The sequence below is a fragment of the Gopherus evgoodei genome, chromosome 1, assembly GCF_007399415.2.
Source record: "Gopherus evgoodei ecotype Sinaloan lineage chromosome 1, rGopEvg1_v1.p, whole genome shotgun sequence".
Lineage (NCBI taxonomy): Eukaryota > Metazoa > Chordata > Testudines > Testudinidae > Gopherus > Gopherus evgoodei.
In genome coordinates, this window is record NC_044322.1 from 33141786 (window position 1) to 33280890 (window position 139105).

General features: G+C 41.5%; 2 protein-coding genes across 4 annotated transcripts in view; both read left to right on the forward strand.

Moving 5' to 3' along the window:
• RAB39A (RAB39A, member RAS oncogene family) overlaps positions 1-6205 on the forward strand; it is a 21570-nt gene extending 15365 nt beyond the window's left edge. The window contains exon 2 of the mRNA XM_030560949.1: positions 2824-6205. Within this exon, the coding sequence (XP_030416809.1) occupies positions 2824-3250 (427 nt within the window). The 3' untranslated portion in view covers positions 3251-6205. The remainder of the gene's footprint in view (positions 1-2823) is intronic.
• Positions 6206-45697: 39492 nt separating this feature from the next.
• Positions 45698-120307, forward strand: CUL5 (cullin 5). 3 transcript variants are annotated; one of them, XM_030560961.1, is made up of 19 exons: positions 45698-45798; positions 74908-75017; positions 79911-80010; positions 82827-83003; positions 85838-85979; positions 86484-86629; positions 88332-88412; positions 89974-90067; positions 93511-93641; positions 98277-98384; positions 99216-99280; positions 104851-104983; positions 105507-105638; positions 108457-108580; positions 108803-108978; positions 109125-109286; positions 110059-110177; positions 111268-111391; positions 116260-120307. In XM_030560961.1, exons 1-19 carry the CDS (start codon positions 45775-45777, stop codon positions 116452-116454), a joined length of 2343 nt encoding a protein of 780 aa, XP_030416821.1. In that variant the 5' UTR covers positions 45698-45774; the 3' UTR covers positions 116455-120307. The 3 variants fall into 3 exon arrangements, with proteins under 3 accessions (XP_030416821.1, XP_030416826.1, XP_030416820.1); XM_030560966.1 differs by lacking the exons at positions 45698-45798; positions 116260-120307 and adding exons at positions 65868-66258; positions 114137-116242; XM_030560960.1 differs by lacking the exon at positions 45698-45798 and adding an exon at positions 65873-66258.
• The last annotated feature ends 18798 nt before the right edge of the window (positions 120308-139105 follow it).

Here is a 139105-nt window from a genome sequence, read left to right on the forward strand (position 1 = left end):
TCATAGGTCATGTTTTCTAGACCTTTAATCATTTTTGTTGCTCTTCTCTGGACTTTCTCCAATTTGTCCACATCTTTCCTGAAATGTGGCTCCCAGAACGGGACACAATACTCCAGTTGAGGCCTAATCACCCTGGAACAGAGCTGAAGAATTACTTCTCATTTCATAGTATATTGAAGGCCCATGACAGATGATGTTAGAGGAATATTAATTAAAAAACTAGAAAAATATATAATTAATATGGCATACATTAAAAGGATTTAAAACTGGCTAACTAATAGGTCTCAAAATGGAATTGTAAATGGTGAATCAGCATTGAGCGAGTGTGTTTCTTAGTGGGGTCCTACAGGCCTCTGTTCTTGACCCTACACTATTGATCATTTTTATTGATGATCTGAAAGAAAACATAAAATCATCACGGATAAAATTTGCAGATGCCACAAAAACTGGGGGAGTGGTAGATACTGAAGAGGTTAGGCTCACTGATACAGAGCTGTCTGGATTGCTTGTTAAACTGGGATCAATGTGGTTTAATACTGCTAAATGTAAATCAATATGTCTAGGAACAAACAATGTATGCCAGACTTACACAATGGGGAACTCTATCCTGGGAATCAGTGACTCTGAAAAAGAGTTTGGGGTTGTGATGAATAATCAGCTGAACTTGAGCTCCCAGTGTGAAGCTGTGGCCAAAATCCATTATCAGAGGAATATCAAGTAGGAGTAGAGAGGTTATTTTACCTCTGTATTGGGCACTGGTGCAATCACTGCTGGAATATGCGTTCTGTTCTTACGTTCACAATTCAGGAAGGATGTTGATAAATGGAAAGGGTTCAAAGAAGAGTCACGACAATGATTGAAGGATTGGAAAACACACTTTATAGTGATAGACTCAAGGACCTGAGGTTATTTAGTTTAACAAAAGAGAAGGTTAGGGGGTAACTTGATTACAATTTATAGGTACCTGCTGAGGAACAGATATTTGATAATGAGGTCTTCAATCTAGCAGAGAAAGATTAAACGCGATCTGCTAGCTAGAAGTTGAAGCTAGACAAATTCAGACTGGAAATAAGGCCTAGATTTTTAACAGAGAGGGTAATTAACCATTGGAACAATTTACCAAAGGTTATGTTGGAGTCTCCTTTGAAAACAAGATTGCATATTTTTCTAAAAGATATGCTCTAGGAATTATTTTGGGGAAGTTCTCTGGCCTATGTTATACAAACTAGATGATCACGATGGTCCCTTCTGGCCTCGGAATCAATTACAGATGGCTAGAGCCCCAATGCTGAATGTCTCATTCCAAGCCTGAGTAATTGTAGCATAAAGAATTTTGGAAGCCCTGTGCCATAGATAGGCAAGAGGTAAAGAAAGGTTCTTTGTCAGAGCTGTAATAAGTGCATTTGTCCCTCTGATTTGTTTTTGGCCAGTGTTACAGAACTTCCTTTCTTGGTCTTGTGATATATTTAAAACTGTTAAAATTGTAAAATATCACCTTCAGTTGTCAAGGGCTTTCCTGATCCTGCTTGTAAGATGTGGAGCTCTGTAGGAAAGTGTGCCATCTGGGTCAGTCTGTGCAGAGAGCCAGCCTAGAGCAAGGTGGGTGACTTGTGCCTCTTTGCTTTAGGGAGCATCTGCTTTGTCTCCCTCTGTTTTTGATTTTGGCAAGTTACAGTTCAGGATTCTAAGAAATAAAGTAGTGTTGTGTTGCAGCCTTCCAGAAAGAGTGTTTTATTTTTCTAACTTCTCTCTTCGTTTGCCATGAACATAACAAGTCTTATTGCTGCTGATCTCAACAGGCATGATTATCTGCACAGAGTTTAATATCAAGGAATTGGTTTGAGAGGAGATTACAATAAGTATACTTGTCTATGGCAAAGTTAAGCTCCAATTCTGTCAACACTGTTCCATGTGCTTAATTGTAGAACTATTCACATGAGCAGAGTTAAGTCTATGCATGAGTGTTTGCAGGCCGGGCCGTCCCTAAGGAGGTACAGGGTCCGGGACAAATCGGCCACTCTGCTAGTCTCCTCGCCATCTGCCTGGCACACCTGCCCACCCAGCCGCTGCTCGCCTCCTCATCCCCCCACCCACCATTCTCCTTCTTGCCATCTGCCCACCTCCCCGCTAGTCCCCTCTCCATCTGTCTGGCATGCCCTGCCCCTGCCCAACCACTGACCTGCCACTCGCCTGCCTCCTCACCCCCCTCCTGCCTGTCCACCTGCCGCTCGCTTCCTTCCTCACCTCCGCCGCTCGCCTCCCCATTTGCCTCCTCACTTGAATACCAGGACAAATGGTGTCCTGATCATACTTTAGTCAGGACGTGGGACAAAGGGCTAAATATCAGGGCAGTCCCAATTTTATCAAAGTGCGGGACCCCCCCAAAGTGCAGGGCTGGGGCGGTCGCCCTGATTCACCCTACCCAAGGGACAGCTCTGTTTGCAGGATCAGAGTCTTATCTTTAAAAAAATTTAGTGGTGAATGCTGTAATTCTTTTTTCTTGAATATGTGCAACATGGTAATTTTTACCAGAAATGCCTCTTTCCAGACTGAGTCTGCATCCAAAACTGATATCAGAGATGTTGAGTCCAAAGATGCTGCATGCAGTGACAGCTTTTGGCTTTAAGAAAATATGGACAATGAACATGATCAAAGACAACTTCAGTAAATAAATTCTGGCTCATGAAAAAGAACAAATGTGTATTTTGTGAAGAGATGGTAGCAAGTAAAGAATGTACTGCTCCCCTGAAATATTAACTTGAGAAATGTAATTACATTCCCTTTAAACTCTTGTTTTTCCCCCCTTCTCTCTTTACTTTTCAGATCAATAACACGATCTTATTACCGCAATTCTGTTGGCGGCTTACTGGTGTTTGACATCACAAACCGGCGATCTTTTGAACATGTGAAAGACTGGCTAGAAGAAGCTAAAATGCATGTACAGCCATTTCAAATTGTGTTTCTGTTAGTTGGACATAAATGTGATTTAGTGTCACAGCGTCAAGTGACAAGAGAAGAAGCTGAAAAACTTTCATCTGCCTGTGGTATGAAATACATAGAAACCTCAGCAAAAGATGCCACAAATGTTGAAGAATCCTTTACGATTCTGACCCGAGACATATATGAACTTGTAAAGAAAGGAAAAATTTCTATACAGGATGGATGGGAAGGTGTTAAAAGTGGCTTTGTTCCAAATGTTGTCCATTCATCAGAGGAGGCTGTAAAGCCTAGAAGACGATGCATCTGCTGAACTCATAGCATGCCAAAGGCATATCAGGTGTTTAGAGAATGATACCAACATAAATAACATAATTCTGAAGACATAATAGATCATGATGTAGCTGAATCACCAAAATATAATTCATTTTTGTATCATTTTGTCTAATTCATAACTTCATAACATTTAAAGTGCTTTTTTCCCACAGAACAATAACTTTGAGCAGTCTTCAAGAAAATAAATTAGATATTGCTTAAGGAAAAATATGTGCTAAGTAGCAAGATGATGAGAAAGTGCAATAATCATCATGGTAACATCCTTTATGGGCTTTGTATTTTGAACAGAGTTTAAAATCAAGCTCTTGTATATAGGCCAAGTGCTGATAAGCTCGTTGCTCCAAATCATCCTGCCTCCATTTTGGGATAAAAAATATTATAACCTGTACTTTTTTAATTGTGATTCTTCATTCATGAAGAATGGATTTGCTAAAAGACAGCTAAGATTTAGAGCACTGTCGAATTTCATAATATAAATCACTTTGAAGAAAGCAAACTGAAAGATTGCTCCATCAGCAAACACTTTTGTTATGACTGTGAATACAAGCCTTACTAAAGAAAAAGAATGTATTTGAGAAGACTAATATATTTATATCCTAAAACAGGGAATAGAAGAAATGAAGTTTAGTATGAAATATTTTCTGAATCACCAGTGTAACTAGATGTAATACAACAAATGGTATAGCCATTATTCTAGATGCATAGAAAATAGGTTTTCCAACTACTAGATACCAAGAAAGTAATTTAAAATTTGTGAAGTGTAAAATTTTTGTTAAAATAGGAGTTGCTATAGGCAAGTACGATGGTTGTGTATTTTAAGGAATCAGTTTACACTTCTGAACTATAATAATTAATTCATCCATGAAAATATTTATCACAGTTGATAACCTAATATTTATAGGGCCAGATCCTCAGCTGGGATAATTGGCATAAAGTTATGCCAATTACACAAGGTGAAGATCTTGTCCACTAGCTTTAGAGAATAATTCTGATTCTGACTAGGAGTAAGATTCAAGAAAATATTTAGGGCTATGTCCTAAGGGGACTCCTGCCCTGAATATGGAGAAAATAGGGATTGGTTTATTCTCAGACACTTTTTGTCAAATTGTGGTCCACAGAATGAAAGGTTCTGAGAATCTTGCAGTTGGGAATTGGCCTGTTGGGAGGGGAGAGAGTCCATAAGAGGATTTCACTCTTAAAAGGTAGACATAGAATGAAAAAAGTTGGAGTATCCCTGTTCTAAGAAAACAAAGAACACTGAATCTTAAACTAAGAAATTTGACCCAGCAAACCTGCTGCATTTTAACTGACCTTGGGCTCACCTTCGTAACTACCTATGGGCATAACAATACTTGCTTTGTGCAGAATATTCCTCTATGTGTCACTTATATGCCAAGTAACCCGATGTCACTTGTATCCTGGTGGCAAAACAGATGGATGGCGATGAGCGCTTACCTCTGAATCAACTGCACTAAAAATCCCTTGACTTCAAATGGCATTGAACGGAACTCTTCAAGGGCCTTATTCCCATTTATATTAAGGCCCCTTTATGCTGGCAGAGTGATATAAAGGGACCTTAGCATAAATGGGAATCTGGCCTAAGATTCTAGTGCCATACTATCAGGGGCTGCTCTAGACATTTCGCTGCCCCAAGCATGGCGTCATGCCGCGGGGGGCGCTTTGCCAGTCGCCAATCCCACAGCTCTGGTGGACCTCCCAAAGGCGTACCTGTGGAGGATCCTCTGGTCTCGCGACTTCGGGAGGACCCTTCGCAGGTATGCCACCGAAGGCTGCCTGCCTGCCGCCCTCCAGGCAACTGGCAGAGCGCCCCCCGTGGCATGCCACCTCAAGCACGCGCTTTGCATGCTGGGGCCTGGAGCCGCCCCTGCATACTATAGCAGTTAATATAAATCTGCTGTGTGCCGTGAACTAAACTATTCCTGTGTATTACATGCTGCTAGAGGCAAGGTGCCTGATTCTCCACTGACTTTCACCTTTTAGAGCTTGTCAATACAAACACTTAGTTTACAGCTAGCTGAGGTGGTGCAGCACGTTAAGGGTATGTCTACATTGCAAAGGAAACCCCATGGCATTGAGTCTCAGAGCCCAAGTCAACTGCCTCAGGCTTGCGGGACTCAGGCTGCAGGGCTAAAAATAGCAGCATATCATTTGGGCTGGTGCCATGCCCCCCGCTTTTTAACATGGGTTTAGTTTGGGGGGGCAGGGTTGGTCTCGGGCTTACAGTTTGGGGGGGCAATACTGCCACCAAGCGCAGCCCATGCCAGCACCACTCCGCACCTGCATGAGGCTTGCAGTTTGGGGGGGCAACGCTGCTCCCTGCTACCCAAAATATGAGCATGTTAAAATAGGGGAGTGCATAGCCCCCTGGTTCCAGCATCGCCCTCCCACTGTTACAAAGATTCCAGGGCCCTTGCTTATAGGTCTCAAAATATTTCCTCATAGCTTATAAGAGAGACAGCAAAGTCCAATGGCTAAAGCATCAGACTGATAGTGAGGAGACCTGAATTCTGACTCATTGTGTAACCATGGGCAAGTCGCTTGAGCTCTGTGCTTCAGTTTCCTCCTCTCTAAAATCGGAATGATAATTCTTACTCACCTTTGCAAAGCTGTTGAGATCTAGCATGACTATAAACCCTTGGGGGCAGGGACCCTTTTACCTGTGTGATTGTACAGCACTGTCACAATGGAGCCTGGAGACTATGGCTTCTACCACAACGCAAATAGTTACACAGATGAAAAGAGCTATGTAAGTGTTAAGTATCATTATTTTAAGTCTACATTTAATTGCATGCATCCCCAGCTCAAAGTTGTTCATTTGTAAAAAAAAGATTCCTGAACGCCCTGGAGTCAACACACTTTTCTTTCTATGTGGAAGATTTTTGGTGTGGGAACATTGGGGAAATGTTGGGGAAATGCACAGACTAATGAAAGCAGCAAAGAATCCTGTGGCACCTTATAGACTAACAGACGTTTTGGAGCATGAGCTTTCGTGGGTGAATACCCACTTCCTCAGATGCAACTGAGGAAGTGGGTATTCACCCACGAAAGCTCATGCTCCAAAACGTCTGTTAGTCTATAAGGTGCCACAGGATTCTTTGCTGCTTTTACAGATCCAGACTAACACGGCTACCCTCTGATACTAGACTAATGAAACAATCATCTGAATACAGCCTTAATGATCTCTGTTGGGAATGTTGTAGTCTTCAGTTAATTATGATGGGAAGGAGGATTTAACCAGTTTTGACTGTGTGAGGAATTGCCATAGCCAATAAAACCAGAAAGGATTTGCAATGCATTTTAAAGTATTGTGCACATATTCATCTTATTTGTAGCGCCTATAACTGTTGAATAATGTGTAAATTCCAACATTGCATATCTAGATAACATTAAAATGATACAGTACCGTCTCGCTACACACGTTTAATAGAAGTCTCTGCTGTATAGCTGACTTGATGAAATGTATGAACTTGCTTTTATGTTTTGCAGTGCAATATCTAAGTAACAGCTTGAGCACGTTGTAGATATCTGATTATATCTTAATGCACCTTAATTCCTTTTTCAAGAAAGTTTAAACATAATCACTTGAAACTAATAGTGGAGCTTAATATTGTTCTTTATAGCTCATTTTGCCTGCCAAATTAAAATATAGAAATGGTAGAGGGAAAAATAATCCTTTACAAATTAAATATTTTTTCTGAAGTATTTTACGTATGGTAAGTCCCATTTATGGATAAGTAGAATCCTAAAAACAAGTCTGTCTGCATTTGGATTCCAGTGTCCACTAATGCAGTGGTTCTCAACCAGAGGTACGCAGAGGTCTTCCAGGAGGCACGTCAACTCATCTAGATACTTGCCTAGTTTTACAACAGGCTACATAAAAAGCACTAGCGAGGTCAGTAGAAACTAAAATTTCATACAGGCAATGCTCTGTATACTATAGACTGAAATGTAAGTACAATATTTATATTCCAATCATTTTACTTTATAATTATATGGGGAAGATGAGAAAGTAAGCAATTGTTCAGTAATAGTTTGCTGTTACACTTTTGTATTTTTAAGTCTGATTTTGTAAGCAAGTAGTTTTTAAGTGGTGTGAAACTTGGGGGTAGGCAAGACAAATCAGACCCCTGAAAGGGGGTACAGTAGTCTGGAAAGGTTGAGAGCCACTGATCTAACAAAATTCTGGCATCCAAAACTTTGGTTTGTGTCCCACCACTGCAATTTTAAAAATGTTATTAGAGCTTTAAGATGTTTGAAAATTTGCTAGTGAAGAAAAATAATCTTGCTCTGCTCACTGAAATGCTTTACGCAGTAGAGTTCTTCAGATAACTGTGGCTTACAGTGTGCCCCAAGTGGCAGCACATAGCTTAGGAGCAGATCAGAGAATGAATTGTGACTCAAATTTAGTAAGTTTCTCCCCTGCTCCCCAACCCTCTGAAAGGAAGGGCAGCATAACACTTAGACCCTTTTCCTGATGCAGCTTGCTCCCCGCTGTGCATCCAGCCAGTCACTCTGGCTGGCAGGTGGAAAGAACAGAGCCTGGGCTCCTCTCTCTCCACTTCTTGCCATCCTTGCTCTCCCACAGGAGCTGGAGCCACGGCCTAAGCAGCCCTTATTCAGCCATACAGGGAAGAAAGGGGTGGAGGGGCAGGGCTAAGTCCCCTGCGTGTAAGAGCTGTGACAATCTAGCCAAAATGTTTTAAAATATTTTACAAAACCACATAGGACAATTGTTAATAGTTAAGATTCTTCTTGCTGGTTTTGCCGAGACAATCTTTTAAATAATTTCATGGAACACTGTTCCCAGAACAAAATATTTGAATGTAGTAATATTTACAATTCCTAATTATCAAAAACCCAGGAGCTAACACCACAGTAGTCTGACAGTAATGATTGTGAATTTCAAAGGAACAGGTACTATCCTTTTTGGAACTGAATCTACACATATTCATTTCAGAGACTGCGTACTACAAAATAATAAAGGTTGTAACCAAATTATTTGTACAATTATATAAACCACTTTAAAAGAATTAGTTGCTATGATTTGCACAACAAAATAAAGAGATTATGAATGTGCTAGAAGAAAAATCTGATTGCTTGTCAGCGATTCCTTATTTATTTATTTATTTATTTATACTGCAGTAGCACCTTGAGTCCTAGTCATGGACCTGGCTAATGGGATAATGAATAGTATTGCCAATTTCTGAAAATGTTTAGAAATAGGAGTATTTGTGTTGAATGCCACATTCAGCTGTCCATCCACTTAGGAGGAAAAAAACTTCCAAAAGCGTATCTCATTAGTATACCTACACTTTTGATTGGCTCAAAATGCTTAAACTTTAAAAGTGTGGTTCTCTGAAAAATGACTATATAAATATGGCATCCTCTTACTCAGCAATTCTTTCCTCAGCACTAAGGCTCTAACACATCTAAAACAGAGCGTTAAATTCTATTTTGTGTGCATCAACAACAGAATTGTCCACTAAATTACAATTGCTGCGCAAATCTGTTGAAGGCAGAGGTTGCAAAAATGTCACTGGGGCCATAATACGAAGACAATATTACACAGGTGTAATTGAAGACATAATTTGGCCCACAGTACATTTATTACTGGTGACAAAACGTGAGAAGGAAAATACCTAACCTGACTCTCAGATTCCAGGTTCCTTTTGTGGGGCAGGGATGGCAGTTAGAAAAACGTCCTTTTTACATATAAACTAGGGACATTTGATGTGGAACCACTGAGACCACAGGCGCCAACTTTCTAATGTGCCAGGGGGTGCTTGATCCTGGTCCTGCCCCAACACTACCCCTTCCCCCACAGCCCCACTCCCACCCTGCCTCTTCCCACCCCATGCCGCCCCTGCCCATAGGCACGGGAATTAGGGTTGTGGGGGATGCTGCATCACCCCTGGCCTCCCCACTGTCAGCCCTTTGCCCGGGTCCCGGATGCCACCCCGCATCAGGGTCCTGGCTGCTGTCCCCACACCAAGGGCTCTGAGGGCACCCCACGCCTGGGGATCTGCTGCCGCCCGGCACCCAGGGCTTTGCTCCTGGCCTCAGCTCTGGGAGGGCAAGAGGGGGTGGACAAGGGTAAGGGGGCTGGCTTTCAGCACCTCCACTATTAAAAATGTTTCAATGCCATTGCCCTGCCTTGCCTCCTCCTGCCCCCTCCTCCAAGCACACCCTGCCCTCGCTCTCCCCCCACCCCCCGCACTCCTGCATGCCACAGAACAGCTGATAGCTGCGGAAAGTGCTGAGAGAGAGGGAGAGGTGCTGATCTGGGGGCTGCCGGTGGGTGCTCAGCACCCACCATGTTTTTTCCCATGTATGCTCCAGCCCTGGAGCACCCACGGAGTCAGCACGAGTGACTGAGACACAATGAACATATTGCTCCACACAAACATCTTTTTCATCAAAATATTTTTGTTGCAGGCACTAGTGAACAGTGAAATCAAAATCTCACAAGAATAAAAAATGCTGTAATACTCACTCACACTGGAAATACCAACTCCAGCACACACAAGCAAGACTCAACTTCCTGCTAAACCAGGTCAGCTACAACAACATAATAACATGCCACACAACAACTACACGCTAAGATAAAGATACAGCACAATTTAGTGGTGGAGGTACTGCCTACAGTAATCATTACAGCTTTCCCCTCTCTAGTTGAATAAGAATTTAAATAGTAATTTCAGTGAATCTGGGCAATCTGTCTCTCCCTGTCCACTCCGCCCCTCTCAAATTTCCTATTGGTCTGTCTGCTCAAGTCATATATTCAGTCAATGAATCATCACTAGTAGTTGGATCTAGATTATCAGCAAGTGCAGGAGTCATGTCCTTTTGGTCAGTCCTATCCACTGTGTCTGCTGAACCCTGCAGCGTGTTGAGATCCCAAGGACAGCCTGGCAATTCTTCCTCCACAACTGGTCTCCCACCATGAGCCACGGGAACCTGCTAAGGGACTTCCAAATCATCTTCTGCATCCCTTTGGGATGGTGGTTGAGCATCTTCAATGTTTGTCCTCCCCTTTCTGTCAGTGAATCTGTGCACCAGTTCTCAATGTGCTACAAAGGGAAGAGTTTTTGCTTCTAGTATTATCAGCAAGGATAAGTTGTTTAGGTTTTTTTAATTACCATGCAAGGTCCCATCCAAAAAGGAGTAAATTTGGGATTTTTTTCGGTTGTGTAGCCACACCTTCTCTCCTTCCTGGATGGGCATATGATTCTCCTCTTTCCTGACTCCTGTGTTTCCTGCTTATCTGTACCTCCACCATCTGAAATGCTGCCCTCAGGTCACTGATATAAGACACTGCAGGGGCATACGGAGGCTTTTGGGGGCCCAGGGCAAAACCTGATACTGAGCCTTCAAAAAATTATCATGGAGACAAATGAGTTTAAGAAGAATACTCCAAAATATCATGAAAGCAAAGGTGCAAAAACACTGAGGGGAGGCCCCAGAAACGGGGGTTTGGAAAGCAAGCCCACCCCATACTTACCCTGCAACAGTGGCTCCTGTGACGGGTTTCTTTGGTATTTCCCCCCCTAGAAGGATGTTAAATTTAATTACATTATGGTTGCTATTATAGTGTGGTTCAACTATGTTCAACTCTTGGACCAGCTCCTGTGCTCCACATAGGACTAAACCAAGAGTTGCTGCTCCCCTTGTGGGTTCCAGGAATAGCTGCTCCAAGAAGCAGTCATTAATGGTGTCTACAAATTCTATCTCCACATCTCAGTCTGAGGTGACATGTACCAAGCTAATATGTGTATTTGAAATCACCCATTTGTTGTCAGATGCTACCGGCGTGGTGCTCTGCTCTGTTCACAGTTGATATCAATCGGCTACGTGCATGTGTTCCCTCTGTGTGCTGTCCCAGCTCTGCGCAGATAGCTGACACAGCAGATCCCAAGAAAACCCCCAAAGACCACAGACTCCAGTAAGGTACGAAGGCACTTCGGCCAGGTTTATTGTCAAATGAAGCACAATAATAGTTCCTTCTAGACTTTACTCTACAGAACATACTACGAATATGTGCCCCCTGGCAATGGGCTCAGCTCAGTCAGTGGTGGGACTTTCCACTGCCCCCTAGGCTGGACAAAGACATCCACTCAGGGATGCATTCTTATACATGGGTACAAACAAGTTACACATCACTCCTGATGTATTGAGGTGCAACCCCTCTATGTAGCAAGGTACAACCCCTCTATGTAGTAAGGTGCTGCCTGTCACCTTGTACATGTTGGTTTGAACAAAACAACTCTATCCATCATATTACCCTTTTGGCCTTGTCATTGGGATGGGTCAGCCTGTTCCTTGTACACTCCACACAGATACCAAGTATGCGAATGTTCTGATATCTGGTGTCCAGTACCTTCTAGGTATGTCTCGTTTTGCAGTATCAGCCCTTTCCTTGCCAGCTTCTGTGAGCAGGGCCTGCCTCTGGCTCACAGCTTAACTTTGCTTTATATTAGCAAAGTCTTGACCATTACTTTAGTTCAGGCCTCAGGCCTCATACTAGGCCTCTGATAAGGGTTTATGTTTCAGGGCCTCATCTTACTATACCATTAATATGGAGTTTTCTGTTTTTGTAGCCTTTCTAATCTCCCAGAGCATTTCACAGTCACCATCACCATTCTGGTCAGGCAGTTGGTTGTATATTGCTACGGCTATACTGTTATAATTCAAGCATAGAACTTCTGTCCATAGAGAGTCTATGGTATCGCTTGATTCATTTAAGATTTTTACTATAGTTAACTCTACGCTTTCTATCACATATAGTGCCAATCCCCCACCAGGATGACCTATTCTGTCATTCCATTATATTTTGCACCCTAATATTACCATGTCCATTGATTATCATCATTCCACCAAGTTTGTGCGGTGCCTGTTATATCAACAATAATTATATTATTTCAGAAATAATCTAATAAAGAAGAGTGATGGATATGCAAAGACAACAAAAGGTGTCTTCATACCCCAGTCTAATTGGTCTTCACTGACTAAGATTCTAACCATCAAATCAATGGTGCAGTTTACTCTCTCCATTCCCCCATTATTCACAGGGTGAGAGACACTGGTCCTCACCTTGGTTATCTGGAATTGTCAGCAAACCTTGTGTAATAACTGTGATTCAATTCCTTCCCCGATGGCTGTTGATGCAGCTTGGTGGGCCAAACTACAATACTATATATTTCTTCATTGCAGCTGTAAGTGCCTCAGTTGTTTATCTGTCAGTAGCTGTGCCACCACCATAAGATGAGAAAATGCCATACACTAACAAATACTGCTTTTCAAATGGTGTTTCTTTTAACAGACCTTTCAAGTCAATCTGTATGCACTCCCAGGCCTCACTAGGTTGGGGGTTTTCCCCTAAAGGAGTTCTTCCTCTCCTTGCAAGTAATTTCCTTTCTTGACAGATAAGACAGGAAAGTATCCAGTCCTTAACATCTGCAGCCATGCCCAACCAAGAAAATCTGTTGGATGCCAGTCTCAGTGTCTTCATAACCCAGATGGCCTGCTGCTCAGTTATCATGAAGACCCTTTAGTACCATTCTCTGCAAGATTACTGGAAAGACATTTCTGTTACCTTCCTACACTACCAAGTCGGTCGCAGGATTAATGGATAACACTGCTCTACAGCCAAAATGCTTCTGAAATAAATGTAGTCCAACTTTACTAATTCTGGGTCACTGAGAACGAAAATGATGCTTAAAATTGTTGATTGGCTCTAGTTTTCAAGATATGCTATTGGGTCAGTATATACGACCCTTGACTTGGGAATGGCGGAGGATAAGTGAGTTATAAAGGGAAGGGATCTCAATTTAAACCAGAAATGACTAAAATACATCTTTGACTGGATCTATGAATAAATCTATGACTGAGTTTGGACAGTACTTGCTTTTTAGGCAAAACAATGAGTGATGCAATCTGAATCTGGTATTGGGTCATACATGATATGAATTGCATTATGTTATTCCTAGAAGTCATGGATAATGCAATCATAACAAAGCTTACATCACTCTGCTGAACAAATTGCTCTATATCAGCTCTAGAAATCATACAGTGTCATGCTCTCTTATTTGTCAGTGTTTGATTTTGCAAAGGGACACATTTCTGTTTAGCCAAAGTGAGCAGAGATGCCTCGTACTTGTGTGAACAGTGCAGATAACGTCTGCTATGTTTGTGGTGAAGTGACTTTTGCATCACAAAAGTGCAGTCTAACCACTCTGGTTAAGAAAGCCTGTCACCTTTATTTTGGCTGCAAAATTGGAGATCAGGACAAGAGGTGGGCCCCACACATATGCTGCAACACTTGTGCAACAAATCTTCGCCAGTGGTTGAACAGGAAAAGAAAATCTATGCCTTTTGCAGTGCCAATGATTTGGAGAGAGCCAACAGATCATACCAGCAATTGTTACTTCTGCATGGTGCCTCCAGTTGGGAAAGGTGTATCAAAGAAGAAAAAATGGACTGTGCATTATCCAAACATTCCATCAGCTATATGCCCAGTACCCCACGGAGAAGGACTGCCAGTTCCTGATGCACCAGAATCATTCTCACTTGAGTCAGACGAGGAAGAGGAAGAGGATGAAACTTCTGGGTCCTTAACCATCAATGTCACAGGACCCACATTTTCTCCCATCCTCCTCCTCTGAACCACACCTCATAACACAAGGTGAACTGAATGACCTTGTCAGGGATTTGGAACTACCCAAGAGTAAGGCAGAGCCGTTGGGCTCCAGACTACAGCAGTGGAATCTCCTGGCAGGCTATCAGGGCAAATGGAGCCCATCAATGCTTGCAGACTATTGCTGGACAGTGACAAGAGATGCTCCATTTAATGAATACAAGAGACAAGCCAAGAAGCACCGAGTAGACACTGAATAGGACGAAACTATGTACATAATAGTTTTTTGCCTTTTGTTTCATAATACATTTTATTTATATAACCCTTTTGCTGATTTTTAAAGTATTACATAAACAGGTCAGGTGAAATATTATCATATAAAGCAACCATAAACACGTGAAAAGACCTAGGTTTACAATTTATGATTAAAACTCTACTATCTACACCATATACATAGACATAAAATGTAAAAACTTAAATATCTTAGAAACAGTAGCCAATCAGTTGTTTTAATTGTCATATTTGAATTCAGCACATCAAAATACATAATAAATATCACATTTTATCTCTGAAGCAGACGACTTCTCAAAAATTGTAGAACAGTGTAATTGCTCCTGAGCTGTGTTGAACCTCCCCAGTCTGGATCTCCTTTGGTAGAGCTATTGGTACATTGAACATAATTCAGAGTCCTTAGTCCGTTCTTGCCAGATGTCCTCATAAGACCAGGCTGAGTTTATTCTCACTGGTCTCACCTGGCTGCAACCACATTTTGCTTTCCAGGTTTATGGTGAAGAGAGAGACAGACAGACATAAAACATAAGAATGGCCATACTGGGGCAAACCAATGGTCCATCTAGCCCTGTATCCTGTCTCCCAACAGTGGCCAATGGCAGATGCTTCAGAGGGAATGAATAGAACAGGGCAATTATCAAGTGATTCATCCCCTTATCATCCGGTCCTAGTATCTGGTAGTCAGAAGCTTAGGGACACCCAGATAATGAGGTTGCATCCCTGACCATCTTGTCTGTGAATCCATCTCCACAGGTATCCTTCTGGGTTGTGCTTGATAAGGAGCCTCTGCAGGGCACTGTGGTCTATGTTCACAGTGAATTCTGTACCTAGTAAATTGGGATGACAGGCCTCAAGGGATCCACAATAGCCAGATACTCCAATTGTATAGCCAAATACTTGATGTTAGTAACTGTGATGGGGATGGTCATGCCTAATGGTTGGAACTGTGGCAGTTTTGCCTAGTGGTCTGAGCCAGGAGTCAGAGCTGGAATCGGGAGTCCAGAGTGGGGTTTGAATGAAGCCAGAGTGAGAGCAAACCCAGAACAGGACGGAAGCAAGAGCAGGGCCAAAGCAAGAATACGAATAGGACTGGAGCAAGCTAAGACTTAGTGGCACCAGATGCCCCATAAGGCAGGATTGAGTTCCAAGTCCTGGAGTGATATTGAGCAGACTGAGCTGCTGTTCTTCCTGAGAGGCTTATATACCTGCCCTGAGAGTCACCAGATCAGTTCCTAGCTTGTGGATTGGCTGTAGTATACCACAGGAGTGACATCATCTTACATTTTGTTTCCTTCTCATTTAACTTGCCACCGCCAAAAGCCACCTACCGAGCTCATCAACTTGTTCAAGTGCAACCTTTGAGGCATCACAGGTTACTATAAATGGGTGAGCTGGATCTGGAAACTTAAGCACGGCATAATTTAGAAGTCCTTCCTTCAGTGACTCAAACACTTTTTGATGTTCCTCCATCCAGACAAGATCGCCCCTGGTTAGCTGCTATAATGGTGCTGCCCGCTCTGCAACTTTTTTTACAAATCTATAGAATCTGCAGAGACCTACAAACCTCTGTACCTCCTCCCAGCTTGTAGAAACTTTACAGTCCTTTAATAACATTCAGTTTCTGTGGTTGGGGTTCCAACCCAATCTCATTGACTACATGTCCTTGGAAGGTGATGCTGCTCCTCACAAACTGTCATTTGTTTCCTGAATGTTTAAACCCTGACTCCTTAAAAAGCTTTGGAATCCTTTCCACTCGTACCAGATGTTCCTCCCACATCATCTAAGTATGTGAGGATGCCTTGATTACTCAAAATTTGGGTTAGATCATCTACTACCCTCTAAACATCCCTCATGCATTCATGAGTCCAAAAGGCATTCTGTGGAATTGAAACAGTCTACAGGGTGTCACAAAGACAATTTGTCACTACAACCTGTTACAACAGTGGAATCTGATGGGGGGTGGGGGGGGTGCCTCACAAGAACGCTCCCTGTCTTAAACACAATCTGATGTTACCCACAATCATCTCTCCTAAACTCTCCATTATTTTTGGAGAACACACCAGCATTCTGTAAGAGCAGTTCTAATCACTTCCTTTTGTTGCCTTCTGCAGCTTCATCCCCACCCTCGTCCTTTTACTGATTGGGCCACTTCACAGCTCTTGATCTCTGAGGTTTTGAGATACCAGCTACATTGGACACTGTCCTCATGGTCTGATTTTTCATCAGCTGCATTTCCTCATCAGTCACTTTAATTGTTCTTACACAGAACCCTTTGATCCAGCTTGAAAGAGGGTTCTACTAAACAGCAATCCTGCCTGGATATTAGTAGCTCCAAACACTCCTGAAGATTTACAGCAGGACCTTTATCCTTCGAGGTATTATTGTATGATGACCTGGCTTCACCACAACTTTATTCCAAGTCTCCACACACATCTGGCACATAAATACCTTGCAACACCAGCTACAACAGTGCCATGTGAATGCCTGTTCTCACTTTCAGGTGACATTGTAATTAAGACGTGGGCAGCATTATCTCCTGTAAATGTAAAAAAACTTGTTTCTCTTAGCGATTGACTGAACAAGCAGTAGGACTGAGTGGACTTGTAGGTTCTAAAGTTTTAAATTTTTTTAATGCAGTTATGTACAAAAAATCTACATTTGTAAATTGCACTTTCAAGAGATTGCACTAGAGTACTTGTATAAGGTGTATTGGAAAATACTATTTCTTTTATCAGTTTTACAGTGCAAATATTCGTAATAAAAATAATATAAAGTGAGCACTGTTCACTTTGTGTTCTGTGTTGTAATTTAAATCAATATATTTGAAAATGTAGAAAAACATTCAAAATATTTAATATATTTCAATTAGTATTCTATTGTTTGACAGTGCAATTAATTTTTTAATCACAATTAATTTTTTGAGTTAATTGTGAGAGTTAACTGTGATTAATCAATAGCCCTACATACAAATTATGCCTTCAACCAGCCTTGCAGAGCTCAGGCATCTGCATTACATTTTCAAAAAATCCCTTTTAAAATGTGGCAGAACCCGTAATATGCTGCAGAAATCTTTAGAGAGCTGGGGAATGATGGGAGAGACCATCTGCCCAGGGCATGTTGCTTATCCATCAGGATCTGAGAATTTTGTGGACAAGTCCTTAGGCCCCCTTCTGGCTGGTTTTCCTTATAGGAGAGCATTATTGGGTGCTGTATTTCGAACTTGAATATTAGAACTATGGGGCCCTGGGAATACCTATGATAGAAACCGACTGCCATCCTAGTACATTGATGTTTAGCAAGTACTGCTAAATCAAAGAAAAGAAAAATAATAGAAAATTGTCAATTTTCTTTACCTAATGGTAATAAGAAAATTGCAGACCTGGCACTGCTTCAGCAGCATATTGGGAATTCCAACTTTTGATTACCGTATTCAGAGTCAGGGAAATAGTTTAGACATTTAAAAATGTTAAATCACTTATATAGTTATTAAAGCATATCCAATTATATTCACTTTCATAATGTTAAGAATATGGTTTTACTGGATAACATCTGAAATCATTATTTATTCTTTTATTCTTCCTGGAAAAGACTTTTTAGGGATCCTTTAAAAGTGTTAGTGAATAAGAACTCCGCTTTCTTTCTTCCAAATTCTTCAGCTTTCCTACCCATCATTTAAAATTTTTAGTCTCATTAGTGAGTAAAGCATCTTTATTTGATTCTGGAGAATTTTCAGAGACAAAACAAGCATATTACTTGCCACTGTTAGTCCTCACTTCTTTTTTGCACTTGCAAGCTCCTCTTAATCTTAGAACAGGTTGTGTTTTAAAACATGTTAGCAAATACATATTTATTAATATGTTTTAACCATCATTTAGCATCTAGTGTAGACAAAGACAAAGTACAGCTGGGCAAGCTAACACATTTTAGAGGTATTAATGCCCTGTCCACATAAGTGTGTTGAAATGTGCTAGTTAAAACATGTTAGCTAACACTATTTTAAACATAACCTATATTCCTACTGTAGACATGGCAAAACTGAGTAAAAAACTCAAGATCTTTATCGAGCATTCTTAAAACTACAACATCCACCTTGGGAAGTGAGGAAACAGATTAACAGAGTGAAATGGGTACTCAGAAGTCACCTACTACAGGACAGGCCCAACAAGGAAAAGAACAGAACACCACTGGCCATCATGTACAGGCCCCAGCTAGAACCCCTCCAGCACATCATCAATGATCTACAATCTATCCTGGAAAACAATCCCTCACTCTCACAGACCTTGGGAGGCAGGCCAGTCCTCACTTACAGACAGCCCCCCAACCTGAAGCAAATACTCACCAGCAACTACATACCACACCATCAAAACACTAACCCAGGAACTAATCCCTGTAACAACCCCATTGCCTATTCTGTCCCCATATCTACTCTAGCGATACCATCATAGGATCCGACCACATCAGCCACACCATCAGGGGCTCATTCACCTGCACATCTACTAATGTGATATATGCCATCATGTGCCAGCAATGCCCCTCTGCCATGTACATTGGCCAAACCGGACAGTCTCTACATAAAAGAATAAATGGACACAAATCAGACATCAGGAATAGTAACATACAAAAGCCAGTAGGAGAACACTTCAATCTCCCTGGACATTCAATAACAGATTTAAAAATAGCTATCCTTCAACAAAAAAACATCAAAAACAGACTTCAAACAGAAACTGCAGAGCTACAATTCATATGCAAACTTAACACAATTAATTTGGGCTTGAACAGGGACTGGGAGTGGCTGGCTCACTACAAAAGCAATTTTCCCCCTCTTGGTATTGACACCTCCTCATCAATTATTGGGAGTGGACAACATCCACCCCTACTGAACTGGCCTTGTCAACACTGGTTCTTCACTTGTAAGGTAACTCCCTTCTCTTCATGTGCCGGTATATTTATGCCTGTTTCTGTAATTTTCACTCCATGCATCTGAAGAAGTGGATTTTTTACCCATGAAAGCTTATGCCTAAATAAATCTGTTAGTCTTTAAGGCATCACCAGACTCCTTGTTGTTTTTCTGGATACAGACTAAGATAGCTACCCCTCTGATACTCATTTCTCCCAAGGGGATGGTCTCTACTTCTCACAGTGTTTCAATCCCTGCTAAACAGCTGGGGTATTATTACCATCAATTTCTATGCAGTGCTCCCTAGAACAACACAGCAAAGTTGCTGTGTCATCCAGACATTATGCAGCGCATGTAATCCGACATTATGGAGTTCATAGCTTCCCAATGCCCCCACATTCTGAAGCAAAATGAAGAATTGTAAAATAGAAGGGCTGTTCAAGAGAGAGTGATTCTAAATATACATTGTTTATAGTAAACTTAAGTCTAAAATGTTCCTTTAGTTCATTATAATATTTAACACTTTTCATCTACAGATCTCAGAGAGTTCCACATATGTGAGTATCATTCCCCGCCTGGGGAAGAGGTTGAGAGAACAAACAACACATGATCGAAGTTAATCATGTCATTTAATGCATACTGGAAGGCACTCAGGTAATATGATGATGTGTGCAGTATAAGAAGCTATGCAGAATAGAATAGAACAGATTTTCTCAAAAAGTGTTTACAAACTCATATTTTAGCCAGAGGGCTGTTAAAGTAACCAGATACATGTAATCGATTAACTATTTAAAGTACATGGTTGCAGTAATAGTTGATTTTTAAAACTCCTGCAACTCATCTGATTGCTTTTTCAGGCTAAATAACAAATTTGAATTACTTTTTGTTACTTTTTGACAATCTAGTCACATATATAAACAATGGTTATAGAATTGGATCACAAATTAAGGCTGGAAGGGACCTTGTAGGTCATAGAAGTTAAAAATCAGAGATCTATTCAATCATCTGATACCTATCCCTGTCAGGGCAGGATTACTCCCTAAAATACATTTTCAAATGCTTTGCCTAATATGGTTTTTAAAGGTCCAAGTGATGGACTTTCTATGGTACCACTTCCCTTGGTATCGTTCTTAGCCTATATGACTTTCTCCTGGTGTTATCTGAATTGGTGATCTGCCAGGTCACTCCAATCCTTGACTCTGGGAGCCAGCCTTACTCTGTTCTGCTGTGAGAATGCCCCCTCTTGAGCTGTTCATGCACAGCTTCTGGCATGTAAGCTGCTTGGATTGTGCAACTCAATGACGCTAGCCAATATCTCCGGTCTCAGACACAACCCTAGGAGCCTCCATCTTGCAGTGTCCAGTTATGCCCACTGTACGCTGTAAGCTTATATTAGTTCCTCAGTTTAACAAAGAAATTGATATATACCAGGCTTGTTATCCCAAGGGGAGTCTCTGACACACTTCAAACCAAACTGCTTCAGGTAGGATATACCAACAAATTTATTAACTACAAAAGATAGATTTTAAGTGATTATAAGTCAAAGCACAAGAAGTCAGATTTGGTGAAATGAAATAAAAGCAAAATGCATTCTAAGCTGATCTTAACACTTTCAGTGCCCCTATAAACTTAGATGCTTCTCACCACAGGCTGGATGGTTGCCCTTCAGCCAGACTCTCCCCTTTGATCAGCGCTTCAGTCACTTGGTGGTGATGTCTATAGATGGAGGTGGAAGAGAGAGGAAGAGCATGACAAACTTCTTTCCCTCTTACTATGTTCTTTCTTCCCTCTTGGCTTTGCCCCGCCCCCTCAGGGTCAGGTGAACATTACCTCATCGTAATCCCAAACTGCCCAAAGGAAGAGGGGTGACTCACTCAAGAGTTCAACAGATCCTTTGAGGCTGCCTAGGCCAGTGTCCTTTGTTCCTGTGAGACTGGGCTGGGTTTGTCCTATACATGCCCTGATGAAGTGTGACCTGCCCCTCCGTTCCCGGAGAGTTTTGCCTGGGCTTGTCTCATAACTATATGCATGAAATTGTAACCTATAGCCTTACTATAACCTTACTATAACAACAATGCTCAGTGCATCATGAGCCTTCCGAAGACACCCGACATGACAAACTTTGCATTGGATACCACACAATCATACTATAAGGATTAACCCCGAGGTACAGAGTGTCACAGCCTAATATTTGTCCAACCCAAGCCATTATTTCTAATGCAGCTTACTTCCCAGACTACTACATTAATCCTGTCAGTGTTATTTTCTCAGTAGTCATGATAGCCATTATGACTCAGCCTCACTGTGCCCCTCTCTATCAATGGATGCTACAGTGTAAGTATTACCAGTACTTAATTTGTGCCAGGGCTTGCCAGGGCTGAACCCTGGCACCTCTAGGCTTGGCAGTTCATAGCCCCGGCACCTCTGGGCTTGCCGCATCATTTATGAATGTAAAAACATTGCTTGAACCCCGGACCTCTTTCATTACAATTTAAACACTCTGTTTTGAATACAGTCAGTATGACCTATACGCATTGTTTTAAATTGGCTCTGATTGCACCTTTTGTGTATTTTATTCTTACCTACATTGAGATACCACTAAACCTTTAGTACATGCAGTCATGATACAAAAGTAGAAGTACTCGGTTATAAGAAAGCAGACAGAACTAGATAATTATGTTTGGAGCCAATAAGCAGTAGTAGATACATTTGCAAATTAATTGATTGTGAATAACTTCAATAGCCCAGCAGATTCAGAACTACACTAATCTTCAGGCTATATATTCCAGATCATGAATCTGAGGACTTGCTAGAAAGAGGACATGTTTCTAAACTTTTCAAAGCAATAATGGAAGGACAATGTTTTGTAAATTTAAAAAGTAAAAAATGCTATAAACATTCCTGTATATAAAACAAATAAATCTGACGTTGGTCCTTTTGAAAACCTAATATCTGCTGTGCTGCACCTTTTCCATCTTTGCATGACATATAGCCATGCCTTCTGCAATAAAAGAATGAGCTGTGAAAGTCCTATTTCCATTGACTTTCAAGTAAATTTATGCACCTAAGGGCCTAAGTCACTTTTGAAAATGGGACTTAGGGGCTTTTGAAAATGTTACCATTCGTTATTCCATCACACACTATATAAAGCAAATACATAACGAAGAGCATTGAGATTCCATCAGTGAAAAGGACAGAGAAGAAGTCACACACTGTATTGTCACAAACAATAATACTATAAATTCTTTTTAAGCGAGTCACCATGGCAGTCCTCTAATTTGCATTCACGGAAGATTAAGGTGAGGAACTAAACATTTATTTTCACAGTTGTGAAAGAGAGAAATACATGTGATGAATTATGAACAGTGTGACGGGTTAGACCCCCATTCCACCAGCCTGGGCTCCCTCACACACACACACACACACACACACACACACACACACACACACACACACACACACACACACACACACACACACACACGCAGGTAGGGATGTACCCAGCTGTAGAATCTCACAGTCTGAAATAAGCTCTGTGTGGGAAGACTCAGCTCGGGGAATTGCCCAGCACTCTAGTGCACACACCCTCTGGACTGCAAACCCAAAATTATATAGTCTTACGCTGTATAGAGATCTATATAGCATAAGCTTATGGAATTCACCCCCTCCCTCAATGTGGAGGAAGATATGCACAGCATTTTAAGATGGTATCCTGTACCAGGTGACATGATCACATGACCCTGCAGTGTCAAAGCAGCATCCCAGGAAACTTCTCAGGAAGGAGGGAGATTAGTAATTTCAAAGTCCTATTGTTCTTCCTAATGGCCCATCCCAGGCTGATTGCCTACTGTCTGGTGGGCATTCTCAAAGTACACACACAGTTATAATTGTTATATAGTCAATATTCCTAACTTCAGATACAGAAATGATACATGCATACGAATTGGATAATCATATTCAGTAAATCATAACCTTTCCAATGATAACTCACATGATGCATCTTGCATAAAACATATCTTAGTTATGCCATATTCATATCATAACAATATTTCTATGAAGAATATGGGAGCGTAATGCCAAAAACAGTACTAAAGATGAAGAGAGCTTGTTTCATGAACTCTTCACTTCCAAACTCCCCTACATAAAGAGCTGTATGTATATATATTAGGGCTGTTGATTAATTGCAATTAACTCACACAATTAACTAAAAAAATTAAATGCAATTAAAAAATAATTGCAATTAATTGCAGTTTTAATCACACTGTTAAACAATAGAATTCCAATTGAAATTTATTAAATAATTTGGATGTTTTTCTACATTGTCAAATTTATCAATTTCAAATACAGAATACAAAGCATACCATGCTCACTTTATATTATTATTTTTATTACACATATTTGCATTGTAAAAATGATAAACAAAAGAAATAGTATTTTTCAATTCACCTCATGCTAGTACTGCAGTGCAATCTCTTTATCTTGAAAGTGCAACTTACAAATGTAGATTTTTTTTGTTACATAACTGCACTCATAAACAAAACAATGTAAAACTTTAGTTTAGAGGGCCTACAGTCCTACTTCTTGTTCAGCCAATCACTAAGACAAACCAGTTTGTTTACATTTATGGGAGATAATGCTGCCTGCTTCTTATTTACAATGTCACTTGAAAGTGAGAACAGGCGTTCACATGGGACTTTTAAAGCCAGCATTGTAAGGTATTTACATGCCAATATGCTAAACATTCATATGCCCCTTCATGCTTCAGCCACCATTCCAGAGGACATGCTTCCATGCTGATGATGCTCATTAAAAAAATAATGCATTAATTAAATTTGTGACTGAACTCCTTGGGGGAGAGTAGTATGTCTCATGCTATATTTTACCCACATTCTGACATATATTTCATTTATGGCAGTCTCGGATGATGACCCAGCACATATTGTTCTTTTTAAGAACACTTTCACTGCAGATTTGACAAAATGCAAAGAAGGTACCAATGTGAGATTTCTAAAGATAGCTACAGCACTCAACCCCGAGTTTAAGAATCTGAAGCGCCTTTCAAAATCTGAGAGGGATGAGGTGTGAAGCATGCTTACAGAAGTCTTAAAAGAGCAACACTCCAATGTAAAAACTACAGAACCCAAACCACCAAAAAAGAAAATCAACCTTCTGCTGATGGCATCTGACTCAGATGATAAAAGTGAACATGCATTGGTCTGCACTGTTTTGGATCATTATCAAGCAGAACCTCTCTTTAGGATGGATGCATGTCCTCTAGAATGGTGGTTGACGCATGAAAGGACATGTGACTCTTTAACGCATCTGGCATGTAAATATTTTGCGATGCCAGGTACAACAATGCCATGTGAACTCCTATTCGCTCTTTCAGGTGACACTGTAAACAAGAAGTGGGTAGCATTATCTCCTGCAAATATAAACAAACGTATTTGTCTGAGTGACTGACTGAATAAGAAGTAGGACTGAGTGGACTTGTAGGTGCGAAAGTTTTACATTGTTTTACTTCTGAATACGGTTATATTTTGTACATAATTCTCCATTTGTAAATTCAACTTTCATGATAAAGAGATTGCACTACAGTGCTTGTATGAGGGGAATTGAAAAATACTATTTCTTTTGGTTTTAACAGCTCAAATATTTGTAATAAAAAATAAATATAGGTGAGCACTGTATACTTTGTGTTCTGTGTTATAAGTGAAATCAATATATTTGAAAATGTATAAAACATCCAAAATATTTAACTAAATGGTACTCTATTATTGTTTAATTTTTTTAATCGCTTGACAGCCCTAATATATACATTTATATATACATACCAGTTTACTACCTTTTCCAGCAAATAGCAACTTGCTCAGCAGCTGGCATGGGTGAGGGACTTCCATATGAAGAGAGAGTGAAATGATTGGTGCTGCTTGGTTAAGAGACAATTCATATAAGAGAGGATATAATAAAGGTAAATAAAATGTGAAGGTAATTCTGGCACTCTAATTTACCTTTTTTCATAATGCTAGAGCAAGGGGTCATTAACTGAAATTCAAAAGCAAATACTTTAAAACTGATAATGAGAAATACTCTTTGACATAACACAATTAAACTGTGGAATTTATTCCCACAAGACATTGAAATCAAAAGCTTAGTACAATTCACAGAAGGATTAAACATTTATATGGATAATGAGAACATCCACAGCAACATTAGCTAGGAGGAAAAAAATGTATTAGTGATAAACCCTCATACTTCAGGGTATATGCCAATCACTTCTGATGATGTTAGAAAAGAAGTTTCCCTATGTGGATGTCATTCCATAGTTGTCCTCTATGATATTTCTTGCATCCTCATCTGAAGAACCTTACGCTGACAACTAGAAGAGACAAGAAACTGTCCCAGATGGAATGATGGTCTGAGCCAGCATGGTCATTCTTATGTATGTTTTTGGGCTACTCTGTCTGCAAACATGGAGGTCTTTCCTGGTTCTAAGGTGGTACTTCCTGTCCTCTCACAACCATAACAACCACTAGCTAAAATCCTTTCTGTGTATAAACCAATATGTGTTTTAATTACAAATCTAGTGCTCTCTATGTATCAAACTGAAAAAGTTCTTTGTACTTTGGGTAAAACCGTAGTGGATGAGCAAATGAAGAAATGTATGTAGTTAATAACTGAATGTGCATAATCTTTAATCTGACCCTGTTAACCCATGGAGAATTGTGTCCACATGTTCAGAAAGAGACCTCTGGTGACCAACAAAGGATACCTGTGTGACACAGACATGTCCCTGCATAACCAGGCAGGGTACGTCTATGTCAGACCATCTTATTGATATTACACCAAAAGGGATAGTGTGTGGTCTCTGGAGAAAGCTAAGAACTAGCTGATTGTCATGGTTATTACAAAATGTTTGCATGGAAAACAGTTTGTGAGATATGTCAAATGTAGACTATGAAGTTGCAAAACTGTTGAAGTGAGACTTATCACCTGAGGCAAGGCAGGTTCAGCACTAATTCAAACAACATTAAGAACAATGGACATCTGTGGAGACAGCACTTTGTTTAGTTTCTGGTCCAGGTAGAGAGCTGAACATTGTCAAAGAAAAAGAACCCTAGGAGGGCTCTCTGAAGTGGGTGGGTGGGTGGGGGGGCAGGCTAAGAGACAATAGACTGCAGTGCTAAAAGAGCAGAAGAAACAACGGAAGTTGTTACCCATCACAGAAGGAGACTCTGCCAGCAGGGATGTCTTATGGACAAGCACTGCATGGAATAACTTTGGAGTGAGAAATACATTGTTAGACAGGAAGGTAACCTGTTTGTAAGTATAGGCTCTAGATTGCATCTTATGTTTTTCTTTTTCCTGTAACCTTATGTTTTCAAATCCTTAACCTCACTTTTATTTGAATTGCTATCTCAAGCTCTGTTAAATAAACTTAAATCTGGTTTTACTATAGACTTGTCTAAGTAACTTGCGCTCAAGAGAGCATTGAGCTGAGGGGAAGCCAGTGAACTGGGGTGCACTACTTCACCGGAGATAGCGAATCAGTGTATACTGCAGATGAAGATAAGGGACTGGGCACTCAAGTGTAACAAAGTGGGGTGTGTAAATTGCTCGCCTGCATAAACAAAGGGCAGGGCTTGTGGAGCCTGAAACAGAGCGCTTAAGTTGCCATTAGCTGGTAGTTGAGGAGAATTTCTTCTAGTGGGTGCAGAGGAAACTCTGTCCTGCTGTGAGCAGGTGGTAGTGATTCACCTGGACACCTCAGCTAGCCCAAAAAAGTGTCAGAGGCTGTCATGACACGTGTGTTTTAAAAAGAATGCAAGACTGTCAGAAACCAAGGTGAGGCTGGTCATGCCTAGGGGTTGGAACAATGTTAGTCAGGCCTACGGGTCAGAGCCAAGGGTCAGCACTGAAATCAGAAGTCAAAAGCAGGGTTGGAACACGGCAAGAGCAGGAGCAAGGCTGGAGCAGGACTAGAGACAAGACTGGAGCAAAAGCTGGGATGAGGCCCGTGGAATCTGTCACATCAAGCAGAGTAGCATTCCACACCATGGATCAATGGTGAGCAAACAGAGCTGCTGTTTCTAATCCTGTAAGGTATGTACCTGCTCTGAGAGTCACAAGACCAGCTCCTGACTTGTGGATTGGCTGGAGCCTAACACGAGAATGACTCATTTCCACATGAAGTTTAATCAGGCTATAATTCAGGTATGATTCATCACTTCACTAGAACAGTGTAATAAATAACAGTACTTATCAAAATATGTTTTGTGATTGGTAAGATATATTTGTTATTGTTTTCTGTGATTTATTAAATAATGATCCCTTGAAAGATATTTATAACTCATTAGGAATTGCTAGTTGCCACACAAGGTCTTAGTAATAATGACCAGAACAGAAATCCCTATCAGTCATGTGAACTGTGATACCATAAAAAAGTTCCATAAGTAATTACATAAACTGAGATATCGAAAACAACACATAGGGGGATCAACTGTGGGAAAGTAGCTTCTCTTCTTCCCAAAGGAATATCTTTGTCCCATACCCTATAAAAGGGAAAAGTTAGCTATGCTGAAAGTGGACAAGTTGCTATTGCTTCACCAGTTACAGAGGATTTGGTAAACTATGCCTTTCTTTCTGTATCCCATTTTGTGCTACTCTCCCGTGTCATACTAATAATCTTCCATTAAATAATTCCAATTGACCCTATCTGACATCTTGTGTTACTAATATTATCATCATTAAATTCATACACACAACATGCTGATTATGATTGCTTCTTTCCCATGGGTGCTGGTTGTGTTTTGGGTTGACAAGCCAAGTGTTGAATGTCATCAGATGTTCAGCTGCATGCATGTGTTCTTTCTGTGTGCCGCACTGGCTCTAGCCAGTTAGCCCATACAGCAGGCTCCGATCGAACTGCCCAATGAGACCACAAGACCTGTTTTAGTAGCGAAGGAACTCAGTCAGGTTTATTGCCAACAAAGCAACCTAGGTTTCTGGATGAATGCTTACAACAGCACATGTATGCCTGTGAGGATGGACACAGCTCAGTCAGTGGCAGGACTTTCCACTGCCCCCTAGGCTGGATGAAAGGTTAAAGTGAGATATCCCAACATTTATAGACTGAGACAAACAATCTGGGATAAATAACATAGGTATCACCTTATGTGTTTCATGACATGTTTTTTACCTCCCCTTGGTAATCCCTAGGGAGCTAGAGGGTTCCTGGCAGCTGCAGTTCCCAGCATGCCCTGAGGGACGGAGAGGGCAGCACGCAGGAAACTCCGTGCAAACTGGGACCCAGCATCAGGCTGTTTCTCCCTCTGGATCCCTGGGCCCTGGGAAGGGAGGGGGGCTGGTGTCTGGGCTGGGGAGGGGCATGGATGGGCTCTGGTGGGGAGGGAATGTGGGTATCTGAGCAAGCAGGGGCCCCGCAGCTGGGCTTGGCGGGGGGGAGGGGTGGAGGAAGGTGGCAGAGAAACAGGAACTGGGTTGTCATAGGGGTTTCTTTAACTCTCTACTCCTGGGGGAAATTTTGTGTGTGTCTGTATTGTTACAGACATATTTCCTGACAGGTATTTTGAAATAAATTACCAAAATAATTGAAACTGGCATGATTATCTAGTATTATTTTGACACATTTGCAAAATTTTAAAATGCTATGTGCAGAATTTTTAATTTTTTGGTGCAGAATGACCCCAGGAATAATATTTCAAACAAAATATTTTGTCTAACCATTTTATTATGTGCTAGGTTGGGGTGTTCTTGTGCTGGCCAGCTGGAAAGTGTTACATATCCAGTGTGTTTTAGCAATGCTACACAGTGGTGCCGAGTTCATGTACCAGACACTGACTTGCAGGCAAGCAGCTGCTTTTGCTAGGGCCTGACTGTTGCTCATAGCATAACTTTTGCTGACTTTGGTTCAGGCCTCAGGCCTTGCACCAGGCCCATGCTTCAGGTCTCTCCTTCTACTACATTCTCCCATTTTTTGTCTTTTTCTGGGGAGGATGTTTACCCATCATCCCAGAAAAGCATAATGCATGGACTGAAGATGACCCAGTGGGCTAACCACTGTTATGTGGCCACCTTATTTTATCATTCATCCATTCATTCCTCATCTGTCCCTTGGGCTGCACATTCCCTCGTACGACTGATGGACAGATTTTATTTTTTAATTGTGCTTAGTTTTTTATGGTGGGCCTGGGAATGTTAGGCCCGAGACTTGTATTGAGAAATGTAGTTTTATAATTGAGCCTTGAGGGCACATAAACTATATGTGTAGTTTATATGGGCATAAATGTATAGTATGTACGTGCACACATGACGCCACCTTATATCCAAGCATGACAATCTTTTTCCAGCCTGGTGGTGTAGTCTGCTCCTTTTACTTTTGTACCACAGATAGCAACACACTCCTTTTGGGGCAATTATAGTTACCACCTGTATCATTAGTAGTAGGCTGAGTGTTTTGAAATACTGGGCTAGGTATTACAGTGTGTCCCATAGTGCTATGTATATAAGAAGTTGTCATAAATGGATAGTTAAGAGTTAATGGAACAAAAGTACTTCATATCTCTTTTGCCTGTAAAGGGTTAACAAGATCAGTGAGCCAGGCTGTCACTTGACCAGAGGACCAATCAGAGGACAGGATACTTTCAAATCTTGAGGGAGGGAAGTTTGTGTGTGTGCTGTTAGTGTTTGGTTGTTGTTCACTCTGGGACCAGACGTGCAACCAGGTTTCTCTCCAATCTCTCTGATACAGGCTCCTATAAGTTCAGAATAGTGAGTACTAGGTAGATAAAGCGTGTTAGGCTTATGGTTGTTTTCTTTATTTGCAAATGTGTATTTGGCTGGGAGGAGTTCAAATTGGTATTTTGCCGAAAGGATTTTAATTTGTACTTGTATACTTAGGCTGGGAGGGTATTCCCAGTGTCTATAGCTGAAAGACCCTGTATCTATTCCATTTTTTAAATTTATAAAGATAATTTTTACTGTTTTTTCTTTCTTTAATTAAAAGCTTTTCTTGTTTAAGAACCTGATTGTTTTTTTATTCTGGTGTGAGACCCCAGGGGACGGGGTCTGGATCCTAATTGGTGGGGAGAAAGGAAGGAAGGAGGGGAGAGAGGTTATTTTCTCTCTGTGTTAGGATTACTTTCTCTCTCAGGAAGAGTCTGGGAGGGGGAGAGAGAAGGAGCGGGGAAGGTGAATTTTCCTCTGTGTTTTAAGATTCAAGGAGTTTGAATCACAGTGATCTTCCAGGGTAACCCAGGGAGGGGAAGTCTGGGAGAGGCAACGGTGAGGGAAAGGGTTTACTTTCCTTGTGTTAAGATCCAGAGGGACTGGGTCCTGGGGGTCCCCGGGCAAGGTTTTGGGGGGACCAGAGTGTACCAGGCACTGGAATTCCTGGTTGGTGGCAGCGCTACAAGTACTAAGCTGGTAATTGAGCTTAGAAGAATTCATGCTGGTACCCCATCTTTTGGATGCTAAGGTTCAGAGTGGGGAATTATACCATGACAGAAGTAAAACAAAAATTTGGAGTAGTGACATTACAAATGAGGCCTTTATGTATAATATGTTTATAATTAGTTACTACACAGTACTGTCCATCCATGTTGTAGGTTATCCTGGTTGTCACCCTCTGGTAAGCTTTTCTGGGCAGGAAACAGGAGCAGCTGGCTTCTCTGTTCCATTGGTTGCACTGCTCTGTGATACACCAGTAGTTGACATAGATCCAGTTGTTTCTTATGGATGCTGTTTTCCAGATAATCTACTGAATGGACAGTAACCAATATATCAAATATTGCTGTGTTAGGATTTAGTATTGGTACCTAGACACTGAACAAGATGTTTTTGAATTACATGTGCCTCAATTAGGATGCAGTGTCACTGACCCCCAAATTGTGACTATTACTAACAGGGAATTTGTTTACCTAATTTGTAGTTACTATGTAACTTAATTTCTTTACCAATTTATTTTTCTTGCCTTCATGTTGTTTTCTGCCATTCATTTGTTGATTTTTACCTGTGTTTTGGTTAAATAGTTTAGCAATGTTATGCACATTGTAAATGTTGTACAGCAATAATGCAGTAATACAGCAATAATACAGGTGCTTTTATACAGTAGCCAAACGCTAATTAAATGATAGTTTAACCTGGTCCAGCTAGTGGTTTCAAGCTGATTGCCAATTTAATTGTCCATAAATGGTTGACTGAGGTGTAGTTGACCAGTGTCTTATTTATAAAGCACTTCATTTTGCTTCTCTTGATGCTTGGGGATTCCTTCACTGTATACTGACATCTTCTGGCGTCTTTGTGGTATGATATCTTCTGGTGTCTTTGGTCTGTGGGATGCAACCTTAAACAGCTTAAGTTAGTTAACTTAATACAATTTTTGCTTGTTTGTTTACATTTTTCTTGTTTTCAGTAAGCCAAAATACACAGATGAACTTAGTTTGTTATAATGTAATAGAGACCAAGTGTTTTATAACACGAGCTACACTTTTGCAATTGTTGTATAGACATTTATTTTCACTTGAGGTGCATTACCAATATTTTATACTAAATTAGGGCTGTCAAGTGTTTAAACAAATTAATCATGATTAATTGCACTGTTAAACAATAATAGAATACCATTTATTTAAATATTTTGGGATGTTTTCTACATTTTCAAATATATTGATTTCAATTACATACAGAATACAAAGTGTGCAGTGCTCATTTTCTTTTTCTTTTTAATACAAATATTTGCACTGTAAAAAACAAAGGAAATAGAATATTTCAATTCACCTCACACAAGTGCTGTATTGCAATCTCTTTATCATGAAAGTTGAACTTATAAATGTAGAATTACATACAAAAAAAACTGCATTCAAAAATAAAACAATGTAAAACTTTAGAGCCTACAAGTCCACTCAGTCCTATTTCAGCCAATCGCTCAGACAAAAAAGTTTGGTTACATTTGCAGGAAATAATGGTGCCCACTTCTTGTTTACAATGTCATCTGAAAGTGAGAAGAGGTGTTCTCATGGCACTGTTGTAATCGGCGTCGCAAGATATTTACGTGCCAGATGTGCTAAAGATTCATATGTCCCTTCATGCTTCAACCACCATTCCAGAGGATATGCCTCCATGCTGACGACAGGTTCTGCTCGATAACAATCCAAAGCAGAGCAGACCGATGCATGTTCATTATCATTATCTGAGTCAGATGCCACCAGCAGAAGGTTGATTTATTTTATTTTTTTTTATGGTTCGGGTTCTGTAGTTTCCGCATCAGAGTATTGCTCTTTTAAGACTTCCGAAAGCATGCTCCTCATGTCATCCATCTCAGATTTTGGACCGCAGTTCAGATTCTTAAACCTTGGGTCGAGTGCTGTAGCTATTTTTAGAAATCTTACATTTGCGTTTTGTCAGATCTGCAGTGACAGTGTTTGTAAATCAAATATGCGCTGGGTCATCATCCAAGAGTGCTGTAACATGAAATATATGTCAGAATGTGGGTAAAACAGAGCAGGGGACATACAATTCTCCCTCAAGGAGTTCAGTCACAAATTTAATTAACACACTATTTTTTTTTTTAACTAACATCATCAGCATGGAAGCATGTCCTCTGGAATGTTGGCTGAAGCATGAAGGGGCATACGAATGTTTAGCATATCTGGCACATAAATACCTTGCAACGCTGGCTACAAAAGTGCTATGCAAAAACCTGTTCTCACCTTCAGGTGACATTGTAAATAAGAAGCAGGCAGCAGTACCTCCCATCAATGTAAACCAGTGGTTCTCAAACATTTGTACTGGTGACCCCTTTCACATAGCAAGCCCCCATTTTTATATATTTAACATGATTATAAATGCTGGAGGCAAAGCAAAGTTTGGGGTGGAGACTGACAGCTTATAACCCCCCATGTAATAACCTCATGACCCTCTGAGGGGTCTCAACCCCCAGTTTGAGAACCCCTGATGTAAACAATTTGTTTCTCTTAGCAACTGGCTGAACAGGAAGTAGGACTGAGTGGACTTGTAGGCTCTAAAGTTTTACATTGTTTTGTTTTTGAGTGCAGTTATGTAACAATAAAATCTATATTTGTAAGTTGCACTTTCATGATAGAGATTGTGCTACAGTACTTGTATGAGGTGAATTGAAAAATACTATTTCTTTTGGTTTTAACAGCTCAAATATTTGTAATAAAAAATAAATATAGGTGAGCACTGTATACTTTGTGTTCTGTGTTGTAAGTGAAATCAATATATTTGAAAATGTATAAAACATCCAAAATATTTAACTAAATAGTATTCTATTATTGTTTATCATTTTACAGTGCAAATATTTGTAATAAAAAATAATATAAAGTGAGTACTGTACACTCATTATTCTGTGCTGTAATAGAAATCAATATATTTGAAAATATAGGGAAAAAATCCAAAAATATTTAATAAATTTCAGTTGGTATTCTATTGTTTAACAGTGCAATTAATCGTGGTTAATTTTTTAAATCGCAGTTAATTTTTTTGAGTTAATCGTCTTAGTTAACTGCGATTAATTGACAGCCCTATACTAAATATAATGCTTGACTGCTAAAATAGATGCTCACAACCTTTTATGAGAAGATGTATGCTTTCCCCTGTTGAGCACTGTTTTAGCAAAAAAAGTTAGTAACAGAATTTTTACCCAAATCTTTTAGAGTTAATTTGCTGGTGATACCAATTCCACTTTTGTTAACTGTATAGAAGCACAAACTTTAACAACCATTACTTCCCTTTAACATAATGTAAAATAAAAGCATATAAAAAATTAAACCAAAATGAATTTTAAATGCAAGTTTCAGCAAACACTTTGAGGGTATTACATTTCCATGACACTTTATTATGTTTGGGAACCAAAGGTGAGATAACCACACTTAGCAAAATTGTTATATTTTTAACATTTTTGCTATAACATTCTTATAACTGTATGTATAAAATACTTGATAAAGGTGCAAAGAAGTTTATAAAACCCAAATAGAAGATTGGCATTTTGTTAATATTACCTTTGCCTTAATGTTGAGGTTATGTATTGGGTTGACAAGCCAAGTGTTGCCAAATAGCAATGGAACATAAAGAACTAGGGCCAAGATCTTCAGAGGTATTTGGGTTCCTAATTCTCACTGAAATCAGTGGAGTTTAGGAACCCAAATACCTTTGAGGATCTTGGCCAAACAGCTTTATTGAATACATTCAGCCTGATTGAAAGGTGGCATAAAAATGACTAACCTGTCCCATCATGCACTCAGTAAAAAGTGGGATAAATTCTATACAGGTTGTGCATAACATGCTGATACTAAGTCCTGGTAAGGCTCTTAATGCCCCAAATTTATCTCTGATGTAAATCAGTTAACATCAATGGAATTACACCAGGGATAAATTTGACCCAATATCTCTAGGACATTATATCCAATATTTAGTTCTGTCATCTGCCAAATCTTAATTAGCTAATGTTTTGCAAATCACTTTGAAGGTGATATAACTGCTAAATGTCTTTCATTATTATCTTTTAAATTCATGCAATATATTTGTAATTGTCAATCAATGGAACACCATGTACTCATTAATAAATCATTAATCTTTTGTCACCGTCATCATTTAGTAATAATCAGCTTGCAGTCATTAAAACTAATAAGACAAAATTATGTAATGCCTTCATTATTGATACTTATATAACTATTGAGGCAGGTACTAAATAAACAATAAACCATAATGCTTAAAGAGCTCTTCCCTTTCCAGCAAAGATACTCTATAGGCCTTATAGAAAGATCATATAGATATTGTCAAAACCATGCAGAATAAAGTAAGCTTTATTTATCAGAAATACCATTATTTCTTTACCTGGTGGGTTTTTTTTGTTTAAATACCCTTTCTTCCCTAGCTATCTTTTCTCCCAAAGCTTATTTCAGAACAAATCATAGAATATCAAGGTTGGAAAGGACCTCAGGAGTTCATCTAGTCCAACCCCCCTGCTCAAAGCAGGACCAGACCCCAGATGGATTTTTGCCCCAGATCCCTAAATGACTCCCTCAAGGATTGAGCTCACAATACTAAGTTTAGCAGGCCAATGCTCAAACCACTGAGCAATCCCTCCCCCCTCAGCTAATGGTATGTGCTCTCTCTATGCTAAAGTTCTCAGTGTTGCATCACCGGTTGAACCACACCATTGCTAGAGCAATGGTGGAAGAATTTTTTTAAATGTTTATGCAGACAAGAGCTTGCAGGGTATTCAGACACTTCTGCAACCTGGGTGCATTTACATTTGCCCTGCAGCATTTGATACTTTTACAGGGAATGTGTAATCACTGTAAGCTACAGCACACGTAAAAACCCTATGGAGGAAACAAACTTGTTTTATCAACACCAACCACAAAAGCTAAAAAGGATGTAACAAGACACAACACAGTTCAAGAACCACCACTGTTTGTCAACCTGCATTACTAAGGGAGAGAAATAAAAAGATAAATAATAATTAGATAAATAAAAAGCAATGTATGTATCTCCTTGACGAGTTTGTTGTAAATCATAACATTAAAAAAATCTTACCAGTTCATCCTGTTTGAATGCTGGATAAGCAAAATTTGCAAGTCATGAAATTCTGATGAGTTGCACTGTGGTTTTGTACTATAAACTCTGTGCCAATGTTTGAGAACTGAAGTCATCATCTGCATATCAATTTGCATCTTGACTAAAATCATTTCTCAAAAGCAAAAATCGCTAAAAAAAATCACTAAATTGTGGCAGAAATAGCAAAGATACAAAAATGTCAGGTATAACAGTTAGTAACTGAGATGAGGACTCAACTTTGTAAATGGAAACTAAACCATTACAGATCCATTGGAAATAACCTCATATTAAACAAGATATATGAAAGAGGTAGGAAGTATTATTTTTTCTGAGGACGAGGCTTGTCAGCTTGTGAACCAATAACTCTAATCTATGCTAATGTTAACACTCAGCACTTTATATCTCCAACACACTACATGCACGCTGACTGATCCTCACAATATCTCTATGAGGCCAATGTTATTATTCCCATTTTAAAAAAAGAGGAAACTTCAATTCATAGATTCATGGAAACACAGATTCAATGACTTGTCTCATGTTACCCTCTCTATCCCGAATTCTGCAAACATTTATGCAGATGCTTAACTTCAGACACACACATAGCTAGTCCCACTGAAGTACTTGAGGAGTGACCGGTCTAGTAAAGGAACCTGGACAGGCACTAAGCAAGCATGGACTGAAGGGAAGTATTGTGTCTGAGCTGGAGTTGCACACAGAACCTTTCGAGCTATTAGAGATACCTCTGGAAAATTAGTTATATGGAAATGAATCTGAGCTCTGATGGAAAAAGGGCCAAATCCTGAAGTCCTTGAGACTTTTGCCTGAATAAGAACATCAGAATTTTGCCTCTAGAGAACTCTACATTAAGATCTTGGTGAGAAAAGTCATGGATATGAGTCCACTTTTGCAAGCTTGAATGTTGCCGTCTTTGCAATTAATTCCCATTTTTGTCCAAAAGCCTGGGAACCATGCATTTGTAAATAAAAATGGATTAGGATAATTTAATCCTCGTGTCTTCTGACCACTAAATTTCTATCCTAAAAGGAATAACCCACCTCTTGGAACTTAATGCATTAGGACCCAGATCCAAAAAGGGACTTGAGTGCCTAAGCTCCAAATTTAGATGCCTAAATCCCAGTTTTAGGCTCCAGTGAGATCCACAAAAGCCCTGCTCAGTTGCCACTTTCCCTATCTCCCACACCTCTCGGGTGAGTGCTTTAACTATTTTCTCCCCATCAGGAAGAAGGGACAATTGAACCTAGGTCTCCCTCATCCCAGGTGTATGCTCTAACTAATGGGCTAAAAGTTATAATGTGGAAACCTTTATCACCACCGGCACCTCCTCCTCCTTCCCTCCCCATTTTGTGTGGAGCTAGGCAGACATCTGCCTATCTCATTCTTGCGAGAAATGCCTTGGGCGTTAAAGCTGCCTGGCTTGGTTGTCGATCACAAGCCGAGAAAAGCACCTCCCAGCCCCTAGACTTAAGTGCCTATCTCCATGAAAGGGGCAGGGCTTAGGAAACATTGTTGACATCTCCCATTGGGTGCTTAGGCAGCTCCTCACCTAGCGGGCTGGCTTTTGTGAATGTCATTCTTAAGCTCCAAATGCCCCCTCAGCATACATTGTATAGGGAGCTAGGTGCCTAACTCAGGCTTTGCGAATCCCATTGTTGTTCCAGTGGTTTTCTAGACACCTAGAAGTTGGGTGCTGCAATGTGGAGCATCTCAATGCCTAAGTCCCTTTGTGGATCTGGGCCTAACTAATTAATGACTATGCCACTATCTTAGTCCTGTTTCCTTTTCCACTTAATGCAGCTTTGCCAAGGCGACAGGGGATGGATCACTAGATGATTCCCTGTTCTGTTCATTCCCTCTGGGTCACCTGGCACTGGCCACTGTGGAAAGACAGGATGCTGGGCTAGATAGACCTTTGGTCTGACCCAGTATGGCCGTTCTTATGTACAACATATAGATTGTAGGTTTTTTTTTCAGGGAGATGAAGTATAACTTGAGACTCCATTTTGCTTCTTCTCCCCATTTACCCCCTCTCCCTGAGGCCCTCCACTGCAGTGACCCTGCTTCCAGTTCAGAGAGACTGACTTCTTCTGGAGCACAACATGAATATAACTCTGTAAGCTGCCAAAGCGAAAGGGCGTGCGAGGCTAACAAGAAAGAAAAAGCACTTCTGAGGGGCTGAGGATGCTGCCTCGGTGGCACTCTTAGCTCGGCTAGTCAGAGTGAAAGTTTGAATGGTGCTGCTACTAGACTACAGTAGTGGCGCAGAATACAAGCATTTCTGTTTAGTCTTGCTACACTTGCTGCATTGTATTTTGTACTCCTAGCTCACTAAATGATTGTATTCATAAGAACATTAGAACGGCCATACTGGGTCAGACCAAAGGACAATCTAGCTCAGTATCCTGTCTTCTGACAGTGGCCACTGCCCCAGAGGAAATTAACAGAACAGGAAATCATCAAGTGATCCATCTCCTGTCACTAGGGTGACCAGAAGACAAGAATAAAATATCGGGACACATGGGGGGGCAGCTACAGGCTCACAGCCCCCACCCCGCTGGAGCCATGGAGGAAGGGGATTACACAGCTTGAGGAAGCCAGAGGTCAGGGGTGCACAGCCCCAGCTCTGGGCGCAGCCCTACCATGGGTCGGGGGCTCACATACCCCACTGCAGCCCCGCTGCAAGCTGCGAGTGCAGGGCCCCAGGCACAGCCCTGCTGCTTACCTGGGGGACGGTTCCCACCCACTGGGAAGCACCAGGCAGGTTCCTCTGGCTCCTAGGGTCAGCGACGGCCAGAGGGGTCTCCACTCCACATGCTGTGCCTGCCACAAGCACCGGTTTCAGCTTCCATTGGCTGGATGCTGTGGGGCGGGACTTACTTGGGGGCGTGAGTATCACGCAGCACCTCAGGGTCAGGAGCAACCAGGGGGATCTGTGCTCTGTCCACGCCCACAGCTCCCATTTGCCGTGATGGAGCCATTTGCCATGATGGAGCCAGCACTTGTGGTAGGTGCAGCACGCAGAGACACCACCTCCCAGCCACCCCTGTGCCTAGGGGCCACAAGGTCCTTCTGCCTGCCATTTCCTGGGAGCCCCCACCCCCAGTAAGCACCACCCAGGTGAGCACTCCCCAGTGTATTCCTCCAGCCCCGAGCCAAAATATCGGGACCAATGGCATCTTGACCATACATCAGTTGGGACGCAGGACAAACAACTAAATATCGGGACAGTCCTGATTTTATTAGGATGTCTGGTCACCCTACCTGTCACCCATTCCCAGCTTCTGGCAAACAGAGGCTAGGGACACCATCCCTGCCCATCCTAGCTAACAGCCATTGCTGGACCTATCCTCCATTAATTTATCTAGTTCTTTTTTTAACCCTGTTATAGTCGTGGTCCTCACAACATTCCCTAGCAAGGAGTTCCACAGGTTGACTGTGCGTTGTGTGAAAAAATACTTCCTTTTGTTTGTTTTAAACCTGCTGCCTATTAATTCCTTTAACTTCCCACAGCTTTCTTTAGTCTATCTTCTCTTGGAAAGTAACTGCAGGGGCAAATTGTGCTTCCCTCACTCCACCCTTGGAGGCAGCTGTGACACTGCATGCCATGTTCTTCACAGAGATATTATTATGATATGATTATGACATAATCATAATGTATTTTATGCAAGATGTCATGTGAGATGTCATTAAAAAGGTTATGATTTATTGAATATGATTATCCTATTTGTATACATGTATTATGTTTGTATCTGAAGCTAGGAATATTGACTATGTATCTGTATTAAAAATGAGTTTACACTTGGGGAACACCGACTAGACAAAAGGCTCTCAGTCTAGATGGCTGGCTGGGAAGGGCTTATTCAGGTTAATGCACCATTAGGAGAAAACAGTAGGTCTTAGAAGAAACTTATCACCCACCTGGGAGCTTTCCTGAGGATGCTACAGACAGCATCTGAGTTATGGCTGCTGTGACACTACAGGGACATGTGACCAGGTCACCTGCTGCTGGATTCCATCTTGGGATATTGGTGTTTTTCCACTGACTGGTGGGGGAACCAAGCTGTGAAACAAAGGGTTCCCCTCACATACAAAAGCTATTTAAGGCAAGAGAGTGACACCATCATGGTTCTTCATTGATTCCCTACCCAAAAAGACCCTTGAAAACACCTGAGGAACAAAAACTGAACTGGGGGAAGTGCTATACCCAGGCTAAAGGGATTCCAATCTGTAAGCCAGTGCAGCTTGCCCCTTAAGAATCTGCAACCTGCTTATATCATCACTTAGGGTGAGGATTTGCTATTCATATCCTACCTGTGTAGTATATTAAGCTTAATTTGCATGCTTTGTTTATTTGCTAGGTAATCTGCTTTGATCTGCTTGCTATCCCTTATAATCACTTAAAATCTGTCTTTTGTAGTTAATAAACTTGTTTTTATTTTGTCTAAAACCAGTGTGTGGGAATTATAACTCAGGGCAGAAAGCTGTCGTATATTCCTCTCCACATTGAGGGCGGGGGTGAATTTCATGAGTTTACACTGTACCATTCCCTGTGCAGTGCAAGCCGGTATAATTTTGGGTTTACTCTCCAGAGCCGGATTTGTGCCTGTGTAGCTGGGAAGTTCCTTATCTGGAGCCTTCCCATGCAGAGCTGATTACAGCGTCTGCATGTAACTGCAGCTGGGTGTGTCCCTACCTGTATGTGTGCTGGTGAAAGTGCAGGCTAGTCACAGCAGTACAGTGTAAAGGGAGCCCAGGCTGGAGGGTCAGGGGTGTTCAGTGGTACCCCAGTTACAGGTGGCACCCTGGGGGAACCCATTATAGCAGCATACAAGGACATTTGCAAGACGGCTAGAGAAGGGATGGGAAATTTATATGGATAACCTGAATAGCCATTTATCATAAGGCATGGCAACAAATTTTGTAAGGGCTATTACACCTTGTGCTTTAGGGTTTAAACCCATTCTAATTTAGAGACCAAGATGGAAGCAGATTATCCCACTTTTGCCTGCTGTGCTGTTTTTAATACCTCCCTCTGAAGCATGATACCAGCCCCTAACACAAACAAGATAAGACACTACACGGATCTTGGTTTGGGTCTGATCCAAATTGCAATGGCGATTGCTATGGACATTAAATCTGCCCAGACAAGAAGATTTTCTTTAGCACAATATCTACTTTATTTCTTGTTTTAATTAGTGAGTTGTGAGAAAATAGACAGATATGGGCACAAACTGAAGTTGTGTGATTGTAAAAATTGCTTTGCACTCATATTTTATTGTAAAATTAATGTGTTTAGGTACTGGCTCACCATGTTTATAGTTTGGCATCACTAGATCACAGGCTCTTTGGTCTTGTGTAAGTCAATCATTTTCAAATGGCAGAATCAAAAAATGCCCGAAGACTCACTCCCCTCCTCTATAAAGTACTCAACAATAAGGATTTCGTCCCCATCGGGTCTGTTGTATGTTACAATATAATTTCATACAAAAAGAAAATGTTGAAGGTGAAAATTCAAGTATTCAAAAGTTAGCAAAGTTAGGAGAGAGTGTTCATTGAATGAGAAGCGATTCAATATTTCTTTTTATACTCATCATCTAAGTATGGCCCTAAACCTTATTTACTGAATATTTTCCAAACCTAGCACTGAATACACAATTATTTCCTCATGGACTTTTCAATGGTACAATCACCATAGTATCTCAGTGCTTTACAAACATATTTATCTTCACAGCACACCTATGAGGTAAGAGAGTGTTATTGTCTCCATTTTACAGATGGGGAACTGAGCCATGGCCAAAACTGTCAGAAGTGTCTACTGATTCTGGGTGCCCAACTTGAGATGCCTAAGGCCTGATTTTTCAAAGTACTTATAAAGTGCAATAAAAAAAAAAAGCTGTGTTCAATGCACAGCTCCCATTGCCTTTAGTTGCAGTTGTGACTGCATAGTACTTCTGCAAATCAGGCAATTGGCATCTCAAGATGAGCACCAGAGATGACCCACACAGTTATTGACCACCTGTGAAAAATTTAGTGTAAGTGACTTGCCTCAACAGAGGCAGAGATAGAGTCCTGTCCTCTGGGGCTGCATTCAACTTTCTGAACCGCAAAACCAGCATTTCCCTTCCTGTCAGCACCTGTTTCTACACCTCTTCCAGTTTCTGCAATTAAGCAGGTAGGGATCTACAGATGGAGCACCATTCATCTTGTGCACTGGTGGATGAGGGAGAAAATAAGGACTGCATGATCTAATGCATACAGACAAAGGGGCTGAATTAAAGTTGTACGGTCAATTTTAATTCCAGAATTTCCTAACCTTTGACTAAAGCAGGTTGATATTTTTTCATCAGAACAGTTTTTTGACACAAAAGGACCTATTGACCAAATTAAAATGTTTATAATAGTTTCATTTTACTTATAATTTTCAAGTTTTTCAACCCCACTCGGAAGCTGATAAATCTCTGGTGAAATATTTGATTTGTTAAAAACAAACAAACAAACAAACAAACAAAAAACACATATTTTTCCCCCAAATAATTTCCTGAATCCACTTTTTTTTTCCTTTGTGGTTTTTGAAAACCCATTTTGGTACAATTCCTTAACTTTGGTTTAAAAAAAAAATAAAAAAGCAGAACAAATTTACCAAACCCCACATTTTTTTCCTGGAAACCAAACAGTTTTACTACATATTTAACTTGTTGTTCACCCATAGAGCTCAAAAAAGTTTCCAAACAAGGATAAGCATCATTAGTCCTCTTTCACTGACAGGGAATGTAAGGCCTGGGCTACACTAGCGGGGGGGGTTTGAACTAAGAGTACATCTACACTATTCGCCAATCCTGCGAGAGGTGGAAGCGGAGTCGACAGGGGAACGGCAGTGGTTGACTCGCCGCCATCCTCACAGCCAGGTAAATTGACCTAAGATACACTGACATCAGCTACGCTATTCACATAGCTGAAGTTGCGTATCTTAGGTTGATGCTTCGCCCTTTTCCCCCAGCATAGACGTAGCCTAAGATGCAACTTGGGCTATGCTATTCACATAGCTGAAGTCAAAGTATCTTAGTTTGACTTACCTGGCCGTCCTCACTGTGGCGAGTCGACTGCCGCAGCTCCCCCATCGACTCCACTTACTCCTCCTGCTGAGATGGAGTACAGGCATCGATTCAGGGATCGATTTATCGTGTTTGATCCCCGATACATCAAACACTACCCGCCAATCCAACGGATAGTATAGATGTACCCTTAGACATAGAAAGTTTAAGTGTACATGGTACAAACTTGGGTCTGTGACTATGTATAGTCTTTATTGCCATAAGCAATCATGCTATTAATAGGCGTAGGAGACTACCCACCCCAGTAACCATATGCCTATTTATCATGTTTGAAGGAAACAGGCCCTAATTCTGCAAAGATTTATACACATGCTTAACCTGGATTTCAGTGGGATGATGAATGTGCTTAAAGTTAAGGACATACATGATTGTTTAAAATGCCTGGAAATGCCTTTGGGTATGGATTCTGTTAACTGTTCAGCATATTTACTACGTTATACAGCTTCACATATGCTTGCTGTACACATACAACTACATCACAATATAAGCAATGACAAGTATTCAAAAATCATGATCCCTTGGGTGGCTGGGCTGCAGGGGCTTGGGGTCTGGGGTAGGTGGAGGGAGCTAAGGAGGGCTGCAGGGGGCTGGAGTCTCAGACCTCAACTCTATTGTCTAAGGAGGGCTGCAGGGGGCTGGGGTCTCAGACCTCAACTCTATTGTCCCTCTGCAAATTTGTGTACACAGAGTCAATCATGACTAGTGATTTAAATCAAATCCACCCTGCCCACAAAAAGTTAATCCGGCCCTGCTGGGCTGGGCTCAGGGGGCAGGGGTCTGCCGGCGTTGGATAAGGGTGGGCTGGGCTGTCGGGGGCTGGGGTGTCCCAGAGTAGATGGGGGTCTGGGCTCAGGGGGCGGGGGTCTGCCGGGGATGGATAAGGGTGGGCTGGGCTGTAGGGGGCTGGGGTGTCCTCAGGTAGATGGGAGTCTGGGCTCAGGGGGCAGGGGTCTGCCAGGGATGGATAAGGGTGGGCTGGGCTGTAGGGGGTGTCCCGGGATAGACGGGGGTCTGGGCTCAGGGGGGTGAGGTCTGCCGGGGATGGATAGGGGTGGGCGCTGGGCTGGGCTCAGGGGGCAGGGGTCTGCTGGGGATGGATAAGGTGGACACCGAGCTGGGCTCAGGGGGCAAGGGTCTGCCGGGGGTGGAGAAGGGCGGGCGCTGGGCTGGGCTCAGGGGGCTGCCGGGGGTGGAGAAGGGCGGGTGCTGGGCTGGGCTCAGGGGGCTGCCGGGGATGGATAAGGGCGGGCTCTGGGCTGGGCTCAGGCAGCTGCCGGGGCGGAGAAGGGAGGGCACTGGGCTGGGCTCAGGGGGCTGCCGGGGACGGAGAAGGGCGGGCGCTGGGCTGGGCTCAGGGGGCTGCCGGGGATAGATAAGGGTGGGCACTGGGCTGGGCTCAGGGGATGGATAAGGGCGGGCGCTGGGCTGGGCTCAGGAGGCTGCCAGGGGCGGAGAAGGGTGGGCACTGGGCTGGGCTCAGGGGATGGATAAGGGCGGGCGCTGGGCTGGGCTCAGGAGGCTGCCAGGGGCGGAGAAGGGTGGGCACTGGGCTGGGCTCAGGGGGCTGCCGGGGATGGATAAGGGCGGGCGCTGGGCTGGGCTCAGGGGGCTGCTGGGGATGGATAAGGGCGGGCGCTGGGCTGGGCAGGGGTGTGTGGGGACGGAGAAGGGCGGGCGCTGGGCTGGGCTCAGGGGGCTGCCGGGGGCGGAGAAGGGCACTGGGCTGGGCAGGGGTGTGTGGGGACGGAGAAGGGCGGGCGCTGGGCTGGGCTCAGGGGGCTGCCGGGGACGGAGAAGGGTGGGCGCTGGGCTGGGCAGGGGTGTGTGGGGACGGAGAAGGGCGGGCGCTGGGCTGGGCTCAGGGGGCTGCCGGGGGCGGAGAAGGGCACTGGGCTGGGCAGGGGTGTGTGGGGACGGAGAAGGGCGGGCGCTGGGCTCGGCTCAGGGGGCTGCCGGGGGCGGAGAAGGGCGGGCTCTGGGCAGGGGTGTGTGGGGACGGAGAAGGGCGGGCGCTGGGGTGGGCTCAGGGGGCTGCCGGGGGCGGAGAAGGGCGGGCGCTGGGCTCGGCTCAGGGGGCTGCCGGGGGCGGAGAAGGGCGGGCGCTGGGCTCGGCTCAGGGGGCTGCCGGGGATGGAGAAGGGCGGGCGCTGGGCTCGGCTCAGGTGGCTGCTGGGGACGGAGAAGGGTGGGCGCTGGGCTGGGCAGGGGTGTGTGGGGACGGAGAAGGGCGGGCGCTGGGGTGGGCTCAGGGGGCTGCCGGGGGCGGAGAAGGGCGGGCGCTGGGCTGGGCTCAGGGGGCTGCCGGGGATGGAGAAGGGCGGGCGCTGGGCTCGGCTCAGGGGGCTGCTGGGGACGGAGAAGGGTGGGCGCTGGGCTGGGCAGGGGTGTGTGGGGACGGAGAAGGGCGGGCGCTGGGGTGGGCTCAGGGGGCTGCCGGGGGCGGAGAAGGGCGGGCGCTGGGCTCGGCTCAGGGGGCTGCCGGGGGCGGAGAAGGGCGGGCGCTGGGCTGGGCTGCGGGGTTTGCCGGGGTCGAAAGGAGACAGGGCAGGGCGCTCCCTGCGCGGCGCCTCCCGGCCAGCAGAGGGCGCTGCAGCCGGAGCCGCCCGCCCCAGCCTCTCCCCTTGGCGGCGGAGCCTGCTCCTCGGCGCCGCATCATGTGGGCCAGGCCAGCCCTTGCACGGAGCCGCGGCCGCGGCCGAGCGTCTCCTGGGTGGGCGCCGCCATGAGGCGCTGAGCGGCGGCTGCGTGGGGAGGATCGAGCCGGCCGCAGCCCCGAGTCTCCGCCCGGCCTTGTCCCGAGCTAAGCCCCGTCCGCTGCGGCGGCGGGTCCGGCCGGCGGGAGCGCGGGGCCATGTGAAGCGGAGCGGCCGGGAGCCCGCGCCCGGAGCGAGGAGCCGCCGCCGGCCCGGAGGGGCCCCCGCGGGAGGAACATGGCGACGTCTAATCTCTTAAAGGTGCGACCCGGGCCCGCTGCCCGGGCAGGGCCCGTGTCTCCGTCCGCCGGTGGCGGTGGGGCCTGGGGGCTGCTCTGCGGGGCGGGGGAGCGCGGCGGCCGAGCAGAGGAAATGTGGGGGAGCAAGGGGGCAGCCTGGAGTGGGGGAGGGGCTGGGAGCGTGGGGGGGACAGTGGTGAGGGTGGGGGGGACAGGAGCTGTGCGGGGTCAGAGACCTGAAGGGGGAAGCAGGGGAAGGCTTGTCTCTGAAGTTGTGGTGTCCAGTATGTTGTAATATTTTGGGGGTGGGGGCAGGGCGTATAACAAACCTTCGTCTTACCCTGTGCTGGTGGCTGTGTTGGCTCGAGAGTCACGGATCTCTCTTCTCTGTCCCCTTTCTGTCCAGTGCTAAACTTCACACAGTCTAACCTGTCTCCAAATGTCACCCCCCCCCAGATCAAATAAGAGTGTCCTGTCACCGTATACTTTCCCCACAGTTTAATTCTGTTCTGCATTAACAAAGCGGCAAAGAATCCTGTGGCACCTTATAGACTAACAGACGTTTTGGAGCATGAGCTTTCGTGGGTGAATACCCACTTCCTCAGATGCATTAACAAAGAAACCCTAGACACACAGACAGTGATTTTTAGATAGAGTTTGAAATGATTGTACCGTGGATAAGTATTGTTTGCATCACCACTATGTTCAGAATTTGAGGAGTGCAGTTTACCTGTAAGGAAAAAAACACTGAACATGTATCATTTATTTAAGCAACATTTTTTACGTAATATAGTGTTTTCATATGTGTTTGGTATATGATGATAAACATCAGTGAAAATTGACATAATATTACTCCTGAGGGCATTCTGTGCCAAAAAATTAAAAATTCTATGCACAATATTTTAAAATTTTGCAAGTTTTTTATTAATAAATAAATGCAGAGGCTTCAGCACAGCAGTGGGGAGCATGGGCCACTGGCTGCATGAAGGTGGGAGATGACCCTGCAGCCCCCCTGGGACACGGACTCAGTAGTGAGGCTGCACCTGATCCTGACACAGCACAAGACCTGGGCCTGTCCCAAAAACACCCTGGAGCCCTGCCCTTCTGTGTCAGGTGCACCATGTGGGGGGCAAGCAGGCTCAACGAGGCAGGAACCAAGCATGGAGGGGATCCAGGTGTGGAGCGAGAGGATTCTATGTGGAACAATCCAGGTGTAGGCAGCTCAGTGGGGGGGGTCTATGTGTGGGGGGGATCTGGATTCACAGGCTTGTTGTGGGGGGAGGGTTCCCAGGTGCAGGGGCAATGGGACTCTGCTGGGGCTTCCAGGTGAAGGTGGTTGGGTTCTGGGTGTGGGGGTCTCAGCAGGGGGTCCTGGGTGCTGGGGGAGTGGAGCTTGATGGGGTGGGGGTCTGGGTGCAGCTAGTTGGGGATCAGTGGCATGGGGGCTGGATGTGGGGGTTTGGGTGTAGGGCTCATCAGGATGGGGGTTTGAATGCAGGGAGCTCAGTGTGAGGTGGTGGTGTGGGTACAGGGATGGGGGTCTGGAGGCAGGAGGTCTGCGTGCAGGGGGCTCCAGATGCAGGGGTTGAGCTTCAGTGGGATGGGTTTCAGGTATGGAGGGACAGGGGCTTCTGGGTGTATGGGATGAGGTGTGGCAAGAGTGTCTGGGTATGGGAGTTCTGGATGTAGGGGGTTGGCCAAATGGGGCAGCAGCTCCCCGCAGCTGAGGAGCGATGTGGGTAGGAAGCAGAGGAGGATGCAGTGCTTCCTGCAGCTTTGGGAGGTTTTGGGGAATGGGTTTGACACAGCCTGAGCCACTCCTTGCAGGGGAAGAGGAAATCCAGTCCTCTCTTACCTCCAGCCCAGTCAGGACTAGCACCTGATCGTGGCTCGGAGTAGGAGCCACTGGCTGGGGTGTTCCCAGCCCTGCAGTGATTTATCTCTCTGCCAGCTGTTCAGGATACCTGAACTGATGTACCTCTGCTGCTACAGAGTGGTGTGTGACTGCTCTTGCAGCTGCCCTTTGCTTCCCCGTCAGAAAGTCATTTTTCTGCAGGGAAGCAGAGAAATCTGTGGGAGACAAGAATTCATGTGTGCAAACTTCCCCCAGGAGTACTAGCCCTGATCAGTTAAAATTGTGGAATTCCAGAACCACTATGTGTTGCTATGAAACAAATTGTCCAAGAAGGGGAAATGGGGACAATTGGGGATGATTATTTGAAGGAGTCCTATCTCAGAACGCTAGGTCCAAACAGCCTATATATTTGGCCATATTTTACTTTAGCAGTGTGTGCTATGTTGTTACTTATAGTATGTTTAGGGATTTTGGATAGATTGACATTTGCTTTGGGAAAATGTTAATTACATGGTCTTGTAAACAGATGTAAGAAAGTTTAGCATCTCAGAGTTGATAGTATTTCACTTTAGAATCTTCTAGAAGATAATTCCTACAATTGGGGGAGAGTGTAGTGTAAGGCCCGGATTCTGTTAGTTGTAGAATGATGATATCTGCAAAACTGGTTTTGAAAAAGTATTTATAATCACATGCTAAATATACAAAGGTGCAGGCTTAACACAGATGATCTAGATATAGATGCCTGGTAGGTAACTTGCTGGTGTCTCTAAAGCTTTTAGATAATTAACTTAGTAGTAATTAACTGCTAGTTTGCCTTTTCCATCAGAACATCTCAAAGCTCTGTACAAAAACAAATAAATATGAACCCTTTTTACTAAAGGGAAACTGAGATAGAGATTGACTTGCAGGAAACCACACAGCAGTTCATTGAGAGAGCTCGGAATAGAAACTCTCTTGATTCCCGGTCTTGAGGCTTAAAAAAACTACTACACTTAAAGCATATTAACACAAAATTAAGGTTGACTGGCAGTATCTCATATCCTTTCAGAATATAAAATGCACCTATACTATACCGTATCAGTGCTCATGTTCACGCATTGCTCTGCATCCTTTCTGTCCTCTGTGCTGCATTGTGGCTCTGGGGAGTTCTGGCTATTTGGTGGCCCTCATCTGATACTACTGCTATACAAATAAATAATAACTGAAGGTGTTGTCCCATAGATAATATTTAGGATTAGAAAGAAAAGGTGTTAACATTTGGCTAGTCCTTGGAGGAGGGAGAAGGCCAAGTGGTTGAGTGTAGGGCCAATTTAGGTAGCTTCTGTTCATTAAACTGTACCTTTATCCTAGTAAATACAAGGCCTAAGAGTTTCCCTGTCATTCCTTGTGCACTTTCCCCATGGTTCTCTATTTGCTTGGGAAGTGAAGTGAAATGAAATATGACTTCCCCAGGAGGGCAGCGGTTGCGTTGACACTAACTCAGTTGAAACGTAACTGGGTGGTGTCAGTTTGGAATGGATCAGTACAATAATTTGAACCTCGGATATGCACCTTCCTTCCCCCGCAAAATGAACAATAGAAACATTTTGATATCACATTAATTTTTTTTATTGGGATGTTGTCTTTTGAAAACACTTTGCTCAAACACCTCAAAATTGGCCAGCTAGTCCTCTCCTGGACCACGATGAGGCACAGCAAATTTCAAGGCAATCGCTTTATGCTTGTGGATTTTAGAGCACTTATCAAAATGAGTTTGTTAAACAGTAAGATGGTTTCTGCCTTCACTGTAGTGGTGCTACACTCCTCTGTAATAGGCCTCGGGTTTCAGGGGGCAGTTCTTTGTGTCTGTATTTTAAATATTTCAGGAGCTCATTGCATAAAACTGAAGCAATTATGAGACTTACCTGAATTACGGTTATTTCAGAAGTATATTTGCTAGTCTGTAAATGACTGCATTACCAAATTTAGTAAAGATGCTCAGACTACTGCAAGGATCTCATACTTGGTTTCTGGAACTTTGAAGTAGAGGCCAAATACATAACAGGGTTTTGAACTCCCAAAGTTCAGGGATGTTCAGATCCGTGGTTTTCATTCAGATATCACAGTATATCAATATTGTGGTCTCCTCAGAGCCCTTGGTGGCACTGGGAGCAAGAAAATATGGTCCTTGATTGTGCAGTTGGACCCATGTGGACGAACCTTGTATCTGTGTAAATTCTCATTGGAGTGAAAGGGGCTGCACGCAGGTGCAAGTATACCCTTTCAAATTTAGTTAGGGATTGGGGCATAAGCTTAGTCCGGATTCTGTGGGTAACTTATCTTTTTTTTTTTTTTCCCTTCCCCTGTTTCAATCGTGTATCTTATCCCATTTACCTCTTATTTCAACCATTCTTCTCCAACCTCTCGTCCCTGGCAACTTGCAGTATACCAGCTAGTTTTGATATCTATAACTCACAGTAAATGTTTCCAGCTGTGCACTTTGGGTGTCTCGTCTTGACTATTTCCTAATAGGACTTCCTTAAAATGTCAGCAAGGAATATATGCCAACTGCCGTTGTATAGTGGAGGCCTTCTTGTCGTTAACATTGCCTAACCCTCAATACCTGCCGATAAAGCCCCATTCTTTGGCTTGACTGTAGTTGCTAAGTATTCAGTAGTAATTGCATTGCAATCACAGCACCAAGTGTGAGAGCTGCCAGACAGAAGAGGTTGGTCAAATTGCATGCTAAATTTGAAGTTGTTGTGAGAGCTGGATTTAAGCATCCTTTGGGCCCCATATTTGACATCCAGGAGCTAGTATATAAGATCAGCACAGTAACAAACATGTTAAAAGAATGAGGAGTCCTTGTGGCACCTTAGAGACTAACATTTATTTGGGCATAAGCTTTCGTGGCTAAAACCCATTTCATCAGATGCATGGAGTGGAAAATACAGTAGGAAGATAGATAGATACACACACGCACACGAGAGAACATGAAAAATTGGGGGGTTGCCATACCAATTCTAACAAGACTAATCAATTAAGGTGGGTTATTACCAGCAGGAGAAAAAAAAACGTGCAGTGATAATCAGGGTGGCCCATTTCAAACGGTTGACAAGAAGGTGTGAGTAACAGTAGGGGAAAAATTAGCATGGGGAAATAGTTTTTACTTTGTGTAATGACCCATCCACTCCCAGTCTTTATTCAAGCCTAATTTAATGGTGTCCAGATTGCAAATTAATTCCAGTTCTGCAGTTTCTCATTGGAGTCTGGTTTTGAAGTTTTTTTGTTTTAGAATTGTGACTTTTAGGTCTGTAATTGAGTGACCAGGGAGATTGAAGTGTTCTCTGACTGGTTTTTAAATGTTATAATTCTTGACATCTGATCTGTGCGCATTTATTCTTTTGTGTAGAGACTGTCCGGTTTGGCCAGTGTACATGGCAGGGGGCATTGCTGGCACCTGATGGCATATATCACATTGGTAGATATTCAGGTTAACGAGCCCCTGATGATGTGGCTGATGTGATTAGGTCCTGTGATGATGTCTCTTGAATAGATATGTGGACAGAGTTGGCAACAGTTTTTGTTGCAAGGATAGGTTCCTGGGTTAGTGTTTTTGTTGTATGGTGTGTAGTTGCTGGTGAGTATTTGCTTAGGGGGGGCGGCTGCCTGTAAGCAAGGACTAGCCTCTCTCTCAAGATGTGAGAGTGAGGGATTGTCCTTCGGGATAGGCTGTAGATCCTTGATGATGCACTGGAGAGGTTTTAGTTGGGGGCTGAAGGTGGAGTTCTGTAATTTTCTTTGTTGGGCCTGTCCTGTAGTAGGTGACTCCTGGGTACTCCTTTGGCTCTGTCAGTCTGTTTCTTCACTTCAGCAGGTGGATATTGTAGTTTTAAGAACGGTTGATAGTGATCTTGTAGGTGTTTGTCTCTGTCTGAGGGGTTGGAGCAAATGCGGTTGTATCTTAGAGCTTGGCTGTAGACAGTGAATCGTGTGGTGTGGTCTGGATGATGTGGATGGCCACACCACACCATCAGGGGTTCGTTCACCTGCACATCTACTAATGTGATATATGCCATCATGTGCCAGCAATGCCCCTCTGCCATGTACATTGGCCAAACTGGACAGTCTCTATACGAAAGAATAAATATCTCTTCCTACTATATTATATATCATATATATTTTCCTACTGTATTTTCTGCTGCATGAATCTGATGAAGTGGGTTTTAGCCCACAAAAGCTTATGCCCAAATAAATTTGTTAGCCTCTAAGGTGCCACAAGTACTCCTCGTTCTATTTGCTGATACAGATTAACACGGCTACCACTCTGAAACCTGTCATACATGTTAAAATTGGAGACAAGGAGGGTGAGGTAATATCTTTTATTGGGCCAACCTCAGTTGGTGGAAAGAACAAGCTTTTGAGCTTCACAGAGCTCTTCCTCAGGTCTGTGGAAGGAAGGAACCTGACGTGTCCAAGCTAAATACAAGGTGGGATAGATTGTTAAGCTTAAAGGGTTCACACATGTTGTAGGACAGTGGTTCTCAACCTTTTTTAACCAAGGACCCCAAACTTAAACAGACAAACCTGCGGACCCACAATCAGAAGTGATGCATAGAGGCATCACATGCCTCCCAGATTTCTGCCTTCCGTTTGTCCCTGCTCACTGAAGTGCTGATGTAGCAGGGCAGAGCTCTGGTGTGTCTCCTTGGCTAGCTGCTGCTGCTCATGGATTCAGTGGCTATGAGGCAATCCCTTTTGATGGCGGGGAGATCTCTCCTCTGCTGTGATCCTGCAACTGAAATTTATTAAATATTTTTGGATGTTTTTCTGCATTTTCAATATGATTTAAATTACCACACAGAATACTAAGTGCACAGTGCTCACTTTATATTATCTTTGATTAAAAATTTATACACTGTAAAAATAATAAAAGTAATAAGTACAATTTCTTTATTGTGAAAGTACAACTTACAAATGTAGATTTTGTTTTTGGTTACATATTTGCACTCAAACAAAACAGTGTAAAATTTTAGTGCCTACAAGTCTACTCAGTCCTACTTCTTATTCTGCCAATCGCTAAGACAAACAAGGTTGTTTACATTGATGGGAAATACTGCTGCCTGCTTCTTTACAATGTCACCTGAAAGTGAGAACACTCATTCACATCACACTTTTGTAGCTGGTGTTGCATGATATTTATGTGCCAGATATGCTAAACATTCATATGCCCCTTCCATGCTTCAGCCACCATTCCAGAGGACATGCTTCCATGCTGCTGATGCCTGTTTAAAAAAAAAAAAGTCAGTTAAATTTGTGACTGTACTCCTTGGGGTGAGAATTGTATGTCTCCTGCTCTGTTTTACCCACATTCTGCCTATATTTCATGTTATAGCAGGGTCAGATGATGACTCAGCACATGTTCATTTTAAGAACACTTTCACAGCAGATTTGACAAAACACAAAGAAGGTAGTGATGTGAGATTTCTAAAAATAGCTACAGCACTCAACCCAAAGTTTAAGAATCTGAAGTGCCATCCAAAATCTGAGAGGGATGAGGAGTGGAACACGCTTTCAGAAGTCTTAAAAGAGCCACACTCTGATGCGGAAACTATAGAGCCCAAATCACCAAAAAAGAAAATTTCAACCCTCTGTTGATGGCATCTGACTCAGATGATGAAAATAACATGCGTCAGTCCGCACTGCTTTGGATCTTTATCAAGCAGAACCCATCATCAGCATGGAAGCATATCCTCTGAAATGGTGGTTGAAGCAGGAATGGGCATATGAATCTTTAGCACATCTGGCATGTAAATATCTTGCGACGCTGGCAACAACAGTGCCAAGGGAATGCCTGTTCTCACTTTCAGGTGACACTGTGAACAAGAAGCGAGCAGCAGCATCTCCTGCAAATTTAAACAAAACTTGTTTGTCTGTGCAACTGGCTGAACAAGAAGTAGGACTGAGTGGACTTGTAGTCTCTAAAGTTTTACATGGTTTTATTTTTGAATGCCCTTTTTTTGTGCATAATTCTATATTTGTAAGTTCAACTTTCATGATCAAGAGATTGCACTACAGTACTTGTATGAAGTGAATTGAAGAATACAGTTCTCTTTTTTACAGTGCAAATATTTGTAATAAAAATAAATATGATCACTGTACACTTTGTATTCTGTTGTAATTAAAATTAGTATATTTGAAAATGTAGTAAACATCCAAAAATATATAAAATACATTTTTTTTACTGTTAACAGTGTGATTCATCACAATTAATTTTTTAATCACTTGACAACCCTAGTAGCAAGTTGTTGTAATGGGCCATGAAATCAGTCTCTCTTTTAAATCCTTGTTTTTTGGTATTCAGTAGTTACAAATATAAGTTTCCTTGTCTCTCTCATATCCTGGGACCAGCGTGGCTACAACAACACTGCATGTAACATTTAAGTTAAGGAAAATTAACTAAGAAGTGTGAGGGAACTGTAGTGCTATCTACAAAAATAATTGAGATAGGTGGGTGTGCTCTCAGTATAAAGTGCCTTTTCTCCTTTATTGTATTACAGTAGTGCCTAAACCCCAACTGAAATCTGGGCCCCATTGTGCCTGACGTTATACAACATGCAGTAAGAGGCAGCCTTGCTTCAAAGAGGCTACTATTCAGTGTTTAAAAAACAAAAACAAAAAAACCCCACTACATGAAGGCAGAGTTACAGTTGCTTGGTAGTGTGTTGTCCTGTTGCAGAATGTTGAGTTGAGGAAAACTCAAACTTCTGAGAAGCAGGAAATGCAAGTGAAAGTTGCCTGTGCAAACAGGGCCAGTGCAAGGATGTTTCGTGCCCTAGGCGAAACTTCCACCTTGCGCCCCCTGGCCCTGAGTGCCCCTCCTCCCCCTGCGGCAGCTCCCCACCCTCCGGTCTGAGGCACCTCCGCCCCAGCTCACCCCTGCTCCGTGCACGAGCACCCCAAGCATGCTGTGGCTGCTTCACTTCTCCCGCCTCCCAGGCTTGCGGTGCCAATCGGCTTAGGTGCCGAAAGCCTGGGAGGCAGGAGAAGTGAAGCAGCTATGGTGTGTTTGGGGAGGAGGCGGGGCAGGGATGAGCTGGGGTGGGGAGTTCCCCTGTGTGCTGCCCCTCTCCTTGCTGCAGGCGGCCCTCCTCCTGCTCCCCTGCCCCAGCTCCCTCTGCCTAAATGCCAGCGGCGACCGAGGTGGACAAAGATCCAGCCGCCACGGTCGCTGCTGAAGAAAATGGCGCCCCCCAAATCCCAGCGCCTCGCCTACATGGTTGCACCGGCCCTGCCTGCACTGCCCTCAGGCCCAGCTCAGTCGCTCTGCCAAAGAGCAGCACATGTGACACAAGCAGAGGCATCACCAGAGAGCTGTGGGCTCATCTGCATGGCCTGCCTCACCCTGGGTGGAAGGGCCTGCTCCTGTCCCCAGTGTGAGTGGCTGATTCAGCCCAATAGTGTAGTTTCTTCACATCAGAGAAGCATCGTGAATGATCAACCTGTGTGTGGATTTTCTATAGCAGGTTGGGTTCCTGAGTCAGTGCAGGGACTGAGAGGGGAGGCTTTGCACCTCCCTGATGTGATGCTGGCGCAGGCAGGGGACAGAGAGGCCACAGTAGCAGGTCAGAGCAGCCTGCGGACAGCCTTAGCTTGCCCTCCCTACCTCCCACTGCCATAGTCCCTGTAGGCATCACTGCACCCAGGGGATCCCTAGAGTTCAGGCCTGTCTCTTCCTGCCCTTGATCTGCCCTGAAACATCCCCTGTGCCAGAAGAATCTAGGGGGTTGGCACTGAGCCCCTGGTGCAATTCACCCAGGGGAGTCATGCAGCCCCTTGGTGCCAGCCCAGCTTCACCCTACTCTGCACACACAGCAGGTGCAAAGCGACTGCACAGGGGAGGAGAAGGAGCCTCCTTGGTTGAGTCCTCTTGAGCCTGCTTCTCTCTCTTTTCAGGAAAACCAGGAAGTTCAAACACAAAAGACACTTTGTAAAAACAGTTCAGGTGGCTGAGAGACAGCGACGCAAAACCCAAATGCACAATGCTAGGAAACACAGCACAAAACCATTCACCTACATCTCTCCTCTTCTCTCTCACTCACACACTGCCCATTCCCTCAGCCAACCAGTCCTACTCAGCTATTGTCACCAGTCAGACCCTTAACTCTACCCTCCGCGGAATGCCATGAAACAATGCTTACATCTCCTGAACAAAAAGCTACATAAAGAAATATGCATAGTAGAGATCAGTACATGCACCCTGCTCAGGACACATGACCAAAGGAGCCCCAGTGACATCAATCTAAAACTATTCATTACACCCCAAAATATTCTACATAGCAGCTGGAGCTTACAAGTTCTCTTATATACTATCTGTCACCATTTACAAACAAAGTCACAGCACACAAACACTGCAATCTGTGCAGTTATGACTTACCAAATTGCAGAATCCATCAAAAAGATTGAGATGTAATATTGCTCCACATAAACAAATATGCTACCCCACAAAATCAAAATAACTTGGTTGGTAGCCTACAACTGTGAGATGAAGGTTCAATGTCTTAATATAACAATGTCAGCTCCAAAATACTGCCACATTTACACCTACTTCCACATATACTCTTATCATTGCACAGATTTCCCATCTTAAATTCATATTGAACACATTCAAAATAAATGTTTGTTTAAAAAAATTTATTTAGGTGACACCTGTATTGGGAACAATACTGGTAACATATTCTAGTTCACAATATTAAGATTACAAACAAAAAGGACATATAGTTGTGATTCTTGACAAGTCCTAAATGGAAATAATCCAGATTCAAGCTAACCATCAGAAACACAGATTAATCCCATAGGAACGCTGGCATTAAACATGCCCTGTCTACAGGTGTGTTTTGATTTTGTAAACACTTCCCTGCTGGGCTAGCCTGGGGCTTACAGATGGCAGAGTTAAGGGTATCTGGGTGGCCTATGAGTGTAGATAAGTAGAGCAGCTTTTCTCTGAGAATGGATGGTATTTGGGAACAGGGATGTGTGGGGCTGATGTACCGAGATACATTGTGTTACAGTGTGTTGTATGTGTTCCAGTTTTGCATTGTTGTCCCTTAGCAACTTGTTCTCCTCCTTGATGTTACCTTAACATTGCACACAACCCCTTAGCAACTTGTTTTTTACCGCTGTAACCTGTGTCCCTGGGGATACCCCTGGGTGAGTCACCGCAGCAGGGACTGACCCTGAAATCTCTGCTTCCCCATGCATGAGCTGCTGCTCCCTGAGCTAAAAAACTCCACTGCTTGGCCAGGCTACAGCTCCTCAGCCTCCACCTTTGGCTCAGCCAGGCTGAGAGGAGAGAGCCTCGAGGGTGGGGAAGGGTCACAGATCTCTGAACTAAGGTGGGAACCAGAGAGGTTCCCTACTGGTGCCAGGCCCGCCTAGGGACCTGGGGCACTAGCACGGTGAGGCTGGGCACCTCGTTGGCTCCCTGGGCTGCTAGAGACTGGAAGCCAGGTCAGAAGGGGGGCAGCCGTGGGGGTAGGTCCCTGCCAGCCGCCAGGACCCAGAACCGTGGAGGGGAAGGGGCTGCTCCTGGGCTTCCATCCAGCCGCCCCCACGCTGGGGCTCCCCGCATGCGGCCCCCTTACCTCCTCCTTCAGGGCGGCGAAGTGCTCCAGGGAGGAGGCAGGCAGGTCCCCGTAGAGCAGCTCCCTGGGGCCGGGCGGGGCCCTCAGCGTCCCAGGCCCCCTGCTCAGGAAGAACAGCGCCTTGCCGCGGCCGGCGGGGAGCTCGGTGCTGAGCGCCAGCTGCCCCGCCGGGCTCAGCGTCACCAGCAGCAGCAGCGGCTGCCCCGCGGCGCCCTCCTGGAAGCCCCGCAACGGGCTGCGCCTCGGGGCTGGCCGCACAGCGCTCCAGCTTCAGCCACAGGCTCCGCACTACATGCTCCCCAAGCAGCCGGACGCGGGGATCCGAGGTGAGGGCGTCCCAGGAGTGGCGCCAGGATTTTTGGCGCCCTAGGCGGGGGTCCTTCCGCGCCCCCTGTTGTTGGCGGCAATTCTGCAGCGGGGGGGTTCTTCTGCACTCCCGGTCTTCAGAGCACTTCGGCGGCAGGTCCCAGAGTGAGTGAAGGACCCGCTGCAGAATTGCCACTGAAGATCCGGAGCGCAGAAGGATCCCCTGCCACCGAATTGCTGCCCCCCAAATCCTGGTGCCCAGGTCACCTAAATGGAAGCCCTGTGTGCAAACATTCCTTTTTGTCCTTTAATAGTGTTAAATGGAATCCGATGAGTGAGAGTGAATTGGTTGTGAAAGGAAGTGAAGTATATTTCAGGAACTGGGGGGTTGACAAAGTAAAGGTATGTGTCGTTGCCCCTCCCCTCCAAAAGATGCATGACAGTTTTATTTTCCTTTGGGTCTTCTCATACAGATCACCGTTTTTGTTATTCAGAACTGTTGCTTGTTTGATTAACAACATTGGCTAGTTTACAGTGTTTGTAATAATAATACAAAGATGTGCATAGTACTTTATAGACAAACAAGAATATCAGGCCTCCATTCCAAGGAGCCCAATCTTTCACATGTCTCTTGAGTGATCTTTACTCATGTGAGCAGTCCAGTTAAGTTCAAGACTTGTAGAAATGGGCCCAAAATTATGGAAATTTATATTTTCAAAGGTGTAGCTAGAGCTCTGAAAACACTTAATCATACATTTTTGTTTGTGTTAACAAGATGTACTGGGGCATTACTGAAAGAGAGAAGAGTCAGACTGCATGGGCAACCTTAACCGCATATCCTGGTCAGAGGCCAGATTAAAAAGGGCTATGATGGAATTGGAGGAAAGGAACTCCACACAGTGAATGTAGACAGCGCACTCTATGAGCTTAGAGATAAAAGGGAGACGGGGTAGTAGCTGGAGAGGCATGGGGGGTCAAGGGTGTGTGTGTTCTTTAGGGTGGCAGAGACTAGAGCAGGGACAGCAGAAGAGTAAAGGAGGGCATGAGAGTGGGCACAAAGGAATTGGATCACTTGATGTGCTGGGGTCACTTAGGCAAGTAGGATGAGGTTAGAGGTGGAGAGCAGAGGAGAAAATTGTGTCTTTGACGGGAGAAGGAGATGAGAGTTGTAAGAAGGGAAGGAAAGACAAGCTGAAAAGAGGGTGAAGATCATAGTATTTTTGTCAACTTCCTCTTGGGGGAAAAAAGTGGTGAAAGTTTGTGCAGAGAGGGAAGTGAATATATGGTGGTGTCAGAATCCCCATCCTAGAGCAGAATTTATTTTTGAAGAAATAGAAGTTATTTTGGTAGATAATTTACAACTGTAAGGATTGTTCAGATATTATCTGTATGTATTTAGTACAAAATACAATGTTGTGTGTTTTATACATAGACTTGGCAGAGTTTGTTTTTTTAATGTCAAAGGATAATTTTAAGCTGTTAATATTTATATAAATTTTCACAATTATGGGAAGTATGGGGCATGGTTAGAGAATTATTTAATGACTGTAGATACTGAGATTCAAAAACGTAAAGCTCTGAACAGTTTTAAACACAAGTTGTCAGCAACAAATATCAAAATATACAAAGGTAAATATCTTTGTATCAAACTCTAATAGGCTCTCAAGTAGCATTTTTCTAATCTTATATATTTGTAAATTTCAGTTATCAATGGAAATTTTTCTGATTGAGTTGTCTACAGTGAAATTGATTACCCAGATTTATTGATAAAAATGTTTGTTTTTCAGTTTCTTTTTGTCAGAGTAACAAAGCTGACTAACTTTACAAACAAAATACAAGTATTTATTCTCATTCTGATGCTGTGTGAACCTTGTCTACACTGTACTATAGTTTAACTTCCACTGGAAAAATACTTCTTGCATCAGTCTCTACTCATTTATTCGTTCTTATTATAACAATTTAAAGGGCATAGGATCTCCTTAAGAAAAAAGAAACTTGTTCATAGAGCAATGTGTAGGAAATATATAGTGAAGAGAGAGTCTAAAATTGGTACGTTATGTCTGGTATTCAGTGCTTCTTCAGACAGTGGATATTAGTATTGTTGAAATGCAATTATTGTATTTTAATGTATGTGAATACTGGGAGGAAAGGAAAGTCAAAATTTCATTAGCAAGATTCCTTAAATGTATCACAGTGAAAGATTTAATTATTTTTTTAATTTACCTTTTTTCTCTACCTTGTGTATAAGATTGCGTAGATTTGGATCAGATGAATGCTTTTTGTGGTAGCACAATTACCAGGGTGGAAAAAAATGACAAATAAGTAGGGCCCTTTGTTTTCAATTTTTATTTTATTTAATTTTTTCCTGGGAATTTATCAGTGTTTATTACAACCACAACAAAAACAAATGAAAAACAGTGCAAAAATATTTAATAATTTTTCTGTGTAAATATCAAGGTTTATTTCGGTGGATGGAAAGACGGGAAAAAATTAGTCATTAACTCTTTGAATTCAGTTCATCAATGTGGTTTGCTGCAAAACTAAAACAGAACTCAAAACATACCACCTCTGAGTTTGAGAAAAATACATCTCTAATCCACAAATAAATCTTCTAATATGAATAAACAGTTTACTGTTGTAGTCTTAGAACTATTAGCCTGTTAATATTTACATTTAATAATTGGGCCACAACATTTGCAGCGCGTACATTCATCTTCAGCCATTTCTCCTATTTTGTTTTTTTTAACTTTCAAATACTTCCTTGTGTTCTGAAACGTATTCTGATACAGGCTTTTGTTTTCTTTCCATTTTAGTGTGTCACATCTTTAAATGTGTATGTGGTGGACGTGTGATTTATCAGTAGGTTCAGATGTACACATGCTTCAGATGTGCACGTCTGTTTGTTTATTGCGTGAATCTTCTAGACTAATACATAGCCTTACTTCAACAGGCAGTTTTGCATATATACACAGATGATAATGTGTTATTGTAATACATATAGCTGATTCAGTGTATTGAATTTTCCTAATAAAACAAATTATTTTTTATATATTTGAATGGTACACAAATAGGGTGAAAATTGGAAAAAACAGAATGATACTTTTTGTAAAACCAGTAGAATTCCAAAATCACAAATGGGGAAAAATAACGGCCCAGTTGTAATTTGATTTCTCATGAGTAAAAACTTTTAGTTCTCTCATTTTTTTCATTTTACGTATCTCCTTTACCCGTTTTTGGTGCTTATAATGTGCGCATCTAAGCTTTCAGCAATCGTATTAAATTTGTTGTGTACTTCTATTTTCATTATTCCCTTTTACCTTTGCCCAAAGATTTAGATCTAATACTTTCATCCTTAAATGTATAGGTGCTTCTATAGTTGTCATTTGTAGCGCACATACTGGTGTCCTTTATCATTGTGTATATGCCAGTTGCAGAACATAGGCCTGGCGCAGTTCCAAGTTTCTAAGGTCTTGTCTACACTATGGGGGTAAGTCCACCTAAGTTAAGCAACTCCAGCTACGTGAATAACATAGCTGGAGTTGACGCAGCTTAGGTCAACTTACTGCAGTGTCTACACCACTCTGAGTTGATCGGAGTCACTTTCCCGTTAACTTACTTTACGCTTCTTGTTCTGGTGGAGTACCGGAGTCGATGGGAGAGTGATCTGCAATCGATTTAGCGAGTCTTCACTGGACCCACTAAATCGATCCCCTGGTGCATTGCTTGCTGTGGCATTGATCCCTGGTAAGTGTAGACATGCCTTTAGGCTATAGCTACAATTCAGCTTACGCCGACATAAGTTAAGTCTCTGAGAGATGTGAATTAGCCACCCTGCTGAGCAACATAACTTATGCCGACCTAAAGGTGGGTGTGGACAGTGCTGTGTCTGAAGGAGAAGTTCTCCCACTGGCACAGCTACTGCCACTCACAGGGGTTGGAGTAATTAATCTGATGGGAGAACTTTCCATCCTGGCTTAGAGTGGCTGTCCAGAGAGCTTACAGCAGCGCAGGGGCTGCTTTTATTTATTTATTTTTATTGGTTACTGAACCAAAAGCTTGCTATCTGTGGTCAAAAACTGGTCTCAAGAATGCTCTATATATCACTAATACCTTCTTATCTGCACCCCATTTGCTTCCAACAACACTTTAAAATAAGTTCATTCTACTTTTACACCTTATATGTGACCTTTACAAGTTGATTGATTATTAAACACTACTCCTGGGAACATAAACTTTTGAACTATCTGAATTTTTTCACCATAAAGAAGTCCTTGTCTTCCCTAATTTTCTTCCTGCTTAAAAACATTCCCTTAGTTTTTTGCAAGTGAGAATTTAAATCTCTAATCATATCCCCACTTGAAATTCTCTAGTGTGACTTATTTTTGTCTTTTCCATGGCTACTTTTAAGTCTTCTATCCTTAGTCCATATATTTGTATCTAGTTTTGTATCCCTGTTGGTTTCAGAATATGAAAGACAAGGTGGGTGAGGTAATATTTTATTGGACTAACTTCTGTTGGTGAGAGAGACAAGCTTCTGAGCTACACAGAGCTCTCTTTCAGGTGTGGAAAATGTACTTTGTGTCACAGCTAAATACAAGGTGGAACTGATTGTTTAACATAAGTAGATAACACATATTTCAAGAGACTATTCAAGGTGAAGTGGCGTATTAACACCTCTCCAGTCATCAGGGGGTGGAAAGCTGGGGGCTGGAGAGGGGATTAGTGGGTTATAGATAGTTGTAATAAGCCGTAAAGCCAGTGTTTCTATTCAGTACATGATTTTTAATATCTACCAAAGTTATGAATTTAAGCTTCCAGGCTCATCTTTTGAAGGAGTTGTGCAGGTTTCCTTTGAGGATGAGTAAGGCTACATTTTAGTCAGTTACTTTTAGTAAAAGTCATGGACAAGTCACAGGCAGTAAACAAAGATTCACGGGCCATAACCTGTCTGCCTTTACTAAAAATACCCCGGACTAAAATTGGTAGGGGGGTAAAGAGTTGAGGAAGCACTGCGGGTGTGGGGTTGGGCTGGCGCAGGCTCCTTACCCAGCTCCTGGGAAGCGGCAGTCCTAGCTCCACGCGCTTCCCCAAGCCCTAGTTCTGCAGCTCCCATTGTCTGGGAACTGTGGCCAATGGGAGCTGCTGGTGGTGCCTGGCTGCCGGCAGTGGAGGAGCTAGGGGAGCTGAGGGAGAGCAGCTCCCCCTCCCCCCAGTAAGCAGTGGTCCTGAGGGTGCCCCCCCTAAACTCCTGCTGCTTGGGGCGGGGGGCCCCTGAGACTGCCCCAGCAGCAGCCAGTGCGACTGACCCAGGGGTCGCCCGAGCTGCTCAGGCAGCTCCTAGGCCGGCGGCATTGGCTGCTGCAGAAGTCATGGAGGTCACAGAAAGTCACGGGATCCGTGACCTCTGTGACACATACAGAGCCTTAAGGATGAGGACTGAGGTCAGATATAGAATGATCAGTTCAGTGAAAAGCTTTCACCCATAAGTGATATGGTGTTTTTGTTCATTATTTTTTTTTTGTATAAGTTCATCCAAGAGCATATTGATTGTCTCGTTTTACTCGTGTAGTTGTTGTTGGGGCATTTAGTGCACTGGATGAGGAACACCACGTTTTGTGATAGGTATGTGTAGGACAGTTATGTGTCGTCTGGTTCCTCTTTGAGTTGCTGGATCCTGGTCTGTGGGGAGCCTGCTTCTGATGATGAGGTTGGGGAGTTGTTTGAAGGCCAGAAGAGGAGATTCAGGAAAGATTTCGTTCAGGATGTGGTCCTCATCGAGTATGAGTTGTAGTTGTTTGATGCCCTATATGGGTTCCATTGTGGGGTTGTAAGTGACAATTCACATATCAAATCCTGGTAGATTGAACATAGGTTTACTTATTATCCGTGTTTCCTGCACACACATTACATTAGGCTTTTTTCCCCAATTCAAAGATGGCTTTCTTAACTGCATTATTAAATTATGCACGTTCCAGCTAAGGAGCATTAAGACCATGTTATTTAAGATGTATTATTGCCTTAATTTAAAATCATGTGAATGCGGTCTATTGAGAGGTTGTCCATCTTTAGATATTTTTCTCCTGATTTTGCTATGATTTTAATCGTTTCAGGGTTTTTTCCTGTCTGCAAGATTCAGTTAATTATTTTTATATTGAACACTGTAAACTGCTCTTTACTTACAAGCAGTACATCTTCTCCCATTCCTTTCCATATTCTCCTCCCTGACCAGAGATGTGTTCTGCAGCCTGTCAATTCTTTGAATATTTTTCTTCCTATTTTCTGCAGCGAGTACCTTTTGGTAGCCTCTGCTTATGACACACCAAAAATTAAAATAATTCTAAATGTATTTCACTGGCTTGTTCTGCTACTGCACATCCTTTATATTCTGCACTGTGCTTTCCCCCTGTGATTGCTGCATTTAGGTTCTGTCCCTTCTACACCATTCTCAAAGGAGTGATTTCCTCCACATTTATTACACCTTATTGTTCCCTTACAAATATCTGCCACATGTCCAAAACTTTGACAATTATAGCAACTTATTGGGGGAGAAGGTGTTAATATATCGTCCCTCTGGGAAGGCAAGGTGAGCATCTCTCAAATAAATTATTCTTAGGTCCTTACACAAGAAATAATCTCTCAGTGCTAACAGTCTTGCTGTGTCTCTAATGTTTTTGGGGGGCTGGAAAGTGGGGAAGATTACTGAGGAGATTGTGATACTGCCATTCTGGCACATGTGAACTTTTTTTTACCCTCTTCAGTCTTAGCTCTAGGTATGGTATGGAGACTATGCTGGGCTTGTTGGTCTATCATTTTCTTCTGGTGATGAACAGAGATCAAATCTCTCTGCTAACTTAGGTCCATCACTGCCTTTGACCCTGTCATTGACCACAGTTGATTGTGTCAACTGTGGAACCTGGCAGGAATAGCCAGAGTAGCACTTGAGTGGCTTGGTTCTTTTTCTTTTTTAGAAGAACCAGAGGATAGTATCATGTGATGGATCATCCATGTGGAGATCTCTCTCACAGGTGGACTTGTAGGATTTTATTTTGTCATCTGTCCTTGTTTTGTGTCAAGCTGCTGAGGTGATGTCAGTTTAGGCTGCATTTCCATGAGCATGCTGGATGCTCAGCTCTGTCATCATCTTGTTGGACCTGCATAGTAATGTCATTAGCCATTCCTCATACTATGATATGAAATCAAATAAAATTTGTCTGCAGATACTTGCATGTTAGATGGAAGTAATGCTGTTTAAGTGAGGAAACAACCAGAATTAACTTCTCCTGTCATGTCTATACCTAAAATTTAGGTCAACTTAGGTCGGGGTGTAAAAAATTCACCCCTGTGAGAGACGTTAAGCTGACCGAAGTCCTGATATAGACGCTGCTAGGCCAAAGGAAGAATTCTTCCTTTGACCTAGCTACTGCCTCATTTGGCAGTGGATTAACTAAGGTTATGGAAAAACCTTTTCCATCTGTGTAGCATCTACACTACATCAGCACAGGTGTGCCATTATAGAATCTATAGTGTACACAAACCCTCCCTCTTTGAAAGGGTGTATTCCTCTGTGAACGTGACTCCCAAATCCCAGAATTCCAGTTGGTTCTGGTAGGAATCCCACAATGCAATGCAGGAAAAAACCCAGAATGCATAGGCTAGTGGTAGAACATTGCACCATGGGAAAATCTGTTCAGAATGCTGTGCGGTTACTTTGAAAAAGCACAGAACTGTCTGGACACTAATTAACATGGGAGGCAGTCTAAATGGGCATCAACAAAGTGCTGCGGGTGCATATTTTAGTATAGTTATATTGGAAAAACATAAACTGATAAAACTTTCCTATGTAGACAAGACCAGATTTTTTGGGTTGGTGAACTCTTCTTCTCAGGTAGCCCAGCACTTGTCTTGGCTGCTGTTCAGAGCTTTCCCAAGCAGTATTTATAATAAAATTGACATGATTATTAGTTTCACAGCTGTATATTCTGGATAGTAGGAGTAAAAATAGCTAGCCTTGACATTTTCACTTTGCTAATGCTTGTGAAATCTGGGTTCTGCAGTAAAGGCATTGGAACTGTCAGTCTGCTGATTCAGTAACCCGTACTGGATGGATTCAGATTTGGAAGATTATTTATACAACTGTGAAGGCTAGAAACTTTATATAAATATAAGCTTACATCTGTCAGAAATTGTTGGCTTAGTGACCTAATCACCAAGGAACATACTGTGCTCACCACTGGCAAGTGGCTTTTCCAAGGCTTATCTTGAGGGGGACAGGGAGCAGCCTCAAGGTTTCAGTCTTCGATTACAAGGAGCAGGAAAGAGGGAGCAGAAGGGAGTGTCTGCTTCTGTACCCATACACTCTCCGCAGCAAAGAATTGTGTTATATTGATAGTGTCTTTCCTCAGAGCCAGCAATGAAAATTACAAAAGTCTCATCAGGTTTACTAGTGCTCAGAACCATAGGTCTACTGCCGCATTCCTCAGGCAAAACCCTTAATTCTCTCCAATTGTAGTTCTGTTTGCCTTTGGAGTACAGAATTGGGCTCTTAAATGGCAATGAAACTCAACACATTTTTGTAAACATTCTTTTGCTCTGGAAATTTGTGACTAGTGAAGATATGGAAGACCGAGGGCTGGTGAAGAGGAAGAGTGAGAAGGACTCCCTGGCTTTTTGCAGTAGGCAGGAAATGGTAGCGTGGAGGGTAAGGTTTTTTCCCCTTCCTTTTCAGTATCATTGTGGTGTGTTTTGTGTGTAATGGGAGGACATGAAATGTATCAGATACCTGAAGGTAAAGGGCCATGTCAGCTGTAGGTACTCTGCAGCAGAATGAATCTAAGCCTTCAGCAAGGTCCTGGCATTCTGTACTTCTTGGGTGATTGGAAGTTCTGCAGTAGCTTTCTATAAACTAAAAAAAAGAAAAAAGTATTCAATATATACGTGACAACAAATGATATAATCAATGAAATAGCCATCCTTTATATTTAAATAAATTTCTTTATCATTTGCATTATTCACACTTTCTTTTGCAGACTTCTTTATTAACACTTAGCCAGATTTCTACAATGCAGCTGTTTCTCCTGAAATTAACATTAGAGACTTTTTTTTTTTAAAAAAAGTGGTTGTTACATTATTATTTTCTACCTCAGTGAATAAATATGGGGTAGTTCATAACTCTCGGAGTTACTGTTTCAGGCTGTCTGTAGATTGAGGCGGACAATACTGCAGTCTTCGGGTCACATTTCATGTGTTTGTTTTTTTTTTTCCACAACACTGAGAACTGGAAATACTTATTTTAAATGAAAGCCTGGAGTGCCATTCTGCCATTTGTGGAGTAAATTCCATTTCATCACAGAATTTGGGGACTCCTGGTTAAGGGCTATGAGACTCAAGTACTCAAAAGCAGGGTTCAGAGCCATAGCTTTGGTGGGAAGCCCAGTGCTTCTCCTTGTCTCCTGCTCTACTTTCTAGCAGTTGGGAATGGAAGACAATGCTAGGCTTCTCTGCAAGATACTGTGCTGTGCTTCCAGGTAGGAGTCTCTCTTTCCTATTGGATTGCAACTGCAGTTGTTTCTCTGTGGTGTGGATGCAGTTTACGTGGATCTATGTTTGACAACTGCTTGAAAAGTTCATCCAGTACTTATTATTTGCTTCTTAGCCTAGGCAATATATTCCTTATATTTAAAACCACTATGTACACACTACAGCTTATAGTATGGTATAAATTGTGTTGCTTGGGTGTGAATAAACTACTCCCGCCCAAGCAATGTAAATTATGCCAATTCAAGTGCTGGTGTGATCAGCACTTCTCTGTAGCTACTGCCACTCCCAGGGGCTGGAGTAATTAAGTCAATGGGAGCTCTCCCATAGACTTAAAGCATCTGCACTAGCAGTGCTACAGCAGCACACCTGCATCAGTGGAGCTGCGCCGCTGTAGCCATGTCTCTAGAAAGTAGGGCTCTCATTTTTGCTATAAGTTTGGTGTTGATTTAATCTCCTTTCCTATGAACCAGCATGGCTGTTAAGATCTATTCTGGCCCTTTTGCTAACTTTCCTCAGATGTAACAGCTGAGGATTGGTGATAGGGAGGCTGTGGAGGACCATTGTATCTAGAATTGCCTTGCCTTGTTGTGCCAGGCTTTGAGGACATAGTTGAAGGTTGATTTTATTCATTCAGTTTTTTTCTGGAGTGGGAGTGTAGGGAGATGCTTTGGGCAGAGAGCCCTTTTTGTTGATGTGTTCATTCTAATTGTATGTTCCATTTAAAACTGAATTGTATTTTATATATGCTTAAAACTTACAAGATAATCATTGTAAATCAGATAAATAAGTGTAACATGCTCAGGTCCTAGCTATATTTTATCACACTTAGCAAAAGAGACTGTTCTTATTCAGCCCGGTGCAAAACATGAGATTTTAAAGTTCAGCTGCATTTGTTTTGTATTTTCAGACAAATCTGAACAGTTGTTTTCTCCTGCTTTAAAAAAAAAAAAACCAAAAAGTGTATTCCTAGTCCTCTCTTAATCCTAATGGCTGAACAGGGTTTTCTCCACTTACAAATACCATACTTGTAAAGTTTCAGCCCAGAACTAAATCTTTTCAGGAAGTTCTAAGTGCAAACACAAGTTTATGATGGCGCATCCTACTCTTTTAAACAATTAGTCTGTCAAGTCTGTTATCTTGCTGTGAGAGCAGTTGATCGGGACCAGAAATGCTAACAGAAGTTGAAATCTTGCCATGGGAACAAGAAAATATTTAAGCAGGCTACCAGTGATTGCCCAACAGACTTAAGAAAACTGAACTGAAGTAGGAAGAACCATGCGGTTCATGATTTTCAAAAATACTTTGTGGAATTCAAGAAGAGAGCTGTCCCTACTTCAGACTAGGGTGAAACATTTGATCAGTCCAAAAACAATCGGTCAGTTGATCTGACAATAATTTGACACATGTTTGACTGATGTCAACAACTGTGAAATATTTTAAAGGGCTAATTTATTAGAACAGTAACAAAAAGGTCTCCTATGCTCTTAGTCTTAGATATACTTATGCCTAATTACAAAAAGAAGTTACCATATATACACAATCATAAGCCGGTTCATTTATAAGGCGACCTCCCCCCAAGATGGATAACTAAAAATGGAAAATTTTTATGACCCATTCATAAGCTGACCCTATAATTCATGGGTCAGCAAACTTTGGCTCCTGGGCCATTAGGATAAGCTGCTGGTAGGCCAAGATGGTTTGTTTACCTTCGAGTGTCCGCAGTCACGAGGGTAAACCTAAGTAAACAAAGTGTCCCAGTGGGCCAACTGCTTACCCTGAGGGGCCGGGACAGCAATTGGTGGGGAAATTTTTTTGGGGGGAGAAGCTGGGGGTCAGGGGAGTAACTCCAGTGACCACCCCCCACATGACCCCACCCCTAGCCCAGAACCCCAGCACTCTCCCTATCCCATCCCTTCCCGTCTTATCTGGGGAGAGCCAGGGGAGGATGTCTCTGGCCTCACCGCAGCGTGCTCCAGCGGCTGAGGAGGAGCTATGTGGCCAGAACCAGGGAGATTCTGGCCTCGCCTCCTCCCTTCTAGCTCTGCTGGCTGTGCTGCCTTTCCTTGCTTCCTCTATTGTGGGGAGGGGCTGTGTCCCACCTCTCCCTCTCTATACCCATTCATAAGCTGACTCCCTTCTCTGGTGCTTCCCTTTTTTACTAAAAACATTTGGCTTATGAATGAGTGTGTATGGTACTTAACTAGTTATTCTAACTCGGAAAAATATGAAACACAATGAATTTCTAAAAAATGAAAGAAAACTGGACAGTTACAAAATAAAAGAAATTAAATAGAAATGGAATAATACATAAACAATAAAAAAAATTAAAAATGCAGCTTATTCTAGGTAGGCAACAGGGCAACTCATTACTCATCTTACTTTTCATTATCTTCTTTATTGGTTTCAGTTGCTTCATCTATATCTTTGTTGTCATCAAATTCATCTGTATCTCCTCCTTCCTTTTCATCTGATCAATATTGAGTCAACGCTTCATCTGCTATTTTCTTCTTTAATTTTACATTGTGATACACAGTCACCATCTTCTCAGCACTAGAGGTCTTCAGTCTATTTCTGGATTTTGAATGGATGATTTCCCCAAATTAAAAAACGTTCTTCCATACATGAAGTAGTACATACAGTGTTAAAAGAATTTCTGCCACTATAGCAAAATGGACCCCACCCTTTCAGTCATGATGAAGTAGCAAGCTTCTTGATTCAGCTGCTGGGATTGTACTCCATATTGTTCTACGACTGAACGAACTGCTTCTTATTTTATAATTTGCTACTTCCATCAGAATTTTGTTTGCTTGGAGATCTTTTACAATTTGCAACAGTCCCAGCAAGGTCACAAACTGAATCAAATTGATTATCAGAAAGGTCTTGGTCCTGGGAGTGTGGATCAAGATGGTAGGCAGCATTACGCTGAGGGATTTTTTTCAATGCTATTATTTTGGGTCTTATCTTTTTCTCTTCTGCCTTTGTAAGTGGACTATTCAGTATTCTCACAAATGTTTCTTAACCTTTAGGAGCTTATTCTTGGCATCAGTGTAGAACGATCATTTTTCTATATTCTGAATGGATTGAGTTTTGCGTCCAAAAGATCTCATCATCAAGAATGTCAGTGTGGATTACTCAGGATCAGTACCTAGCCACCCCTTTTGGAACAGCAACTGATTGCTAGAAGGCTGTTAGTATCTGAAGATTTTTGAGACATTTAATAGAAGATGCTGCATATGTAGGACATGGCTTACTTAGTGTAGATTGAGTGCTGTACTAAATAATGCTAAAAAATGATTGCTGGTATTTTGGCTTTTAAAAAAACAACAAAAAACTTGTCTGTTTTTTCTCTCCTGACATGATGAAAGTTGTCAGATATTGACCATCACAACCCATGTAATACAGCTTTCCATTAGCATGTCTGTAACATAAAAGATGTGGATACTCATTTATCAGTAAAGCCCAAGCAGCTTTTATATTAGCGTCATTGTCAGTCACAACCAAAATAACCTTCCATGGACTCAATTTGTTGTTTTTAAACTGGTCAGAAATCTACTGGGCTGTGTGGTGATGCTTAGTTGTGCATTGGAATAGGTAAAATGCTGATTGTGAAGTTATGAAATTGAAAACACCCTCAATTGCGTTTAGTGCTCCAGCCATCATGGATGAGGAGCTTAACCAGTAAAAATGCCAACTCTTTCTTTTCTTTTTGGTCCACTATGGCATTCAGAAGACATTCTGCAAGCCATATTTTGTAAACTGGATACTGCTTGTGAAAAAATTCTAGCATATAAGGATTTAAAACTATATGAAATGGTGGGTGTATTGCTGGCATAAATACCTCTAGCGTTCATATGGTCAAGTTTGTGTTTCTGGTCATGGGACACTTCATGCAAAAAAATCTCTTGATCCCAAGTTGATAGACATCTGAAGGCTTTCCAGGAGTAAGGAGTTTTCAATGCTGAAGCAGATGGAGTAGTAAAATTCTTATTAGAAGAAATGGAATTAGCTTAACTTTCATTGTTGTTCATATCACTATCTTCAGCAAAAGACTCCATGCTTCATGATGCTATTGCCAAAGATGAAGTTAGAGGAGAACGCAAAGAAGAAAACAAATTTTGATCCAGACTGGTTTTCCCTTTCTTTCTGTTTTGAGTGTAATCTAGTTTTGACAATAAGTCGACAAATGTCACAAGAATTCACTGTGTTTTTCCAGTCTATCTGCGTCCGTTTTCAGAAGAACAGAACTTACTTAGCGTGAACAGTTTTTCCATACAAATGATTTTGACTTTTCTTGACTGTATAATTTATGTCGTTATTAATGTCTCACTACTTCTGGAATGCCCTCTAGATTATGAAGTATCTGTCATATTTCAATCATCAGTAACCACTCAGTTTGATTTCTAACTTCTGGTATTCCAGGCAATTCCAGCCCATCAAAATATTTTTGGGCATGCTGCCCCCCTCCCCAGGACCTTTGCAGACTCCCAGATCACATGGAGGGTGAGGTGGAGAGGCGGCGACTCCTTTCTGCAGCAAATATAGTGGATTCTTAAGCAGCCTCAGGAGGAGGAACAGAGCAGAAAAGGAGGAGCCTTTATACTCAGAGCAAAGCACAGAAGAAAAATAAGGCATACACAGAATCACAAAAATATTGCCAAAATTCACTCAGTTGTCACAGCATTGATGGCCTAGTACAAATACTGTATGCATATCTTTGTTTGTATACTAGAAGATTGCAGCCAGTCAAGAAGCTCAACTTTCCATTGATTCTCCTTTTTCTCCAAAAGGTGACATTAGTATAGGAGAGACAAGGTGGGTGAGGTAATATCTTTTGTTGGATCACACACTTTGTCTCACTAATGCCCTGGGACCAGCACAGCTACAACAACACTGCATACATTCACATATAGTACAGTGGATGATCAAAATATTTAAGTAGACTTGCTAACAGATGGCACAACCATGCTGTCAAAAAGTAGGCTACTGCCTACATCAGGCCATTTTTGCTGGAATACTTGACAATATTTGACCATGATCAAATAGGCAGTCAGTTGATATTATTGGACTGGTCAATTGGGCCAGCTTACAAAGCCTGCGTCACTCTTTCCAAAGAGTTAAAATTTTATTAGTGGAATTTTGTAGGTAATATTTACATAAGTTATGATTATAGACTAAGAAGTAGGTTGATAGCACAGGTCATTGTTTAAGTGGGTATATTAGGACATCAGAGAGTTAAACCAAGAACCCATATCTTCAGCAATTCCCAGGCCACAGAATTTGCTACAGACTCCAAGTTTGTATTCTTAAAAGAATGTTTTCTGTCCCATAGAATTTTTTTTTCTGGAAAAAGTTGGGGGCTGTGCTCAGGTAAGATTACAACATGTACAGTAAATATCCTTTTTTTTAAATATCCTTATCATTTTATCTTTTTTTTTCTAGTCTGTATTTTTGGTAGGGTTCAGTGCATATAAAGGAGTTGGATTTTTAAAAGGACCTACGTGTGGTATAAGAGGTCAGGGTCCCACTGACTTTCAGTGGGACTTATGCTCCTAAATTACTTAGATGCTTTTGAAAATCCAGATACTCCATATGGTCATTTGGACTGCACTGCTTGCAGATTCTGGCTGCCATGCTGATGTCCCTGCCCCTGGAGAATCACCCTGATGGAAGGAGGTTCCTTTGGTATAGAGGCTCCTCCACTTCCTTGTTCTCTTCCCCTTTCCCTGCTGCCAGGGTAGTGTGTGTAATCTTAAAGTATTAACCAAACAAATACCATAAGAAGCTTGCTGCCTGGACAGCTTAGTTTAAGAGTGAGCTTGTAGAAGCCTAAAGGACAATGGTTTGTTAAATGTGAGGGTAGGAAACCATCCTATGGGAACAAAATGCTCTTTTTTTCAAATGAGATTGCAATGCAGCAAGGACACCTAGTCTGAGGAGGAACGTTCATTACAATATCTGGAAAGATTAAATGTTTTAGGAAAGGATGAATGTGCTTGGACATGTAGTATGGTAAATAGTCAATCTTAATGTTTGCTAAAGAATTTTTGAGCTGGAAGCTCAAAAGAACTTTCATTTCCACTAAACATTTTAATCTTGGGAATAGTCTGGTTCTGAGGTTCTCAAACTTCATTGCACTGCAACCCCCTCTGACAAGAAAAATTACTGTGTGGCCCCAGGAAGGGAGACCGAAGCCCGAGCCCCGCCCTGGGCAGGAGGGCTAAAGTCCAATTCCTGTTTCCCCAGGTGGGCGGGCCAAAGCCGAAGCCCAAGGACTTTAGCACTTGGCGAGGGGACTGTAATCTGAGCTCTTCCACTCAAGGCTAGGGCTGAAGCCGAAACCTGAGCCCCGCCGCCCAGGGCTGAAGCTTCAGCCCCGGGCCCCAGCAAGTCTAACACCAGTCCTGGTGACCCCATTAAAACAGGGTCATGACCAACTTTGGTGTCCCAACCCACAGTCTGAGAACCACTAGTTTATTTCTTAGAGAAACACCATTCTGCATTTTAGCCTTGATATATGTACTTCATGATAAACAAAGAGATGGCTTTGCAAATAGTGTCATGTGCAGCTTATCAGGAAATCTACATTTCTCTGGCTACTTGGGTCTACAAGAAACACAGGGGTGACTGCCAAGCTATGAAAATACAATGTATATGAATTTTTGACAGTGAAAGTGGTGTAAGCTCTTTAGGGCTGGGGCTCTCTCTGTATGTGTTTTTATATAGCGCCCAGCACAATGGAGTTCCAGTTCTGACGGGGCCTCTGAACACTACCACAATAACATTAGATTTAACTAAATTTTTGTCTACAGTTAGCTACAACTACTTTACATGGACTACCAAAAATGTGCCTTACAATAACTTTAAACTTTTTTTAAAAAGTTAGAAAATTGGGGAATTTTAGAGTTAAAGTTGCATTTCATGAAGAAGTGCTTCCCTGTATTAATTCACTAGGGAAGCAAGGGTTCGTATGCACATGGATGATCTGAATGCATATTTCCTCTAGAGAGCGTTGGAATTAAAAATGAACATTAGGAAACATTATAGGCATTTAGAGTTCAGGTTGTACTTCTTAAATAAGCCAATCGATTGTATAGCTTTTTCTAAAAATCACCTATTAAATTTTATAAAACAAACAGCCATATCTCAAGTGGCACATAGAACAAAGTTTACAGCTTAGAATCATTAACATAAATATGAAACATTCACAACTGGCTATTCTAATATACTGGAATGCTTGACCATCGTGTACTCCAAATACAATACAGAATTTGTAGGTGTACATGGCATTTTACAGAAAAGTCAGTTGCTGCCTTGAAAAATTTAGTTGAACATGAATATTGTAGATATGACAATTCAAATGGAAGGAAATGTGAGACATCTGTGATGAGATCATAATATTTATTGAACTATAATCCCTTGAGGCCTGTAATTCTTACAAGTAATTTTAAATCACAAAATTAAGATTTTTAGGTATTAAACATACATATTAAGTGTAATTTACTATAAATTACTATTTGTAAAAATCTTAAATAGGAAACCTACAGATCTGGAAAACTTTATAACTGTTCTTTTATATCTATTCTGTGAAGTAGGTCATACCTCACAACTCTTAGAATTAACTAACTGTTTGTTAATTTTACTCAAAATTGAGTGTTAATTTGTCTATTTAGCTTCTGGTTATAGTAATCCTTAACTTGAAGTAAAAGGAAGTATTAGAAAATGTGGAAGCTCTCAAACTGTCCTAATTGACTTAGAGGTTCATTTTTACTTGATCTGCATTTAAATTATGCTTTTTGTTTCTTCTTTAAAGAATAAAGGTTCACTTCAGTTTGAAGACAAATGGGATTTCATGCGCCCCATTGTTCTGAAGCTGTTACGCCAGGAATCTGTCACAAAACAGCAGTGGTTTGATCTGTTTTCGTAAGTGATTTTTTTTTTTTTAACTTCCAGTTCTTGGGTAACAGGATGGAAATAAAACTCTAATATTGCTTATAACGTAGAAGTCAGATGTAGGAGGGCCATGTAGAAATAGATGCATTTACAAGATAAAATAGATAACAAAAAATATTGGTTAATTCTTTTAATTAAATAGTAACACTGGCGTGTCTGCTTCTCTTGAGTACAGTTTTGAAGAGTTGGTGTTTTGCTGTGACACAGGCCTCCACAAATATAACGCAAAAAACAGCACAGCTTTCTTATTGTTTTTACAATTTTCTTCTGCTTCAGCTGAAGATGGTAGGCTTCTTTTGTACCCTCCTGCAAACCTTTCACTCTAATTGGAAATGGGGACTAGATTTTTGTAGTGCTTTGACAGTGAAGTCTGTGTATGTGACCAATCACTTCATATAGTATTACTCTGACAATAAATGCATGACTTACAAGTGGTCTACCTTTAAGCTGATTGTGGCGTGTCCTTCAAAAATGAAATGATAATGCAGTTTTAGTGATATAATTGGAGTAATTGTATATTTTTAAACATAACTCTTATTTTTTTCCTGACACTGATTGCAGCATTATACTTCTAGCTTTTTTTAATTATTGTTATTCCAGTTTCACTAGGATACATGGAGTAGATAGTAAACCTTCCATTATATAAATCAGGCTATCTCTGCTCTGTCAGCTGAAATTATTAATGACTTATGATAGATCAAAAATTAAGATTAAGCTTGAGGGGGCCCTGTTTTAATTGTAAAGTTCTAAAGTTACTGGTTCCAGCAGGGATACCTTGCACCAGCTCCTGCAATGGAACATGGGCATCTTCTGACATTCCAGCTACTGGTTCCTTTCTGACCCTGATCAGAGAACAGTGTGGTCTCAAATGGACAGAGTATTCAAAGATCTAGTCCTTGTCTGCATGGGGAAAGTTGCACTGGTTTAACTTTAATTGGCTTTTAAACTATTTAGCTAAACCCTGCTTAGTCACTCTTAAACAGAAAAAAACCCCACTTATTTAAAGAAATGTGTGTTTACACAGGGGTTTGCATCAGTGTAACTATATTGGTATAAATCCACTCCTTAGATTATACAATACAACTTTTCCATGTAGACATGGCTATAGTATCCCAAAAGGTGGTAATGAATCAGTGATGCTTGACATAGCATGTTTTATGTGACCCATGATGATGTAACTGAGGGCATAATTTACCTGCAGAATTTGTATTAGTGGTGAGAAGGAAAGAGCCCAGCTTGACTCTTAAAGGCCAGGTTGAGTTTGCTGGACTGGCAGTTAGGTTAAAAAAAATATTTTGTGTTCACATGGATCAAATTTGTTATGGAATTAGTGATGTAATAGTGCCATTTTTGGTTCCTTTCCAGAGGAGAACCACACTTTTAAAGGCCACCCATGTTATGGAACATTTCTTGACTAAGCTGACAAAAGTGCCTCTTGAAGTCCCTGATTTACCTGTAAGCTCAAATTTCTTAAAAGGAAGGTCAATTTCTGGGCAATAATGATTCAGCTTGCTGAACAAGTGAGCTTCCAGCTGTAGTGCAGTGATTCAGAAATTTTTCACAGTTGGGACCACATCTTAATAGAGTGTTTCATGAAAAGCTCTTATCATGCTTAGGATTGGTCAGCGTCAATGTGGCAATGACAGCAATTGCTTCTAGGTAAAAGTAAAGTTAGAAAAGTATGTAGATGTTTTTAATTTAGTAAGTGTTCCTGTCCCTTTTGAAAGAAAATAAGCTTCCGTTTGTTCTTCCTTTTTACGTTCCCTTTCCTCCCATCTGTTCTTTTACCCCTACCTCCGACCAGGTGCCTGGACATACTTCTGTAACCTGGTCCCCTTCTCTCTTACTGTCTGGTTCTTTTCTCCCAATATGCGTTTCCCTACCCCCCCGTTTTGTTCTCCCATAATCCTTGCATGTGCTAATGATCTTCTTGCTACCCCGGTTCCATCCAACTCACAGCTGTCCTTTCCCTGATTCCTTGAATGTATTGCTTGGCTACTTGTTTACCTTCTCCTTTACTTCCCTGGATGTTCTGTTTCTAATGGGAGAGGGAGCCACTAGCCTCATTGGCAGCTCTTGGGTTCAAATGGTGGCTGGCCTCTGTAATCCCTAAGCATATTCTCCTCATATATAGGAATGGCTTCTAGTGGAGGCTTGCTCCTTTTCTGTTTCCATCTGCTTGTATGGATGTCAGACTCTTTGCAATAACTGGAAATGAGGCTCTTTGCTCACTGACAATGAAGCCTCAGCACCCTGATTGGCCAACAATAATCACAGACTGCCACATCGCGTCCTTGAATTACTAAGTGAGCCACAGTTTTGAGAACTGTTGATTTAGAGAGAGATCCATTTTGTACCATCGCTAGACTCCTTCAGAAGATGGTGATAATTCCACCTTAATCAGTCAATCCCTCTGCTACTGTTTTCCCATGTCTGCATGCCACTCCTGTTAGTCCTCCTTCAGATGTTTCATGTTAAAAAAACAACTTTCTTAAAAGTGATCCAGCTGTTTATTTTGGTACTAAATGAGTGTTTTGCTGTTTCCAAAAGAATCATATTTAAAGTGTCTGAGTGAATCTGTTAGACTGCAGCATATTGGTGCTTTAAAGCTTGCAACGACTATTTCTTGTCAAGTCTGCTACATTAGAAAGCTTCTAATCTATGGCCATCCAGGAGATTTTCAGGATAGTCATATGGAGTTCTTTGAACGCATTCACTAAATGGTATGGTATTGCTTCGATCTGGCCTCTAGATATTATTTAAGACTTGATCTGTCAGTGTTATAAAGCCCCTTCACAAGAGAGGTTTGACCAACCATTTTTTAAAATATTCCCCAAATAAAATGAAATTGCATCCTCTTCCTGTTTGGAAAGGTATCAGCTTTCTCGGTACATAAAATCTCTTCGTTAGAGCCCCAAATTGCCTACTTTCCAGTTCAGTCACTAGATTACTTTTTTATTCTCTGCAGTGCCCAGCACAATGGGCCATAAATCCTGATTGGGGCCTCTAGGACTAAATGATACATATAATTAGTACTAGGTTATGATTTTGTTTGTTGGGACTAGTAGCTTTAGAACAAATTAGTAGTTTTAGAAGTTGGAGTTCTCACCTTGGTTTGCAAAGGACCAGACTCAAGAGTGTTGATACTTATGTAGTGAATATCTTCAGAAAGTAATAAACTGTGAGTAAGTCTTTTTCTTGTGTGAGTAGAGTAGAATCTCTGAGTTATGAACACCTCAGGAATGGAGGTTGTTCGTAACTCTGAACACAGCGTTATGGTCGTTCTTTCAAAAGTTTTCAGCTGCTCTTAACCATCTTAATTTAAATGAAACAAGCACAGAAACAGTTTCCTTACCTTGTCAATTTTTTTAAAACTTCCCTTTATTTAATAGTTTAACATATATATTGTACGGTAGAGTATTTGCTTTATTTGTCTCTGCTGTCTGATTGCATACTTCCAGGCCCAAATGAGGTGTGTGGTTGTCCGATCAGTTTGTAACGCTGGTGTTCGTAACTTGGAGGATCTACTGTACCATTTTTTTCATTAAAACAACTAAAATGGTGGAAATTTGAAAATTCATGTATATCATGGATCAGTTCTCATGCTGCCTTTAAATGTTTAGTTTTAATAACTTAAGTAGGAACATTTTGGAGAAGGCACTGTAGGAAAATATATCAAGTTCAAAATGCATATTTAAGTCCCAGTCTTGCAACCAGCTCCACACAGGTAGAGAATGGAGTCCCATTAAAGGCACTGGGTTTCCATGTAGGCATAAGTGTCTGCCCGTGTTGATCCAACTGCAGAACTAGGACCTTAATATTCATACTGGTGCAGCCGTTTATCTATGCATACCAAATGATAGTGTTTCACTATATCAAGAAGCTGCGGAGACCGTCTTACTTGTTGTGAGTGACAGACAATCTTTTATTTGATGACAGAGAGTCAGGAGATGTAGGCTCATTTCCTGGATCTGCCACAGAGTTACAGCATGATCTTGGCCAATTCATTTAAACCTGCTGGGTCTCCACTTTCATATCCGTATAATGGGGCTATTTCCCTACCTCTGGTGCTTTATGAACATTAATGATGCCCCTGTGGTATACTCAAATGGAAAGTGAAGGACAGAGTATTACTTCAGTTCCTGACTTTATACAGCTTGACTGTCAAATTTCAGTGTTACATCTAATTTTATTAAGGCATCATTTTAGGTTTATGTATTTCACTTTTCAGCGTTTATTTTTAGGAATTTTTGCATTTTATGTAGATGTCAATAATTGGGGAGGTTGGGTGCTTTCTCTTTTTATAGACTGTAATGAATAATCTATATTATATACATTTCTCATCATATACAGTAATGAGTAATCTCTCTGTATTGTTTCCTAGTGCACTTCAGCATACTACTGTTTCAAAAGCACTATGTTAAAGCGTACTAGGGAATCTTTAGTGCTTACCAGCAAGCCTACACTGACCAATAAGTATGCAACACTCTTAGTCTTTAGAAGTCACGCTTCCATAGACTGCATTACTGTACTGTAGCCCTCAAGTACAAGTACCCATTTCTGGTGTGATTTGGATCAACACCTATTTTATTTTATTCTTTTTTTTTCCTCTTAAGGGTGTTTATCAGATAAAACCTAAAATTACATGTCAAAATAGTTCATGAAGGGCTTTTTAGAAAAAAAGATGGCATGTGCCCTCATTCACAAACAGTCACTGTATTGGTGGGATTTCATTTTTAGTATGTGGAATGTACACCCACTTCCTTTGGGGAACTACTTCAATATAACTGTTTAGACCTTGTACATTTCTGCATTAAATTCTAAGTGTAGTTCTTACTGAAAGATGTATAAACTGTTTTCTAGGGATGTACATGCAGTTTGCTTGTGGGATGACAAAGGTCCAGCAAAAATCCATCAAGCTTTGAAAGAAGACATCCTTGATTTTATTAAACAAGCACAGGCAGTAAGTTCTCAACCTTCAATAATTTACACTATCCTTTTAAAAAAAATAAAAGTATAACAGTGAAACTCTTTGGATCCCAAACATGACTCGTTCCAGTAATTTCTAACACAATGGAAAATTGCCTTTTAGGCATTGGTGGTCCTTGTTTTGAATGTCACAATTGTACTGAAAAGTTTTTATTAACCAATTCATTTTATCCTGAGTGTTTACCTTGGCCAGAAAGATTAAGTACTTCTCAGTCTGTTCTTGAGAATAAAGAGGTAATGATTGTTATATACTGTGGAGGAGATTTGGTCATTATTGGATAAACAAAAATATTTATCAGGGAGTCTCCTGGGAAATATTCCTTCACTCGCTTACCTCTTTGACTTATAAATAAAAGCACTTACTGCTGAAACTTTGACTTGAGGCAAAGTTAAGCATCAGAAGTGATCTCTTTTTGTATGATTAGAGAAAGAGCTGGAAAAGGAGCAGTAAACCCCCTTTTCTAGTTCTAGTTTTTATTGCCTAGAAAATTCATTTCTGAGGATATGATCTGCAAGCTGTCTAACTTGCTACAGAAGTAGCTAGAATATTCTAAATTTAGCCATCAGTGAAGAGACCTTGAATGCCTATGAAAAAAGATGAAGAGATCTGATCAAAGATGCACCTCTACCCCGATTATAACGTGGTCCTCGAGAGACACAAAATCTCACCGTGTTATAGGTGAGACCGCGTTATATCAAACTTGCTTTGCCCCTCCTTGTTCCCTGACCGCCCCCCCATCCCTAATCACCCCCAGGACCCCACCCAACTTCCCCACTCTCTGTCCCATGACTGCTCCGACCCTATGCACCCCCACCACCCCTCTGCCCCCTGACAGGCACTCACCGGCAGTGGCGGGAAGTGGAGCAGCCGGGCCCCAGCCCGCTCCACTCCACCACCTCCCAGCTGTGGCACTCTGCTTCCTGCCCCTGGTGAGTGCGGGGAGGTCAGGGAAAGGATGCCCCCTCGCACTCACCTGCGGTGGGAAGCGGAGCGACGTGGCCCCAGCCCCAGCTGTGTCCCTGGGGGGTGGCTGGGGAAAGGTCCTGCACTCGCCTGTGCCGGGAAGTGGAGCGCCATGACTGGAAGCTGGTGGAGTGGAGCTGGCTGGGGCTGGGCTGCTCCGCTTCCCGCCTCCAGTGAGTGTGAGGAGGTTGGGGAAAGGATGCCCCCTGTACTCGCCTGCAGCGGGAAGCAGCGCAATGCAGCCCCAGCCCACTCCACTCTGCCACCTCTCAGCTGCAGCACTCTGCTTCCCCCTGCAGGTGAGTGTGGGGAGGTTGAGGAAAGGACGGCCCCCATACTCACCTGCAGCAGGAAGCGGAGCGCCGCAGCTGGGAGCTGACACAGTGGAGTGGGCTGGGGCCCTGCTGCTCCGCTTCCGCTGCTGCTGGTGAGTGCAGGGGGGGATTCTTTCCCCCAAGCCCCCTCCCCCGAGCGACACAGCTGGGGCCAGGGCAAGGGAAAAGGAGTGGGTTGCTCCTGACCCCCTGCTAATCCCTCGGGCCACTCTGGGACTGCGGGGCCCCCGAAAGTGCCTTCCCACAGCTCCTGTACCCCCAGATCCTGGAGAGGGGGAGCCTCTGACCACCTCTGAGACCCTCTGCCCTTTATTGAACCCCTTGGCCCTGGCCTGGCCTGGCACCGTTAACACGCTGCTCAGAGCAGCGTGCCAGAGCTTTACCGCCTTGTATGTGAACCCATATTATATCTGGTCATGTTATATCGGGGTAGCGGTTTATTTAAATATTTTTCCAAAATTACCAGTATTTTTTACTATTAGCTGTCAGATTGATAAAGCCAGAATTTGTGTTCTATAAGAAAATGTCTGGAAATAAATATTAACTCTTAAATGCAAGGAAGTTCTTTACTTGTTTTAGCTGGCTTCAGTACCACACTAGCATATTCATGGTTTTGCTTAAGAAATGGTCAAATGTATAGTCTTCTGACAGAATACTAATGAGTTAACAGCTTGACAAGCTCCATAGGCCATTTGTATTTCAGTAGCTTTGGTCTATTGACTTGACTCCTGGTTTTGAGTTTATTCTAAATTTAAAATACATATGAAATAGTGTTGTAGTGTGCACAGAAAAGTTTTTGTAGAGAGTGAAAGATGGGCAAACACAAAAATTTGTGTAAGAAAAATAAATCTAAAATGTGTTCCTACAAACTCAGAAAGGGCCTTTCACTCAAACAAAGCCTTTTCTAGGCCCAGATACAGCAGACTATCCCTATATGGCAAAGCGCTTACATGTGCTGATGTTCCTTTGACTTTATTGGTACTAAAGCACGTGCTTAAGTGCTTTGTCGAATTGAGACCTTAGGCATGATCTGTACTGGTTGCTGTTTTTGTAAGCTTATGTTTATGCAATGTCTAGCCCATCATGCCTAAATTGGCTGTAACCTGTAGGAGCTGGTGCAGCATAAATGTTAAAAGTTCAGGTGGCTAAAGCCAGATCAGTAGATCATATTGAATTTGGCTTTCTACTGCATATAAGGTAGAAGATAGTCCTTGTGAAACTTTCCTGTGTAGACAGGCTATGCTGATATAACCCCCATGTGGACATTTATTCTGGTGTAAGAATAAATAAAACCAAGAAAAGCCAAATCTCTTCACAGGCAACATAACCTAACCCAAAAAAGCCATTCTTATACCAGAGTGGTTACATGAGGGATTATATCATTTTAAATTCAAATCTTCGGTTATACCGAAAATACTTGTACCACGTAGACAAAACCATCTGTTGTTTATTTAAAAACTTATTTACAAATGAGCTGCTTTTTTCTTCCAGAGAGTACTGAGTCATCAAGATGATACAGCTTTACTAAAAGCATACATAGTAGAATGGCGCAAATTCTTTACACAATGTGATATCTTGCCCAAACCATTTTGTCAACTAGAAATTACTTTAATGGGTAAGCAAGGCAGCAACAAGAAATCCAATGTGGAAGACAGTATTGTTCGAAAGGTAAGTGACACTTTCTGGTCAGAGTTTTGTAACAGAACATAAAAGATTTAGTATTGATGCATTCCACAGCTGAAGGATGAAATTGCAGTAACCTCATAGTATTGGAGTATCACTTTGCTTAAATTACCTTGCAACTTTTACTCCTCTTCCCATAGTTTTCCTCTGCCACTTACCGAATATTGCCCTAACTCTGACAGTTTCCTTCATCTGTTCATGGCAGCTCGCTGTGTTTTAAAATAGTGTTAGATCTCTGTAAAATGATTTATTTAACAAAAATACTTCTAATCTTGCTCTCTTTGCAGCCTGAGATACAGGAGGTCAATGAGCTTACATTTACGGGACCATTAAGGAGTAGTAATTATGTGTTACTGATGAAGCTCTGGTTGGTACTTAGCAAGGACAGCTGTAACTGAGGGCACTTAATGGGGCTATTCAAGGGCAATCTCTCCTGCTCCATGTAGGACACTTCCCTACTCTTTGGGAAATAAGGGAATTTATACTTTTAAATAGCATGGAATTTATGTGACTATCAGATACAAAAACTGCACAGAATTACAAAAGGGAACTGATCTGGCAACTGAGTGAAGAAGATCATTAGTGTAAAGTAACTGAGGCTGGGGCCATGCACTGATTATATCTGCTTTTTTGTTGCTCAAGATAATGCTGATCATCTTTTCTAAGCATCTATTAACTTGTTTCCCTGGAATTCGTATTGATTGTTTTCATGCAATTTAAAAAGTGTACCGAGATAGATAGCTAAAAATATTGAAAAACAGTCTTTGCTGAAAAGAAACACCTCTTCCTCATCTCCATTATTGATAAATCTCTGAGCCAATATTATTTTTGCTTTGAAAATTGTAAGTTGGAAGACTGCTTTTTGAAATGCTTGAATTATGATCATGCATTTTAGACCTCTTAAAAAATTAACCATTTTGTCTTGAGTAGCAGCCCAAAAATTTCACTCTCCTGTGGCTTTTAAAGTAAATTTTTGTTTGGACATTTGTCGCTAAAATCTCAGATAAGTGGTATACCTACTGTATATCTTACCATTACTATAAATCCTTTAGAGTTGGCTGTTAGGACAGAGTGATGAGCTCACATTGAGAATCCTTAGCTTTGCTGGCTTCCAGGTGTTAAAAAATGAGCATTTATTCATTTTGAGTGTGAGATTCCTCTCCCGTTCCAAGAGGTGACCATCACAGTATCATGTTAAAGCTCACAAGTTGTTCTTGAATAAATCTTTGTACATCAAAATACAAAGTTAAGTATTTCACCTCCCTACTCTGAAGTGAAATTTTAAAAGAAAAGCAATTGTAATGTATATATTTACTGACATCTTCATTTTAAATTTTCTTTTAAATATGAAAGGAGAGCTAAACAAAAGAAACATAACTTAAGAAAAGTCTTTATAAGCTGTAGCCCATGAAAGCTTTTATGCTGAAATAAATTTGCTAGTCTCTAAGGTGCCACAAATACTCCTGTTCTTTTTGCGGATACAGACTAACACGGCTGATACTCTGAAACCTTTATTTTAATGACACTCAAAAATTACCTGCTCTCTTCTGAGCATTAATTCAATTCCAACATGTCTCTGTCTAGTACATTTAAGAATAAAACACTGAAGTCAGGGTAGAGTTTGGTTTCATGGAGCAGCTCAGGCTAAAAGGGTGTCTTTATGCTCCTTAACTTTTCCAAACACTCATCTTCATTTCATTAGAGACCCACTATAGTAAATTGTATGATGCACAGAATGGAAATTTTTATGTTTACCAAACTTGCCAAAAAAGTAGGCTCCTAGAAATCACTATTGGAATCACTGAAAGATAAGACCTTTCACAATCATCCTTCAAAAACAAAGTTGATTCAATATCTTTTACAGCGATGACAGTGAAAAACAAAACTGGAATCTCAAGTAAGCAGTTGGTGCATTTACAAGCTTGAGACCACAGCAATTAATTTAAAACACGGAGATACTATATATTAACAAAGCCAGAGCTTAAAATATGAAATTGTAGGTATTCTGTGTGGCAGAAGAATACCAGGATTTATAAGGAAAGGTTATTACAGACAGTTTAACTTTAAAATGACCAATATGCCATTTACATATATGCTTCTTAGTTGTAGAATTATTGAACGGCTGGCAGTGCTTGACTCTATGCAAGTATGCCTTCCACCAGGGAGCTTTCAGTGTTGTTCAGATGCAACACATTGGTCTGACCTTGAGGTTTGCACCAAAATATTAAGAGGTCTTGCTGCTTACCAGAACCAGATGAAGAGACAGTCATCCAGTAAAAGTAGTGAGACCCTTATCTAGCAGTAACTCTAAATGGGGACTACAGCATTGACTGAACTGTCCATTGCAATATCTATGTAACTCGTTGATTATTTTCACATTGTGCTCTCAGAAACAAGTGATCACATGACATTGGATGCTAATAGCTTAATCTAACTGTCATGAAAATCTCAGGCAATCCAACAATTATTTTCTTTTTTGTATGCCCTTTGCTCACTTACTAATTGCTATTTTATCAGAATTTTTCTATGTAAGCCTTTGGATCTGCCAACTGCTGGACCACTATTCGACATTTAGCTCCGAGGTTAACTCCTTTGTATTGGAAGACCTGTTACGTCCTTTAGTATGTCAGTGCACACTTAAAGGACTTTGAGTGCACGTCAGCAGGGTTCACAAAGATAATTAGTGCATGGCATGCTTGTGTTCTCCAGATTTACACCCCAGCTTGCTGTGCAGTAGGTGCTCATGTAGACATGCCCTTAATTTGAAGTTCTGCCCATCCTTTTCTAACTGACCTTTTTTTTTCTTCCTTGTTGTTTAGCTCATGCTAGATACTTGGAATGAGTCCATATTTTCAAATATAAAGAATCGACTTCAGGACAGTGCAATGAAGCTGGTCCATGCCGAAAGACTAGGAGAAGCTTTTGACTCTCAACTTGTTATTGGAGTTAGAGAATCATATGGTATGTCTTATACAGTGTGATCTCAGCTTCATCTTCCTTTCTAGTTCACAAACGTTCATAACATGCCTTCAACTGGATGTTGACAAAAGGGGTGTGGTTGGAATGATCATTATAATGTTTTTGTATTGATTATCAGTGGGGTAAATGCACTTGCCAATGGCAAGTAATAAACTTGTCATTGACAGGTGAGGAGCCTGCTCACCAATTTCTGCAAAATTGAAACATACATATTAAATAATAGTTTTAGCCCTTAATGTTGCAAAGAGGCACCTCTGAATGTGACACCTGGCAGTGGAGTCCCAGTCCTAGAGTTTGGGCTCCAGCCTGAGCCTGGAAGTTTACCTGAGCCAGAATTGGCTGGCATGGGTCAGCTGCAGGTTTTTCTTTGCTGGGTAGACATACCTCAGTATCTTCAAAAGAAAAATTTAGCAAGAGAAATAATTGGTTTTTAGTCAAATGCGAACGCTGAAAACTAGAATAAGATCTAACTTTTTCTCTTTACAGTTAACCTTTGTTCTAATCCTGAAGATAAACTTCAGATTTATCGGGATAACTTTGAGAAGGCATATTTGGATTCAACAGAGAGATTTTATAGAACACAAGCCCCTTCTTATTTACAACAAAATGGAGTACAGAATTATATGAAATATGTAAGTATAAAGTAAGGCTGTCAAACCAATTAAAAAAAATTAATCACATGATTAAACAATAATAGAATAGCATTTACTTAAATATTTTCGAGTGTTTTCTACATTTTCAAATATATTGATTTCAATTACATCACAGAATACAAGTGTACAGTGCTCGCTTTGTTTATTTTTATTATAAATATTCGCACTGTAAAAAACAAGAAATAGTTTTTTCAGTTACCTAATAAAAGTACTGTAGTGCAATCTCTTTATCATGAAAGTTGAACTTACAAATATAGAATTATGTACAAAAAGATAATTGCATTCAAAAATAAAACCATGTAAAATTTTAGCGCCCACAAGTCCACTCAGTCCTATTTCTTGTTCAGCCAGTCGCACAGACAAACAAGTTTTGTTTAAATTTGCAGGAGATGCTGCTGCCTGCTTCTTGTTCACAGTGTCACCTGAAAGTGAGAACAGGCATTCGCTTGGCACAGTTGTTGCCAGCATCGCAAGATATTTACATGCCAGATGTGCTAAAGATTCATATGCCCGTTCCTGCTTCAACCACCATTCCAGAGGACATGCTTCCATGCTGATGATGGGTTCTGCTTGATAACGATCCAAAGCAGTGCGGACCGGCGCATGTTCATTTTCATCATCTGAGTCAGATGCCAACAGCAGAAGGTTGATTTTCTTTTTTGGTAGTTCGGGTTCTGTAGTTTCCATATCTGAGTGTTGCTCTTTTAAGACTTTTGAAAGCGTGTTCCACACCTCGTCCCTCTCAGATTTTGGACGGCACTTCAGATTCCTAAACCTTGGGTCGAGTGCCGTAGCTATTTTTAGAAATCTCACATTGGTACCTTCTTTGCATTTTGTCAAATCTGCTGGTAAATGGTATTAAAATGAACATTTGCTGGGTCATCATCCGAGACTGCTATAGCATGAAATATATGGCAGAATGCGGGTAAAACAGAACAGGAAACATACAGTTCTTCCCCAACAAGTTCAGTCACAAATTTAATTAACTCATTTTTTTTTTTAACGAGCATCAGCAACATGGAAGCATGTCCTCTGGAATGGTGACTGAAGCATGAAGGGGCATACGAATGTTTAGCATATCTGGCACATAAATACCTTGCAATGCTGGCTACAAAAGTTGCAAGCGAACGCCTGTTCTCACTTTCATATGACATTGTAAGAAGCAGGCAGCAATATCGCCCAGAAATGTAAACAAACTTGTTTGTCGTAGCAATTTGGCTGAACAAGAAGTAGGACTGAGTGGACTTGTAGGCTCTAAAGTTTTGCGTTGTTCTGTTGAGTTCTGTAACAAAAGAAACCTACATTTGTAAGTTGCACTTTCACGATAAAGAGACTGCACTACAGTACTTGTAGGAGGTGAATTGATAAATATATTTCTTTTGTTAATCGTTTTTACCATGCAAATATTTGTAATAAAAAATAATGTAAAGTGAGCACTGTAAACTTCGTATTCTGCATTGTAATAGAAAGCAATATATTTGAAAATGTAGAAAAACATCCAAAAATATTTAATAAATTTCAATTGGTATTCTATTAACAGTGATTAATCACGATTAATTTTTTTGAGTTAATCATGTGAGTTAACTGTGATTAATCGACAGCCCTAGTATAAAGATAGTTATTTGATAACTGTTCTGTTGTTGTTAGTACTTAAAATGATTGCTGTTCTGCTTCTGCACAGGCAGACGCTAAATTAAAGGAAGAAGAGAAAAGAGCATTAAGGTATCTAGAGACAAGGCGCGAATGTAACTCTGTAGAAGCGGTAAGTTTAAAAACTTATTTGTATATGTAGTAAAATCATGTGCAGTATTTCAGTAGTAATAAAGGGTTCTGATGTCAGTTTTTATCATAATTTGTCTTGCTTTTTTATTTTAATACATAATTGCAGTCAGAAGATCTGACCTACTAGAAGCCTTATTTTTATTTTTATCCAGCTGCTGTGGGGAGCCCCGGGCCCTTTAAATCACCACCAGAGCTCTGGCAGCGGGGCACAGGGGGTGATTTAAAGGGCCCAGGGCTCCACACAAATTCGGATGTAATGCAGTTAAAGCAGTGGGGCTCAGGTGGCTCTTTAAAGGGCCCCGGGCTCCTTGCAGCTTAACCACGTTATATCTGAATTCTTGTTATATCGGGTTGCGTTCTGTTAGGGTAGAGGTGTACCTTATTTGGAATATATTGCAAAATTAATACAGGTCAAAAACAAAAAGAACAATCACCCTCTTGTTGTTCACAGTCTGATTCGTTTGCGGTTTGACTTTGCAAACAGTGCTATTGCTGTTATATATTTCCTAAGCTTGGGATATTACAAATTGTTCTGAGTGGGATTTTTTCCACTCTGACTCCTTCTGCCCCTTGTGCACAGAAACAAGCAGGATCTTAGTTAAAGGGCTCTAAGCAAGTTAGACCAAACTCAGGGCCTGCTAAATTTTCCCTCACAGTAGGCAGTCCTAGGAGGTAAAAGGTTATTCAATGCCAGGTAACAATATCTGGAAAAGTTCACTGTTTATCACACGAAAATCCCCAAACACTTCACAACTGGTAAATGACTAAATTTGCTCCCTCCATAACTGAAATGTAACCATCTCTGATGTGAAGTGCATCAATGGTTTACCAGTGCTCACCAAAGTGAAAAATACTTTATCAGCGTGAAACTCCAGGGAGAGATTTAAGTGCAGCAAGAAGCAATTTGTAGTTGCCTGTGCTGAAATTTGTTCAGGACACAAGACTATTTTAAACAAATGCCCTAAGATCTGTAGTAGTCAGGATTGGTTTGCCGCATTCTGTATTACATCATAAGTGGGGCATCCCTAGCAAAGGTGAATGGTAAGCAGTATATAAAATTGTCTCATCTGCCAATCTCTTGAGTGTAGAAGTAATTTCTGTGCTAGAATTGTCATTAGGCTCTTGTTCAAAGCAAACTAAGTCAGGTCAGGTAGAGTACACAGGAATGAACTATTCTTGGCCGTTGGAAGTGCATTTGGAAACTAAGTAGGGTAGTTAGTGTTCCAGAAATGATACTCCCTTGTGAAGAAGAGGCCACAGAAATATTAAACTGTTCACTCTTTTATGAGAAAAACTACTGCAGTTCTCATGCTACATGCTTTAAAGGAAAAACACCTATGAACTGAAGTATAGACTTTGTTTCGTGGTGTCATAATTTATGTATTAAATACAGCCTGTGAGCATGAAACATTTTACTGAGCTGTAGTGCATGAGGAGAGGCTAATACTTATATTGAACATGAACTTGAGAGAGAGAGAGAGAGAACAAACTGGCACTCAAAGGATTGTCGTAAGCTAACTATATTTCTTAATACATTTCAGCTTATGGAGTGCTGTGTGAATGCTCTGGTGACATCATTTAAAGAAACTATTTTAGCTGAATGCCAAGGCATGATCAAACGAAATGAAACAGAAAGTAAGTGAAGCTTAAAAAATATTGCAGCATGATCTCAGTCAGCTAGGTTTAAAAAAAAAATTTCTTGATAAATGTATCTGATTACCATTTTGTAACTGAGGCGGTTACATGTTTCTTTTTATTGCATATGAGGCCCTTTCATTCCACAAAAAGCAGATGCTTCCATGTGCCATTGTAGGGTAATATGTTTTTAAATGTGTTTATACTCTGTACCTTCAATATGTCAGTTTGACTGGATAACTTTTCGTGAAAAGCTAATTTGTGAGTAAGGACTTTTTTTACACCCATTTATTGTTCTTTCTTTTACAAGAACCTGCTTTCTCCAATTTTAATCAACTTTGGGGCTCTTCTTCAGAGCATTGCATCCTCTTGAACTTGAGTAATTTTGAAAATAAAATACCTCTCTCTGGGGTTCTCCCTCCTTCACCAAGATACTGCTTTTGAAGGCAGGGAAAGAGTTGGGTGTTTTTAATTACTATTTCTGGTCCAGGACCAACATTTGGAAGAATGTACTGGTCAGCGAATAAAGTACCTCTACATGTCTTTCACCTGTTTTCACAGCCAATATCTCAAGACCTGAGAGAGCTGAAGATTAATGCTGTATGCCATTTAAAAGATGGTTTGAAGTGTTTGCTTATAGAGATTTTGAGAGAGTGGTGTGATTCAAATAGGAAAGATTTGTGAAGGTGCTGATCTGCTGGCCATTCAAGATATTAGCTACTTAAATGTCAGAAATGAAGTAGGGGAATTGACAAAGAAAACCAGAAATCAGTGAGATTATTTTTAAAAGCACAGGATCCTGCAACTAAATTGTTGAATTTTTGTAACTGTATGAAGTTTTCATTTCTATACACATAAGAACTGGGATTCTCAGCTTTCAGATAGTCTTAAGATCAAATATATTATGAAATGCCAGGTGTAGAAGTGAATGTTTTATACTACATCAGACTGATCCCTCCATCTATTAGTACTTTCTTGGCACTAGTCCAGGACTGTATATAGCAAAGTACCAAACCTTTTAACCAGAGGGGGTGAGTGAGTGTGTGTATGTGTGTGTGTGTTTGTGTTTGGAGGAGGAGGGGGGGGGGGAAATGTGGGGTCATGCCTCTTCTTTCTTTCTCTCTCTCTCTCTCTTCCCCCCCTCCCCCCCCCCGGTCCATTTGCTAATTGGCTTGTACTGAGCATACTCACAGGATTGAACATGCTCAGTAACACTGCTGAAACTGGCTGCCCTCACTCCCCCTTCCCTGCAAATCGGCAGGCATGGGTCATGTCTGCTTGTTACAGTATAACTTTCAGTCCCCAAAGGAATACAGTAGTTTATTTGAACCCAAAGCTATAGAAGTACTTTAGATAAGATACTTTCCTTAAAAACTTTGCTAGTTGGTCACATGCATCTCTGTTCCTTTTTCCATGCTAGAGAGAAGTTGGGTGAGGTCCAGTAAAAGATGTTACCTCACCCACTCTGGGTCTCTCATATTCTGGGACCAGCATGGCTACAACATCGTCTTTCTATTATGTTCTTTATGCTCTCTCTTGAATTGATCTGTAGGGCCACTACCATTTCTTTCAGATCTCTCTTCTAAACTCACCTCTACCCTATTGACTATAAGAAATCAGCCACTTGATGGCTGGATTAAGGAGGTAGGTGGAAATAGCTGAATCTTAAATTTTAAACGATGCAACCATGCCTATAACATATTCTCCCCCTTTTCATATTTATTTGTCGTTTTATATTGTAAGCTGGGGTAGCCAGTAGGCAGACTGAGGACCAAATCTGGACCTCCAGAAACTTTTGAGTGGACTTTAAAGGTCAGACAGGTTGGAGCCATGCAAAGCAGTGCCTGCTCCTCAGCGTAGCGTCTTCCAGCAAGGGTGGGCAGCTGGGCTAGGCTGTGGGGTGCAGTGTGTCCCAGGCAGGTGCTTGTGCAGCCACGGCTCCTTCTTCCACCTGCCGACAGCAGCTCAGGGATGGGGCAAGTGGGCCATGTGAGTGAAATGAGCTGGTGCTGGCATTCAGGCTCAGTGAGGGGGGCAAGCAGGGAGCTGGGCTGCCTGGCCCACCAAGTAAGCAGAGCTGCCAACTGTCTCTCGGCCAGGCCGCCTGCTCCACTGCGGGGCCTCAGAGCCTGGCCAGGAGGGGTGGCAGAGACAGGCCCTGACTCCTCGCTTTGGGATTGGGGGGAGCCTGCAGGGAGATGCTAACTGACAGGCTGGCACTGTGTCCCTCACTCAAGAGTGAGGCTGCAGGTACCACCTCCCAAATACCTCCTCCCAATACACACACACATGGGCAGTATCTTCTTTGTGGGAACTTGACATGTGGTAACCCTAAGCTGGAAGGCGACAATTAAGGGGTATGGGATGGGGAGCTGGGTGGGAGACAATCAGGGAGTTTTATACCTACAGTCATTTTATTTGTCAAGCCAAAGTTGTTAATCTTTGTAAACTAAAAACACGTTAAAAATTTGAAACAGTTGTCTGAAAGTGTTTTAATGCTAATATTTGCATCTCTTTGACATTTATTTATGTACATTCTCAAAGTCTTAGATGTAATTTATTACATCTTGGAGGTTATTTTTAGGGAAAAAACTAGAGAGAGATTGGAGATGTCTTTGTTATTGTCCTTGTGGATGCAGTGGAGAGGAAGAACTAGAGAGGATATTGATTCAGAAAAAAGGGACCAAAGAATCCTTGGCCACAGATGTTTTTTGGGACTAGCAGCAGGACCAAAACAACACAACCCTACTTGTATATGAGTTCCCAATCTTGCATCACTGGTCAGTTTCACACCTACATGAATGTAGGCTTCTAATTGAGATCCATTGTTACTAGGAAAGTTTAGGCAACTGGAGAGGATGAGTGTGATTGAAGGTGGGAGAAGAGGTTCTAGTTGTACCCCCAAACTACTTCATTAACAAGATGACAGAAAAATGGGATGTGGGACAAGAACTGCTTATGATTATGAGATGCATTTACTTTGAACTTTGGTGTGTGTGTGTGTGTGTGTGTGTGTGTGTGTATATATATATGTACAAGTAATCTAGCAAAAAGAAAAATAAACACTCAGAGAAGGGGAGGACAATACATATATGTTGACTTATTCCTGGTTGCCAGTGATTTTTTTATTATAGTTTTTTTACTGGTGAATAAGAAAAGTTTTTATTCTCTAACATTCTACTAAGCATTTTTACTAACTTCTCAAAGAGAAGACTCCTTTCCTTGTGGAGTTCACATTTTAAGAAGTTTCAGTAGTGTTACTATAAAACCATTTGAGGGGCTGTATTGTTATTGAAATGTCTTACTCTACTGTTTTTGTGACTTTTATGTCCCATTTGAGATATTAGTGTGAACAGAACATATACAATTTTTACTTAAAGCATTGTCGGGTTGTTGCATGTGGAGTGACTAGTAGTTTCATCAGTATTTTGTGTTTTTTCCAGAGTTGCATCTAATGTTTTCACTGATGGATAAAGTTCCTAATGGAATAGAGCCCATGTTAAAAGACTTGGAAGAGCATATTGTTAGTGCTGGACTAGCAGATATGGTAGCAGCTGCTGAAACTATTACTACTGTAAGTATATGCTCTTGGGGGGAAGGAGGGGAGGGGAAATGTCAATAGTCAGCAAGAACCTCTTGCAAAGGAAAACAAAAAATCTCCCTCCCCTCTCCTTCATGGGATTACTGGGTATGTTACATGTAAGTGTAAACACTTGGGTTTTTTTTTATTTTTTGTTTTTTGTTTTTACATTTAATAGATATGTCAACATACACTTTGACTTTCTCTTTGTTTAAGAGATCAGAATTTAAAACATCCTGAAAGGAGTTTGGTACAATTATACCTGTACCTGTTGCATGTTTGAACTTACTAATACCGGATCTATATATTAAAACATGAAATTTAAAGACAATGTGCAGATGATAAATTAGAGGGAGTGCATATCAATCCCTCTAGTTAAATGTATTAGTAATTTACTTATAAAGGTTTTTTTCAATTACTTATAACTTCTTGAACCTGCTAGCTTTTGAGATTAAAATTTGGCATGCTTGTTCTGAACTGAGGAATGGTATTTTTTTGTGTGGAAGTTTATCAGAAATGTTTGTTTTTCAAGCAAGAGGGCAAAATATATTTTTCAGTTAAGGATTTTTAAAAGATCTTAGATGGTGGGGGTTGTTTTTTAATAGCTGTAGCCGCACAGGAGAGAAGTGATAGACCCCTGATACTAGGTACCACATCCCTGCCTCTGGAGCATAGATATCCCTCCAGTGAAAACTGATTTGATTTGGCATTTATAAGGTTTTTAAATACTCAGTGTACACATGCATATTTTTAAGTAGGAAATGTCATACCAAAAACTACATTAAAAGAATGTAAAAATTGCCAAGCCAAAGCACTTAAGTTAGGGAAATATTGTTAACATTGCCTATTCATGCCTTAGCTATGCATGTGTATTACGATAGTCTCTAATTTCTAATGGTCATTAATTACGTGATCACATATTATCATTCTTTGAGGAATGTCCTTGTGGGTGCTCCACTTTAGTTGTCTTGACGCCCTACTCTTGTCATCAGAAATTTGGGGTAGCAGTGCCCGATTGGGCAACGCACGTGCCGTCCCATGCCACCGCAGGTGGTTACATAGTGGTGCATGGCTAACAGTCCCTCAGTTCCTTCTCTACCACCTTCAGCTTGAGTCGAATTGATCAGCAGCGGCCCTCTCTTACCTTTGATAAGATTAGCATTTACATAGGTTACAGTTGTTAGTATAAGCAGTAGTTAGATATTCTACCCTCTATACTTATTTTATTTTACTTTAAAAAAAAAAGTTTTTCTTCCTTATCTACTCTTATATACCCCTCAGTAAGAAGGTAAGTTTATCCTCCCATAGGATTACTACCATCCCTTTTTGTTGGGGGATAGGCTTTCACAGGCATGCCCAGACCACCGGGCTTCAAACGCTGCCTGACTTACAGACTGTCAGTCCGGGTTTCTGACAGTCACGCAAAATGCATCAGCTGCCTGTACCAGCGCCAGCCCGTCAGTCAGTAACACTCATTACTCAGAAGTGCCCACACTGCTGGAATCTCAGGGCCAGGGCAAGAAAAGCCAGGGATCTCCAACTTAAATTCCTTATGATAGAGAAATCACTCAGGCCGTCGTTGGACCCTGAGTCCAGGACACCTCTGGGCCAACGGTCACCAGCGGCAGCCTCTGACAGAGGTTCTGCCCCGGCAACATCTATGAAAGAGCCTTTACCCACGAAGGCTTCCAAAAAGTAGTCCCAGAATTCTCCGCACTAGGAATCAGCCAAGAAAAGCAGTCCCTGTTCGAAAAATCTGCCCCAGGACCGATGGCACTTAATGCATCAGACCATGAGACACTGGGATCCTCTGGTACTGAGAGTCCTCATAAAGTGAAAGACCCTACGAGGGCAAGCTTGAATGGAGGTTCACAGAGCAAAGTGAAACCTTCCACCTCGGCATCCACAGAGACGAAAAGAAGCTTGGCACCAACTGACATAGTGGCGCCACCTGTGTTGTCTATGCTGCAGTGCTCGAGATCTTTGGCACCGGTGGCTGCAGTTTACACTACCGGGCTGTCAGCAACAACATCCCCAGTACCAAAGCTCTTGGTTCTGCAAGAGTTCGTGAGCTATGTGGATCTATTAGTCCCCTCTACTCGGTACTGAGGGTACTCCATTGTCACTAGACAAGAGGCGGAGCTGATTTAGGTGGAGTATTCGAATGGCTCGGTACCAATTTGGATGAAGACGAGGATGATCTGGTCACATATACTCCTCGTCACTCCTCACCCAAAGGTGGACCATCTATCAGAACATCACTCATCTGCAGAGGCATGGGCACTGCCCCTTGTGCCATTCCCACCAAACTCACCATACTGGAATCCGTGGGCAATATACAGGGCCCAACACAGCAGGTCTGCTACCTCGCTAAGATTGAGAGCCGCACAATCCCCATTGCCAATTATCCCAGCACCCTCAGAAATACAAGAGCAAGTGACTGAGGAAATCGAGGACATATCTGACCAGGAAACCTCACCACATGCACACCTCTCATCTTTGTCATCGGATGAAACCATAATGCCACCGTCCCTTACCATTGCGATGATTTCAAGGCCTTTCAGGACCTCTTCAAAATGGTGGCAGAATCTTTAGCGATTTCATTAGAACAGGTACCTGAATCTCAACGTATGTCACTGGACATACTCCAGTCATTCCCATCAGCAAAGATAGTATTACCGATCAATGATGCTATTATGGAGTCTGCCAAAAACATCTGGCAGACACCAGCAACAGCATCATGCAAGATATCAGACAAAAAATATTTGCCATCTAAAGGAGCTGAGTTTTTATTTACACACCACACCAGACTCATTAGTGGTGGAGGCAGTAAATGAAAGGGGAAAACAACACCACTCCAGAACAACCCCATATGATAGACTGGAAAAGATTAAACCTCTTCGGCCGCAAGGCCTATTCCTCTGCGACACTTCAGTTCTGCATAGCTAATTATATGGCCCTACTGGCAAAATACACACGCTATCATTTAAAAAATGTCAGAATTTATTGATAGTGTGCCTGACAATAAAAAAAGAACAATTTAAAGTTAACACCGCTGAAGGACATCTCATCACCAGAACAGCTTTATGGGCCTCTCTTGACTCCGCAGACGTGGCTGCATGGTCCATTGCGGCCTCTGTGGTTATTTGCCATGCATCCTGGCTCCCTCACTCAAGGTTCCCTAGGGAGGTCCAGGCTACAGTTGAAGACTTTCCCTTTGAAGACCCAGAATTATTTGTGGCCAAAACAGACGGGTCTCTCCACACCCTGAAAGACACATGTGCAACTTTGAAATCCATGGGTATTTACACGCCTGAAAATAAAAAGAAACAGGGCAGGTATTATAACCAGAGAATCTGATCGCCTCCATAGACACAACATAGAAAGTATGACCAGCACTGCAAACAACAGCAAAACAGACGTTGACGGACCCAAAACCAACCTTCGACGTCCCAACAATCCAACACAAGAGAGCAGTTTTGAAGGTGTGCTTGAGGGCACAAGACAACTGCACATTCTAATGCTAGAAACAGACGCTATCTCCCGACCATTCGGAGATGGATTGTCACATTGATGGCCTTCCTCATTGCCATCACATCCATCAGATGAGCGAGAGAATTAGGTGCCTTAATGGAACATCCCCCCGATACGCAACATTCTTTAAAGACAGTTACTTTACGACCACACCCCAAGTTCCTACCCAAGGTTGCCTTCCTCTTTCGTTTGCATCAACCCATTTATTTACCTGTTTTTTTCCAAAATCACATGCGGATGGGGGAGAGGCATCAGTCCACACATTGGACATCCAAAGAGCATTAGTTTTCTACCAAGACTATTTGTCTCCATAACAGAATGATCAAGGGTTCAAAACATCTCAAAACAGAGACTATCCAAATGGATATCGGCATGCATCCACTTTTGCTACCAAAACACCAACCTACAAGCCCCAGTGGGAGTCTGTACACTCTCTACCAGAGCACATGCAGCATCTATGGCTTGTAATGTGGCTTCTTAGTCGTGTCCCCGTCAATGACACTTGCAGAGCAGCAACCTGAGCATGAGCCCATACGTTCCCAAAGCACTGTGCTAAAGAGCAACAGTCAGCGTCAGACGCTTACTTTGGACTCTGTGTTATCCAGCATCAATAACGAAACTCCGAAGCCCCTCCCTTCCACTGAGGGGTACTGTTCAAGTCACCTAAAGTGGAGCACCCAAAGGGACACACCTTGAAGAAGAGAAGTGCAGTACCTGAGGTTCTTCATGAGGTTGTCCCTGTGGGTGCTCCACTACCCTCCCTACTCCCCTCTACTCAGAGTTTCACGTAGATTCTCTGTGGTAGAGAAGGAACTGAGGGGCAGTTAGCCATGCCCCACTATGTAACCGCTCATAGTGGCACAAGATGGTGGTGGCACGGTGCAGTTGGGCACTGCTACGACAAATCTCTGATTACAAGCGCAGGGCATCAAGACACCTAAAGTGGTGAACCTGCAGTGAGAACCATCTCAAAGAACCTCAGTTACTGCACAAGGTGAGTAACCTCTCTCTCTTTTTTTTTTTTTTTTTCCTTCTCTTCACTGGAGATTAGTTTTTGTTTTCATTTGTTTTGTTGTTTTGCTGCTTTAATTTTAGGATTCTGAGAAATATGTAGAGCAGTTGCTTACATTATTTAATCGATTTAGTAAGCTGGTTAAAGAAGCTTTTCAAGATGACCCGAGATTTCTTACTGCAAGAGATAAGGTATATGTTTTAATTTAAGTGATCTTTGTCTTCATTTATTTTAAATTGTTGAAATCCATAATAAACTATGCCTCTAAAATCCCATTGCCCACTTATTGATGAATCCTGAAGTCTGTTCTTATGCTAATAAACTTATTGAATAAAAGGCTGGTTAGAATCTTTTTAAGGTAATTGGTAACCTAATTTTTATTATTTGTATTGTGGTAGTGCCCAAAGAACCCAGTCAGGACTGAAGCTGGTAGTGTTGTTTAATTGTACAGCACCTATGAAGATGCTGACTGTGCTGAGGAGCTTATAGTTTAAGTGTCTGATTCAGCAAGGTAGTCATGCTTCAGGTTGTATGTATAATTCTGAATAGTCCTCTTGACTTCAGTGGAACCCTTCACATGCTGAAGTTAGGCATGTGCTGAAGTATCTTGCTGAATTGAGGCTTAAGAAAAAGCTGCTTTTCAGTATGGTTGCATTAGCCTGCATATAAGACATTCTTAGTATTGAATCAATTGATTTTTAATTCATCAGTGCTTTACATTTCCAGGGCCTGCCAGTGACATACAACAATTGGGGAAATCACTGACAAGCCCTGGAAACGTATAGCGCTGTTGAATTCAGATCGATTGATTTAATACTAAAAAAGCCTTAGCCTGCTTCTAAGACAAACATATTGAAAAGCAGGCTACAAACATATTGGACTAATAAAGGACATGGATTAGAGTGGTACAGATACTTGCTATAATAACTTTCAAAAACGGGAGATATGAATTGTTTCATATTTGAATACATTATAAAAAAAATTGAGGTGTTTTATACTCTTATTTTAACTATTCATTTTAGGCATATAAGGCAGTTGTGAATGATGCTACAATATTTAAACTTGAATTGCCACTGAAGCAGAAAGGGTAAGCCATTTAAATACTAATGTGAATCAACTATTTCAAATTTAAATATGAACAGGCAAGTTCAATGTTTTTAAATGTTTTAAGAACACTATGTAATGTTATACTACAGTTTACTTTGAGTGCTTCTGGGATCAACAGAAATGAAAACTCAAGGCCTGTTGGGGCTTTGTACCTTTTTTCATACTCTGAGGAACTTTTTCACATGACAGCAGATCAGTGATATAAATAAAAAATGTAGCCTATCAGACTGGCTTTTACTTTTAGTTTTTGTTGCTTAAATATTTTTACATTGTTTATAATGACTTAGAGTTGGGGTCTATATAAGTTTAGGACTGTTCCGGGATAGTGCTTCTTTTTTTTTTAAACTTGTCTTTATTAAAATGGTGATTTTATTAATTATGTAAAGCTGCTGTTGAGCTGTGTATGTATCAATGCACAAATCCTTGTGTCTCCACATACCGTCGCTGGACTGCCACTATCTAGACTGATGGATAGTCCTCTTTCAAAAGTCAAACTCAGAGCTGGCAGTGAGTGCCAAGCATTTTCATTCCCCTCAGCTAGGGTAACTACAACTTTTACTTCCCTCTACTGTTTTAATTTCTGTCATTGAATCAGACAGGAAGGAAGAGGCCATTGTCATCACTTTCTGTCCTATTGCACTTTTACTTTATACACACTTTCTTTTTCTGGATGACAACAATGGAGGAAGTGGGATGAAAGAAGAAAAAAGACATAGGTGCACTGTGTGTGGGGAGCCTAGTGCAGTAGTTATTCACCAGGATTTTTGTGACCTGTGAGCAGACTGTGAATTTCCACAGCAAGGCAGCAGTTTCAAGCTGTAATTTGAAGGAGAGAACTTCAGTCTAAGAGACCACGAGATGGTCACTAGGTCCAGAAACACCTATCATCAATCAGGGCATGGTGTATTCTTGAGGTAGAAATGTCAAAGGCAGAAAGAAAATCCTTGAGTCCAGACAGTAGGAACCCTCGGGAAGTAAGCATTCAAACTGAGAATGCAAAACTTGGTAAGGTATAGAGACACTTTTTTGGCAGGAGCCTTATTTGGAAAGATGAAATTGCACATTCTCTGTCCTATGGAATGTCAGCATAGGATTATATACAAACCTTGAGTACGCTGTGACGATCTGCATCTAAATTCTGTAGCCGTCTCATATATAGGGCCTTACCAAATTCACGGTCCATTTTGGTCAATTTCACAGTCATAGGATTTAAAAAATTGTAAATTTAATGATTTCAGATATTTAAATCAGAAATTTTATGGTGTTGTAATTGTAGGGGTCCTGACCCAAGAAGGAATTGTGTGGAGGTCGCAAGGTTATTGTAGGTGGGGTTGTAGTATTGCTGTTGTTACTTCTGCTCTGCTGCTGGCAGCAGCACTGCCATCAGAGCTGGGCAGCTGGAGAGCGGCAGCTGCTGGCTGGTAGCCCACTTCTGAAGGCAGAACCACCACCAGCAGCAGCGCGGAAGTGCGGATGCCATGGTATGGTATTACTGCCCTTACTTCAGTGCTGCTGCCTTCAGAGTTGGGACCTTGGTCAGCAGCCACCACTCTCTAGCCGCCTAGCTCTGAAGACAGCAATGCAGAAGTAAGGTTGACATGGTATGGTATTGCCATGTTTACTTCTGCACTGCTGCTGGCTGAGTGCTCAGCCAACAGCCATTGCTCTCCAGCTGCCCAGCTCTGAAGGCAGTGCAGAAGTAAGATTGGCATTACTGTGCGCCCCCCCTTAAAATAATCTTGCAACTCCCTTTTGAGTCAGGACCCCCAATTTGAGAAACGCTGGTCTCCCTTGTGAAATCTGTATAGTACAAGGCAACGTTTCTCAAACTGGGGTCCATGAAGGGTACTCCAGGGGGTTCACCGGTCCCGTTGATCAACTCCCTCCCCTTCCAGTGCCTCTTGCAAACCGGGGAACAGCTGTTTAGTGGCATGCAGGAGGTGCTGAGAGGGAGGGGGATGAGGAGGGATGGGACATGCTGGAAGGAGGGGTGGCAGGGATGGAGTGGGGGCAGAAAGAGGTGGGGCCTTGGGAAGAGGTGGAGTGGGGGGCGGGGACCGAGGCTGAGCAGCGGGGTTGGGGGCCTGTGAAAAAACTTAAATCAAAATGGAGGTCCTTGAGTTGCTAAAGTTTGAGAACTGCTGATATAGAGTAAAAGCACACAAAAGACCAGATTTCACAGTCCATGATGCTTTTTTCATGGCCATGTATTTGGTAGGGCCCTACTCATATAAAATGAATCTGCTCATAATAACCATATGATAGCTGTATCCAATAAAAATGGTTCCTTCTTATAGTTTACTATTATGGGTGGAGGTTGTATTTTTCTTTTAATTCTGGTTTTAAAATTTATGAAATAATTCAGTATCTCTTTTAATTTGAAAAACTGAAAAATTTGTATTCAAAGAAGTCAAGGTTTTTGTGTAATGATTAAGTTTATGTAGAAGTCAATGTGATTCCTCTAAAACTTAAACATTCATACCATGTTGAAATTCATAGTCGTGTTTTCAGTACCTGATATATCTTGTTGCTTTTTTCAGGAAGTTTCTTAATTGTGAACCCTGTTTACACACAGCACTGATAGGTGGGGTCTCTGACAGCTACTCATTAACAAACTTGTCAGCTCACGTGGTCTGAAAACCACTTATTTGCAGCAGTCAGAATTGAAAATTAAGAGCCCTGATCACTTGGGCAAAAACATTTTAGTTCTAATGTTTAAAAAGTTGCATTTTCAAGGGCAGAGAATAGTTACTGTTACTTTAAGCAAATAGAATCTAAAACATAGTTCCTGACAACGGCGTGTAGTGTGTTGTGTCAGATCTGGTTGAGCTCCACTTGTTGGACAGTTACCAGACTGCTGTGTGGGAGGATCCAAGTGCTGAACCCCACAGCTTGTTGGGACTGGGTAGAGTTCATGGATTTCCCCCATAGCCCTTGGCACCCCAATACTTCTAATTGGCTGGGGCAGCCATGAGAGGCGTGGCCCCGTGCAGAGGGGATATTAGTATTGCAGTGCCTTTCTCAAGTGCACGTCCACCAATGTAATATACGCCATCATATGGCAGCAATGCCCCTCTGCTACGTACATCGGCCAAACTGGACAGTTTCTACGGAAAAGGATAAATGGACACAAATCAGATATCAGGAATGGCAATATACAAAAACTTGTAGGAGAACACTTCAACCTCCCTGGCCACACTATAGCAGACCTTAAGGTGGCCATCCTGCTGCAAAAAAACTTCAGGACCAGACTTCAAAGAGAAACTGCTGAGCTTCAGTTCATCTGCAAATTTGACACCTCAGCTCAGGATTAAACAAAGACTGTGAATGGCTTGCCAACTATAAAACCAGTTTCTCCTCCCTTGGTTTTCACACCTCAACTGCTAGAACAGGGCCTCATCCTCCCTGATTGAACTAACCTCGTTATCTCTAGCTCGCTTGCATATATATATATACCTGCCCCTGGAAATTTCCACTACATGCATCCGACGAAGTGGGTATTCACCCACGAAAGCTCATGCTCCAAAACGTCTGTTAGTCTATAAGGTGCCACAGGACTCTTTGCTGCTTCTGTCAAGTGAGCAGTTCCTCTTGCTGGATGAGGTGGAATTTCTATTCTTCACACCTGCTGAAGAGAGGTGAGCTGTGCTTCCTCATTCATCCCCACTCTCTAGTTCAATGATTCATCTTGACTGACTATCCTGAAGCCACAGATTAAGGGGAAATGTCCCCCCTTCGTTTTCTCTGCATTTCCCTAAGCAGTTGCTTTATACCTATCTGGGGCTTTTCCCACATCTGCTGGATATCATGAGTTTGAGGGGGTGCTCTTTACCATTTCTCCCAGCAGGGTTTTGAATCCATAAGACCTTGAACTGTATCGTTCCCCCTGCTTCTGGCATGATTTTTGACCACTGAAATGGTCGACACTGATTTTCTTCTCTGATAAAGGTAAACTGTGAGCTCAGCTTCTGAGCCACTGTGTCTGGCCTTATTCGGTTTGCATCTGTGCACTCTGGAGTTACCCGTTTACCATTTCCCACTAAAAACTCAAAAGAAATATTTTCTCCAGTATTCCCACAGTCAGACTCTCAGAACATTCCTTGGTGTCCATATGGACTTAGGCTACAGGTGGGGCAATCGTTCATCATAGAAACTTTTACCCACATCTGTTTGCCTGTCAGTGCCTTATATGGAAAATTCACGTGGGATTTCACCAGAGTTGTGCAGCACCAGTGTCCTGTTTTTGCTAATCTAGACTAGGGTAAACTATAATCAGTAAAAGAGATTGCTGTGCCCCCTAAATTATTAAAGGAACTCACTTGGCAGAAGCTTGGAGCCCAGTTTTCTCCTGGTGAGGTAATCTAGAGAGAATTCCACTAGATTTTTACTCACCAAAGTCCAATTTCTTAACACAGTTTCCAAACAAAAATTCCTGATTAAGTCTGTGGTTCCTCCCTAGAACCTACATCTAGTTCTTTCACAGCTTAGCCTTTCTACCACCATTTGAACCACTGATGACATTCCTGGCTTATAGTTTTCCTAGAAGTCATAATATTAATGTGAATGGTAGAAAAAGTGACTGTTTTGTCATCATCACCCTATTCAGAATTCTTCTGCATATCATTCATTCCATGAATTTGTCCAGGTTTTCTATCTTTTGGTCAGTTTTACTTTAACCAGGATATTTTCCTGCCTGATTTGTGCCCTAAACCTTGAGCAGACAAAATAAAGCTTTGATACCTGTTGAATGCTTCTATGGCCCGAAAATCAGCATGATCCCATCATTCAGAAAATCCTGAGAACTATTCCAAAGCCAAGGCTTCAAGACTTACAGTAACCTAAAGGTGCTATACTTTCATTTCTAAGACCTTTTAAAAGGCCATCAGAAAACCCTATACTACAAGATGCTTTTTGTCCTAAAATCACTGAGTTGTCTGAAGTGTTCCGTAAGACTACTATCTTGTGGCCCTTGCATACTTTGTGAGGCACTACAGTCTTAATATTGTAGTTCTGCTGATTCCACTTGTAGCGGTGGGATTTCAGGTTTGCTGTCTCTGAACCACCTTCCAGTGGTTGGCATCCAATACTACTTTGGTGTGTCTGTTACAATAATGGCTTGCTCTCTTGCTTCTATGAACTGCATTTCTCCACCTTGTTACTTGGGACCCATCAAATTGCACTAGTAACAGGAAGACGCCGAAAATGCATTCCTTATTTGATCATTCTTTTCTGGAACTCTAACTAGTATGTGGACACCTGCCTTTCAGGTGTTTATGCATATTACTGTTGAAATTATTCCTATCTAATTGCAGTTCTGACACTTCCAAACAACATTAGTTGAAGAAATGTATGGAAACACTTGGTCATCTTTTGGTTGCTGTTTGACTGAATGGAGTGGGGTTAGGGGCAATGGAAGAAGGAATTACCTTTCATTTTGCATCTCTTACCTGGTCATTTATTCCCTTCCTTTTAATCCTAGTTTCTTGTTAACCTGGTATAGCAGGTTTCTCTTCACAGTTTGATGGAGTTTTCGTTTCATGTTGCTTTTAGAGTTGGATTGAAAACCCAGCCTGAGTCCAAATGCCCTGAACTGCTTGCTAATTACTGTGACATGCTGTTAAGAAAAACACCACTAAGCAAAAAATTAACCTCTGAAGAAATTGAAGCAAAGCTTAAGGAAGTGGTATGTGCATTCTCTCAACTTTTTTAATTAAGCTAAGAAATAATTTTTATGCTGTTTTTCAGGATTTCATCTTCAAAAATGTTGCTACACTAGAATATTAATAGTTGAAACTGAAACCTCCACAGAGAATATTTATATGTCCATATGCTGTCACAGGACAGCAATATCAGTGTGCTAATTTATAATTTGCATATTGTGTATTACATATATAATAGACAAGAATCTGAAAACATAGACAGGAAATTAAAGTTTAAATACAAAGCAGAGCTGATGCATCATTGAAGGGCTTGCTCCTCAGTGATTCAGTTGAAGAAATTGGTGATTAGGATACTGTAGCAATTTTACAACTGGTGACTAGCTTGTAACATCCTTTTGTAAGGAAATCTAAAGTAGCCTTGCACTAGTTGTGTTTTATGGTGATATGTGGGACCAGGTTTGGGTGGGGAGGGGAGGCGGAAAAAAGTAAATGAAGTGGTTTGATTTGGCATGGAAATAAATAGACTTTGAAATTTATTTTTAACAGCTTTTGGTACTTAAATATGTACAGAATAAGGATGTGTTCATGCGATACCACAAAGCTCACTTAACAAGACGTCTGATACTAGATATATCAGCGGATAGTGAAATTGAAGAGAATATGGTGGAATGGCTGAGAGTAAGTATCCTGAAACCTTGTTTGATTTCTTAGTTCCTGTTGATGATGATCAGTTATTCTTCAGTTTTAATGTTTCTCCTGTCATGTGACTTTTCTTTTTAAATTATACCCAGTTTTGATATTTATGCCTCTGTATTAGGGCTGTCGATTAATTGCAGTTAACTCGAATGAATAACTCAAAAAAATAATGGCGATTAATTGCATTTTTAATCGCACTGTTAATCGAATACCAATTGAAATTTATTAAATATTAAATATTTTGTATTTTCAAATATATCATTTCAGTTGAAACACGGAATACAAAGTGTACACTGATCACTTTATATTGTGATTTTTATTACAAATATTTGCACTATACAAGTGATAAAGAAATAGTATTTTTCCGTTCAGCTCATACAAGTACTGTAGTGCAATCTCTAGCATGAAAATAGGATTTGCAAATGTAAATATTTAATTTGTTTCATATCTGCACTCAAAAACAAAACAAAAAACTTTAGAACCTACCAGTCCTCTCAGTCCTACTTCTTGTTCAGCCAGTTGCTAAGACAAATAAGTTTGTTTACATTTATAGGAGATAATGCTGCCTGCTTCTTATTTACAGTATCACCTGAAAGTGAGAACAGCATCCATTTGGCACTTCTCTAGCCAGCTTTGCAAGGTATTTATGTGCCAGATATGCGAAAACGTTCATATGCCCCTTCATGTGTCAACCACCATTCCAGAGGACATGCTTCTACGCTGATGACGCTCATTAAAAAAAATCAGGCATTATTTATATTTGTGAATGAACTCCTTGGGGGAGAATTGTATGTCTCCTGCTCTATATTACCCGCATTCTGCCATATATTTCATTTATGACAGTCTCAGATGATGACCCAGCACATGTTGTACATTTCAAGAACACTTTCACTGCCAATTTGTTAAAACACAAAGAAGGTACCAATGTGAGATTTCTAAAGATAGCTACAACACTGTACCTCAGGTTTAAGAATCTGAAGTGTTGTCCAAAATCTGAGAGGGAAGAGCTGTGGAACATGCTTTCAGAAGTCTTAGAAGAACAACGCTCTGATGCAGAAACAACAGAAGCCGAACCACCAAAAAAAAACCCAACCTTCTGCAGTTGGCATCTGACTCAGATGATGAAAGTGAACATGCATTGGTACACACTGCTTTGGATCATTGCCGAGCAGAACCCATCATCAGCATGGAAGCATTTCCTCTGCAATGGTGGTTGAAGCATGAAGGGACATATGAATATTTAGCGCATCTGGCACGTATCTTGCAACATCAGTTACAACAATGCAATGTGAATGCCTGTTCTCACTTCCAGGTGACATCATAAACAAGAAGCAGGCAGCACTATGTCCCATAAAGGTAAACAAAGTTGTGTGTCAATTGGCTGAACGAGACGTAGGACCGAGTGGACATGTAGGCTCTAAAGTTTTACATTGTTTTGTTTTTGAATGCAGTTATTTTTGTACATAATTCTACATTTGCAAGTTCAACTTTCATGATAGAGATTGCACTACAGTACTTGTATGAGGTGAATTGAAAAATACTATTACTTTTGTTTTTTTACAGTGCAAATATTTGTAATCAAAATAAATATAAAGTGAGCACTGTACACTTTGTATTCTGTGTTGTAATTGAAATCAATATATTTGAAAATGTAGAAAACATCCAAAAATATTAAAATAAATGGTATTCTATTGTTTAACAGTGCAGTTAATTGTGCGGTTAAGTTTTTTAATCATTTGACAGCCTTACTCTGCATAAATTCCAACATTTTGCAGATGTGGAACAGGACCTGTGAATTATTTTTAAAATGTTGTTTTCTCTTCAATAATGAAACTCTTTAAAAAAAAAAAAAAAACCAAAAAAGAAAACCACCTTAGCTTCTGGTTAAATTTTAATTTATTATGAAAATGAGACCAATGTTTTATGAATTGTCATTTAGTATAAAGGATGTAAAGGGTTATGTGGAGCAAAATGAGTTGTGGCTTAACATCGGAGATGAAAGTAAGCCAGTCCCCTCCGGTATGAGTACCGGCAAGAGCCAGTACACCATGCCGGATGGCACCGGCTTCCGTGGCGGGGATTTAAAGGGCTCTGGGCTGCCTGCTGCAGCAGGCAGCCCAGAACCATTTGAATCCCTCCCGAGGCTCCGGTGGGTGGGCTGGGGCCGGATTTAAAAGGCTCTGGGCTGCTGCGGCCACAGTCAGCCCAGAGCCCTTTAAACCTCCTGCCCGTGGCTCCCGCGGTCGGGCTGGGGCTTGATTTAAAAGGCTCTGGGCTGCTGCGGTTTCAGGAGCACAGAGCCCTTAAAATCCCACCCGCGGCTCTGGTGGCTGAAGCTGCGGTGGGAATTTAAAGGGTCCTGAGCTCCGCAGCGGCTGGAGCCCCACGCTCTTTAATTTGCCCCTGATCCCCAGGGGCTCCCGGGGCCTTTAAATCTTGAGAGGCCATGCCTCTTCTGATTGAGGCCACGCCCCTCTCAGGACTCTGGCCGTACCGGTAAATCCTGTAAGTTACTTTCACCACTGCTGAACATGGAAAAAAAAGCCCAGACAGAACTGTTTTACTTTATGAAAGGATACTGTTTTTGTGTTCATGAAGACTTTTTTACATTGGAATCATATGCATTCTAAGGACTAATCCTCCATCCTGATTATGCCACAGTCTGGTTTTTTTGTTTTGTTTTTGTTTTTTACTGAAGTAATTTCTTTTTAAATTAGTTATTGTAAACCTCAAGATTGATGTATGTAAGCTTTTATCTTAAAGATTGTAGTGTCTTGGTATAATTTATCTGTTTATACAGGAAGTAGGTATGCCAGCAGACTATGTAAACAAGTTGGCCAGGATGTTCCAGGATATCAAAGTATCTGAAGACTTGAACCAGGCCTTCAAAGAAATGCACAAAAATAATAAATTGGCCCTACCAGGTATTGTTCTCAAATGTGTGTTGATATTTGTTTTACTCATGTTAAAGAATAGTTCTTTTAAAACTTGGAATTTCTATCATTTTTAGACTTCAGTTTGAACATACGTTGTCAGTTAGAACACATCTTGCTTTGAGGTCAAAAACAGTTAATATGCTCCTTTACTGTCTGGTTTGGTGGTATATTTTCAGATTAATATATTTTAATACTGTCTGGCTTTTATAGCTGATTCTGTGAATATTAAAATTTTAAATGCTGGTGCCTGGTCTCGAAGTTCTGAAAAAGTGTTTGTATCACTACCCACGGAATTAGAAGACCTCATCCCAGAGGTAGAAGAGTTCTACAAAAAGAATCACAGTGGCAGAAAACTGCACTGGCATCATCTCATGTCCAATGGAATTGTAAGTATATTGAGTTTAGTATTCATTTTTAATGTATAAAATCTGTTTCTGTCTACAATAATAATATATGCTTGAACTTAGAAAAACAACTGATGAACAAAAAAACCTAATGAACAAAAATGTATTTTTTTTTTTTCTGTTTTCAGATAACATTTAAGAATGAGGTTGGCCAGTATGACTTAGAGGTAACAACGTTTCAGCTGGCTGTGCTGTTTGCATGGAACCAAAGACCCAGAGAGAAAATCAGCTTTGAAAATCTTAAACTAGCAACTGAGCTCCCTGATGCAGAACTTAGGAGGACTTTATGGGTATTTTCCCTTTCTGTTGAAGCAGATTTCTTCTTTACCTTTATTTAATACTTAAATATCCACCTGAGTATTTTTTTTAAAAGTACTAACTCTGGCAGTGCTTTTGAAATTGAAGAGTGAAAACCTTTCCTAACTAGCCTTTTAGTTGCAATGGTGCTTCTTTGTGCTGCTTTGTGCTTTATATTAATATGCATAGCCTTTACCTATAGGCATTCTTTCCTATCAAGATTGCCCAACTTAAACTTTTAGAGGCAGCAAGTCTTTCTAGCCAGATGTTGCTTAGAAGATGTAATTGTAATAGTTTGTTTTTGTTGTAGGACTCATCAGGTTTTAGGAGTTCAGCAGTTACTACTTAAATGTACTTTATTTAAAAGTGACTGACTTAATTTTGAGGGGAACACTCCTGTAATCCACTCAGATCAGCAGAAACTCTAGAAGAAGAAATCTTGAATGGATCAGATTTACCACTGGCCATTTTTGTGGCTGTGAGTTCATACACTTCAGCTCTTCTGAATGATACTGTTTATATTAAAACATTTCAAAAAGAGAACAGTGTTTAATAAATCATTGATTTGATGCTGATTAGATTATTATGAGTGCCAACAGCATGCATGAGCTTTTTACAGTCAAATAAGACTACACAGTCCCTGTACCAATGAGCGTATTGTACAGCTCTCTGTTATGCAGTTAAATCCTAAAGGTTGGTTGGTTCTGTTTTAAGGGTCTAATGTTTCATTTTCATGGTCTCTTCCCCTCTTCCTTTTCTCTGTAGTCTCTTGTAGCATTTCCAAAGCTGAAACGTCAGGTTTTATTGTATGAACCTCAAGTTAATTCGCCCAAAGACTTTACAGAAGGAACTCTCTTCTCAGTGAACCAGGAGTTCAGTTTAATGTAAGATATTCTTTGAAAATGAAAATATATAATGTTTTAGTACTAAAGGATTTCTCTTGAAATAAGCTGATTTCTTAATCACTTAGCAGTGAGATGCAAAATTGAGGTTTTGATGGCTTGTCACTGAGTCCATGGCACTTCAAGCAGGAATAAGTGTGTTAGAACAGTATCAATCTTCTACTCAGATTCCATCTAAATTTACCCGGTGGTGTCAGAAACAATAGGAATTGTTAAAAAGTGGCTCAGCTACTGTATCTTACAATAGAGGTGACCGTATTGCAGTGAGGAGTATAGAAATCTCATATTCATGCTTTGGGATCCTTCAGAATGAAAGATGCTATAGAAATAAAACATTTACAACATCTGATATACATTTGCTTCAGGGCACTTGATGTAGAAGATATTAGCTCTTTTTATCATGAATGGCGGCTTGCAGTGGGGATCAGATTCTGTGACTCTCTCCTATTTGCTGCTTGGCCTCGTTAGAGGGGGGATATAGTGACAACTGCTGCTTAGTCCCCAGTAGCTGCTGAATCCCATGCAAAGGGCTGAAGATGTCCCTGCTTCCTTCTTGGAACGTACCCTGGGAGAACGGATGACAGGACACTATGATACAGAGGAAACAGTCTGGAAAAATGTTGGGGGTGAAAATTGAATAATTCTGTCACCAGGATTATAATTTAACTGTTTTTTTTCATATGTTTGTGATAGACAGACAGCTGGCTTCTGTGGTGAACAATAAAGTAGCCCAACTTTCTAATTTTATTTTTGTATAAACTCTTTGTCTAGAGCCCTGAACTTAATATTGTATGTGAGGTATTTTTGTCTGTAAAACTACATAATACCACAGTCCAGCCTGTCAGTTTGACATCTGTTGTGTTGTTTTTCATCTGATGCATTAAACTAACCTACACATATTTTGGGGATGGGGTTTTGAATTGTGTATTGTTGCCAACGAGCTATTTTCAACCATTGCTGCAGTACTGTTATACTAAGTCAGTACTGCTTTGCTGTAAGTCTAATGTGAATTCCTTCTTAATGTAAAATGGATATGTTTGGGCTTATTTTCATATATAATTGACTCTTCCAGAAAAAATGCTAAAGTTCAGAAAAGGGGTAAGATAAACTTGATTGGCCGGTTGCAACTCACTACAGAAAGAATGCGAGAAGAGGAGAATGAAGGAATTGTCCAGCTAAGAATATTACGAACCCAGGTAAGTAAAGTTTTTACAGTCCCATTTCCTTTGGTGTACTACTACTACCATATGCCACCTCTGTTTCTGAGATATTCTTCCATGAAAAGCTTATTAAACTGGATAAAAATAGCTTTAAACTCAACCTCACGAAGTCTGCAGAGCACAAGGAGTCTGGGTCGTTATGTTGCTTTACCACTGCTGTTTAAAAGTACTTATTTTTTCTGTTCTGCACTACTTGAAAGGCTGTTTTCAAACTGTATTTCCTTTCAGTTTTATTTATTTACACTAGCGGTTCTCAAACCGGGGGTTGGGACCCCAAAGTGGGTCGTGACTCCATTTTAATAGGGTCACCAGGGCTGGAGTTAGACTTGCTGGGGTTGGGCTGAATCCCAGGGCCAAAGCCCGAGCCCAAGGGGTTCAGCCCTGGGTGGCAAGGCTCAGGTTTCATCCCCAGGCAAGGGAGGCCTGTAGTCCTTGGGCTTTGCTTCCTTTCCTCTCCTCCCTTTCTCCTGCCCTCTGGGATGGTGGGGCTCGGGTGGGCTCAGGCTTCGGTCCCCCCTCCTGGGGTCCTATAGTAATTTTTGTTGTCAAAAGGGGGTTGCGGCGCAGTGAAGTTAGAGAATCTCAGATTTAGAGGCTCATTAGTGTGTGGAGGTGGGGGGATTCAAAATGAGGTTGTTTTTGAAAAGGGTTTACAATGTATGCATTTTTTTTTTTTGGAGAGAAAGTTTCATAAATGGGTTCAACATGGGAACTATGTACTCCACAGCATTGCTCCCAAATGTAAGTTTCCATTTAAAAATATCCAGTCTCTAGCCCTTATGGTTGTGAAGAAAACCTTCAGAATTTGAAACAAATGTGAACTTGTCCACTGAAGTCAGCCTGAAACAATAGCTCTGAGAGGTGTTTGCTGCGCAGCTCCAATTTATCTCAGTTAGGTATTAACTCAGGAACAAAAGGCTGGTATAAATGACAATGTAGTTCAATGTATAAGTGACTGCTGATCATTATAGCAGAAACCTCAAGCTAACGTACTTCATTATTGGATGTAGTGGCAAATATTGGGATGGCTTGCAGTGGGGAGCTAGCTGCTTTCAAGGGACAGTGGGGGGGTTGTCATAGTATAATTCCCAAATCTGAACCTTAGCGCCCGAAATATGGGTACTAGCATGAATTCCCGTAAGCTTAATTACCAGCTTAGATCTGATAGGCTGCCACCAATCAGGAATTTCTAGGGCCTGATACCCTCTGATCCCCCCAAAACCTTCCCTGGGGACCCCAAGACCCAGATTCCTTGAGTCTCACAACAAAGGAGAATAAACCATTTCCCTTCCCCCTCCTTACCTCCTCCCAGATCTTTCCCACCCTGGGTACACTAGGAGATCACCGTGATTCAACTCCATGAATCTAACACAAAGAGGAAATTTACCTTTCCCTCCCTCAGGGCAATACAGATTCAAGCTCCTTGAATGTGACACAAAGAGGAAACTTATCCTTCCCTCTCCTCTGCTCTCTTTCCCTTCTCCTCACCAATTCCCTGGTGTACACAGATTCAGTTCCTTTGAGCCTTAACTAGGAGAAAAAAATCAAACCGGTCTTAAAGCAAAGCTTTTAATAAAAAAGAGAGAAAAAAGTAAAAGGTTTATCTCTGCAGTTTAGATGGTAAACAGTTACAGGGTCTTTTAGCTTATAGAAAATGGATAAACAGCCTTATCCAGAAAAAATACAATTTAAACTATTTCCAGCAGACTACACATTTGCAAATACAGAAAAACAATGTAAAAGCCTATATTGTCTTTCTACCACTGTACTTACAATTGGAAACAGAAGATTAAAGAGCCTGGAGATTCGTGTGGTCACTCTCAGAGCCCAGAAAGAGAACAGACCAAGAACAAAGAACTCACACCCAAACTTCCCTCCACCCAGATCTGAAAGTATCTTGTCTCCTGATTGGGCCTCTGGTCAGGTGCTGCAGGTCACTGTTTGTTAACCCTTTACAGGTGAAAGAGACATTAACCCGTAGCTATCTGTTTATGACAGGGGTACAGAGTGAGAAATTCAACCTACCCTCCACTCCCCTTCAAATCTAGTGTCTCGTCTCTTCCCCAAAAGAGGGAGACTCATACCCTCCCATTATCAAATGCCTTGGGTGCTTCCTGGGTGTCAAAAAGCAACATATTCAGTTATTGTTAGGTGCCAATAGCCTATCTGTCCCCTGCTTACATGCTGAAATCACCTGCTTACCCTGAGGGTATCTATACTGTAGTTATGTATTTTCAATGTAAAATATGCAAATTTTTGAAAATAACTAAATTCTGAACTGTTACCAACTTGTGTTAAGCCTTTGAAGACTGTACAGATGATGACTAGATGAGTCAGAAAATCAGCATTAGATATCCAACTTTTCACCTAGGCAATTTGTTTGTATGCAGAACCAATCAGTAGTAAATGAAAGCTGTTACCCATCAGATGGGTATCTGGTAACCTTGTGTGAAAGGTGTCGGTGGTCTAATTTATGGTCCAGTTCCCAGCAAGCAAGGTCCAAATCATAGAAAACACAGCTGTAGCTGATTGTGAGGGCTCTGGGCAAGGATGTCAAAAACTGACGACTTCTGGAAGCAAAATTAATTTCTTGCTTGTAAAGGGGTTCATTGAGATTAAATTTGAGATTCAGTGATGGGATAGAATGAGAATGGGATGCTTAGTTTTGACTTATAGGCTCCATATGAGCCCTGGTGAGTGCCTATTTGTATTTGTTTACAGATACATCAGAACACAAGGTCGATATTAACAACAAACTGTCATCTGTAAATGGCAGAGAGCAATGCAATGGGAGTGGACACTTTGTAGTAGAGACAGTGGGATATTGAGTCTCACTCCAGCCAGGGCAGAAGTTCTTGACAAAGATGAAGAAACAATAAATCGTGATTTTAACTTTTCTTTGACTATTCTATACACAGAATGGGTGAAAGCAGCGTTCTTGTGAAATACTTATCAGACTTCAAGTGCAAAAGAGCGACATGCTTTCTTCGCGAAGCTTTAATGTCTCTTATTTCATTTAATTTATAGAGAAGGTTTAAAAGTACTTTACAAATGTAATAAAAAATGCAGTTCTAGAAAAATACATACCCATATGGAAAGTCTCCGAGCTGATAACCCTCACTGGAGTCAGTAGAACTACCATAGACTACCCCTTGCAGTGGACTTTCAACATTTTGTATTAACTTAAACTTGCAGTTTTTTTCTGACCATGGTCAAGGACTAGAGCCCTACATCACTGCAGCCAGCTGTCTAGCAAACTGTGCCACCTGGGTCCACTTGACATTTTGACTTCTTTCAACAGAGAGCTTGACTTTATGCATGGTCATGGCTAAGTTGATGGAAAACGCCTTTTGAGCCCCTTGATGCCTGAGAGCTTGTTTTTCAAAGGAAAGAGTTTTTCTAATTACAATTTAGCACACGAAGTGAGTGAATGCCTTAGTGACTGACCCATGTTGTATACCAACCACAAAGTAGGGTAGCACGATGAATGCCTTCTAAATTCCTTCAAAAGTTGATGACTGAATTCCACCATAACTCTTAATCATCCTCTCAGCAGTTAACTGTATACTCTCCATTCACCAACTTCTTCATGAAATGTATTCAGTTCTGGTTAAGTCAATTAAGAAGGATCGTTGTAGGATGTGACTTTCAGTTTTTACCAAGCTAGCTGACAAATTATTATTCAAAGTATAGATCTGTGTAGCGTACTAACTTCAAAGATCTCTACAGTGCAGATCATTCCAAAGTAGTCTTGTTTAGAGGCATTCTGTTGTAAGCCCGGAGAAAACCAGCCCCTTTTAATGTTTTCCTCTTAGAGGTTATTAGAAACATGGAGTGTGCCCATTTTCCTTCAGTGAGCGACTGAAGGCACTTGGTCCATAACTGATATGGACAATAAAATCATCACTATTCCCATCTTAGATATTTGCTGAGCAAAACATGTAGTTTTAAACCAGACTTCATAGGAACATAGAGATTGCCATACTGGATCAAACTTGTAGTCTGTCTAGTTCACTGTCCTGTTTCTGACAGTGGTCAGTGCTAGATGCTTCAAAGGAATGTTATGAACCCTGCAGTAGGTGAATGTGAAGTATTCTGCTCTCCACATTAGATCTTACCTTGGTCTCTAATAGTTTAGAGATGGGTTTAAACCCTGAAGCATGAGGTTTAATATTCCTTCCAAAATTTTTGTTGGCATTACCTATTATAATCTTTGATATTCTTATCCATATAAATTTCCAATCTCTTTGAATTTTGCTAAGTTCTTGGCTTCTGCAACTTCGAATGGTACTGAATTCTACAGTCTAATTGTTCATTGTGTGGAACAAGTATTTTCTTTGATCAGTTTTAATTTCCTTGACTATCACCATGTTCTTTTGTTCCCAAACAACCTTCTGTATACCATTCATTATTTATTTTTTCCAGATGTTAAAGGCTAGTCTTCTCATTCGTTTAATCCACATAGTTATTGCATTTCACACTGGTTAAATATGCATATATGTGGAGTGATTTCCTCATGGTAAGATCCTGCTGCCCTCGTTTACAACCATGCACATCCACTGAAGTCGGTAGGATTGATTGGACATGAACAAAACTAGAAGTTGGCTCTAGGTTGCTTTTACTAAGGTCTACTATATATATTTTCTTTAGGATCTAGTGTTATAACCTGACAGGCTAAATTTCCTATTAGCAACATATTGAGGGGGAAAAAAACATTAACTGGTGGTCATCAAACTGAATTACTCTTTCCTTTCCCACAGCCTCCCAATTAACCCTGTGTATTCATTTTGCCACTTGTACCCGATATTTCCAAAAACATTTTCTTTTTTTATCTCCCCTACTAGGAGGCTATTATCCAAATAATGAAAATGCGGAAGAAAATTACTAATGCTCAGCTTCAGACTGAACTGGTAGAAATATTGAAAAACATGTTCTTGCCACAAAAGAAAATGATAAAAGAGCAAATTGAGTGGCTTATAGAGCACAAATATATCAGAAGAGATGAATCGGATATCAACACCTTCATATACATGGCATAATTTGAAGACTCTGTAAGATGCCAAGAACACAAATTGAAGGGTGCTTGAGCAGACAGCAGCAACAGTTTTTTGTGCTGGAGAAGGACTTATTTTGACTTTCATTACATATTAAAATCCCTGCCTTATCTTACAAGAGGACTATATTTTGCCAATCTCATTCAGCTAGCATGATGGCATTACCTTCATGTTGCACACTTTAACAGCATGCCGTTTTGTGGGAAACTTGCATTCATGAAGAGCCCATTGTGAGCTTTTTAAAGTAGATTTGATTTACACCCACCAAGAAGAATACAGGTTTGGGTTTTTAGATGAACAGTACTTGCACACACAAAAAGACCTTTAAATACCCATGCACTGAGGAACTGCTATTGTTTATTTTTGATTTTGTTTTTAAATGCAATTAGGACTAGAAGTAGCACTTTCACTTTGTGTTTTGGATCAACAAAGTAAATGTACTGTCCACCTTTGGTGATCCTTTTTATGTATAACATTTTGAGAGAGACACAGATGCATCACACCAGATATGTATTTGTTACAGTAACAACCTGTTGGCTCAAGCAGTGCTTCATAATAGTAACTGGATTTTAATATTGACATACAAGTGACATAAAAGTATTTCCAACTTGTGGATGTTGTTTTTCCTTAAGCAGGAGATCACTGTTTTATATTGTTTGCTGTAAACATATGGATATACATTGCTTATTTTATCTGAGCAAATGGTTTATTACAATCCTTTTGAAAGGTGAAGCTTTCTTCTCCATATCTGTTTCATGGCTGCGTCTGTTATATGAACAGAAATATTAAGTGTATTCCCTTGTACATTTAATATTTGTATTCCATATGTTTGAATATGACTACATAAATCTGAAGGCATTAAAAAGTAACTGATCCACAAGTCCCTTATGAGAAGAAAACCCTTTGCAATTTCTGTACACATACAGTAGCATCATATCCAGGTATTCCAATGGCTTTGTTTTAGGGTTTAGACACTTAGTTGCCTAAAAGTCAGTCTCCTTTAAAATAATAAATACATAAAGCAGCAACTGTCTATTGATTTTGAAGTGAGCAGGAGATAAAGGATGTAGCTAAAGGAGACCTGCAAAGGTTTAAGGAAGAAAAAAACTCCCAATTCTTGTGTGAAAAGAAATTGTCAAAATTCCTGATGTGTATTTGGCAAATTTTAAATGTTACATCTTCCTTCAGCCATGTTAAGTAGCCTCTTGGTAATAGCTAACTCCCTCTCAAATGTTCCAGTGTTTATTGGACTGATGACATGAGTACCGCTGGAGCAGAGAATCTGCCTTGGAGGGGTGGAGGGTGGAAGGTAAGTCAGCTTTTACTCAGTGTCGTGTGAATACTCTTAGTTAGATGCTATCAGGCAGCCCTTCAAAAACTGCCCTGAAAATTTACCAACCCAGGCACAGAATCTACTTGTTTGCTTTTGATTATCGATAATGGGTGGTAATCCCTTAATGTTACACACTCTTCCGAAAAGAACCAACCTTTCCCTAGGTGAGTGGGGAACTGAATTTTGCATGGTTGCTGTAATGCATAAAATAAGAGCATCTTACAAAAAAAAGAAATTGTGGGGATGGTCTTTTACTGCCTTAAGCCGACTGGGCTTGTTGACACTTAAAATGCTGCTGCTGCAGCACTTCAGTGTAGACACTGCCTACACCGTGGAGAGGGATTCTATTGTTGGTGTAGGTAATCCACCTCCCCGAGAGGCAGTAACTAGGTAGACAGAAGAATTTTTCTGTCAGCCTAGCTCTGTTTACAGTGGGGGTTAGGTTGGTATAATGTCTCTGAAGTGTGGATTTTTCACACAACTGAGAGATGTATCTGTACTGATGTGAACTCTTAGTGTAGACCAGGACTGTGTGTCTTACCACTGAAGTATGTTCCAGTGCTAGTTCCTTAGAACAGTGCATATTTGACATCTTGCTGAATAAGACCTCTTCAGTTCCAGGAAGGCTTTATGGACATGCAAGAGAGCGAGAAAAACTGATACGTGGCAATATAAAACTCTGATTGAAATCTCACTGCATATATTTATATGCCTTTATTGATGCTTATAAATGAGTGGATACTGTGAAAACATATTTCAACTTTAAGGTAGCATGGAAAAGTCAGATTCTTAGCCCTAAAATGTTGCTATTCAGAATTAAAAGTAAATGGTGCTCTCTGTATTTTGCCAGTAACACACATGCCAAAATTTTAAATTTAGAAAACTAAAATTAGTTTGTTCTAAGAATAGAAATCTTTTTGTATGGTGCCACAAGATTTTCAGCATTTGTAACTTGATATTAAGAGTAATAAATGCTCATTTGGGAATAATTGGGAAATGGCAAACAAACCAGAATTTTAAAATATTTCTATTATGATGATCTGAGCACTTATTTTGAATATGTAACAGTTTGCAACATTAAATGAGAGAATAGTAGCCATGAAGTATTGTCACACACAAGCAAGTTAGATATAAAAGTAGGCAATACTAATTTCTAAGCCCCACCAACTAGGAGATAACTTTGAGATTGACTTTCATACACAATTATGTCCCAGTTCATTTTGCATCCAGACAGCAACAGACTTTTAAATGCTAGTTATTTACATTTCTCCCTTCCCCTCCCACTGGCATATACTAAAATTATAGCCTGTAAGTTATCTAAACATACTTCATTATTTGGATGAGGGAAATTTATAATTAACAGCATGTCTATAACATTGCTACATTTTCCTTAGGTTTATATTTAAAAATAGATGTTATGTTTAAAAAAAGAAAAAAACTTGAATCTGAGAATCACACCAGCAACTTCCTAAAGATGCAGAATCACATTTAGCATACTTCATCAGGTTACTTTCACGACCATGCATTTAAAGCTAATATTATCTGAGGCATAGGTAGATACTTGCAGTAAAGTGTTTTGGGGGTGGGAGGAATTCCGATCTAAATAAAAAAAATTCTTCACTTGCAATATGGCAACAATGCACTTTTAAAGCTGAAGTTTCGCAATGACTATACATCTCCAAAGACCCTAGCTTAAAGAGGTGCTGCATCTGAAACACATGGTGCCCCTCATGGTGTCTCAGTGAATAGGTATGGAGTAAAACTGATTACAGAAGTGAAAATACAGTTTATCACATTCTTAATGTCTCATTGAATTAAGAAACATTGTTAAATCCTCCTTTTGTCCCAATAACTTAATGAAGATCTCAGTTTTAATTCTGAAGTCTTCCATTTTTATCTTTCCACTGTTAGTGGCCATAGCTTCTGTTTAGTCATCTAACTCTCTTGCACTTGTTTTGAACATAATACAATTACATTTCAAAAACAAAACAAATGGTGGCTTTCTTGTTTTCACTGTTCCTTAAATGTGTAATATGTTCTGAATAGTCAGCATTTTACATTTATTTGCATTGGGATGTCATCCTGTAAGATGCAAATTTTAAAAACACAATGGGGTGAAAGATTTGATAATTTTACCAAAAGATTTGCTGTCTTAAACTCAAAACAGTTTTCTATTTTCATCTAAATGACTGGGATGCTATCTTTGTAAAGTCTTCAAGGTCATATGAAATATTCTTTGTGAAATAAACAATACATGAAAACTTTCCTGTCATATACACTATATGTAGTCTGGCGTGTTGAGCAAGCTTGAGTTCCTAGGTTGTAATATCTATCTACGTATGGTATTTACAATTTTGAATGTGTGCCACTACATACTGAGATGATAATGATGTACAATTTTGAATGGTAGCAGTTTCTTTATGGCAGTCTGGCTGAACTATTTTGATGTACTGCTTAATTTTTGAATTTTATTTTTTAAGTTGTATAATTTATTTTCTTGCAAAATAAAAATGTAATATAAAAGACTATTCATTTTAGCAAGATATGTTGGTGTCCGCCCCTGCAAATTTTTTTAATGAGCATAGTACTCTTTCCTAGTTGTTATATTAGGAATATCACCATGTGTGAAATCCACCTAGTCTAAATTCCAGTGTCTATTACAAGGTGAGCAGAAGACCAAAAGATACAGTGAAACAGTTTTCAGTCCTCCTTTCTCACCTATGTAATTTGATTTAAGTGTGTGGGTGTATGTACATAGAGAGAGAGATTTTGCTGTCCTTTTTTTATGCTATATGTTAAATTGCTTTTTAAAGGTGAAATGTAAATCTAAAATGAAAGGTAACTTAAACCAAGAAATGCGGTTTGAATACCCTCAGTAACAGTGTTGCTCAGGAGTATACAGCACACAAATGTTGTGATTCTTTTAAAAATTTGTATATGTCCATGAAATTCTCTGGCACATCTTTATTAAATACCTCCCAGAATAAATCATTTTGTGAAATCACTGATTGCATAGTACTAGAACTATCTATCAGTGATGTCACCAAATTATGCAAGCTTGTGGAACTTTCAGGAAGCTAATACTGTATAAACGAACCAAGGTGAAGGAAAACTGTCAAGCAAGATATTGATTCTGCTGTGACTTACTTTGTCCTTGCCTTCTTTTTAAGTTACAATTCTTATATTTCAGCTCTTTTGTATTTAAGGTGCACAGAGTAAATTTAAAATGTTTTATGCCTTCTGATATATGCAAAGATAATTCTTTCTATGGAATAAATACTATTTTTGAATGACTATTCAATGCTCATGGCAGTTTTCAGACTGGCAACCCTTGCAGACAGAAAGCTTCCTCATACCATACTGCCAATGTTTCTCAATCCTGTTCACAAGAACTCTATGCAAAGGGTAAGTACAATCAGTTGCCATGTCCCACAAATCCTTGGGAGGCCACTTCCGCTACCACTTGCAGTAAGGAAAGTAGTTGTAATGATGATCTTTGTGAAATGTGTCCACAAGAAATAAATAAGACACACAACTCTTACCGAAATGTATTGTGTAGCATTGAGTGGTAACTTCTTCAGCTTCTGCCAGCTTATGTTAGACTTGAACCAATGACTTAAAGGTGAAAGGCTTTTTATCTATTTCAGTCTTCTGATCTATTTAGTTCCCTACTATGTTCAATTATGATTTTATCCATTAACATGTCTCCTGTTTATATTTGTGGGTGGAGAAGGGGGAGGTAAAATGACTCCCTATGGTGAGGCTGAAAGAGAATCTTCTGTTCTGTAGCTGTCTTTTGTCATGTGACCTTTCCGTTTCTTCTGGTTTCCTGCCTTAATTTCATACTTAGTCATTCAGGCTTCTGAACTCTCCCATGTAACGTCAATTAGACAATGTGAGCCAGATCCTGGGATGTAATCTGGAGAGTACATATCACAAGCTGAGGGGGCAGGGTACTGCTCTCCACTGATTCTGGGCCTGCTCTCTGCAATGCCAGTCTCCAGAGATAAGTGTAGAATCTGCTGCAACTTACTCCAGTTTTTAACATCCCTGAGGGAGCAACAACCCTGGAAGCGGACAGTGTAGGAGACACTGTGCCACCAAATGATGCATAGGGGTTGTATTCCCTTGCCTAGTTTTGCTGGCTTGATTGGCCAGAATCTGTCATTAGTGCTGTGCAGCCCAGGATCTGACCCTTTATGACTTCAGTTCCATTTACTTTCATTGTATCAGTGCTGCATTCAGAAAGTGTTGCCAGTGATCATGGATATCTTAATATATTAAATATTTAAAATATCCCATATTAAATGTTGCATAACACTTTATAAAGTGGCTTTCATACCTTTTATGCAGAAAGTAATCATATACAGGTAAAATAATCATTCTCTTATTTGCAATGCTATTTTGATGTCTTCTCTGCTTTCATTTTTAGAAGGTTTGGGGAATACTCTGTGATGCATATCATACTCACTGAATAGTCATCAAGTGGAGAATTTCACCCTTTTTGCCTTCAAATTTATTCCCCTCAGTTACTCACTGTGCTGGTAGTAATCATAGTAAAATAACATGCACAGTTCAAATCCCAGTGTAAACTAGTCTTTTATTTGAGAAGTCTGTCTTGTTGCTTAAGTCTTTGGTTTACAACCAGTGGAGTGCTCAGATAACTTTATTTTTTTTTAATATAATGATGTTTTGTGTCTTGTCTTCTGGGACACAGAATTGCTATCCATTCTGCAGAAAACACTGATACATTATTGATACCCTTGCTCGCCTTTTGGCCAGGTACAGCATGTTTTTTCAGACTAGCAGGGCAAAAATCATTCTAGTGTGGGCAAGAGACCCATAATGTTTGTGACTTTGATTAAAATACATTCATGTGAGAGAAACATTTTATAATTCTATCATGTTTTTCATAAGTGCAGTCAACATTGCTAACGGAACCTGCACTGCAGGAATAAATGTGAAATCAAAGAGACCTGGAAACTTTACTTTGTTTTTAATTATTCTACCTAAGCTTGGTTTCAGAATTTAGCATTAGAAAAGACACCCATGTCCAACCAAGAACCACCTTTATTTTTATTATATTACACTTTTTAAATCTTTTTTGATGCTAAAGATTTTTTTAGCTGTTTTGAGCCAAGTTTTAAGCTTTGTTCCCTGTGTTATTTGTTCATATATAGTTAGTTGCTGAGCTATATGGCTCTGGATCATGGGATTTTTTAAAGAGAGTAAGAGCTGCTTGGCAGTAATTGTCATGCCTGACAGCTTGTAAGAGGTTGGGGGCCAAAAAGCAAGGAGGCCAATCAATTGTGATCCTGCCCCTGTCTCTATAAACTTCCCTCTGTCCCTCTAGTTTAGAGAGTTGCTAGAGTTACTCACCGAAAGAGAGGTTGTGGCCAATGTAAACACACACACAAAAAAGGAAATGGCACTCTACATCAGAGGGAAGAGTCAGGATATATGTAGAGTGGGAGAAGAGAAAAAATGTTGCTTTTATTTTCCCCCGTAGTCATATGACAATCTCCTCTCCCAGCCTATAACCAGCATTCTGGATTGTGACCGGGGGGGGGGAGAAAGGGGGGACTGTGATTGCAGTTTGCCCTACTCAAGCAAAGAATGGGGCTGATAATCCCCCAAATTGGTGGTTATTCCAGGACTTGGATTTACCAAGCCAGAAACAAAACAGCTTTCACGATCTTTTACTTTTACCCAGAAGCCAAAAATACAGTTCCCTCAAAGCAACCCAGCCTTGTGCTTCCACCCAGACAGCCAAGTCAAATATGATGATGATTGAAAATCTTGTTCATCATATAAAAAGTTCTACCAATCCCAAAGGATCGGACACCTCCCAGGTTAATGAATATTTCAGATCTTGCCCAAATACATGCGTACAGCCAATTCTTATTAACTAAACTAACATTTAAAAAAAAATTTTGTTAAAAGATCAGTATACATACAGACTTGAATATAATGCTTACGTCAGTTTCACAGAGCTGGTGGTCTTCAGAGCTGCATAGAGTTCTTTCAGAATTAGTCCATAGGTTATAGTGCAATGTCCAAATATTCAACATCAGGGCAATCCAGATGGGACTGAAGATCTCAGTCTTATGACTCAAACGTCCCCTGAATAAAGCTTAAGCATATCTGAGATTAAAGGATTAGGTGCCAAGAGTTTTTAAGAGATTTTTGCAGCCTCTTGACTATGCAGTCCTGGGATGAACAATAGTGTTTTTGAAGTAACCTATTTCCTAAACATCACCAGCAATTAACTGCATGGAGTAATATAAGGTAATTATCACTTGAGCAGCTCGTAGACAGTTTGTGGTAAACGTCATCTAAATGTTAATATTCCTTTTTCATCTCTGAATCAATAACTATAATAATAGACAAGAACTGTCTGTTTATATGGCTAACATCTAACAAGATATAAGTAAACACATACAATTAGTATTACCTCTAATTCTCTACTACAGGTTTGCTTTTTAAAGCTCTAGTCCATTTAACATGGTTATGTTAACTATTTCTAAGGAATAGCCCTAATTATACTTCTCTAATATGTCTTTAAAGGTTGAATTAGGGTCCTTTAGCCTGCAAGTTGCTTAATCTTTTTTGGCTCTGTCACATGGATAGTTAGTGGATGTACCTGTAGAGGGAAGGTCTTACCATATGGTGCCATTTGAAGGACCCTCTATTCAAAGAAGATACTCTGGGATTTGCAGAGGTCCAGCTAGTAGTATTGTATGAAGGTTTGAAGAGATCAGCAGGTTGCTGCCTTAAATCCCTCATAGGTTTTATTTAGGTGTGGCAGGTGAGAGGATGTGGGGTGTCCTGATAGATTGAGAATATATGTTGAGATAAATAGTGACCCTGTCCTGGGAATGCAGAAGCCAAGGGTTGGGAATGCTCTAGTAAGGTGGTGGTTGTCATTGTATCACTTTCCAGCAAGGATAAAGCTATGAACAATCAGGAATTTTGTAAGAGCCCGGGGCTGAAGAAAGCCTGAAGGGCAAGATCATAAGTGGTTGTCAACAAGAACACCTTATAGGAAATGGCAGGGATGTGGTTGCATGCTGAGCAGGGAAGGGGTGATTAATCTCAGCAGGGCTTGTTACTCCAAGGATTTCTCTCAGGTTGGGTGGTCTCAGGAATATCAAGGGGACATGGCACATTTGTCCGATAAGTGATTGACACAAGCAGTATTTTAAAAAAAAACAGAACACGTTATTAACACAGCACAGCAGTCCCTGTCACAATAGACTAAGAGCACCCCGAATCGAAGTTACATACAATTGGGAGCGATGCTGAGTGGTGGCGCCCTGCTTCTGACGACTGGTCTTCCATGGGTCACTGACAGCAGCTCCTTAGTAGTTCTTAAGTCTCTCGAGTCAATTCTTCCTTGGGTTTCTTCTCTTTTCTTTCTGCTCTTCCACACACACTCACTGACTGACACTGATTCTTATACCACTCTTATTTTTCTCACTTTTGCTTGTATCTTTCTGTCAGAACCCTGGGTGCGCACACCAGCGTTGCAACATAGTATCTAAATGCACCCAGCCTTATGATTAACTGCCTCACCAATGCTTTTTATTTTCCTATCAGTTTTTGCTGCTATGTGTTCTCTTACCTTCTGCTAATGGTGGAATGGTATCTCGGTGGTGTGCTTACTTAACACACAACGGTGGCAAGATTTATAATAGGAGTAACTCGTTCTCTGGTATAACTTCCTTGATGGTTGACATATTTTTATATACACTCAATCATACCAATTAGTAGGTTCAGTGGGTATTTGGCCTTGTCCAGCATTAGCTCCAGGCTCACTTAGAGACCGAGCAGGTGTGGCTTCTTGTGGGCACAATACGTTATTACCCCTGACTTTGCCTCACTAGGACAATGTAACCATTTCAATTCTTTTAAAGGGCATATGCCGCAATTGCTTAATCCAGCATGCCACAATAATAGGATCACTACCAATAACTGAAACACTAAAAACATTGCAATGGGATGCAGGATTGCATTCAAGCACTGTGGGAGACTATTTACTATTTATGTTTTGTAATCCCTTTTACGTTCTTTACAATTTGTTTAATTTTATTAACTGTGTGGTGTACAGTTGTCATATCCCTGCGTGCATTAGCTTGAGCTTTTTGTAAACAATTTTACAAATTAGTATAGTTTAACCCTTTTATCTTTAGATACTCTAAAATTTACATTTAATTACAGCAGCTATATTACATAATTATAAGTTTATTAGTAACACCACTTATAAGGTAAGTATAAAAGGAGAGATTTTAATTACAGATGAGCAAGCCCTTGACAAATAGCCTATTATGTAATATAGCTGCTGTAATTAAATGTAAATTTTAGAGTATCTAAAGATAAAAGGATTAAATTATATGCATATGTTAAGGTTCCTTTCCCACTTTGAACTTTGGGGTACAAATGTGGGGACCTGCATGGGCACTCTAAGCTTAATTACTAGCTTAGATTTGGTACACTGCCACCATCCAGAATTTCAGTGTTAGGAGCACTTTCTGTCCCCCTAAAACTTTCCCCTCCCTGGGTTGTCTTGAGGGACTTCACCAATTCCCTGGTGAACACAGATCCAAATCCCTTGAATTTTTTAAAACAAGGAAAAATCAATCAGGTTCTTAAAAAGAAAGCTTTTAATGAAAGAAAGAAAGAAAAGTAAAAATAATCTCTGTAAAATCAGGATGGAAAATACTTTACAGGGTAATCAGATTTATATAGCCCAGAGGAACCCCCTCTAGCCTTAGGTTTAAAGTTACAGCAAACAGAGGTAAAATTCTCTCAGCAAAAAAAGGAACATTTACAAGTTGAGAAAACAAAAATAAGACTAACACGCCTTGCCTGGCTATTACTTACAAGTTTGAAACATGAAAGACTGATTTAGAAAGATTTGGAGAGCCTGGATTGACGTCTGGTCCCTCTTAGTCCCAAGAGCGAACAACCCCCAAAACAAAGAGCACAAACAAAGACTTTCCTCCACAAGATTTGAAAGTATCATGTCCCCCTATTGGTCCCCTGGTCAGGTGTCAGCCAGGTTTACTGAGCTTCTTAACCCTTTACAGGTAAGAGACATTAACCCGTAATTATCTGTTTATGACATTTTTCATAAAATCTGGAGGCACTGTTAAATGAAAATGTAACTTTCAGCCTTCATACTGAAAGATCATTTGTATGCCATTACTTTACAACAGGCATATATTAACGCGTATGTGCTCAGTTCAGTTTTTTTCCTTTTTAATTTCAACCTTTAACATTCAGTGTTCTACCTGCTTGTTTATGGAACTTTGCCAATGCTTTTCCTTTTTTCTAGCATTATTACAAAGTTCAATAACTTTTTGTTGAATAGTCCAAATACACAAATTTCTTACTTTAAAATGCCTTCCTGCATAAAATGCAGTTGTAACCACTTTTCCTACACACACACAACTACAGACCCATTATGTGAGAGAGGATTTAATTGATAGTGGCATTTTCCTTTAAATAAAAAGAAACGTAGAAGGCTGTACAGCTTTACTATTGCAAATGTTTGCTGGAATACACAGTGAATTACCACACTGCTTTGCCCTACTTATAGGTCAATAATGTTTAACAAAACAGAGCTCTGGCTGGCAATGTTGTGGGCTCATTCCAGCAATATGATGTCATTTTCTCCTTTTACCTGGCTAGAAGTGTACCACCCTACAAATGCATGTGAGGGATTTTCTGAGTGTTCAGTGGCAGTAAGTGTGGTGGGTTTAGAAGGTATTACTGTAAGATTATGGAAGCTTGCAAATATTCCTGAGCCATTTATTAATCCACCATTGTCCTGGTTGATTTACCTACCCTTATATGATTCTCTGCTCACTCTTTTGGGACCACCTGGTTGAGAAAAATCTTGAGGGACGATAGTATCTGGGTTTGCAAGAGGGGCAAAGGAAATGAAACACTTGTAAGTAGTGCCCGCAACTATATTTGGGTCACCTGTGGGTCCCAGGCTAGCTTTAATGTACCAATTCTCTACAGCTGTTCCAATAGCATTGGGAAATTAATATACACAGCTGATATTAGTATGCGTAGGGACCATCAGATTAGACCTTCTCCACTATATTTATTGATGACCTCTATCCTAGACATGGGGAAAGATAAGGAAAACTGTAATGCAGGAAAGAATGAAGAACTGGTTTGGCCGTACTGAGACTGATCTGAAACCAGTTGGACAGCAACCTTATTCTTAAGGCAATAACCCAACTACTTTTAGTTCGGAGGAGAGGGATTGTTAGCTTTGACTGGCCATCTTTGAATATTTGTGTGCAGGGCTGGGGAGGGATGGATAGAAAACACTTTAAGGTCTGTGAAGTTAAACTTGGGGTCTTTGTAGAAGGTTAAAAGAGCAGGAATTACTCAGGAAAGGCACTAGCCATATGCTCAAAAATTAAGTGCACATTAGCATGTTCCCTAAAATCAGTTTGGTGGTGAGATTTTCATGGATGGGCCACATTCAGAAGTCACTTTGGTGCTTTAGAGCCCTCTACTGGAATGTACAGTGCTTTGGGCAGTAGAACACCTGGCCCTCAATGGTCTTATGTAAAAGACAGCAAGGCTTAGTCATTTTAGCAGCCGAGGTTTGTACATGAATGTAAATTTTGCTTGTTTAATTTTCTCAGAACTGACAATGAAGTAGCAGCTTGCTGGCAACATGTGAAAGTAACACAAAGGACCAGGATAGCGGTGTCAGTTGTCCGTCACTTTCCCCAAGGGGTTAGGGAAAGGAAGGAATTGCATTAAACTTACAAAGATAGCCCTGATGTTAATTCCTATGATCAATGCCATTTTCATGCCATCTATTACTGTTCTGTTTTGTATATAAAATGAGAAAATAAAGGTTTTGTGTACAAAACCTATAGCTATTGCTTTATTTTACATTTTTCATACCTTTTCCATTTTTGCCATAACAAGTATAACAAATAATTGATCCACCTATTACCTACTGTTTTAGACACACCTCTAACATACTTCAGGCATGTTACATAAGTACTGTTCAACCTCAATGAGTGTTAAGAGGGAGAAGGAGACCAGGACAGTGAATTTGTGGCCAAATTGAGCAAAATATAAACACACAGCTTTTAGAAAGATTAGGGTTTACAGCCTGTACTAGTACATATTAAATGCTGAAAATCTGGTCCATGCTATAAAATATTTAAGTAGACCTATTCCTAGGCCTGAAAATCTTAGCCTAAAAGACAAGGACCATATACAGAATTGTTTTCTCAGCAACATGAGCTGCAGTAAGCAAATATCTGTCCGTTGCTCTGTACCCTGGCTTCCCATAGACTATCAAGTCAAGTTCAAGGTGCTTTGGGCCCAGCATAGCTAAAAGATCAACTCAAGGTCTAGGATAAAGACTGATAGTTCCATTCTGTCAGAGGAGTAGAGTTGTTTGTTTGAGACCAAATTACCAATGTCAGTCAGATGTATTAATACGGTATAGGCAAAAGGTTCTACGTGGTACCCGTTTCCAAAGAGCGATTGCATGCAGCCATGTTACATTCCCCTTAGGAAGATGGTGTGCCCCTAAAGCCATCCTTTTATACCCTACTTGTTTACCAGAAAAAGGTACTGTATATGTCATTTATTCAGTCAGCTTTTTGCCTTGTTTGTTCTAGTACCATGCTGTGCCCACAGCATTCCATGTTACGATGCACCCTTTTCTTTGTTTTGAGCACACACATTCCAGCTACTGGGGGGGATAAAGGCATCTCCTAGGTTTGTGTGAGCAACTCCTTTTGTGTTAGTTATGAAGAAATAATCATCTATCCCAATTCTGACAATTTTCCTCTCTATTCAATCCAAGGTTTACTTCAGTTGATACAAGGTGTTATGAGATACTTAGCATAAGTGTTCAGGATTATAATAAAAGTGTAGGCCACTCTACATTGTATAGCTTTGTCAGGGAAAAGCAACCCCCACCCTTTGTCTTAGGCCCTAGGCCTTTGAGCAAAAATAATTTAGAGCCTTAGCTTAGTTTGTTTTTCTGTACAAAGGGCATGCTGAGGCAGAAAGATGTGGTTAGGGCCCCAAAAAGAGGAACTGGAATTGGATAAAGGGGAACCAGGAGATCTGTTAAGTTACAACAGCTGAGCTTGCTGTCGGGACTATAGAAAAGGTGTTAGAACAGTCAAACTGCAGACTTGACTGGCAAAGACGACAACAGGAAAAGCCATAGATGGAAAATTGGGGCTCTGCCATAGATGGAAAATGAGTCAGTCAGCTTGCTTGTTATCAACATTATATTCCAAATAAGGCAAATAACGTGTAACCAGCATGCTACGTTTTGCGGTTTTAACCTTTATAAGCATGGTAAAATTTGTAGAAAACAGAGCAGCCTGCCTCTTGTGTGGGGTCATGCTGTCTCTCCCTGTATATATGCTTGTATAAAATAAAGGAGTCTCAGGCTGTCTGATTTAAAATCAACCGTGTGGTTAATTTTCCACAACAGCTACTAATGTTTAATATGTATACTTAAATGTATACATAATATACACGTATACTAGCCAGTGTATGTTAGTCAACAAGCCCCCGTGTGTTGTCTTGATTATTATAGTCAGGGCAGCACCTTTGCCAAATCAATGCATGAAGCAATGGTGAGGCCTTTATGTGTGATTTCAAGCATTTTAACAGATTACATAAGTGACAATATGAAATTAATACAGCCAATACAAATACACCTTGTAACACAAAGCTTTAAATGCAACCCGTATCCTGGGGTGGGAAATAAGTATTTTGAGATGCCGATCATGAATAAAGTCATTCAAGACTTGTTTTGCCTTGTGCATGTCATTGCTAATCGGGACGAAGTGTGCGTCTTTTCTGTTTAGCGGTGTTTTTAAATTTTGAAATGAGTGGGTATGATCTGTACCTTGGGGGAACACCTAGCACTCCCATGTTCATCTTTATAAAATGATTGTGTGGTATCCAATGCAAAGTTTGTCATGTTGAGTGTCTTCAGAAGGCTTGTAATGCACTGAGCATTGTTATAGTGATGTTGCAGTAAGGTTATAGGTTACATTTTCAGCCTCATAACTATATACTGAAATTATATCCTCATGGCTTAAAGCAAGCCCATGCAAAAACTCTCCAAGAACAGAGAGGCAGCTCACACCTCGTCAGGGCATGGATGGGACAAGCCCAGCCCAGCCTCACAGGAACAATGGACTCTGGCTTAGGCAGCAACAAAAGAATCTGTTAGACCCTCGAGGGAGTCACTCCCCTACCTTTGGGCAGTTTAGGACTGCAATGAGGCAGTGCTCACCTGACTCTGAAATGGGGGCAGGAGGCAAAGCCAGGAGGAAAGAGAGGACATTTTCTCCCTTTTATCTTTTGCCATGCTCTCTCTCTCCCACCTACATCTACAGATACCACCACCACCACCACCACGCAACTGAAAGACTGATAAAGGGAAGAGCCTGGCTGAAAAGTAACCAGCCAGCCTGTGGTGAGAAGCATCTACATTTTGAAGGACATTGAAAGTGTTAAGATCAGCTTAGAATGCGTTTTGCTTTTATTTCATTTGACCAAAGCTGACTTGTTATGCTTTGACTTATGATCACTTAAAATCGATCTTCGTAGTTAATAAATGTTTGTTTATTGTACCTGAAGCAGTGTGTTTGGTTTGCAGTGTCTCAGAGGCTCCCCTGGGGATAACAAGCCTGGTACATATCAATTTCTTTTTTAAATTGATGAACTTATATAAGTTTGCAGTGTCCAGTGGCCATAACTGGACACTGCAAGATGGAGGTTCTTAGGGTTGTGTCTGGGACCGGAGATATTGGCTAGTGTCATTCAGTTGCAAGTAGCTGGGAGCAACTTACATGCCAGAGGCTGTGCATGAAGAACCCAGGAGTGGGGATTCTCAGAGCAGAGCAGGATAAGGCTGGCTCCTAGTCAAGGATTGGGGTGACCTAGCAGATCACTGGTTTTGAAAAACTGGGATAGGCAGTGTGTCCCACAATACTATGTACATGAGGAGTCAAACAAAAATTTGGAGTAGTGACACCACAAGTGAGGTTTCCATATATAATTTTTTTGTGATCAGTTACTATGCAATACTGTCCATTCATATTATAGGTTATCCGTACAGCTGGTTGTCTCTGCTTGGTAAGTTTTCCTGGACAAGAGACAGGAGTGGCTAGCTTCTTTGTCTCTTTGTGCTGAGGTGAGCCATTGTGACCACCCAGTGGGAATGGCAGTGCTAATGGCCAAGAGATCTAGGGGTCATAGTAGACCACAAGCTTAATATGAGTCAACAGTGTGATACTGTTGCAAAAAAAGCAAACATGATTCTGGGATGCATTAACAGGTGTGTTGTAAACAAGACACGAGAAGTCATTCTTCCGCTTTACTCTGCGCTGGTTAGGCCTCAACTGGAGTATTGTGTCCAGTTCTGGGCACCGCATTTCAAGAAAGATGTGGAGAAATTGGAGAGGGTCCAGAGAAGAGCAACAAGAATGATTACAGGTCTTGAGAACATGGCCTATGAAGGAAGGCTGAAGGAATTGGGTTTGTTTAGTTTGGAAAAGAGAAGACTGAGAGGGGACCTGATAGCAGTTTTCAGGTATCTAAAAGGGTGTCATCAGGAGGAGGGAGAAAACTTGTTCACCTTAGCCTCCAATGATAGACCAAGAAGCAATGGGCTTAAACTGCAGCAAGGGAGATTTAGGTTGGACATTAGGAAAAAGTTCCTAACTGTCAGGGTAGTTAAACACTGGAATAATTTGCCTAGGGAGGTTGTGGAATCTCCATCTCTGGAGATATTTAAGAGTAGGTTAGATAAATGTCTATTAGGGATGGTCTAGACAGTATTTGGTCCTGCCATGAGGGCAGGGGACTGGACTCGATGACCCCTCGAGGTCCCTTCCAGTCCTAGAGTCTGAGTCTATGATATGGTAGGTCTTATAAAATCATAACTGGTGTGGAGAAAGTAAATAAGGAAGTGCTATTTACTCTCTCGTAACAGAAGAACTAGGGGTCACCAAATGAAATTAATAGGCAGTGGGTTTAAAACAAAGTATTTTTTCACATACTGTGAACTGTGGAACTCCTTGCCAGAGGATGTTGTGAAGGCCAAGACTGTAACAGGGTTCAAAAAGGAACTAGATAAGTTCATGAGGACAGGTCCATCAATGGCTATTAGCCAGGATGGGCAGGGATGGTGTTTGCCAGAAGATGTAAATGCGCAACAGGGGATGGATCGCTTGATGATTGCCTGTTCTGTTCATTCCCTTTGAAGCACCTGGCATTGGGCACTGTTGGAAGACAAGATACTGAGTGTAAGGAGGCGCCCTGGCTCCCCGCCGTGCCTGAGAGGGATGAGCCAGAGCAGGTGCCTCAGTGGGCGGAGCCAGAACTGCCTGTCCCCGCCCCCCGGAAGTCAAGGGGCGGGACAGGAAGTATAAAAGCCCGGCCCCAGCGCTCAGTTGGGCGCAGGCTGCCGGAGACGACAGACGCTGGCGGCCGGGCTCCCGCCGGGCCGGACCTGCCCCGCGCCCACTACCCAGAGGAGCGCTGGCCGGACCTGCCCCGCGCCCACTACCCAGAGGAGCGCTGGCTGGACTTGCCTCAGACCCGGTACCCGGAGGAACGTCGGCCTGACCTGCCGTGTACCCGATGCCCCGAGGAGCAGCCTGAGCTTCCCCACGACCGGTACCTGGAGGAGCCTATGGTCTGGGACCCATCAGACGATGCTGGCAAGGACCAGGTACCCAGAGAGGGGGAGGTTGGAAGTGGCCCGGGGGTAGCCGACCCTGGTTTGGCTCCTGAAGAGCCCGAACCCATGTCAGTGTGTTGTGGCCAGGATCCCCACTGAACGCAGCGGGTCTTGACCGCTGCTAGGGCCCCGGGCTGGAACGCAGTGGAGTGCGAGGGCCTGCGTCCCCCCTGCCACCCGTAACCGGGTGGCAGACTCCCCCTCTTCCCGCCTATTGCCACTGCTCTGCCCTGATCCAGAGGGCCAGAGCTAACTAGACTTGTGTTTGGTGCCCCACCCGAACCAACGACTGGGCCCCCTTTGACTTTGCCATTGCTCTGTCCTGATCCAGAGGGCCAGAGCTCACTAGACTTGTGTTTGGTGCCCCGCCCGAACCAACGACTGGGCCCCCTTTGACTTTGCCATTGCTCTGTCCTGATCCAGAGGGCCAGAGCTAACTAGACTTGTGTTTGGTGCCCCGCCCGAACCAAGGGCTGGGCCCCCTTTGACTTTGCCATTGCTCTGTCCTGATCCAGAGGGCCAGAGCTAACTAGACTTGTGTTTGGTGCCCCGCCCGAGCCAAGGGCCTGGGCTGCTACTGTGTTTGCTCAGCCCCTGCTAGAGGTCTGAGCTTGAACTGCTACTGCCCTGCCCTGCCAAGGGCCCGGGCTGATACGGTGTTTGCTCAGCCCCTGCTAGAGGTCTGAGCTTGAACTGCTGCTGCCCCGCCCTGCCAAGGGCCTGGGCTGATACTGTGTTTGCTCAGCCCCTGCTAGAGGCCTGGGCTTGAACTGTTACTGCCCCGCCCTGTCCAAGGGCTGGGGCTTATTTACTGTGAGAGCCCCGACCCCGGCTAGAGGGCCGGGGCTCTACCTTGTTTGCAGACCCTGTACCCCCTCAACACCTGCGGAGGGGCTAAGCCTACCCGGACTGCAGCGTGCTAGGAGGCACCCTGGCTCCCCGCCGCGCCTGAGAGGGATGAGCCCCGACACGACCGGCTTACACTGGGCAAGATAGACCTTTGGTCTGACCCAGTAAGGCCGTTCTTACATTATGTTCTTATACGTTGCTTGGCATTGCAGAGTTACTCCATCCCCTTCATTCTTGTGGATTACCTGAACTGGCATCTTCACTGTCAGGTGCTATTGCAAGCTTATGTCCATTTTCAACATGAATTGCAGTGGAGCATGTCATGATAATGTGATTAACACAAAGTAGTTTCTGTGGGGGGAAAGAATTTACCCTTGAACAAGTTAAGATGGTTAGCATGGTACATCTTATTTACTTTTATTTCCAGTAATTTGAATTTTATATATGGATTTTTTAATACAGTAGGGGTCAAGACATCAGTATCAGTGCTCTGGTACTGCATAAGCTAGACGCATAACTTGGACCCCAACTTTCCAGCCATTTTCTGCTACCTCTGTCAAAATAGGCTTTTGCCTTTCCCATTTTCCCCCCACACAAAGATGCACACTTTGATATGTTCCTGTACCTTTTTGCATAAATGCATCCATCTTAATTCCCACTTCAGCACTAGCTTTCCACAAGCAATGTTCTGGGGTTCCCATTTCCCTCCGTGTTGTTACTTTGAAAGAGGTACATTTGATGCTGTGGCGGGAGTTGCCCAGGTTGCCATGAGGACTGATATGAGGCTTCCTTTTTTTCCCCCTATTTACTTTCACAAACTTTTTAAACATTATTTGAAGGTTCTGTTTGTTCTTTCCACTTGGCATGAGGATTGAGGGAGACAAAGAATGGAATTTTTGTTTAATACATAAGGATAAAACACAATGTGTAGAACCTAGTCTGTAAAGTGAGTTCCTTGACCTGATTTCAGTTTCTCTGGTAAGCCACAACATGAGAATACCTGTTCTACCAGTACACAAGCTGTTGCTCCACCTGTGTTGGTGTTCATTGGAAAAGCCTCTGTCTATTTGAAGGACGTATCCACAAGTACCAACATATTTATTTCCTTTTGGTGTTGTGGGAAATGGCCCTACAATATCTCTTTGTAACATTGACCATGCTCCTGATGTTCATTGTGGTCTGAGAGGAGCATTATTTTTACCATTGATTAGGTTAATTTGAGCACAGGCTAGACAATTGTTACAGTACTCCCTTTCATCATTTTTTATACCTGGCCACCAACCCAAGTTTTCCAATCTTTGCAAGGTTTTATCAGCTTCTTGATGTCCTCCTGAGGAAATATCATGCACATAGTAAATTAAATCTTTCCAAATTTGTTCCAGCACCACCCAGATAGATGACTTGGTTTTATGGTACATAAGCAAATGACCTTCTGTTGTAGGGGTTAACTTTGATTCATAAGGTTTTAAAGGTGAATCTTGTGGCAATTCACCCCCCCAGGCCTCTTCTTCCACCAGCCTTAATGCTTTAGATGCCCAATTTGTGCGTGTTGCAGTGTTATGGGGTTCATGGCACAGTTTGCAGAGACAGTAGTGATCACAGGGTTATGAGAAAAAGTCCATTTGTCCCTCCACTTGAGCACCTTGATCTGCAAGCTGATCTGCCATGGAGCTTTCTTTATGAAAAGGAGCTGTTTTGCTTTGACCTTTACAGTTGAGAACATAAGGAGGGAAGGAAACAGCAGAGGGCAGGTGACACTATCTAGTCAAGTAGAGAAACGTGAGTCAAAGAGGATCCATCAGAAGAGACAAAATTATGAGAATATCAGACTGGAAAAAATTCAGTAAGCACATTTCCAACCCATGCAGAGTCAGAAGTGAATAGTAAAGGTATTGTAGAAAATGCAAAATGTTCCAATGCACATGCCACAACAGCAAGTTTGATATACAGGGGTGGAGGGTGCAAGAAAAAGAGAAGGAATGAGGAGGGCTGGATGGGGGAGAGGACATACAAATCAAAACTTGCATGTGGGTTGCCATCATTTAAAAACTAGGTCTGTAAAAATACCCACTAAAGAAGACATCAACTGACGGAGGAAAGGGTTGGAAAAACAGGTAGTTGAGGTGAGGTGGCCAGCAAAAAACAATTATGAGGAGGGCCATTGCACAGAAGCGCATGTGGGAGAAGGAATGGGGTAGGTGAGTGTCAGACATTGATGTTCTTATCTTGGAACAACGAAGATCAATGTGCTAATAGTGCGCTGGAGACCTGTCTGTCCTTTACCTTACCAGGAAGAAGTAAGTTGGTAGATTTATGTGGAGAATAATTCAGGAAAGGCCAGTTAGAAACGTGAAATGCCTAATAGCCCAATGTGTTCGCACAGGGAATATTTGAGCACAACCAGAGACAGCATTTTAGAGGCCTATGCAATTGGTCTTCATTTATTCTGGATTTCTTAGGAGCGCACAGCAGATACAGCCACTTGGCAAGTTGTCACTTCCAAATGGAACATTTTAGCAGGAGTGGCTAAAATGGAGCATTAATCACAGTTTGCTTAAGAGCCGTACCTGCCTATGGGTAGTCTTGTGTCCATTGCCAAGTGACATTTTTTTTAAAAAGCTGATACAAAGTGGCTGTAATGGAGGCATATTCTGGGCTGAAATCTCTGTGATAGCCAACAAGCCTTAAAAAGGAGCAGAGAATAGGTAAAAGGTAAGCAGGTTTAGTTCTATCTTTTGCTGATCCACTGTGTGCCCCCATCTTTTGACAAAGTAATGCCTAAAACGAAACCATTTGAACAGCTGCACCTTTGAGTTACATTTCAGATCAGCTTGATGGACGAGCTTTCCAGCTGTTGCAACAAGGTTAGATGTTCCTCCAATGTAGCTATAGCAAGACAAAGGTCATCAACATACTGGAACAGAACAGAGGGTTTAGAAAATGACAACACACTTCATTTGCCTGTAAAAAATGGAGGGGGAATTGTGGAAGCCCCGGGGTAAATAGATCCAAGTGACCTGTTGACCATCAAATGTAAAAGCAAATTTGTACTCAGGTTTGGGTTCCATTGATATTAATAAAAAAACATTTGAAATATTGAGGGTAGAAATACATTGAAGGTCTAGGCTAAAAGATTTAATTAGATAAAGGGTGATGGCCACCATGGGCAAGCAAGCTGATGATACTTGATTAAGCTTGTGGTAATATATAGTGAGTTGCCACGACCAGTTTGAAGACTGGCCATATTGGTGAGTTGTTAGTAGAGGTGCAACAGCGTAGTACTCCTGGCTGTAACAGGGGAGAATGGTTTCTGCAATATAAGGCTTGGTCCCATCAGAGAATGGTTACTGGTATTGAGGGGATGGATCAGGTTGTTATAGTTACAACCATTAGCACAGTCATGTTTATGTTGAGCACAGGCTGCAGCATTTGATTCCATCAAAGGCTGCAACATGCTTTGCAAGGGGTGGGTGCTGTATACAAGTGACGAGTTGTATTGTTCAGGTATTTTTCCACTGCAATAGCATGCAAGTCAGGGCTAGTTTAGGCTTGAAATTAGATGAAGGTTTCTAACCGCCAGAGGAGTGAAGTTCTGGAAAACCTTCCAAAGGGAGCAGTGGGGGCAAAAAAAAACCTAACTGGCTTCAAGTCTGAGCTTGATAAGTTTATAGAGGGGAGAGGATGAGGAAGCTCCAACTACATGCCATTGTAGATCTGTGATTGCTAGCAGCAAATATCTCCAGTGGCTGGTGATGGGACACTATATGGGGCGTAGGGGGACTTTGAGTTACTACAGAGAATTCTTTCCCAGGTGTCTGGCTGGGGGTCTTACCCACATGCTCAAGGTCTAACTGACTGCCATATTTGGGGTTGGGAAGGAATTTCCCCCTGGGTCAGATTGGCAGAGATCAGGGGGTGGAAGGAGGTTCACCTTCCTCTGCAGCATGGGGCGTGAGTCACTTACAGGTTTAAACTAGTGTAAATGGTGGATTCCCTGGAACTTAGTCTTTAAATCATGGTTTGGGGACTTCAGTAACTCAGCCAGAGGTTAGGGGTCTATTATAGGAGTGGGTGGGTGAGGTTCTGTGGCCTGCAGTGTGCAGGAGGTCAGAATGGATGATCATAATGGTCCCTTCTGACCTTAAAGTCTGAGTCTATAACAATGACATTGCTGTAAAAAAGTGGTACAGGGGTTGTCATGGTATAATTCCCCACTCTGGACCTTAGCGTCCAAAAGTTGGGGTACCAGCATGAATTCCTCTAAGCTCAATTACCAGCTTAGTACTTGTAGCGCTGCCACCAACCAGGAATTCCAGTGCCTGGTACACTCTGGTCCCCCCAAAACCTTGCCCGGGGACCCCCGGGACCCAGACCCTCTGGATCTTAACACAAGGAAAGTAAACCCTTTCCCTCACCGTTGCCTCTCCCAGGCTTCCCCTCCCTGGGTTACCCTGGAAGATCACTGTGATTCAAACTCCTTGAATCTTAAAACAGAGAGGAAAATGCACCTTCCCCCCTCCTTCTCTCTTCCCCTCCCAGATTTTCCCTGAGAGAGACAGTAATCCTAACACAGAGAGAAATTAGCCTCTTTCTCCCCCTTCCCTCCTTTCTCCCCACCAATTCCCTGGTGAATCCAGACCCAGTCCCCTGGGGTCTCACCAGAATAAAAAACAATCAGGTTCTTA

Bases quoted from the DNA above. Each gene is read 5' to 3' on its own strand.
- CUL5 (XM_030560960.1), top strand. From the start codon at position 66,175: ATGGAAGACCGAGGGCTGGTGAAGAGGAAGAGTGAGAAGGACTCCCTG. The intron at 86,630-88,331 runs GTAAGTATAAAG...GCTTCTGCACAG, and splicing joins TACAGAATTATATGAAATAT to GCAGACGCTAAATTAAAGGA. The intron at 108,581-108,802 runs GTATTGTTCTCA...TGGCTTTTATAG, and splicing joins TAATAAATTGGCCCTACCAG to CTGATTCTGTGAATATTAAA.